This window comes from Globicephala melas, chromosome 11 (genome assembly GCF_963455315.2).
Source record: "Globicephala melas chromosome 11, mGloMel1.2, whole genome shotgun sequence".
Classification (NCBI taxonomy): domain Eukaryota; kingdom Metazoa; phylum Chordata; class Mammalia; order Artiodactyla; family Delphinidae; genus Globicephala; species Globicephala melas.
The window spans coordinates 65084025-65193274 of record NC_083324.2 but is presented as its reverse complement, the minus strand read 5'-3'; the positions used below and the strand labels follow the sequence as shown (position 1 = coordinate 65193274).

At 40.2% G+C, this 109250-nt stretch overlaps 3 protein-coding genes across 6 annotated transcripts; 2 read left to right on the top strand and 1 right to left on the bottom strand.

Annotated features, from left to right (window-relative positions):
• The first annotated feature begins 336 nt into the window (after window positions 1-336).
• On the top strand, window positions 337-81691 carry SRPK1 (SRSF protein kinase 1). Of its 3 annotated transcripts, none has more exons than XM_030870939.2 (16): window positions 337-448; window positions 977-1037; window positions 43131-43249; window positions 44288-44396; window positions 45315-45402; window positions 46469-46556; window positions 56279-56385; window positions 57363-57528; window positions 58874-58899; window positions 59327-59540; window positions 59930-60349; window positions 61102-61202; window positions 68375-68482; window positions 72999-73068; window positions 77618-77710; window positions 79212-81691. In XM_030870939.2, exons 1-16 carry the CDS (start codon window positions 436-438, stop codon window positions 79394-79396), a joined length of 1968 nt encoding a protein of 655 aa, XP_030726799.1. In that variant the 5' UTR covers window positions 337-435; the 3' UTR covers window positions 79397-81691. The 3 variants fall into 3 exon arrangements, with proteins under 3 accessions (XP_030726799.1, XP_060164517.1, XP_030726796.1); XM_060308534.1 differs by lacking the exon at window positions 77618-77710 and adding an exon at window positions 77217-77309; XM_030870936.1 differs by having other exon boundaries at window positions 436-1037.
• LHFPL5 (LHFPL tetraspan subfamily member 5) lies at window positions 80631-98053 on the bottom strand. The gene is made up of 5 exons (XM_030870953.2): window positions 96996-98053; window positions 92087-92323; window positions 88402-88428; window positions 86608-86953; window positions 80631-81137 (listed from the first exon to the last, which is right to left on the bottom strand). The coding sequence occupies exons 1-3, from the start codon at window positions 97405-97407 to the stop codon at window positions 88418-88420; spliced, it is 660 nt and encodes a 219-aa protein (XP_030726813.1). The 5' UTR covers window positions 97408-98053; the 3' UTR covers window positions 80631-81137; window positions 86608-86953; window positions 88402-88417.
• Window positions 98054-106191: 8138 nt separating this feature from the next.
• On the top strand, window positions 106192-108217 carry CLPS (colipase). 2 transcript variants are annotated; one of them, XM_030871120.2, is made up of 3 exons: window positions 106192-106275; window positions 107521-107643; window positions 108086-108217. In XM_030871120.2, the coding sequence occupies exons 1-3, from the start codon at window positions 106192-106194 to the stop codon at window positions 108215-108217; spliced, it is 339 nt and encodes a 112-aa protein (XP_030726980.2). The 2 variants fall into 2 exon arrangements, with proteins under 2 accessions (XP_030726980.2, XP_030726982.2); XM_030871122.2 differs by lacking the exon at window positions 107521-107643.
• The last annotated feature ends 1033 nt before the right edge of the window (window positions 108218-109250 follow it).

Below are 109250 nucleotides of genomic sequence, written 5' to 3'. Positions count from 1 at the left end.
CAGCGGAGGCACTGGGACACACCTGATTATTCCATTTTACAGACCAGGAAAACAAGGCAGATTACAGTTGGCTGCGCAGCTCTGACTCAGCACACAGGGAACCCTCAGTGCCACGCTCTTCGCCATTCCTCAGGGGCAACCGCCCGGCAAATAGAACAAAGCTGACCCTGCGAGGCTTCCGAGCTCGGTCCTCAAACACCCCTTGCGTGTATATCCTCGGCTTTATTTCCTTCACCCCTCTTCCCCCAATTCTTTACTGCCCCCCCCTTCTCGGGAACAGGTGGTAGGCTCCGCGCTCAACGCGCAGACGCGCGCCGTCGTGGGCGGGGCGGGAACTGGGGGGCGGGGTGTGCGCGGGCTTGGTTTTGGGCCGCGGCGGGAGCTGGAGTCACCGCCAGTGGAGTGCGCAAGCGCCAGGCAGTTACCGGTTTCGCCATGGAGCGGAAAGGTGAGCGGTGGAGCGGCCTCCGCCACGAGGGGCAACGGCCGCCGGGGCAAGGCCCGGGTCAACGCCAGGAGCTTAGCCTAAGCGCCGCCGTCCGGTCCCCGGGCGTGCGGCGCCCCTCCACTGAGGTGGCGCCGCCCCTCACCCCCCGCCTCTGGGCAGCCGGTCCGCGCCCCGGAGCTCCGGCGTCCTTCCGCGCCGGCAGTCATCGCCTCTCTTGCCCGGCCAGGCCGGCCCGCCCCTTGGGGCCACTCCAGGGCCCGGCCCTCGGCAGGCGAGGCCGACCCCGGCGCGCCAGCCCCCTGACCCGGCCTGAGCCCCTTCCGGCGTGCCCCGCCTGGGCGCTGCTCTGCGCTCCGTGGGCCGCCAGACCCCTGAGCGGCCGCCTGGCCGACGCCGCGGCGCTTGCCCCGGAGCCGCCCCTCAGGCAGGCCCCGCACCCGGGCCTCGCGCCCCTGCTGGGTCTCCACCCTCACCTTGGTCTCTCCCTTTCCTACCCATTCGCCCTTCATCCATCCCTCTCTCCTGCAGTGCTTGCGCTCCAGGCCCGAAAGAAAAGGACCAAGGCCAAGAAGGACAAAGCCCAGAAGAAGTGAGTCTCACCCCCCAACATCCCTTTCTTTGGATTTGCCCCCGCACCTCGTCTCTGGTTTCACGCCTTGAACGTGCACCGGGTTTGGACACCCGGCGGCCGCAGCCACATGGCCTCGGGGCGGCCAAGGAGGGTCGCGCCCCGTGAACCATGTGGGCGGGAGCTTCTGTTGCTGGAGGCCAGGTTTGCGTCTTAGCAGCCCCGCGCCTTCTGGAAAGGGCTGTTGGGAGAGGACCGTAGCCCGACCGGTACCTTACCTTCCCAACTCCAGAGAGGAGGCACAAGCTTCCCGAGTTTGAGCCTCCCCACGGAGCTGGTAGATCACTATCAGTTTGTGAACCCTGCTCTCTTTCCATACCTGCTTCCCAGCGTCTTAATTTGCCTCCTCCTTCTGCAGGGTAGGCGGCCTGGAATTCTTGAATGAATTTTCTGTATTTTGGTCTGCCAGCCACACGCTCCCTTTTATAGAGGAGGGCATGGAGCTTTCCCCTGGGTTAGGCAACTTCCTGAGCCTGCAGGCACCTGGCCTTCCTTGCAGTCTGCAGGCAGCCCTCTGGGGTATGCAGCCGGTTTCTGTTGCTGCTTCTCTTTTCGCGGAACCTCAAGTCCTCGCACTGAATGCAGATACCTTCTGGAGTGGGCATCACAGTGGTGACGGGGAAGTTCTTTAGCCAACGCTGTTGCTGCTTTTGGCTTGGTGTGTTAAGTGCCACTTGCCGGTTTTTATCAGCAGGATGCATAATCGTGGTTTAGCGCTATTGTGGGAAACACAAAAGTTGGTCAGAACGTCATAGAAACGCCCAGTAGAGGGCCTCTGCAAGTGAGGCTTAGTCTGAAGAACTTTTGTACTCACATTTAATTGCAGAGGGCCTTGGAAATTGTCTTTTAGACACTTGTACTCAGAAAAAAAATGCATTATTTTCATGACACTTCCATTTCCTTGGATCTACGTGGAGTTGTACACCATCTAAGTGTTTCTGAGTTGATAAAACTCATTTCAGAGGCTTTCCTAGGTTTTCTTTCTGAATGATGATACAAGATCCGGGCATGTGTGCATGTGTGTATGTTTGTGTATTGTTTTCGGCAGCTGCCTAATGTTTCAGGAGAGCAAATGATGACTTCTATCAATAGAGCTAAAGTGGTAGGTGACCTCACCTCTTGCTTCATTTCTATCAACTGTCCTATGAAATTTTTTATTTTCTGAAGTGCTTGGTAACCAGTGCATTTAAATGTGAGTTTATATATGTTTGTGTGTGTATTTAATTTGCCTCTTGATTATCCACGTGTGGATGATTCAAAAACCAGTTTTTACTCCCAGATTGGTTTAATGGAAACAGCCAGGAGCTAACCTGGTTCTCCCGTGCAGTGGGAATTTAAATGTTACTCTGTGTGTGTGCGTGCACGAGCGTGCATGCACAGCCTTAGTTTTGTTACTCTCTGTGGAGCTGATGTGAATGTGTTATAAAACCATATGTTTTCTGCTGATGTAAGGAGGTGGTGATTTTATTATTCACTGTATTATTTAGATTTCATCTGTCCTGGTTTCTCCACTTGGAAATTAACCTTGATATTAGCCTGAATCAGCCTATAATTTGGGAGATAAATATGTATGGGTGATCATATACTTTATTTTTAACACCAGATATTCAGTACTTTGGATTATCTATTTATTTATAATAAGTTTGTTCATTTATTTTTGGCTGCATTGGGTCTTTGTTGCTGTGCGTGGGGTTTCTCTAGTTGCAGCGCGTGGGGGCTACTCTTCGTTGTGGTGTACAGGCTTCTCATTGCGGTGGCTTCTCTTGTTGCAGCAGAGTACGGGCTCTAGGCACGTGGGCTTTAGTATTTGGCTCTCGGGCTCTAGAGCGCAGACTCAGTAGTTGTGACGCACGGGCTTAGTTGCTCCAAGGCATGTGGGATCTTCCTGGACCAGGGCTCTAACCTGTGTCCCCTGCATTGGCAGGCGGATTCTTAACCACTATGCCACAGGGAAGCCCCATGGATTATCTGTTTAGACCATATGCTTTATTTGTAAAGCTGAATATACGTACTTTGGATTATCTGTTACTCCTCCATTCACTACTGTGGGTAACCTAGAGTCACTTGCACAAAAGCAAGTGAGTAGTACAGATAATTAGTTATTTTACTGAATATTTCATCTTGTACAACTTAACTCCTTGAACCACCCCCATTTACTTATAGTTTCAGAGGTGCTTAATTTTTTATTTTGTCTTCAATTAATAGTTTTTCTTGATAATATTACTTTTTTTTTTTGGTTTCTCCAGCCGCCTTTTAAGTACTTGAAATGTCTAACTAATTAACTTGGTTAGAGTACTGTGTCAGAAGTTCAAGCCCCACTTGTCTCAGGTAACTTGACTTTATTCCTTGACTCTTGACTGCGCTTCTGACTTCTAGTCATTTTGCAAAGGCAAGCTGCTAGTTACCAGGAGATTAGTCTGGGAGAAAGTCTGAGGGAGAAGGGTGCGATAGTTTGGTCTTTGGAGTGAGTCAGATCTGGTTTGAATTCTGATTTTGCCGCGTTTTAGCAATCTGACCTTGGATTACTTAGTTAAGGAAACAGTCTTATATGTTATGACTGGTAGCTCAGTCATAATGAAAACTCATCAGGACTTGAAGTTTAAAAAAACCAAACATTTAAATGAAAAATTTTAGAAATTATGGATGTACAACAGTAAATAACATCCTAGTAATTTAGTCATGGTGTGGAACAGGTGGAAGGGATTTTCAGTCCCCTGATTTTGTAGATCTTAAAACTAGAATCTACATACTTTAAATAATATTCCCATGGAGCTGAACCAGTTTGTAGCAGTGTCAAAACTGGAATCCAGGGCTCCTGCCTTCCAGCTCAGTGCTCTTTAGGATTTGTTTCCTTTGGGTTCTTTTACTGTGCTGAAAGATCTGACTTTGGGGATTTTTAGTTGTCTTTAGTAGTTTTATTTGAAGAATTCCTTCTCCATTTCAGTTTTTCCGACACTGTACTCTTGTTTACTAACATTAACTAGTTGGTGATAATCTCTATTTTACCTTACAGATAAGGCAATTGAGATTTGCCAGATTACTCCCCTAGAAAATTTAAAGCTAGGTTTCTAACCCAGATCTGACATACCCCAAAGCCCTGGATACTAACCATTGCTGTCTCCAAGTGACAATTCCTTTTGGTGTATCTGAGGACAAATAAGAATAGAGGCTGAGTGAACAGAGGCTTGTGAATAAGGGACCTCAGGATGCATGGGTGTTCAGGTACACTTTCATGGCCCATTGGGTATGTCTCTTAAAGGGTACAACGTTATATCTCCCTTTGAGCATTCAGTTTTCAATGTGTATATCAAGAGCTGTGTGCCTTCATCTGTTTGTCATAGGTTTTTATAATTTAAGACAATTTATGTGTGCTTTTTTTTTTAAGATGATTTATTTATTTTATTTATTTTTGGCTGCATTGGGTCTTAGTTGCAGGACGTGGGATCTTCGTTGAGGTGTGCGGGCTTCTCTCTAATTGTGGCGCACAGGCTCCAAGGTGGGTGGGCTCTGTAGTCTGTGGCATGCAGGCTCTCTAGTTGAGGCACGTGAGCTCAGTAGTTGTGGCATGCGGGCTTAGTTGCCCCCTGGCATGTGGGATCTTAGTTCCCTGACTGGGGATCGAACCCACATCCCCTGCATTGTTAGGTGAATTCTCTACCACTGGACCACCAGGGAGGTCCCTATGTCTGCTTTCAAAATTGTTTCTATGGAATATAATCCCAGAATGGATTTCATATCTAATAATTTTACTGAGATAAAGGGATTGAGAAGTGGGAAATGGGGGTGCAGTTTTAAATAGGGTGATGGAGGACACATTGATAAGGTGACATTTGAAGGAGGTAAATGAAGGACTGCTCTAGCCAGAATATTAGGAGTGGGAATATTCTTCTAGCTCCTGCTTAGCCACCAGAACTGGACAGTATTACTTGAAAAAGCTTCCCAAAGACGGTAATCTATAAGGTATCTTGTTTTAATTTCTTTTATTACTAAAAGGTTGACCATTTGGAGGATATATTTATTGACCTGCTACTATCTTTTGTCCATTTTTATGTTGGATTGTTGATCATTTTCTTGATATTAAGAGCTATTTATTAAGAATATACCTTTTGGGGCTTCCCTGGTGGCGCAGTGGTTGAGAGTCCGCCTGCTGAGGCAGGGGACACGGGTTCGTGCCCTGGTCCGGGAAGATCCCACATGCTGCGGAGCGGCTGGGCCCGTGAGCCATGGCCGCTGAGCCTGCGTGTCCGGAGCCTGTGCTCCGCAACGGGAGAGGCCACAGCAGTGAGAGGCCCGCATACCGCAAAAAAAAAAAAAAAAAAAAAAAAAGAATATACCTTTTGTTATGTGACAGATTTGTGCTTCTCAGCTTGTTAGCCTTTCAAATTACATTTATAGTGTGTTTTTGACATAAATTAATTTTTTTATATGTAGCTAATCTGTTTCTTTGCTTTTTACCTTTGAAATTTTTGATGTCAACTTTCCTATCTTTAAAAAAAGTTGCATTTTTAACTTTGTGTGATTCCATTAAAGTATGTACTTTCAAAATTATGTACTGCTAGAATTGCATTTTAGAATTGCTCTTAGAAATATTTTCTTGTCTTCTTTTCTTTCTCAGTAAGTTTATGTACGTTAGTAAATTTTATTTGCATTAGTGTTTCTTCTACAGTGAGGCCCAGAGGCTTGCCAGTTTACCATGTTTCTTTAGATTACTACTTGAAACCAGCAACTTGTTGAAGTGCTAAAAGTGGTGGGTGTTTAGGAACTCCTATATTAAAAGTGAAAAGACAGTTCACAGAAGGATAGACAAGTTGAAAAGGCAGAGGGCTATGTACCAGATGAAGGAACAAGATAAAACCCCAGGAAAAACAACTAAATGAAGTGGAGATAGGCAACCTTCCAGAAAGAGAATTCAGAATAATGATAGTGAAGATGATCCAGGACCTCGGAAAAAGAACGGAGGCAAAGATCGAGAAGATGCAAGAAATGTTTAACAAAGACCTAGAAGAATTAAAGAACGAACAAACAGAGATGAACAGTACAATAACTGAAATGAAAAATACACTAGAAGGAATCAGTAGCAGAATAACTGAGGCAGAAGAACGGATAAGTGACCTGGAAGACAGAATGGTGGAATTCACTGCTGTGGAACAGAATAAAGAAAAAAGAATGAAAAGAAATGAAGATAGCCTAAGAGACCTCTGGGACAACGTTAAATGCAACAACATTCGCATTATAGAAGGAGAAGAGAGAGAGAAAGGACCCGATAAAATATTTGAAGAGATTATAGTTGAAAACTTCCCTAACATGGGAAAGGAGATAGCCACACAAGTCCAGGAAGTGCAGCAAGTCCCATACAGGATTAACCCAAGGAGAAACGTGCCGAGACACATAGTAATCAAATTGGCAAAAATTAAAGACAAAGAAAAATTATTGAAAGCAGCAAGGGAAAAATGACAAATAACATACAAGGGAACTCCCATGAGATTAACAGCTGATTTCTCAGCAGAAACTCTGCAAGCCAGAAGGGAGTGGCATGATATTCTTAAAGTGATGAAAGGGAAGAACCTACAACCAACATTACTCTACCCGGCAAGGATCTCATTCAGATTCGATGGAGAAATCAAAAGCTTTACAGAGAAGCAAAAGCTAACAGAATTCAGCACCACCAAACCAGCTCTACAACAAATGCTAAAGGAACTTCTCTAAGTGGGAAACACAAGAGAAGAAAAGGACCTACAAAAACAAACCCAAAACAATTAAGAAGATGGTCATGGGAACATACACATCAATAATTACCTTAAATGCGAATGGATTAAATGCTACAACCAAAGACATAGGCTTGCTGAATGGATACAAAAACAAGACCCATATATATGCTATCTACAAGAGACCCACTTCAGACCTAGGGACACATTCAGACTGAAAGTGAGGGGATGGAAAAAGATATTCCATGCAGATGGAAATGAAAAGAAAGCTGGAGTAGCAATACTCGTATCAGATAAAATAGACTTTCAGGTAAAGAATGTTACAAGAGACAAGGAAGGACACTACATAATGATCAAGGGATGAATCCAAGAAGAAGATACAACAATTATAAATATATATGCACCCATCACAGGAGCACCTGAATACGTAAGGCAACTGCTAACAGCTATAAAAAAGGAAATCAACAGTAACACAATAATAGTGGGGAACTTTAACACCTCACTTACCAGTGGACAGATCATCCAAACAGAAAATTAATGAGGAAGCACAAGCTTTAAATGATACAATAGACCAGATAGATTTAATTGATATTTATAGGACATTCCATCCAAAAACAGCAGATTACACTTTCTTCGCAAGTGCACATGGAACATTCTCCAGGACAGATCACATCTTGGGTCACAAATCAAGCCTCAGTAAATTTAAGAAAATTTAAATCAAGCATCTTTTCTGACCACAACGCTATGAGATTAGAAATCGATTACAGGGGAAAAAACGTAAAAAACACAAACACATGGAGGCTAAACAATACGTTACTAAATAACTAAGAGATCACTGTGAAGAAATCAAAGAGGAAATCAGAAAATACCTAGAGACAAATGACAATGAAAACACAACGATCCAAAACCTATGGGATGCAGCAAAAGCAGTTCTAAGAGGGATGTTTATAGTAATACAAGCCTACGTCAAGAAACAAGAAAAATCTCAAAGAATGTAACCTTACACCTAAAGGAACTAGGGAAAGAAGAAAAAACAAAAGCCAAAGTTAGCAGAAGGAAAGAAATCATAAAGATCAGAGTAGAAACAAAGAAAACAGTAGCAAAGATCTATAAAACTAAAAGCTGGTTCTTTGAGAAGATAAACAAAATTGATAAACCATTAGCCAGACTCATCAAGAAAAAAGAGGGAGAGGGCTCAAATCAATAAAATTAGAAATGAAAAAGGAGAAGTTACAACATACACTGCAGAAATACAAAGCATCCTGAGAGACTACTAGAAGCAACTCTGTGCCAATAAAATGGACAACATGGAAGAAATGGATAAATTCTCAGAAAGGTAAAATCTTCCAAGACTGAACCAGGAAGAAATAGAAGATATAAACATACCAATCACAAGTAACGAAATTGAAACTGTGATTAAAAATCTTCCAGCAAACAAAAGTCCAGGACCAGATGGCTTCACAGGTGAATTCTATCAAACATATAGGGAAGAGCTAACACCCATCCTTCTCAAACTCTTCCAAAAAATTGCAGAGGAAAGAACCCTACCAAACTCATTCTATGAGGCCCTGATACCAAAACCAGACAAAGATACAACAAAAAAAGAAAATTACAGACCAATATAGATGCAAAAATCCTCAACAAAATACTAGCAAACAGAATCCAACAACACGTTAAAAGGATCATACACCATGATCAAGTGGGATTTATCCCGGGGATGCAAGGATTCTTCAATATACGCAAATCAGTCAGTGTGGTACATCATATTAACAAATTGAAGAAAACCCATATGATCATCTCAATAGATGCAGAAAAAGCTTTTGACAAAATTCAACACCCATTTATGATAAAAACTCTCCAGAAAGTGGGCATAGAGGGAACCTACCTCAAGATAATAAAGGCCATATATGACAAAACCACAGCAAACATCATTCTCAATGGTGAAAAACTGAGAGCATTTCCTCTAAGATCAGGAACAAGACAAGGATGTCCACTCCTGCCACTACTATTCAACATAGTTTTGGAAGTCCTAGTCACGGCAATCAGAGAAGAAAAAGAAATAAAGGGAATCCAAATCGGAAAAGAGAAGATAAAACTGTCACTGTTGGAAGATGACATGATACTATACATAGAGAATCCTAAAGATGCCACCAGAAAACTACTAGAGCTAATCAATGAATTTGGTAAAGTTGCAGCATACAAAATTAATGCACAGAAGTCTCTTGCATTCCTGTACACTAATGATGAAAAATCTGAAAGAGAAATTAAGGAAACTCTCCCATTTACCATTGCAACAAAAAGAATAAAATGCCTAGGAATAAACCTACCTAGGGAGACAAAAGACCTGTACGCAGAAAACTATAAGACACTGATGAAAGAAATTAAGGATGATGCCAACAGGTGGAGAGATATACCATGTTCTTGGATTGGAAGAATCAATATTGTGAAAATGACTCTACTACCCAAAGCAATCTATAGATTCAATGCAATCCCTATCAAATTACCAATGGCATTTTTTATGGAACTAGAACAAAAAATCTTAAAATTCGTATGGAGACACAAAAGACCCCGAATAGCAAAAGCAATCTTGAGGGAAAAAAACGGAGCTGGATGAATCAGACTCCCTGACTTCAGACTATACTACAGAGCTACAGTAATCAAGACAATATGGTACTGGCACAAAAACAGAAATATAGATCAATGGAACAACATAGAAAGCCCAGATATAAACTGACGCACCTATGGTCAACTAATCTATGACAAAGGAGGCAAACATATACAATGGAGAAAAGACAGTGTCTTCAATAAGTGGTGCTGGAAAAACTGGACAGCTACATGTAAAAGAATGAAATTAGAACACTCCCTAACACCATACACAAAAATAAACTCAAAATGGATTCGAGACCTAAATGTAAGGCTGGACACTACAAAACTCTTAGAGGAAAACATAGGAAGAACACTCTCTGACATAAATCACAGCAAGATCTTTTTTGATCCACCTCCTAGAGTAATGAAAATAAAAACAAAAATAAACAAATGGGATCTAATGAAACTTAAAAGCTTTTGTAAAGCAAAGGAAACTACAAACGACGAAAAGACAACCCTCAGAATGGGCGAAAATATTTGCAAACAAATCAACGGACAAAGTATTAATCTCCAAAATATATAAACAGCTCGTGCAGCTCAATATTAAAAAAACAAACAACCCAATCCAAAAATGGGCAGAAGACCTAAATAGACATTTCTCCAAAGGAGACATACAGATGGCCAAGAAGCACATGAAAAGCTGCTCAACATCACTAATTATTAGAGGAATACAAATCAAAACTACAGTGAGGTATCACCTCAAAGCAGTTAGAATGGGCATCATCAAAAAATCTACAAACAACAGATGCAGGAGAGGGTGTGGAGAAAAGGGAACCCTCTTGCAGTGTTGGTAGAAATGTAAATTGATACAGTTACTATGGAGAACAGTATGGAGGTTCCTTAAAAAACTAAAAATAGAATTACCATATGACCCAGCAGTCCCACTACTGGGCATATACCCAGAGAAAACCATAATTCAGAAAGGCACATGCACCCCAATATTCATTGCAGCTAATAGGCAGGTCATTACAATAGGCAGGTCATGAAAGCAACCTCTATGCCCATTGACAGAGGAATGGATAAAGAAGATGTGGTACATATATACAATGGAATATTAGCCATAAAAAGGAATGAAATTGGGTCATGTATAGAGACGTGGATGAACCTAGAGACTGTCATACAGAGTGAAGTAAGTCAGAAAGAGAAAAAGAAATATCATATGTTAACGTATATATGTGGAACGTAGAAAAATGGTACAGATGAACTGGTTTGCAGGGCAGAAATTGAGACACAGATGCAGAGAACAAACGTATGGACACCATGGGGGGAAAGCAGCAGGGGGTGGGGGTGGGAGTGTGACGAATTGGGAGATTGGGATTGACATATAGACACTAATATGTATAAAATGGATAACTAGTAAGAACCTGCTGTATTAAAAAAAGGTTTTTTTTCTTAAAAATGAAAAGACAGGCTGGTCAACTAAAATCTATTTTTACTCAAGTTTTTAGACCTGGTAGGATAACTGCAGCAAGCTTTTTTGTTTTTTACCCACCTTAGATAGACTTTTGCCTAGTGTTCCCCAGGTCCTGTCTACCACTAATGCTGGTTTGGGGACTAAGTGCATTTTTATATTGGCTGAAGCATTTTAATGGTTCTCTCACTGTAACTGAATTAATCCCAAGCAAATAAGAAAATTCAGAAAGCTAGGAGTTTTTTTTTTTAAGTCTTCCTTTCCAGGTGCAATGCAAGTAATAATTTAGTTAAAGAGAAATAGATATCTAAATATATTTGTAATCTTACAGTTTTTTCATCGAATTTAAGATGCTGTTGGTTTTTTAATTCACCATCTCTGAATTCACCATTCAGAGATGTAAAATGGTGGGAGACATTTTCATGTTTGAGTTTGTGAAATGCAGTAATTCCAAGGTTGTGCAGAATTGACAGCATGATTGTCTTTTTTTTTTTTTTGCGGTACGGGGACCTCTCACTGTTGTGGCCTCTCCCGTTGCGGAGCACAGGCTCCGGACGTGCAGGCTTAGTGGCCATGGCTCACAGGCCCAGCTGCTCCGTGGCATGTGGGATCTTCCCGGACCAGGGCACGAACCTGTGTCCCCTGCATCAGCAGGCGGACTCTCAACCACTGCGCCACCAGGGAAGCCCGTGATTGTCTTTTTAAAAGCTTTGTTGTGGAAATTTTCAAATATGTATGAAATGAGAGAAAATGGCAAAATAAACTTGCATATATCCACCTTAACTTCCAACAGTTATCAGCTATGGCTGATGTTGTTTCATCTATTGATAACATCTTCTCCTACTCCCCTCCATCTTATTTTAAAGCAAACCCTAGACATTATCATTTTGTAAGATAGGGACTCTTAATTTTTAAAAACATAACTACAGTACTATTATGACACCTAAAATTTTTTAACACAAGTTGATATCAAATATCCAACTTTGCCATTGTTTTAAAAGTCTCTCTAGTCTTTTTATCTATAGGTTCTGCATAGTTTTTGTTCTTTCTTTGCAAACTTTTTAAAATTAATTTATTTCTTTTTGGCTGCGTTGGGTCTTCATTGCTGCGTGGGGGCTTTCTGTCGTTGCGGCGAAGGGGGGCTAATCTTCCTTGCGGTGCGCAGACTTCTCATTGCGGCGGCTTCTCTTGCTGTGGAGAACGGGCTTCAGTAGTTGTGGCACGTGGACTCAGTAGCTGTGACTCACGGGCTGTAGAGCTCAGGCTCAGAAGTTGTGGCGCATGGGCTTAGTTGCTCTGTGGCATATGGCGTCTTCCCAGACCAGGGATCAAACCCATGTCCCCTGCATTGGCAGGCGGATTCTTAACAACTGTGCCACCGGGGAAGTCCCTGCAGATTTTTTGCTAGACAGCTTCATTGGTGGTGTTGTATACTTCTATCAGATGGCACCTACTGTTTGGTTGACTCTTTATTTGTGATGTTAGTGGCCTTTGATTATTGCCTAGATCCCTGATTTGATTTGGGGTTGCAAAATGATAGTATTCTATTATTCTTTAATTTATTAATTGTAATACTTGTGTAAACAGAAACTTTATCTCTTCTGTTTGCTTATCTAGGGAGAGACTTCATGTGTATGACAGACTGGATAAATACTTTATACTTTCCAGTTTTAAAAATAATGAGCTGGGTTCCTAGCATCCTCCAAAATGACCAATAAGATTTATTTGATTATGAACACACAGATTTAAACATAATTGTGGTTCAGTCCATTGTAGTTTTGTTTTTGTTTTGTACAGCTTTATGGAGGTATAGTTTATATACCATAAAACTCACCTGTTTAAAGTGTATAATTGAGTGATTTTCAGTATGTTCACAGAGTCGTGCAACCTTCACCATGATCTAGTAGATTTGAAATATATCCATCACCTCAGCAAGAAACGCTGTACCCGTTTGCAGTCAGTCCTCATTACCCTCCATGCTACCTGACCTCCAACCATAGGCAACCACCAATCTACTTTCTGTCTCTATGGATTTGCTTAGGCTGGATATTTCATATAAATGGAATCGTACAATACGTGATCTGTTATGACTGGCTTCTTTTACTTAACATGTTTTTAATGCTCATGCATTTTGTAGCATGTATAGTTGTTATTTTTATTGATTGTCCTACGCTTGAGTCATTTGTCTCAGCCTGAGACATCTTTGATAGCTTTTTGCTATCTGGTGTGACAGTTTGTCCAGATTTGTACATTTTCTGCCCCAGTCAAAGAAATAGACCTTTCTCTAAGAAGCCTTTTAGTGGGAAATGACATTTGGAGATCACAATCTGGGCACTTAAGGTGCTTATTTCTACTGAGTTAGTCATTGTTTCTAGGCCTTTTTTGTGGTTAATTAGGAAATAAGTTGAAGTTGTGTTTTTTCTCTTTTTTTTTTTTTTTTTGCGGTACGCGGGCCTCTCACCACTGTGGCCTCTCCCGCTGCGGAGCACAGGCTCCGGACGTGCAGTCTCAGCGGCCATGGCTCACAGGCCCAGCCGCTCCACGGCACGCGGGATCTTCCCAGACCCAGGCACGAACCTGTGTCCCCTGCATCGGCAGGCGTATTCTCAACCACTGCGCCACCAGGGAAGCCCTGTTTTTTCTCTTAAAAAAAAAAAAAAATCATGAGTTCAAGTTATACTTAAAAATCAAATTAAATGACCCAGGGACTTTCCTTATCTTCTTTGATTTTACATCTCTATCTCCTTTCTCCCACGTTGAAAACCCCAGTTCTTAACAGCACCAACATGATTATTCATTTTCTTTTCCCACAGTATAAATACAGAATAGTCTGAGAATGACAATGTCAACACTACAACCAATAGTATGATTACTGAAGAAAGCTAATGATTTCTTCTTATTGTTCTTCTTAGGGCATAGTATTTCAATAGGGATGTAGAGTCAAATTACTGAATTTTAAAGTTATGTGAGCTAGTTCCTTGCTGTGTGATTATGTTACCACCTGGTACACAGATTCATTTGTTTAACTTTTGCTTTCATTTTACATCTTTGGCTTTTTTAAATCTTGTAGAATTTGGGTCATCTGTGTTCTTAGTTTAAAATGAATATTGAAAATATAGTAATTTGTGATTGTGTTGATTTATTTTTAGTATATGGCTTCTGAAGCATGCTATCAGTAAGCCAAAAGGGAATGGTGGTTATTAGAATGTATGGAGTGGGCTTTCTCATCTGTCCTGTGAGAAGATGAGTTGTGTTACCAGATCTTTCGATTTTTTGAGAGACCCTGGAAATCTTGGTTTTTATGTGCTTCTCAACAACTATTTTGATTTTTTTTTTTTTAACCATTATAAACAGAAGTTTAGGGGCAGGATTTTACAGCCTACAGTTTGTAATCTCTGCTGTAGAATCTTCAGGGTGAGAGTTAGTTACTAATTGGCCTAATTATTAGGTCTAATACTATCTCTAGCCCTTCCCCTTAAAGTTATAGTAAACACAGTTGTGGAAGAGATCTGTGGTTCTGTGTACCTCTTCCTGGAAGATTAACTTTGGGAATTTCAAAAAGATCCATGCGATTAGCTGTGAAGACCAGAGTATCTAGTTTTTCAACTACTTTAACAAGGAATGCTTTCAGAAAGTTGTCAGAAACCACAAAATAAGTTAACTATACTTTGTTCATTTTCAGAGAAGTATAGTAGCACTGGACACAAAAGTTAGTTGGCAGGAGCTAGATAAATAAAAATCATATTCATTTGTACCATGATGAAGCCTTTGGTTATATAGATGAAGGTTAAGGCCAGGTATAATTCATTGCTATTGAGTAATAAATTCCTTGGTGGCTTACATGCTTTGCATAATAGGTATTTAAAGATTGCTTATCAAAAAGTTTGAGAACATTTGATATATATTTTAGCCACTATATAAGAATTGTCACCAGTATAAGAGTTGTCATCAATGGCCTGAAGTTTGGTGTTGGTACCATGAGTCATGTTGATGACCTTTATATATTATTTAATTTACTCAAATTCTAACTTCTTTGTTCTGAGTGATTAGGCATTTTAAACAATGCTACCCATTCTTTTGGGGGTGGTCTTTGTGAACTTTTGTTTCCTGGAATACTAAGGTGGCCTTATGTTGTAATTAATATAAAGGTAATTTATGGGCAACTGTATCTTCTCATTCACTTTGTTCTTGATTGTGGTGCTGCCCTTCAGCCTGTGAAGGACCTTGAATGTCCTTTAAGCCAAGCAGTTTGACCACAGATGTCAGGTTCTGTCTATACGTGAGCTTGGTGGCAAGCTCCCTTGATACTCCTATGACTACCTATGCCTTTGAGAATAGATTTTGCAGGAATTGTATGTTGCATATTTCTTGCTAGTATTAGGACTATAAGGAGAGGGCTTCCCAGGTGGCACAGTGGTTAAGTATCCGCCTGCCAGTGCCGGGGACACGGGTTCGATCCCTGGTCTGGGAAGATCCCACATGCTGCAGAGCAGCTAAACCCATACACCACAACTACTGAGCCTGTGCTCTAGAAGCCTGCGAGCCACAACCACTGAGCCCATGTGCTACAACTACTGAAGCCCGTGTGCCTAGAGCCCATGCTCCGCAACAAGAGAAGCCACTGCAATGAGAAGCCTGCGCACCGCAACGAAGAAGAGTCCCCGCTCGCCATAACTAGAGAAAGTCCGTGCACAGAATGAAGACCCAATGCAGCCAAAAATAAATAAATAAAATAAATTAAAAAAAAATAGAATATAATGAGATAAATTAGCTAACTTAGCTCATGTTGTAGGTGGAAGGATAGAATAGGTATATGCTCAAATACTGTTTATTAAAAAAGAGCTTGTTTTCTTGAATCACACAGTCCCAGGTTCCAGCTTGTCTCCAACATGGTTGTTGGATGAACTTGGACAATATCATTTGACTTCCTTGAGTCTGAGTTGCCTGATCTGCAGATGGCGAGATTCTGATGCTGAAATTGTACGTGCATGCCTAGCTCAGTACTCAGCTAGGAGTATAGTGCTTTGGTGACTACTCCCATGCTCATGCTTCCTTCCTTAGCTAAAATGGGTTTACCCTTGACTTTTATGTAACACTTCTTATTACTATTCATGTGTTGAACTAATGGTTTTAACTCACCTGTTGGTATTTCCTATACATATGTATCAGGTCTAGTTTGGGTTAGAGTCCCTAAAGATCAGGGATAGTTTATATTTAATTATGTGTATATATCATCTGATAAATTTAGGCACTCAAATTTTTGTTTCAATGCTGCCAAACCCTAGCTCCTAGGATTACTGAGTTGAGATTGCTACTTGAGTATGCCTCAGAAATTAAATTCAGTTTGTCAGTTTGCAAAAGAAAGAAATTATCTGTCAGGAAAGATATATATGGAAAAGGTTGTGGGAGAAATTTAGCATTTATTGAGTTCCACTGTGTGTAGGTCCTGCAACTTAAAATAGTATCTAATTAAATTTTTGCATCAGGTTAGGTACTCCAGAAGGAATACAAAAATGACTTAGAGTGAAGGGGACTTCCCTGGTGGTGCAGTCATTAAGAATTTGCCTGCCAGTGCAGGGGACACAGGTTCGATCCCTGGTCCAGGAAGGTCCAACATGCTGCAGAGCAACTAAGCCCGTGCATCACAACTACTGAGCTTGCACTCTAGAGCCTGAGAGCCACAACTACTGAACCTGTGCGCCACAACTACTGAAGCCCGCGTGCCTGGAGCCTGTGCTCCGCAACAAGAGATGCCACTGCAATGAGAAACCCGCACAGCGCAACGAAGAGTAGCCTCCGTTTGCGCAACTAGAGAAAACCCGTGTGCAGCAACGAAGACCCAATGCAGCCAAAAAAAATAAATTAATTAATTAATTAAAAAAATAAACAGAGTTAAGCCTTCTCCTCAAGGGGATTTCTTAAGGGAGATAAGTACACAAATATGATTTTCTTCTAGTCTCTATTAGTTTGCTCTGGTTACTGAACAAAGTACCACAATCTGGGTGGCTTAGACAACAGAAATTTATTGTCTCACACTTCTGGAGCATAGAAGTCTGAAATGAAGTTGTCAGCAGGGTTGAAGATGGCCATCTTCTCCTTGTATCTGTGCATCATCTTCCCTCTATGTGTTTTAGTCTGTGTCCAAATTTCCTCTTTTTATAAGGACACTAGTCATATTGGATCAGGACTCATCCTAGACCTCATTTTACCTTGATCACTTCTATGAAGATCCTATCTCCAAATAGTCACATTCTGAGAAACTGGAAGTTAGGACTCCAATGTGTCTTTTTGGGGGGACACAGTTGAACCCATAACACAGTCCGTAGAAGATAGTTCTCTGCATAGGAGATCCTACAATTATTCATTCCCCAAGGCAGGAAGAAATAGAAGACTGAAATTTACATGTAAGTAAACTAGAGTTTCTAAGGTGCTTTTTCCAGTCAGCTTTTTTTTTGTTGTTAACTTATTTATTTATTTGGCTGTGCCGGGCCTTAGTCGCAGCACACGGGATCTTTGTGGCAGTGTGTGGGATCTTCAGTTGCGGCATGTGAACTCTTAGTTGTGGCATGCGGGATCTAGTTGCCTGACCAGGGATGGAACCCAGGCCCCCTGCATTGGGAGTGCAGAGTCTTAGCCACTGGACCATTAGGAAAGTTCCTCCAGTCAGCTTTTAGTTTGTCTTTTGAAGCCAAATCATTTCTAAGACCCAAACACATCATCTTCAAATCAGTTATTCCTCCTGAGTTTCAGTTTTATTTTATTTATTTATTTATTTGGCTGTGTTTGGTCTTCGTTACTGTATGAGGGCTTTCTCTAGTTGCGGCAAGCAGGGGCCACTCTTCATCGTGGTGCGCGGACCTCTTACTGTCGCAGCCTCTCTTGCTGTGGGGCACAGGCTCCAGATGCGCAGGCTCAGTAGTTGTGGCTCACGGGCCCAGTTGCTCCGTGGCACGTGGAATCTTCCCAGACCAGGGCTCGAACCTGTGTCCCCTACATTGGCAGGCAGATTCTCAACCACTGCGCCACCAGGGAAGCCCCTCAGTTTTATTTTTGAATCATTCCAGATAAAACTCTAGCATTTCTTACCTCTTTACTAAAACGTCACAACCCTATTTAAAATGTCAGCATACTCTGTCCCCTTACCTTTCTAAATTTTTCTTTATAGCCCCTCTCATAGCCTGACATTATAGAACATCTGTCTCCTTGAGAGACGTTGAGAGAGGACTTTGATGGGACTTGCTGTCCCAACTTTAGCTATTCACCAGCAGAAACTCAAAACCCAGATAGATTCAGATAAATTAGGGCTATTTTTTTGTCACCTTGTGCTAGTATGATGAAGACCAGGGACTCTTTTTTTTTTTTCCCCCCTCACAGCTGCATTTCCAGTGCCTGGAAAGGTATCTGACATACCTATAGGCACTCGGTAAAAATAAGTTAAATAAGTAAATAGATGTTTGCTTGTTTCTTTTCCGTTATTTCCTACATGCAATGCTAAAATTTATGTATCAGGTACTGATATAGAATAAAATAACCTCTGTGTTCCCCACGAGGTAGATGTTTTTCTGCCCTCGTTTTACATACTGGGCAACTGAAGCACAGAGAGCTTCTTGAATTAGCAGTTCATCCAAAGTCATGGCGCTCTGGTAGACTATGGAACCAGGATCAAACCTAACTCCTGACGCCAGAGACCGTGGCTATGTCTCCTGCATCTTTGCTTTCCAGTCCTCCTACATTTTTACCACCTTCTTGTCGGAAGAATTTGTCTAAAGCACTACTTCTGCTTAAATTTCTTGATGATTTCCTTCTACATAATGCACTTCAACACTTGACATTTCATATTCTTCACAGTCTTGTTCCATTAGGGGATTGGTTGGAGGTGGGGTGGAGTGTAATGGTCTTCAACTGAAGAATGATGAGTAACAGCTAAAAATAAAAAGAAGATACTTGTCTGATACATATACCTTTTCTGGGTATTTCTGTTTTACAGGCAGTTAGCAAAATAAAGTCTGTTCTCATGAAACTTACGTTCTGGGAGTGTGAGTAGGAAGAAATGGCAAGTGCTGAAGAAAAATGAAGCAAGGTCAGAGGGCAGGGGAGGGCATGCCTCTAACTGCTGTTCTATACAGGCGGGTCAAGGAAGTTTTCTGAAAAGGCAACACTTTAACATGGACCTAAAGAGATAAGGTCAGAGAGATGGGTTGGGGGGGCAAGGGCGAGCAATGAAAAGATCATGTAAGCTCTGTATAGGCCATTGTGATAACATCTATTTTGAGTGTAGTGGTTGCCTAATACATAATAATATGTTATTATATAATAGGGCTTTATTAAAGGTCACCAGTTGTTTTCTGTTTTTGTTTTTTTAAGTATAATTGAGTCTGAAATGCTCCCTGCAGAATCCTAGGCTGCTGGGGTTAGGAGATCACATCTAGTGATCTAGTGCCATCTAGTGGCTGTTTATCATAGTGGCTGTTCATCTAGTGGCTGTTTATCATAAATGTGGGTAAGCCTTCCAGAAAATACGCAGGCTCTACAGAAGTTTGTGTTGCTAGCTTAATCATATCAGTGCAAAGTCTGGATGTCTGAAAAAAAAAACCTTCATACATGAACTGTGAGAGTAAGTTGCATATATTGTGCCCTTTTATCCCTAAATACTTGACATATTCCCTTAGAACAAGGACATTCGCTTACATAATCACAATATAATTATCAAAATAGGAAATAAAATGTTAATACAGTATTTAATGTAGATCTTATTCAACTTTTGTCAGTTGTCCCAATGTCCTTTATAGAAAAAAGGTTTTTTTCTGGTCTAGTATCTAACCCATGATCATGCATTGCATTTAGTTTTTGTGTCTCCTAAATCTAGAACAGTTCTTTGCCTGCCTTTGTGTTTCCTGACATTGATATTTTTAAAGAATATAGGCCATTTATTTTCTAGAATGTCTCTCAGTTTGCGTTTTTATGTTTCCTTGTGATTCAGCTTATGCATGCTGGCACTACCTAAGTGAAATGTATCTTTCTTGGTGTATCACATCAGGAGACACATGATATCCTTGCCAGTACTGGTGATGTTACCTTTGACTGATGAGATAAGGTAGTGACTTCCAAGTTTCTCTGCCATAAAATTACGATTTTCCCCTTTGCAATTCATAAGTTATTTGTGGGAAGATACTTTGACCTATGTAAATAACTTTTTCCTCATCAAAATCTCACTGTTTTAGCATTCACTGTTGATTCTCACCTAAATCAGTTATTAATGTGATGGTTACAAAATGGTAATTATCTAATTCTACTATTTCCTTCTATAGTTATTGGTCAGCATTCTGTTAGTAGAAAACTTTCCCTTTTCCCCATTTATTTATCATCATAGTCATCAACATTAGCATGAATTTATGGAGTATTCTTTTATTCAGTGAGTTTTAATCCATTACACTCATTATTATGATGCTCAAATTCTTTCATATTTGGCCATTGGGAGCCCCTTCAAGCTGGCTTCTTGTTCTTTGACATGTCTCCTTTATTCTTTGAGCATTTCTCTATTCTCTGGCCCAAGATATTCCATGTTCATCTTGTACTTTTCCTGCCCCAACCCTGGAATCAATCATTTCTCTGAGGAGCCCTGGTTCCTTTTAGTAAGGATTGGTATTTAGAAACCAAGATTTGGGTGTGACTTTAAGTAAGTTCTTAAAAATTTTGTGTCAGAAAATATGTTAGCATGGTAGGTTTCTGTGATATCACAGTTCTTTATTTCTGGTGGAAAATTTAGGTGACAAATCTGTGATAATTATTTTTGGGCCCGTTCTTTGACATTGCCTTACGCTGAGTAGGCTACTGGAGCAATGATAATTAATGTTGTATTTGAAGCTCCATATTTCCATGTGTGGTTATTAAGTAATCTAAAATACTGAATACATGAAGAGATATATTGGTTTGGAAGACTCAGATTTAAATAATAATTAGTTCTTCCTAAATTAATATAAATTTCCTATTCCTGTAACAGCATTCTGTGACACCAGTTCCAAACTTTATGGAAAATACAAACATAAGAATAACCCAAAAAATTTCCAGAGAAGTGTAATCCATTTTGAGGGTTTTTTTTAATATGGTGTGAGAAAATGTTCTAATTCTTTTTACATGTAGCTGTCCAGTTTTTTCAGCACCACTTATTGAAGAGGCTGTTTTTTTCCCCATTGTGTATTCTTGCCTCCTTTGTCATAGGCTAATGTAAGTGCATGGGTTTATTTCTGGGCCCGCAGTTCTGTTCCATTTATCTATGTGTCTGTTACCATACTGTTTTGATTACTGTAGCTTTGTAGTATAGTTTAAAATCAGGGAGCGTGATACCTCCAGCTCTGTTATTCTTCCTCAAGATTGTTTTGGTTATTCAGGATCTTTTGTGTTTCCATACAAATTTTAGAATTGCTAATTCTGTGAAAAATGCCATTGGTCTTTTAATAGGAATTGCATTGAATCTGTAGATTGACTTGAGTAGTATGGTCATTTTAACAATATTAATTATTTGAATCCATAAACACAGTGTATCTTTCCATCTGTGTTGTCTTCAGTTTCTTTCATCAGTGTATTACAGTTTTCTGAGTATAGTTCTTCTTCCTTAGTTAGATTTATTCCTAGGTATTTTATTCTTTTAGATGCGATGGTAAATTGAATTGTTTTTAAATTTCTCTTTCTTTTTTTAATTTTTTTTTATTTTTTAACATCTTTATTGGGGTATAATTGCTTTACAATGGTGTGTGTTAGTTTCTGCTTTATAACAAAGTGAATCAATTATACATATACATATGTTCCCATATCTCTTCCCTCTTGCGTCTCCCTCCCTCTAAAATTTCTCTTTCTGATAGTTTGTTATTAGTGTATAGAAATGCAACAGGTTTTTGTATATTAATTGTATCCTGAAACTTTACTGAGTTCATTGATGAGCTCCAAGTAGTTTTTTTGGTGTTGTCTTTAGGATTTTCTATGTATAGTATCATGTTATTTGCAGACAAAAACAGTTTAATTCTTCCTTTCCAATTTGGACTCCTCTTATTTTTAAAGTAATGTCTGATTGCTGTAGCTAGGACTTCAAATACTGTGTTGAATAAAAATGGTGAGAGTGGGCATCCTTGTCTTGTTCCTGATCTTAGAGGAAATGCTTTCAGCTTTTCACAGTTGAGTATGACATTATTGGTGGGCTTATATATGGCCTTTATTATGTTGAGGTATGCTCCCTCTATAACCACTTTGTGGAGAATTTTTATCATAAATGGATGTTGAATTTTGTTAAAAGCTTTGTCTGCATCTGTTGGTGATCATAAGATTTTTATCATTCAGCTCGTTAACGTGGTATATCATTGACTGACTTGTGGATATTGAACTATTCTTGCATCCATGGGATAAATCCCACTTGATCATGGTGTATGATCCTTTCAATGTATCGTTGAATTCAGTTTGCTAATATTTTATTGAGAATTTTTCCACGTATGTTCATCAGTGAGATTGGCCTGTAATTTACTTTTTTTGTGATACCTTCTTGTTCTGGTATCAGCTTGATGCTGGCCTCCTAGAATGAGTTCAGAAGCATTCCTTCCTCTGTAGTTTTTTGGAATGGTTTGAGAAGGATAAGTATTAGCCCTTCTGTAAGTGTTCGGTAGAATTCACCCGTGAAGCCATCTGGTCCTGGACTTTTGTTTGTTGGGAGGTCTTTTTTAATTTATTTATTATTACTGATTTGGTTTCATTACCGGTGATTGGTCTATTTATATTTTCTATTTCTTCCTGACTCAGCCTTGGAAGATTGTACATTTCTAGGAGCTTGTCCATTTCTGCTAGGTTGTCCATTTTATTGGCATGTAGTTGTTTGCAGTAATCTCTCATGATTCTTTGTATTTCTGTGGTGTTGGTTGTAACTCCTCCTTTTTCATTTCTGATTTGACCCTCTTTTTCATTTCTGATTTGACCCTCTTTTTTTCTTGATAAGTCTGGCTACAAAACGCAGTTATTTGTATGTTGTCTTCACTGAAGTTATCAAATTTCTTGCGCATATTTTATTGAGTTGTTTGTCTTGTTATTGTGTTGTAAAAGTTTTTTTTATATTATGGAAACAAGTCCTTTATCAGTTTGTATTGTATTTACAGAGGTTTCTCATTTTGTTTAGTATTTATTTGTACTGTACTTAGATTTGTATTGTATTACAGAGGTTTTTGATTTAGACAAAGTCCAGTTTATCCAATTTTTTTTTCTTCTATCAGTGTGTTTTTTTCGTGTTTTAGGAAATCTTTGCCTACACTAGGGGTGTGAAAATACTCACATTTAGTTCTGAGGCAAGAGGGGAGTACTGTTTTGTTTTTTTCCCCATAAAATACAGAGAATTATATAAGATTTTTTAAAGTCTTCAACCCCATCCACACTCCCTTGAAACCACAGATTGGCTAACAGGCATTGTGTGCTTTCTAAGTACAGTTGACCCTTGAACACTGTGGGGGTTGGGGCACCTATCTCCCCACCAGTTGAAAATTTGCATGTAACTTTTTTTTCACATCTTTATTGGAGTATAATTGCTTTACAATGTTGTGTTAGTTTCTCTTGTATAACAAAGTGAATCATCTATATGTATACATATATCTGCATATCTCCTCCCTCCCACCCTCCCTATCCCACCTCTCTAGGTTGTCACAAAGCATCAAGTTGATCTCCCTGTGCTGTGCAGCAGCTTCCCACTAGCCATCCATTTTACATTTGGTAGTGTATATGTCAGTGCTACTCTCTCACTTCGTCCCAGCTTCCCTTTCCCCTGCTGTGTCCTCAAGTCCTCAAGTTCTCTACGTCTGCATCTTTATTCCTGCCCTGCCACTAGGTTCATCAGTACCGGTTTTTTACTTTCTTTCTTCTTTTTTCATTCTGAATTTTAGTTTATTTTCTTTTGTAATTTAAGATGAAGCAACACTACCTCTAAAACTGTACCTAAAAGTTGACTCACTTTTACAATGATCCTTAGTGATAAATATTTTTATTTTTTATTTTTTTAAGACTCTTTATCTTATTTTATTTTATTATACAGCACGTTCTTATTAGTTATCTATTTTATACATATTAGTGTATATATGTCAATCCCAATCTCCCAGTTCATCCTACCACCACCAACCTCCACCCACTTTCCCCCCTTGGTGCCCATATGTTTGTTCTCTAAATCTGTGTCTCTATTTCCACCTTGCAAACCAGTTCATCTGTACCGTTTTTCTAGATTCCACATGTATGCATTAATATACAATATTTGTTTTTCTCTTTCGGACTTACTGCACTCCATATGATAGTCTCTAGGTTCATCCACGTCTCTACAAATGACCCAATTTCTTTCCTTTTTATGGTTGAGTAATATTCCATTGTATATATGTGCCACATCTTCTTTATCCATTCATCTGTTGATGGACATTTAGGGTGCTTCCATGTCCTGGCTATTGTAAATTGTGCTGCAGTGAACATTGTGGTACATGTATCTGGTTTTTTTTTTTTTTTTTTTTGGTACGCGGGCCTCTCACCGTTGTGGCCTCTCCTGTTGCGGAGCACAGGCTCCGGACGCGCAGTCTCCGCAGCCATGGCCCACCGGCCCAGCCGCTCTGCGGCATGTGGGGTCTTCCCGGACCGGGGCACGAACCTGTGTCCCCTGCATCGGCAGGCGGACTCTCAACCACTGCGCCACCAGGGAAGCCCACATGTACCTTTTTGAATTATGGTTTTCTCAGGGTATATGCCCAGTAGTGGGATTGCTGGATCATATGGTAGTTCTATTTGTAGTTTTTTAAGGAACCTCCATACTGTTCTCCATAGTGGCTCTATCAATTTACATTCCCACCAACAGTGCAAGAGGGTTCCCTTTTCTCCACACCCTCTCCAGCATTTACTGTTTCTAGATTTTTTGATGATGGCCATTATGACCCGTGTGAGCTGATACCTCATTGTGATTTTGATTTACATTTCTCTAATGATTAGTGATGTTGAGCATCTTTTCATGTGTGTGTTGGCAGTCCGTATGTTTTCTTTGGAGAAATGTCTGTTTAGGTCTTCTGCCCATTTTTGGATTGGGTGTTTGTTTTTTTGATATTGAGCTGCTTGTATATTTTGGAGATTAATCCTTTGTCAGTTGCTTCGTTTGCATATATTTTCTCCCATTCTGAGGGTTGTCTTTTCGTCTTGTTTATGGTTTCCTTTGCTGTAGCTTTGTAGTATATCCTGAAGTCAGGGGGCCTGATTCCTCCAGCTCTGTTTTTCTTTCTCAAGATTGCTTTGGCTATTCGGGGTCTTTTGTGTTTCCATACAAATTGTAAAATTTCTTGTCTAGTTCTGTGAAAAATGCCATTGTTAATTTGATTGGGATTGCACTGAATCCGTAGGTTGCTTTGGGTAGTATAGTCATTTTCACAATGTTGATTCTTCCAATCCAGGAACATGGTGTATCTCTCCATCTGTTTGTATAATCTTTGATTTCTTCCATCAGTGTCTTATAGTTTTCTGCGTACAGGTCTTTTGCTCCTTAGGTAGGTTTATGCCTAGGTATTTTATTCTTTTTGTTGCAGTGGTAAATGGGAGTGTTTCCTTAATTTATTTTTCAGATTTTTCATTGTTAGTGTATAAGATGCATGTAACCTTTGACTCTCCCAAAACTTTTCTACTAATAGCCTGCTGTTGATTGGAAGCCTTATTGATAACATAAACGTCGATTAACGCGTATTTTGTATGTTATATGTATTACCTGATGTGTTCTTACAATAAAATAAGCAAAGAGAAACGAAAAATGTTACTGAGAGAGAAAATGATACTAAGAAAATCATAAGGAAGAGAAAATACATTTATAGTACTGTATTATATTTATCGATACTGTAAATTTACATCACCTATTCATAAGATAAATTGTCATACCTACATCAGTATTGTCTTACATAGTATAAAATACTGTAGATGTTACACATATCACTAACACTAGATATCAAAATGAAAAAATAATGTGAAAATAAAATTCATGTTTATTAACAGGTACAGTGATTCATGCATTGACAGTAAAACAGCAATATGATTGCTTTATGGTATCCTAGTGGATTGATACAGTTGCTTTTCCTAGTGGATTGATACAGTTGCTTTCCGGTAGCCTGGCCTATATGTTAGTGAATGAATTGTTGTAAAATTTTAATGGCATATAGTATTACATATTATAGTGATATTCATAACGCAGTATTGGAAACATTATTACTTTTTTAAAAAAACATTTACTTGTAATGATAGGCTGATATGCAGTTTCTCCAATTAAGAGGTGGGGACATACTGAATACAGTAATGTAATTCTTATGCCTATGTAAGGATAGGCTAGGCACTTCAATACAAGTCTTGCACACAGCGTTCTACACGATGCATTCTTAGGCGATGATGATGACGCAAAAAACATTTCATACAGTTCTTGCTCTACAATTATTAGATTTTCACAAAGACATACACATACACAACAGATAAGTTTGTTAACTGTACTGTGTGGTGATTATTTACTAAGCGGAAGTGGATTATAAAGATCTTCATCTTTGTCTTCACGTTGAGTAGGGTGAGGAGGAGGAGGAGGGGTTGGTCTTGTTTTCGCAGAGGTGGCAGAGGTGGAGGATGTGGCAAGAGGAGGCAGGAGAGGTATGCACACTTGGTGTAGCTTTATGGAAGTACATGGAAATTTCTGTCTGAAATTTTTTGCTTTTTCATTTCTCTAAATGTGTTTCTATATTGTACCAATCCTCTTTCCACCATTTGCTTTAGTTTCAGTTTCAGTGATACATAGAAGGGTCCATGTCATAAAAGAAGCCAAAAGCAGTCTTGAATAATCAGAATCCTTCTTCCAAACTGTATAATGTCAGTTTGTTTTCTGACACTGCTTCTTCTATGTCTTCTTCCTTACCTGTCACTGATTTGGAAGCACTCATCTCCATCAATACTTCTTTTGTTAATTCCTCTGTTGTGTCTCTTAGTTCTTGAATTTCTCCAAGATCCATATCTTGAAACACTTTAACCCCCCCCCCTTTTCTGTCATGTCCACAATCTCTTTCACAATTTCCTTGATTGGCTCTTTCATAAATCCTGTGAAGTCATGCACAACACCTTGACACAGTTTTCTCCAGCAGGAATTTATTGTTTCAGGCTTGATTTCTTTCACAGCTTTTTAAATAACAGTGATGGTATCTTCAGTTGTCTAATCCTTCCAGACTTTCATAATGTTTTCTTTATTGGGGTTCTCTTCCATAGCATTGACAGTTCTTTCCATAGAGTACCATGACCTAGAGGCTGAATTAGAGATGACGCGTTTTGGGGCAAGTACACCACTTGGATGCCATTCATTAGTTGATGGATATTTGGGTTGTTTTCACTTTGGGCTATTATGAATAATGCTGTTGTGAACATCTATGTGCAGTTTCTTGTGTGGGCACATGTTTTCATTTCTCTTGGAAATATACCTAGAAGTAGAATTGCTGGGCCATATAGTAATTTTTGTTTTTTTTTTGGTCATGGCATGTGGGATCTCAGTTCCCCAACCAGGGATTGAACCCATGCCCCTTGGCATTGGGAGCATGGAGTCTTAACCACTGGACCACCAGGGAAGTCCCCATATAGTAATTCTGATGTTTAAAATTTTGAAGAACTGACAACGGTTTTCCAAAGTAGTTGTACCATTTTGCATTTCCACCAGCAATACATGAGGGTTCCAATTTCTCCACATCCTCACTTGTTACTGTCTGCCTAGATCCACTTTTGATTACTTCATAACTTTAATGTGCCTCAACCTTTATTTTTGGTTTCATCCACTCTAGGCAAACTTTATTTTTTTTTAAATTTAATATCTTTATTAGAGTATAATTGCTTTACCATGTTGTGTTACTTTCTGCTGCACAACAAAGTGAATCAGCTATATGTATACATATATCCCCATATCCCTTTAGGCAGACTTTAATTTCCCACTTTGTAAAATGGAATTTTGGTGGATCTACACCTCTCCTATCCTTCCCACCTCTGCCCCTAAATTCTGTCTTTACCATCTTAGGGTGATTACCTTACATTCTTCTCTGTAACAATAATTATTTTATGTTTTGTTTTTTCACCATAAGTATTTATTTGTTTTCTTGGTAGCACAATGAAAAAAGCATTTGGCTGGAATGCAACACACTTAGGTTCTAGTCCGTCACTACCTATACCTGGTACAGTTCCCTAACTTCTGGGTTTGAGTATTCATCTGTAAAATAGGGCTCTGTTTAGAGTTCAGGACTTTGCGAGTTCTAAGATTCACTGATTCTATGAAGAAATAAGCATCCTCAATGTATGCATGTAATAATTCATTTTATAAACTTATTTCACACAATTTTTAGGACTCCATTCATTGCATAAAGTACATGCATATTTCACACAAAATACGTAGACTTTAAAACTAAAATAGGAACTTGATCAGCAGATTATAGTTGGTATTTCCCAGATCCCCAAACTTCTGCAAGATTATCTAAAAGAATTTTTATCAAATTCAGCTTATTGTTAGGCTTGTCTCTATTAGTGTCACTCCCCTAACTGCTCAATGAGCTGTGTAGATAATTAAAAAGCATGTTGCTTTTTAAAAAGAGCTGATCCTTCCTAAAATGGGTGGTTGTAGAGCATGAATCATTCTGTGCCATTCTGTAGTTTGCTGATTAAGACCGAATTTGCAAATTTACTTCTGAAAAGAAGTTTCTAAGATTGAAGGAGATTATTGGATTTAGAGTGCGAAGTCTACCATTCTTTAGCTCTATGATCTTTGGAAAGTTTTCTACCTCTCTGATTCTGTTTGCCCAATTTAAAGGGCATGAGTCTCAACATTGTTAAAAGTGAGAGAATCTACAGATTTCTATGCTGCAAGTAATCATACATGTATAGGTTATTACTTTTATGATTTTATGCAGATAATTCAGATTTTTTTTCAGATTCAAAAGGATTTTGTTGAGCTTGTTCCATGTTAAGCTTTTTTTTTTTACGCTTTTAAAATTTATACCCCCTTCACCCATTTCTCCCACCCTCCACCACCCACATCTGGCAACCACCAGTATCTGTGAGTTGTTCTGTTTCGTTTTTATTTTGGGGGTTTTTTCCTTTTTTTTTTTCTTTTTTTAAGTGTCCACATGTAAGAGAGATCTTACAGTATTTGTCTTTCTTTGACTTATTTCACTTAACGTAATACCCGTGAGGTCTGTCCGTGAGAAGATTTTGTTTTTTCTTATGGCTGAATAATATTCCATTGTGTGTGTATACCACAGTTTCTTTATCCATTCATCCATCCGTGGAAACTTAGGTTGTTTCCATGTCTTAGCTATTGTAAATAATGCAGTGAACATGGGGATCTGTATATTTTTTCAACTTAGTGTTTTTGTTTTCTTCAGATAAATACCCAAAAGTGGAATTGCTGTGTCATATGGTAGTTCTCTTTTTAATTTTTTGAGGAACCTTCATACTGTATTCAGTAGTGGCTGCACCAATACATTCTCACCAGTAATGCACAGGGTTCTCTTCTCTCTACAACCTTGTCAACAATCTGTTGTCTTTTTTGTAATAACCCATCCTAACAGATGTGAGGTGACATCTCATTGTGGTTTTGATTTGCATTTCCCTGATGATTAGTGAGGTGATATCTCATTGTGGTTTTGATTTGCATTTCCCCGATGATTAGTGATGTGGAGCACTTTCTCATGTACCTGTTGGCCATCTGTATGTCTTCTTTAAAAAAGAAAAATCTATTTATGTCTTCTGCCCATTTTTTTGTTGTTGTTTTGTTTTTGTTTTTGCAGTACGCGGGCCTCTCACTGCTGTGGCCTCTCCCGTCGCGGAGCAACAGGCTCCGGACGCGCAGGCTCAGCGGCCATGGCCCACGGGCACAGCTGCTCCGCGGCACGCGGGATCCTCCCGGACCGGGGCACGAACCCGTGTCCCCCGCATCGGCAGGCGGACTCCCAACCACTGCGCCACCAGGGAAGCCCTGCCCATTTTTTAATTGGATTGCTTGGTTTTTTGCCATTGAGTTGTATGAGTTCATTATATATTTTTTTTAATTAATTAATTAATTTATTTTTGGCTGCGTTGGGTCTTCGTTGATGCACGCAGGCCTTCTCTAGTTGCAGCGAGCAGGGTCACTCTTCGTTGCAGTGTGCGGGCTTCTTTTGTTGTGGAGCATGGGCTTCACTAGTTGCGGCTTGTGGGCTCAGTAGTTGTGGCTCATGGGCTTAGTTGCTCCGTGGCATGTAGGATCTTCCTGGACCAGGGATTGAACCCATGTCCCCTGTATTGGCAGGCAGATTCCTAACCACTGCACCACCAGGGAAGTCCCTGTGTAACACCTTATCAGATCTTTGGTTTGTAAATATTTTTTCCCATTCCATAGGTAGCCTTATCATTTTTTTGATGGTTTCCTTTGTTGTGCAGAAGCATTTTATTTTTAAACAGTGTTTTTTTTTAAATATTTATTTGGTTGCTCCGGCTCTTAGTTGCGGCAAGCAGGCTCCTCCGTTGTGGCACATGGGCTCCTTAGTTGCAGCAGGCAGGCTCCTTAGTCATGGCTCCAGGGCTCCTTAGTCGCAACACGAGGGCTTCTTAGTTGTGGTATGCAAACTCTTAGTTGTGGCATGCATGTGGGATCTAGTTCCCTGACCAGGGATTGAACCTGGGCTCCCTGCATTAGGAGTGCGCGGTCTTATCCACTGTGCCACCAGGGAAGTCCAGAAGCATTTAAATTTGATGTAATCCCACTTGTTTACTTTTGCTTTTGCTGCCTTTGCTTTTGATGTCAGATTCAAAAAATCACTGCCAAGATCTATGTCAAGGAGCTTACTGTCCATGTTTTCTTTTAGGAGTTTTATGGTTTCACGTCTTACGTTCAAGTCTTTAATCCATTTTGAGTTTATTTCTGTGTATGGTGTAAGGTGGGGTTCAGTTTCATTTTTTTGCATGTGGCTCTACAGTTTTCCTAGCACCATTTATTGAAGAGACTGTCTTTTCCCCATTGTATATCCTGGCATATTTCCTGTCTTAAATTAATTGACCATATATGTGTGGGTTTATATAAGGGCTCTCTCTTCTGTTCCATTGTGTTATGTGTCTTTATGCCAGTACCATACTGTTTTGGTTACTGTAGCTTTGTAATGTAGTTTGAAATCATGAAGCATGATGCCTCCAGCTTTGTTCTTCTTTCTCAGGATAGCTCTGGCTCTTCAGGGTTTTCTATGGTTTCATACAAATTTTAGGAGTATTCTATTTTTAGAAAAATACTGTTGGAATTTGATAGGGGTTACATTGAATCTGTAGCTTGCTTTGGATAATATGTACATGTTAACAATATTGAGTCTTCTAATCTGTGAACATGGAATATCCGTTTATTGGTGTGTTCTTCAATTTCTTTCATTACTGTTTTGTAGCTTTCACTATACAGGTCTTTCACCTCCTTGGTTAAGTTTATTCCTAGGTATTTTACTCTTTTTGATGAATAAATAGTATAGTTTTCTTAATTTCTCTGATAGTTCATTATTAGGGTATATATATACCCTATATATATCCAACAGATTTTTGTGTATTGATTTTGTATCCTACAACTTTACTAGATTTATTAGCCCAAACAGTTTTTTGATGGCGTTTTTAGGCTTTTCTATATAGAATGTCATGTCATCTGCAAATAGTAAAAGTTCTACTTCTTCCTTTCCAATTTGGATGCCTTTTATTTATTTTTCTTGCCTAATTGTGATGACTAGGACTTCAGTACTATGTTAAGTACAAGTGGTGAGAGCGGGCATCTTTGTCTTGTTCCTGATCTTAGAGGAAAAGCTTTTAGTTTTTTGCCCCTGAGTATGATGGTCATTGTGGGCTTGTCATAGATGGCCTTAATGATGTTGAGATATATTTCCTTTGTATCCACTTTGTTGAGAGTTTTTAATCATAAATGGATGCTGAGTTTTGTCAAATGCTTTTTCTGCATCTATTGAGATCATACGATTTCTATCCTTCATTTTGTTAATGTGGTGTATCACATTGACTGATTTGCAGCTCTTGAACCATTCTTGCACCCTTGGAGTAAATCTCACTTGATCATGGTTTATGATCCTTTTACTGTATTATTGAATTTGGTTTGCTAATGTTTTGTTGAGGATTTTTGCATCTATGTTCATCAGTGATACTGGCCTGTAATTTTCTTGTGGCATGCTTGTCTAGTTTTGGGATCAGGGTGATGCTAGCCTCATAAAATGAATTTGGAAGAGTTCCCTTCTCTACTGTTCTTGGAAGAATTTATGAAGGATTGGTATTAATTCTTATTTGAATATTTATTAGAATTCACCAGTGAAGCTGACTGATCCTGGCCTTTGTTTGTTAAGAGATTTTTGGTTATTGATTTAGTCTTCTTACTAGTAGTAATCAGTCTATGTTCAGATTGTCTCTTTCACCATGATTCAGTATTGGTAAGTTGTATGTTTCTAGAAATTTATCCATTTCTTATAGGTTGTCAATCTGTTGGCATGCAATTGTTCATAATATGATCAGTTATGATCCTTTGTATTTCTGTTGCATCAGCTGTAACATCTCTTTCATTTCTGATTTTATTTATTTGAGTCTTTCTCTCTTTTTTTCTTGGTGAGTCTAGCTAAAGGCTTGGCAGTTTTGTTTACCTTTTCAAAGAACTAGCACTTAGTTCCATTGATCTTCTCTATTGTCTTTTTGATCTCTATTTCATTTATTTCTGCTCTCATCATTATTTCCTTTCTTCTAGTAATTTTGGGCTTTGTTTTTTCTTCTTTTTCTAATTTCTTGAGGTGTAAAGGTAGGTTGTTTGAGACTTTTTTTATTTCTTCAGGTAGGCATTTATCACTATGAATTTCTCTCTAAAACTGCCTTTGCTGCATCCCACAAATTTTGGTATGTTACTTTTCCACTTTCATTTGTCTCAAGGTATTTTTTTATTTCTCTTTTGATTTCTTCTTTAACCCTTTGGTTGTTCAGTAGCATGTTGTTTTACCTCCACATATTTGTGAATTTTCCAGTTTTCTCCATGTAATTAATTTCTAATTTCATACCATTGTGGTCAGAAAAGATGCTTGATAAGATTTCAGTCCTTTTAAATTAAGACTTGTTTTGGGGCCTAACGTGTGATCTATCCTGGAAAATGTTCCATGTATACTGGAGAAGAATGTGTTTTCTTTTGGTTTTGGATGGAATGTTCTGTATGTATCTGTTAAGTCCATGTGATCTAGTGGACCATTTAATGTGTATTTTTCCTAATTGATTTTCTGTCTGGATGATATATCCCCTACTACTATTGTATTGCTGTCTGTTTCTCCCTTTAGGTCTGTTAATAATATATTTGCTGTATATATTTATCAATAGGTGTTCCTTTGTTGGGTGCATAAATATTTACAAATGTTATATTCCCATGTTGGATTGACCTCTTTCTCATTATGTAATACCCATATTTGTCTGTTTATTACAGTCTTTGTTTTAAAGTCTGTTTTATCTGATATAGGTATATGTACTCTAGCTTTCTTTTGCTTTCCATTTGGATGGAAACCCTTCACTTTCAGTCTGTATGTATCCTTTCATCTGAAGTGAGTTACTTGTAGGTAGCGTATAGGTGGATCTTGTTCTTTTTATCCACTCAGCCATTCTGTGTCTTTTGATTGGAGAATTTAATCTGTTTACATTTAAAGTAATTATTGGCAGGTATATGCTTATTGCCATTTTGTTAATTGTTTACTGGCTGGTTTTGTAGTGCCTCTCTCTTCCTTTCTTCTCTTGCTCTCTTCCTTTGTGGTTTGATGATTTCCCTTAATGGTTTATTTATATTTCTTTATCTTTTTTGAATTTTCTATAGGTTTTTGCTTTGTGGTTACAGTGAGGCTTACATATGGCAACTTAGATCTGTAACAGTCTATTTTAAGTTGATAACAACTAAGTTTGATCCTGTTCTAAAGCTCAGCATTTTTACTCTTTCCTTCCCCTCCCCTCATTTTATGTTTTTGATGTCACGTTTTACTTGTGTATCCCTTAATTAATTATTGTGGACTTCCCTGGTGGTGCAGTGATTAAGAATCCGCCTGCCACTGCAGATGCCTGTTTTTACATCTTACGTAGAATCTATCACAGCATTTACCCGATAACAAGGGTTAGCAAACTTTCAAATAATAGAGCTCTGGATCAAGAAAAATGTGACTAGAAATAGACTTGGAGCCAAAAAGACCTAAGATGTGTACAATTTTATATGTGATATTATACAATTCAGTTCATCTCTCTCAACTTCTGAAAAATTCTAACTACTAAAGACTCAACAAGGGGACTTTCCTGGTGGCGCAGTGGTTAAGAATCCTCCTGCCAATGCAGGGGACATGGGTTTGAGCCTTAGTCTGGGAAGATCCCATGTGCTGCAGAGCAACTAAGCCCATGTGCCACAACTACTGAGCCTGCGCTCTAGAGCCTGCAAGCCACAACTACGGAAGCCCGCGTGCCACAACTACTGAATCCCATGCACCTAGAGCTCAGGCTCTGCAACAAGAGAAGCCACGACAATGAGAAGCCTGCATACCACAACGAAGAGCAGCCCCTGCTCACCGCAACTAGAGATAGCCCATGCGTAGCAGTGAAGACCTAACACAACCAAAAATTAATTAATTAATTAACTAATTAAAAAATATTGTAACCATAATTATTTTTACTACTTTTGTCTTTTAATCCTCATACTAGCTATAATAGTGTTTAGTCCACTTTAGTATATTTTTACCTTCCCAGTGAAATTTGTTTTTTGATATATTTTCTTATCAATTAGCACTCTTTCTTTCCAGCTTAAAGAAATCCCTTTAACATTTCTTGTTAAGGCCAGTTTGGTAGTGATGAACAGCTTTAGATTCTGTTTGTATGGAAAACTATCTCTCCTTGAATTCTGAATGATAACTTTGCTGGGTGGAGTATTCTTGGTTAGTTCTTTTCTTTCAGCACTTTGAGTGTATCAGCTGCTTCCTTCTAGCCTGCAAAGTTTTTGCTGAAGAATCTGCTGATAATCTTATGGGAGTTCCCTTGCGTGTAACAAGTTGTTTTTCTCTTCCTGCTTTTAATATTCTCTCCTTGTCTTTAACTTTTTTTTTTACATCTTTATTGGAGTATAATTGCTTTACAATGGTGTGTTAGTTTCTGCTTTATAACAAAGTGAATCAGTTATACAAATACATATGTTCCCATATCTCTTCCCTCTTGCGTCTCCCTCTCTTTAACTTTTGAGATTTCAGTTATAATGTGTCTTGGTGTGCATCTCTTTGGGTTTCTTCTTTGGAACCTTCTGGGATTCTTGGATCTGGGTGTCTGTTTCCTCCCCAAATTAGGGAAGTTTTCAGCCATTATTTCTTCAAACAAGATTTCTGCCTCTTTCTCTCTTCTTCTGGTATTCCTTTAATGCGAATGTTAGTCTGTTTGATGTTGTCCCTTAAATCATCTACAGTTTTTTTCATTCTTTTTTCTTTTTGCTGCTCTGATTGGGTGAGTTACAGTATCTGTCTTTGAATTGACTGATTATTCTGCTTCATCTAGTCTGCTGTTGAACCCCTCTAGTGTATTTTTCAGTGAACTATTTTATTCTTTAGCTCTGTGACTTTTATTTGATATACTTCCTTATTTTTTCCATCTCTTTGTTGAAGGTTCCACTGTGTTCATCTTTTCCTTTTCCCAGGTCATTGAGTATCTTTATGACCATTACTTTGAACTTTTTATCAGGTAAATTACTTACGTTCATTTCATTAAGGCTTTTTTCTGAGGTTTTATTTTGTTCTTTCATTTGGAATACATTACTCTGTTTCTTCATTCTGCTTCATTCTCCACGTTGACTGGTTGGAAACAGCTACCTCTCCAAGTCTTGAAGGAGTGGACTCGTGTAGGAGCTGAACCTTGTCTTTCAACCCTTCCCCAACTCTTTGTCTTCTCTCAAACCTTTGTGCTTGTTCAAGCAGGCTGTTACTATTTTTTATTTTGGCTGCACTGTGCAGCGTGCAGGATCTTAGTTCTCTGACCAGGGATCGAACCCACGCCCCCAGCAGTGGAAATGTGGAGTCTTAACCATTGGACCGCCAGGAAAGTCCAGCAGGCTATTATATTTTTAATAGCTCCTAGTTGTTGAGGAGGTGCCGAGATCTGTCACTGTCCCTAAGGGGAGGATCTCAGCACCTAGATTCAGGCTGTTTGGAAGCTTGACTCTCAGGCAGCTTTTAAAAGTATGTAAATTGATACAGTTCTATGGAACTGCAGGTGTAAACCCTGCTGGCCAGGCAGTCTGGTGGTGTCCCCTGAGTAACAGTTGCAGAAATCAGGGCACTAGATGAGTATATAAGTTCTCTTCTGTAAGATACTGGTGAGCTGGAACAAGACAGAGAGCATCAAACTGCCAAATTACCTTTCACAAAGACTTCACCAATTTTATTCCCATCAACAGCATAAAAGAGTGCCTACCCACTCCCTCCAAGTCCTTGTCAATATATGAAATTATTGCTTTTTGATTTCTCCCAAGTCACTGGGCAAAAAAATGATCTTTGTTTTAATTTTTTTCTCTGTTACTATTGATTTGAGATCTTTTCATGCATTTATAGAACATTTGAATGTTTTCTTGAACTGGCATGTTATTAGATTGAGTAATGCTAGGCTGCTGTATTAGGTTCCTATGGCTGCTATAAATTTAGTAGCTTAAAGCAACACAAAGTTATTATCTTACAGTTCTGGGAATAAGAAGTCTAAAATGGGTCAGCGGCGCATTGTTTCTTCTGTAGGCTCTAGGGAAGAATCCATTTCCTTGTCTTTTCCAACTTCTAGAGGTTGAGTTGCCTGCATTCCTTGGCTCATGGCCCCTTCCTTGTATTGTCATCATATCTCACTCTGACCTTCCTGCTTCCCTCTTAGAAGGACTCCTTTCCCAAACAACTTCAGTTTTTCTCGTTGTTTTGAAATGCAATTTTATTTAATACTAAATTCTCATATTTACTTGAGTCTGTGGCTAGATTTCATTCTGATCCAGTACCAGGACTACAGTTTTAATTACTATAGTGTTATATTTTGCTATCTGGGGGCCAAATTCCCAATTATTTCTCTTGTTTGAAAAATTTTTGGCTGTTTTTGCTAATTTCCTTTTCCAAGATTTTACTGGTCAGGTTCTACAAAATACCATGTTGCTTTCAGTTGAGATTGTTTTGAATTTATGGGTTACTTCCTAGAAAATTGACACTTAAAGGTTTGATTCTTCCCATCTAGGAGTATTCTATAGCTTGCTTTTGTTAGTTTGTTAAAGCATCATATACCCTTCAGATGTGTGTGTTTCTAGATTTTAGAGCTGTTGCTGTTGCAAATTTATTGCTTTTTATCTATTACATTTTTTTATTGGTTATTGCCATTATGTAGAAATACTTTTGTTTTTGTAATTTGTATGGTAGTTGTTTCTTCCTTGCCTAAAACCCTTTATTGGTTGTACTAATTTTTCGGTTATTTTTCTCCAATTTTCTAGGTAAATAGCCACTTTGTAATGGTGACAGTTCTGGTTCTTTTTCTTGCCTTAAATTATTATCTGTAACTGCAAGTACAACTTTGAAAAGTAGCCATTAAACTGTGTAATTGTGATGAACATTTGTCTTTTGTAGGAATGCTCGTATAATGTTTCTGTGATTTTCTAATAGATAATTTTGAGTTGAGTAAGTTTCTCTCCACTTCATTCCTAGATTACGAAGTGTTTCAGTCTCAAATGCATCTTGAATTTTGTCAGATGTCTTCATAATTTTTCTAAGAGTTTTCTTCTGTACATACATTAAATAGTGAATAACAGTAAGTTTCCTGTTTGAATTATCCTTTTATGTCTGCTTGTGAATATTACAATATTTAGTAGTTGTATATGAAGTTCACTGGTGAAACTGACCAGTAGGTTTGTTTGTGTGTGTGTGTGCACACGCACGCACGCACACATGCATGCATGTGTGTTATTCTCTTCTGCTTTGGATGTCAGAGTTATGCTAGTGCTCTCAAATTAACTGGAAAGCTTTTCCAACTCTTAGAGATGCACTGGTATACTTTATTAACTGGTATTCTTCGTTGAAAATGTAGTAGCACTTGACCTTACTGTCTGACCAACTGACCTTGTTGCCTTTTAGGGGTGACTCTTCAATTTTTCAGTCCCCATGATTGTTATATCCCTGTGGGGTTTTTTTTTTTAATTAGTTTTGCCTGAGGCTTATCTATCTTATTAATCTTTTTCAAATAATTAACTTTCAATTTAGAGTTAAAATTTTACTCCTTTTATTTCTAGCTCTTTATTCAGTTAACAACAGCTTTTCTTGTTTTCTAATTGGTATACTCATGGTTATAAATTGTTCTCTTTGAGTAAAGCTGAGTATGTCATAGATTTTAACATGTAATGCACTTATACCTAAATACTTCGAAATTTTAAATTTCATTTCCTCTTTAAATCAAGATCTGCCAGGATATTTTCATTTTATTCTATAGTATGCCAATTTTTTTCAGTGTTTGGAAAGAATGGATATAAAGTTACATATACGAATATATCAATTTAGATCAAACTTGTTTGTTATTTAAATTCTCTCTGTATACTTTTCATTTATTTGAATTGTTTATTCATAAAACAAACAGGAGAATCTAAGTTTTTTCATGAATTAGGCATGTAGTTGAATCTCTCCCCTTTCCCCTTTGCCATCATTTGTATTTTGTGATAAAGCCGTGATTAACCTGAGAGAGGCAAAATAAAGTCACTTTTTGGGGTAACTTGATGGATAAGGTCAATAAGATTCCCAAGTGTATGATAATGTTTTAGCAAAATCTCAATAAGCCAACCATATGTTAGATTCATACTTGAACTTGAAAGCAATCAGAGCCAATATTTTTTAAACAAAATATTTGAGATATACAAAAAAAGAAAAAAGAAGAAAAGAAGAAATAATAAAATGGTAGCTCCTACCCAGCTTAAGAAAATCTCATTACTGTACAGGTGATGCCCACGTGTACTCCTCCTTGATCATATCTCTATATTATAGTTCACTTGTGGAATTAATAGCTATCCTGAATTTGTCCTGTATTTCTTTTTTTTTTTTCGTCCTGTATTTCTTTTGTGTTGTTTCTTTTTTCATTCTTTTTTCTCAGCTTTTTAAAAACTGAGATATAATTGACACATTGTGTAAGTTTAAAGTGTACAACCTATTGATTTGATGGATTTATATCACATTGATGGATTTATATCACATTATGATTGCCATTGTAGTATTAGCTAATACCTCTGTTACATTTCATAATTATTATTTCTTCCAGTGGTGGGAACAGTTAAGATCTAGTCTCTTAGAAAGTTTTATGTTTGTAATACAGTTTTATTGTCTATAATCACTGTACTGTGTATTAGATCTCTAGGAATTATTTACCTACTAGTTGCAGTTGTGTAATTCTTTATATTTTAACTATATATTGGCTGTTTTGTATGTTTTAAAAATTTGATTGAAGGTGATACATTGTATTTATTCTGCAGCTTGCTGTTTGCATTCCATCTTATGTTTGTGCAGTTTATTCAAGCTGACGCATGTAGCTTATTCATTTTCACTGTTGGGTGTAATATTTTATTATATCAAAATACTATAACTTACCCATTCTCCTCTTGATGGACATTTAGTTGTTTCCTGCTTTTTGTTATTACAAACAGTGCTGCTGTGAACACGATTGTATGTGCTTCTTCTAGGATGTTCATAGCAGCAAGATTCATAATAGCTAAAGAGTAGAAACAACCCAAATGTTCATCAACTGATTAATGGATAAATTAAAATGTGGTCTATCCATATAATGGAATATTATTCAGCCATAAAAAGTAGTGAAGTACTGATACATCCTACAACATGGATAAACCTTGAAAACATGTTGTGAAAGAAGTCAGTCACAAAAGACTGCATAATATGTGATTCCGTTTATATAAAATATGCAGAATAAGCAAATTCATAGAGACAGAAAGTAGACTTGTGTTTCCCAGAGTCTGGGGAAAGAGTGTAATGGTGAGTGATTGTTAATGGGTTTGGGGCTTTTGGGGTGGGGGTGGGGAATGAAAATGTTCTAAATTTAGTTTGTGGTGATATTGCACAACTCTGAATATACTAAAACCACTGAACTGTACACTTTAGATTGGTGAGCTTATGGCATGTGAATTATATCTTACTAAAGAAGTGAAAGATGGGCTTCCCTGGTGGCACAGTGGTTGAGAGTCCACCTGCCGATGCAGGGGACGCGGGTTCGTGCCCCGGTCCGGGAAGATCCCACATGCCGTGGAGCAGCTGGGCCCGTGAGCCATGGCCGCTGAGCCTGCGCGTCCGGAGCCTATGCTCTGCAACGGGAGAGGCCACAACAGTGAGAGGCCCGCGTACTGCAAAAAAAACAAAAAAACAAAACAAAAGAAGTGAAAGATAATTTCTAGGACAGTATTTTTCAAACCCAACCCACTAGTAGGTTATAAACCAATTTTAGTGAGTTGGAATAGAGTTTGCAGGGTGTTTTTGTTTTGAGCTATAAGAATTTCTTCATTTATTCTTTAGAAAACAGGGGAGTGTGGCGCTCACGTGGCTAGTTTGAGTATATAAATTCATGAAATGTTTAAGTGAAAACTCATAAATAGCATATTTATGATAGTTATGAATATATAATATTTGGCTGCAAAAAATTCAGTAAATTTTTGTTTGGTACTTTGGTTTTACTATTTACTTGGGTGATTAGTGATGATTATACCAGAAATGGAATCTTGAAAGGATATTTGGAAATAAGAGAAAACACTCTAATTTGGCTTTTATCATCTCTTTGTTCACACTCCAGAGTTTCTGTGTCAAATCTGTCAAGCTTTTCCGCTACTTTCTGCCTTTCTCCCAGATTTTTGCCTTGGCTCTATTCTGTACCACAGCCAGATATATTCCTATTTCTAACATTTTGGTGTTTTGATCAGGTTATAAATTGACTCCTTTGGAAGCATACTGCTATTAAAATTTGATCTGTTGTCCATTTCAGTTTATATTAGAGATTTTATAGATGTACTGGGTTAACTTTTATATGCTTTGAGAGCTTTAAAGTACTGATACAGTTTTTGTCTTCTGAATATGAATAGCAAATACTTGAGGCATGAAAATAGATATGAATAGTTTAAAATCACAGATTGAAACTATTTTAGAACTCTCCTTTTTTGTTCTAGGAAGAATTGTTTTCAGTTTCGAATGTTAATAAGCTGAAATTTCTTTCTGTAGTATTTCTTCAGATTTTTTATACTATTTTCTTATAACAACCATCAGTCAAAGTTATAGTGATTTTGAGCTCTTTACTCGTCATCGTCTTATACTCATTATCTAATAGTAACTATCTCTGTTTTCTCAAATTTTCTCTTTTTGTTTTTGGTTTTTGTCTTTTTCTGGCAGAGGCTTTTTTTTTTAATTTATTTTTTTTAATTTATTTCATTGAAGTAATTTATTTTATTGAAGTAAACATTTGGAAATGTTCATTCAGACTCATTATTTCCACTTAGGAAAGTAAGCCAGGTAGTTCCATACTGAATAAATTTCCCAAAGACATGTTTTCACTGAGAATGAACACATTGAATCATGCAGTTTTATAACTACTTTTGTATCCTCTGGGGGACAAAAAAGTACCAAGAATTGAGGCAGGTTGGAATGGCCACCAGAAATCTAAATCTAGTCATGCTTGCCAAGGTATTTCTTATGTCTCAACAGCCCATGTAACTGATTCTGCTGTTATAATTTTCTGTTAAATTGAATCTTTTGAAAAAACAATCTGATGAAACAGGTTTGAAAACACAAATGAAATACTGGAAAATGGGAATTAAAATTCCTTTTCCTACAACTACTGAAAAGAGTGCTTTGGACACTGTTTCTTTTGCTTAAAGCTTTACGAAGCAGGCAGCTTATAAGTGTCAGAGCCTGAATGCAGTTCCAAGTCTTTCTGCCTCCCGAACTACTACTCAGTGCTCAAAAATTTTGATACAGCTAATAGACAGCATGTAGAGAAAGGAATCAATTTGAAAGTGTTTAATACATTATAAAACGAGATCATGTTTTTACCTGTTAAATAAGCTAAGTTTTCTGAACTTAGTAATACTTAAATACTGGAAGCCCATATGTAGCTGGAGATGTATTTCACTACAACCCTTTCAGAAAAGTCATACTATGTAATAATCCTAAAAACTGTTCATGGCCACAGACTGGAAGGAAATAGTCCATATGTTCAGAGTAGAGATCTAACAAAATAATTATTTTCCAAATTTCCTACATTTAACATTTTTTCTTAAATTTATTTTTGGCTGCAGTGGGTCTTCACTGTTGTGCGCAGGCTTCTCCTTGCGGTGGCTTCTTTTGTTGCAGAGCATGGGCTCTAGGCACGTGGGCTTCAGTAGTTGTGGCACATGGCCTCAGTAGTTGTGGTACACGGGCACTAGAGCACATGGGCTTCAGTAGTTGCGGTGCATGGGCTCAGTAGTTGTGGCACGTGGGCCCTAGGGTGCAGGCTTCAGTAGTTGTGGCGAACAGGCTTAGTTGCTTTGCGGCATGTGGGATCTTCCCAGACCAGAGATCGAACTCGTGTCCCCTGCATTGGCAGGCGGATTCTTAACCACTGCACAACCAGGGAAGTCCTAACATGTTATTTTTATAAATAGGGTAAATGTTTCTATCTTTATTTGGTAGTTTAACTTTAGGGAAATAATTCTAAATACAGAATAAAGATTATCTAAAAATACTCAACAGTTTTATTTTTTAGTAGTGAAAAATTAGAAACAAATGTCCAGCTGAGCAGAATGTACCAGAGTAAATAGTGATACTTCTAAGGGAAATATGTAAGACTTAATAGATTGCATAGGTATGAGGGGGAAAGTTTACAGTATAATAGGCAAAGCCGGATACAAATTTGTTTATAAAGCATGTGATTACTGATATATATTTTTATAAAAATACAGCAAATAACTGGAAGAAGGTCTAGTAGTTTTATCAGCAATTTTGTTTGGATATTGAGATTCAAGTAATTTTTTTCCCTTTGTACTTTTATATATTTTCCAGATTTTATTTAATCATGTACTGACTTTTTAAAAACGAATATTTTCCTAACATGAGGTAAAGTGATAGGTAATGTTTTCTTAGGTTGCCACTACATAACATTCTGTTTGTAGTATCTATTAATTGGTCCTGTTTTCTTCTGTCCATATGGAATGAACATGTTTATATTATTTCTTAGATCTGAAACTCAGCACCGAGGCTCTGCTCCCCACTCTGAGAGTGATCTCCCAGAGCAGGAAGAGGAGATTCTGGGATCTGATGATGATGAGCAGGAAGATCCCAATGATTATTGTAAAGGTAAGATTTTCTGTGAGGAGATACTAAGTAAGATGTGATCCATGTATATGCAGTTTTTCATGTGAATATTTGGTCTATCAGCGTAAACAGTATTGATGCTTTCTGCTTATTGCATCCTTTTCTCTAAGTATAGGAATTAGTATTTCCTCTTACTTTGACTTAATTAAAGCTTAGTTTAAATTAAACTTGTTTCTATTCCTTAAAAAAGATAGTGCATATTTACCTTAGAAAATTTCAGAAATATGTTAAACAAAAAGAAAACAAAAGCCATCTGTAATGCTGTCACCCAGAAGTAGCCAGTGGTAAGATTTGGTATGTAGACTTTTGAAAAACACCTTTCACTACTCTTTTCTCAAAGTGATGATTGCTAAGATACATTAAACTGGAATTATATATACTTAAACTGTGTCATAAGGTTGCCTGTTATCTTTTCTGTTTCTTTTATGAAACTTTGCAGGATTCTTGGGTAGGATTTTATAACAGAATATCTCTTAACCATTGAGGAGAACCTGATTCTTCTCAGTAGGCAGAGATGCATGTTTAAATCCCTTGATTCCTGCCACTGTTGGCAGCCTTTTCAGGCCTTCCTGTTTTTATGTTTTAGAAAAGCAATTTCTTTTTTTAAAGTTAAATAAATGGAATTCATTCATCTCTCTCCTAAAAAACATCCTGAGACTACAACTAGTCTCAAAATAGATTTATATGTTTAGATAAATCTTGGATTATTGAGGGGCAAGAATGTTGTGAAACATAACCTTATTTTTGTTTGAGGATGACTTATTTTTTTAAGTAATTATTGGTTGTTCCACAAAGCATCACTTGCTCACTGTAAATCATTACTCTTATTCTTTAAGATATTTTTTGTAACATGAGCTCAATAATACTGTGTTGCTGACTTGACATTTTCTTTTGTTGAGTTGGTTGTGTTAGAAAAAACCATTCTTATTTGCTAAAAGGTGTATAGATGTTGAAAAACGTGGTGTGAGATACCTTTTCCTACTACTTAAGTGACTATTTGCTTCCTGTTGTTTCTTCCAGGAGGTTATCATCTTGTGAAAATCGGAGATCTATTCAATGGGAGATATCATGTGATCCGAAAGTTGGGCTGGGGACACTTTTCAACAGTGTGGTTATCATGGGATATTCAGTAAGTTTTTGCGATCCTGCAAGAGAATTAGGTGATTCCTAAATGTTTGTGTCTGATTTTCCACTTTTAGTCTAAGCTCTAGACTGATTTTTTGATAAGAATCTTATTACTGAGGATCTTTATGTTCTTGGGCAAATGACTTTTCTCGGAAGAAGAGTCAGTTTAGAGGAGACACAAGATTGATTAAATTAGTATCAGTAAGGCGCTTGAAACTCCCAAATTCAAAACATTACAAATACCCAAAGAAAGTGTAGTATGTAAGTTCATAGGTTTTCTCATTAGTAGAGCTAAATTTTTAGATGATGCCCTAGACCAATCTTTGTGAAATTACTTATTTTTTTGTATTTTGTTTTGATAACAGATTTGTTCAGCCATACAGTGTAAAACTTCTCTACATAAAAATCATAGGCAATTAACATTGGATGTTTACCTAAAAGTGTACCATCTATCTTTGGTGAGATAGCAGTTGCTATCTTTGTGCTTAATTTTTTATCAGTTTTTCACCCAAGTATTTCTTCTGGCTTCTTAGAGGAAAGTATTATAGCTTTTAAGCTTTTCGGTTTTGCTATACAGATATACAGAATACTTCTGATTTGGTGGAGCTTTCCCCCTTATTTATCCCCACTTCATGGTTTTACTTGGATTCACGGAGCATTCAGAAAGTAGATTTTAACTTAGAGGAAATGTTTGGTGACTGACATTACCCAGGAACAGATTTTCTTCTTCTCATAAGTTAAATTTGGCCAATTAGAGCTATTAAGAGGTACAGGTGATCCCATAGTAGTAGTTCGTGTTTGAGGACAGGGAAATATGAAATCAATATTTGTACTTCTGTTGCTGTCTCCCAGTTATAGTTAAATCTTAGCTTCCTAACATAGAGGTAGAGCATTTAGTCTTAATTGCCTGTTTGTTTCTTAGGGGGAAGAAGTTTGTGGCAATGAAAGTAGTTAAAAGTGCTGAACATTATACCGAAACAGCACTTGATGAAATCCGGTTGCTGAAATCAGTAAGTATTAGATTGTATGTGTGAGCTGCAAAGCATTATAAATAAATAAAGTTTTATTCAGTTAAGATATACCAAGTGTATACTCTTTGGCATGGCTCATTTTTACTGTAAAGTTCTAGTATCCTTAAAGAGGTAGAGGAAGACAGTATTTACACATCCTGTGTATGTGGTAGGGAACTGGTGGAATATGCTGTGATGGGAATTCTCCCTACATATACAATGGGAAAAAACCTTGCAAATAAACAAAAATGTTTATTGAGTATGTTTTCTGTGCCAGATAGCACAAAGAATGTTTTTCTTTCCTGCTATGGTTAAAAGAAAAGTTGTGTGAATAAATATATTTTTGTTTTAAAATCTTATACAAATATATAAAAATAAGCACTATATTTACTAATTCCCTTTATTACCTGGAAACTTAGGTAAATATTATCAAAATTTATTTTCAGTTTTGTTACAAATTAGTAAATGTCAGTGTAGTAGAAGGAGCTTAAACTCAGAGTTAGAAAACATGAGTTTTAGGGCCAGCTCTATCCAAATATATCCTTCAACTCATCTTTTTATTTCTTCTGAGCCTTAGGTTTTTCATTCGTAAAGTGAGGAAGCTAGACCAGGAGAGCTCCAAGGAAGTACTTTTCAAAGTGCCAGTCTGTGATGAGATAAGGAGCTCATGCCCCAAAGTAAATCAGTGTACTGCTTCCTTCCCTCAGAAAGTTTTTCTATGAAAAAAAATGAAGGCTGAATAAACAGTATGGTTAGTGCTATGGTTGATTGCATCCTGCAAAAGCTCCTGAATTCCTCCTGGCCTGGTAACTAGCAGTTAATTTGGGAGTAGCAAAGTGGTATAATTAAACAGTAGTCTTTGTTGATTGTGTTTTCTTTTGTGAACTGCTTATATTACGTTCTTTGTTTGAGCTATTAAAATTTTATGTGTGTCTCATAGATTTGTATGAGCTCTTTCTTGGAGTAATCCTTTGTTATATTTGCTGCAGGTATCCCCTCCCCCACCACCATTTGGTTTATTTCTGTGGTTTCCCTTTTGCTAAGCATTGTTTCTTCCCTATTATAGGTTCGCAATTCAGATCCTAATGATCCAAATAGAGAAATGGTTGTTCAACTACTAGATGACTTTAAAATATCAGGAGTTAATGGAACACGTATCCTTTTTAAAACCTATTTGAAAACAAATCATGAAATAACTTTATCCCAAAGAAAGGAACAAGATTTGTACAGGTAGCATTGGTCTCTTCTCTCAAAACAAACTATAATCAAATTACTTTATTGTCAACTTTTGAACACAGATATGAATCAGGTCTCTCTTCGTATGTTGTGATTTTTTAGGCTATTGGCTTTACACTTTTTTCCTTTTTTCAGGCAAATTAAAACCAAACCCCAAAGAAACTTTTTAAGAAAAGAACCTTGTACTAGTAAGTAGTTTCTATGATTTTTATCAATTAGCGCAGAAATTTTAATGAAGTTAATGAGAAATACTGGGTAAAGGACTTCCCTGGTGGTCCAGTGGTTAAGAATCTGCCTGCCAATGTAGGGGACATGGGTTCGATCCCTGGTCCAGGAAGATCCGCAGAGCAACTAAGCCTGTGCTCCACAACTACTGAGCCCATGCTCTAGAGCCCGCGAGCTGCAACTGCTGAAGCCCGTGCGCTCTAGGGCCCGTGCTCCACAACAAGAGAAGCCACCGCAGTGAGAAGCCCCTGCACCTCACCGCAACTAGAGAAAGCCCACGCACAGCAATGAAGATCCAGTGCAGCCAAAAATAAATAAATTAATTAATTAAAATTTAAAAGAAAGAAAGAAATACTGGGTAAACAAGAATTTAATGCATTTTATCTCAGTATTTAAGAGGCTGTACATGTATGCTTAAAATCTAAACAGGTATACTTGTTCACATTCTGTCATAATGGAAAAACTGACTTGTTTTATGTTTTGATCCGGAATTTTAGAATTTTAAAGTTGGAAGGAATGTTAGCTATTCTTTTCCCCACAGGTTAATATCAGAGTGACATGCACAGAAACAATTGAAAGGTTGTTGCAACAGCTATGCTTGTAAAGGCCTATCACATTTTTCAGAATGAAAGATGAAGAAGAATCTCACTTGGATTGGAGAGTCTGAAACCTGTTTATAAACTATTTTAAAATGTATAAGGAAAGACATTGCATATATCATTCTACTTTCCCTGCATGTTTAGCTTCTCTTAGCACACATTTTTAATTGCCAGTGATGATCCTTTTTTAAGGAGATGGGCTACATAGGGCCCATCTCTAATCATGTGGACTATATGGTTAGAGATTTGAACAGAGAAGCAAGGAGAGAGGATGAGAAAGGAGAGAGAACAGGTGATAACATAAAGATTTTATCTATCATTCTGAAGTTAGTTTTCAGTTACTTACTTCCTTGGAGAAATATAAATCAAATCCCCCCCTTCCCCAAATCTCTAAGGAAACTGGTACAAGAAGCATTCCATGTGAATCATCATTTTACGTCTGTTGTGGTCATTTCATAGATGGCTTACTCTGTGTGTGTGTGTGGTATGCATGTTTTCAAAGAATTAAGAGGAAGGCTAACCATGAAATAAAACCATACAGGATGTCATGATGGCCATTAGGTTCTGTTTCCCTATTTCTTGATCTTGTAATGTTTCTCACTGTGCCACATTTTCCTATTAATTTGGTAATATTATAGTAAAACTGTAGAAATATTCTAAATAGTCTCCTCAGTAATGCTGAGTACCTTTATTTGACCGTAAGCAAGAAGGCTTTTTTTTTTCTTTCTTTTTTGTTTTTTTTGCGGTACGCGGGCCTCTCACTGTTGTGGCCTCTCCCATTGCGGAGCACAGGCTCCGACGTGCAGGCTCAACGGCCATGGCTCACGGGCCCAGCCGCTCCGCGGCATGTGGGATCCTCCCGGACCGGGGCACGAACCCGTGTCCCCTGCATCGGCAGGCGGACTCTCAACCACTGCGCCACCAGGGAAGCCCTCTTCTTGTTTTTTAAGCTACTGAATGTCTGGTCATTTTTATATCACTGCTTACAAATTAAAATAACATTGTTGTCAAATTGTAATCTCAACAAATGAAAGTTAATATTAAAGCTAGGCACGTGAAAATAACTTAAACAATTCTGTGTTCTGATTTGTTTGTTTAATCAATCTGCATTCTAAAATACCTTATTTTGATATATTTCATATATACAGAAGTAGAATAGTTTGATGAATCCTCATAGATCCATTACCCATTTCAGAAGTTATCAACTCATAATCAGTCTTGTTTTGTCTGTATCTCCTGATAATTTTGTGACCAATCTTAAAGATATTTTTTCATCCGTAATTATTTTAGAATGTATCTCCAAAAGACAAAGACTTAAAATATAACCCCAACACAGTTATTATTCCTAAAAAGTTGAAAATGTAACCCCAACACAGTTATTATTCCTAAAAAATTGGGGATCAGTTTCTTAAGTCCTTTTTTCTAGTCAGTGTTTCAGTCTCTCCAAATGTCTCATACTTTTTTTTTCTTTTAGTTTTTTTATTCTTAATTTCAGTCAGGAGCCACAAGGTTTTTGACAGTTCCTTTATGATTTGGCACATCAGAATGTTCCAGGCTCATTTTGTGCATTTCCTGTCCCAAACCTGGGGTCAACCATTTCTTTAAAAAGCCCTAATTCCTATGAGTGGGAAATGGGGAACACAATCGAGGCACTAGGTATACACTTTGCTACTGGGTTAATTATCGCCATCACTTTTATGATTTCTTGATCCATTGCAAAGAGCAAATACCTTCATTCCTTTCCCCCGCTTCCTTTTTTTGGGTCACTTGAAGTTGCCCCTTACTTTTGTGGGTGGGTGGGTTTATTTGTTCATTTGTATTATTTTTTCTTTGTGTATTTGATTTTGGATAGTTTCTATTGCTATACCTTTGAGTTCACTAATCTCATTCTGCAGTGCTTAATCTGCCATTTATCCCATCCAGCGTATTTTTCTGCTTTTCATCTCAGAAGTTCAATTTGGGTTCTCTTTTTTTTTCTTCCAGTCTTATTGAGGTACAATTGACATACAGCAGTGTATAAGGAATACAGCATAATGAATTAACTTACATACATCATTAAATGATTATCACACAATAATTCATCTCATAAAATAACAAAATTAAATAGAAAAAAATATATTTTTCTTTGTGGTGAGAACTCTTAGACTTTACTCCCAATAACTTACATATGTAACGTATAGCATTGTTAATTATATTTATTGTATTGTACATTATATCCCTAGTACTTATAACTGGAAATTTATACCTTTTGACTGCCTTCATCCAGTTTCCCCTCCCCTAACCACCACCTCTGGTAACCACAGATTTGATCTTTTTCTTTTGAGTTTGTTTATTTATTTTTGAAGTATAATTGACCTATAACACTACGTTAGTTCTGGTGCACGATGTGGTGATTTGATATTTCTGTACATTTCAAAATGATCACTGTGATAAGTCTACTTAGTTTATATTACTATACAAAGATATTACATAGTTAATGACTATATTCCCCACACTGTACATTTCACACCCATGACTCACCTATTTTGCAACTGGAGTTTTGTACTACTTAATCTCTCTCACCTATTTCTTTCCTCCTCCCACCTTTCTCCCCTCTGGCAACCACCTGTTTGTTCTCTGTATCTTTCTGTTATGTTTGTTCATTTGTTTTGTCTTTTATATTCCACATTATTAAGTGAAATCGTACAGTTTTGTCTTTCTCTGTCTCACTCATCTCAACCATCCATGTCACAAATGGCGAGGTTTCATTCTTTTTTATGGCTGAGTCACATTCCATTAATATATATACACCACATCATCTTTGCATCTCTTTTTTTCTATATATATCTTCTGTATCTCTTTTCAACATATGGAATACTGCTATAACTGTTTAATTTCCTTGTCTGCTAATTCTGACGTCTGGGTCAGTTCTGGGTCAATTTCAAATGATTGATTTATTACTGTATCTAATTTTCAGATACATTTTCCTTCACCTTTGTTGCCTGGTAGTCTTTGATTGAGACACTGAGTTTTACCTTGTTGGCTGCTGGATATGTTGTATAGCTATAAATCTTGAGCTTTGTTCTGGGATGCAGTTGTTACTTGGAAGCAGTTTGACCCTTTTCAGATTTTACTTTTATCATTTGTTAGATGGCTCCAGAGCAGTGTTCAGTCTAGGGCTAATCATTCCTTCTACTGAGGCAAGGTCTTCTGAATAATCTACCCAATGCCCCAGGACTATGAATTTTTCTAGTTTTTTTTCTTAATTGAGATATAATTGACATATAACATTGTATTAGTTTTGGGTGTACAACATAATGATTTGATAGCTGTGTACATTGCAAAATGATTACCATAGTAAGTTTAGTTAACATCCATCACCACATACTTACAGTTTTTTTCTTGTGATGAGAACTTTAAGATTTACTGTCTTAGCAACTCTCAAATACACAATATAGTATTATTAACAATAGTCACCATGCTGTACATTACACACCCAGGACTTACTCATCTTTTTTTTTTTTTTTTAAATAAGTTCATTTATTTATTTTTTCTTGGCTGTGTTGGGTCTTTGTTGCTACGCGCGGGCTTTCTCTAGTTGTGGCGAGGTGGGGCTACTCTTCGTTGTGGTGCACGGGCTTCTCCTTGCGGTGGCTTCTCTTACTGGGGAGCACGGGCTTTAGGCGCACGGGCTTCAGTAGTTGTGGCGTGTGGGCTCAGTAGTTGTGGCTCACGGGCTCCAGAGCACAGGCTCAGTAGTTGTGGCGCATGGGCTTAGTTGCTCCGCAGCATGTGGGATCTTCCTGGATCAGGGCTCGAACCCGTGTCCCCTGCATTGGCAGGCGGATTCTTAACCACTGTGCCCCCAGAGAAGTCCCAGACTTATTCATCTTATGACTGGAAGTTTGTACCTTTTGACCACCGTCACTCATTTCCCCCACCCCCCACCTTTGGCAACCACTAGTCTGTTTTCTGTATCTATGAGTTTGTTGTTTTGTTTTGTTTTTAGATTCCACATATAAGTGAGATCATATAGTATTTGTCTTTCTGTTTTATTTCACTTAGCATAACATCCTCAAGGTCCATCCATGTTATCACAAATGGCAAGATTTCCTTCCTCATATGGCTAAATAATATTCCATTGTGTATGTAGACCATATTTTCTTTATCCATTCATCCATCAGTGGACACTAGGGTTGCTTCCATGTCTTGGCTATTGTAAATAATGCTGCAGTGAACATGGGGATGCACATCTTTTTAAGTTAGTGATTTTGTTTTCTTCGGATAAATACCCAAAAGTGGAATTGCTGGAATGTATGGTAATTCTCTTTTTAGTTTTTTTGAGGAACCTCCGTACTGTTTTCCATAGTGGCTGTACCAGTTTACATTCCCCCCAACAGTGCACAAGGGCTCCTTTTTCTCCACATCCTCACCAACACTTGTTATCGCTTGTCTTTTTTATAATAGCCATTCTAACAGCTGTGAGGTGGTATCTCATTGTGGTTTTGATTTGCATTTCCCTGGTGATTAGTGATGTTGAACACTTTTTCATGTACCTGTTGGCCATCTGTATGTCTTGTCTGGAAAAATATGTGTTCAGATTCTTGGTTCATTTTTTAATCAGATTTGTTTTTTTTCCCCTATTGAGTTATATGTGTTCTTTATATATTTTTGATATTAACCCCTCATCAGATCTTTGATTTGCAAATATTTTTTCCCATTCCATAGGTTGCCTTTTCATTTTCATTTTGTTTCCTTTGCTCTGCAGAAGATTTTTAGTTTGATGTAGTCCACTTCTTCATTTTTGCTTTTGTTGACTTTGTTTTTGGTGTCAGATCCAAAATATTGCCAAGACCAATGTCAAGGAGCTTACAACCTGTGTTTTCTTCTAGGAGTTTTATGGTGTCAGGTCTTATGTTCAAGTCTTTAATCCATTTTGAGTTGATTCTGGGGTCTAGTGTAAGATAATGGTCCAGTTTCATTCTTTTGCATGTAGCTGTTCAGGTTTCCCCCCATGATTTATTATTATTTTTATTTACATCTTTATTGGAGTATAATTGCTTTACAATGGTGTGTTAGTTTCTGCTTTATAACAAAGTGAATCAGTTATACATATACATATGTTCCCATATCTCTTCCCTCTTGCGTCTCCGTCCCTCCCACCCTCCCTATCCCACCCCTCTAGGTGGTCACAAAGCACCGAGCTGATCTCCCTGTGCTATGCGGCTGCTTCCCACTAGCTATCTATTTTACGTTTGGTAGTGTATATATGTCCATGCCACTCTCTCGCTTTGTCACAGCTTACCCTTCCACCTCCCTATGTACTCAAGTCCATTGTCTAGTAGGTCTGTGTCTTTATTCCTGTTTTACCCCTAGGTTCTTCATGACATTTTTTTTTCTTAAATTCCATATATATGTGTTAGCATACGGTATTTGTCTTTCTCTTTCTGACTTACTTCACTCTGTATGACAGACTCTAGGTCCATCCACCTCATTACAAATGACTCAATTTCGTTTCTTTTTATGGCTGAGTAATATTCCATTGTATATATGTGCCACATCTTCTTTATCCATTCATCCGATGATGGACACTTAGGTTGTTTCCATCTCCGGGCTATTGTAAATAGAGCTGCAATGAACATTTTGGTACATGACTCTTTTTGAATTATGGTTTTCACAGCCCAATCCAAAAATGGACAGAAGCCCTAAATAGATATTTCTCCAAAGAAGATACACAGACTGCCAACAAACACATGAAAGAATGCTCAACATCATTAATCATTAGAGAAATGCAAATCAAAACTACAGTGAGATATCATCTCACACCAGTCAGAATGGCCGTCATCAAAAAATCTAGAAACAATAAATGCTGGAGAGGGTGTGGAGAAAAGGGAACACTCTTGCACTGCTGGTGGGAATGTGAATTGGTACAGCCACTATGGAGAACAGTGTGGAGGTTCCTTAAAAAACTACAAATAGAACTACCATATGACCCAGCAATCCCACTACTGGGCATATACCCTGAGAAAACCATAATTCAAAAAGAGTCATGTACCCCCATGATTTATTGAAATTACTGTCCCCATTGTAAGTTCTTGGCTCCTTTGTTATAAATTAATTGACCATATATGTGTGGATTTATTTCTGGCCTATGACTATAACTGAATTTTTCTAGCCCTTTTGATGAGAGCAGATACTGTTGGAGCTCTGTGAGAATGCTGGGCACTATTCCCTCTAATCCTTTCAGTTGATTTTTTTCCCCTCTAGTAGTTTCCTCATATACCTATGCTGATTACTACTCTACTGAATACTTGAGGGGGATCCCTTTTTAGATCTCCAGGGTACTCTTTCTCTGCAGCTCTCTCCTCGCTAGTATTGTTCTGTGAACCATAGCTGCTGCCTTGATCTCCCAGGACTCTCAGCTCCGTCTGTTTAACTCAAGGGGTTTGCTTGGAGAGTGTCAAGACAGTAAGAAGACGGTGATCTCTCAGGGAGATCTTCTTTGTCCAGGGTCTTTAAATCTGTTGTTTTATGTATTTTGTCTGATTTTGTTGTTGTCGCTTAAAGCAAGAGGGTTAAGCCAGTCCCTGTTACTCCATCTTGACTGCAGCAGAAGTTCCTAGATGTATGTTTAACTCTAAGAAATTACCAACCAGTTTTCCAAAGTAGTTGTACCATTTTATACTTCTGTTAGCATAATATGGGAGTTCTAATTGCTCCATATGCTCATCTGCATTTGGTCATGTTAGTCTTTTTATTTTAGTTATTCTGTTGAGTTTGAAATAGTATCATCCTGTAATTTTGATTTGTATTTTCTGAGGTAGTCATGTCCCGTTTTTAATCTTCTTTAATTAAGAACGGTTCCTTTCATGGCATTCACTCACCCCCCACCCACCCCCACCCCGCACCGGCCAGAGAATCCAGGCCAGTTGTATTGTTCCTTAATTTGGATTTGTCTGATTATTTCCTCATGATTGAGTTCATTAATCATTTTTGTCAAGTATACTACATGGATGATGTTTTATTTTTCTCAGTGTATCACATCAGAGGGCACATAATGTGAATTTGTGCTTATCATTGGTGATGATATGTTTGATTACATGGTTAAGGCAGTGTCTGCTCGATTTCCCTGTTTAAAAGTATCTTTTTCCTTTTATAATTAATAAGCAACCTATGGGGTGATAGTGTGACACTGTGAGAATTCTTTTTCCCCTAGCAATCTTCACTTAGTAGTTTTAGTATTCATTGGTTCTTATCTGAATCAGTTCAGTTATTACTATAATGATGATAAAATGGTAATTTTTTATTTCTGTCATACTTTATATATTTATTAGTTGACTTTTTCTCTGAAGAAGACATTTTCCTCCCCCGAACACACACTTACTTTAGTATCCCATTTGGATTCATTCCGTTTTTAATTTGTAAGCTAATTCATAACTTCACTCTTTAAAATGTCAACTTTGGCCAGTGGCTTCTTTTTTTAAAAAATAGATTTATTTTATTTATTTATTGGTTGCGTTGGGTCTTCGTTGCTGTGCACAGGCTTTCTCTAGTTGTGGCAAGCGGGGGCTACTCTTCATTGAGGTGCGGTGGCTTCTCTTGTTGTGGAGCACGGGCTCTAGGAGCACAGGCTTAGTAGTTGTGGTGCACGGGCCCAGATGCTCTGTGGCATGTGGGATCTTTCCGGACCAGGGCTCGAACCCATGTCCCCTGCATTGGCAGGCGGATTCTTAACCAGCCAGTGGCTTCTTCAAGCTGGTTGCTGTTTCCTCCTGATGTGTTCCCTTACTGTTGGCACAGCAAGGTATTCCAGGTTTTCCCTGGATTTGGCCATTTCTTTAAGGAGTACAGGTTTTCCTTTAGCGGAGAATCTTATTGAAAACAAAAGTCTGGGGCTTCCCTGGTGGCGCAGTGGTTGAGAGTCCGCCTGCCGATGCAGGGGACAGGGGTTCATGCCCCGGTCCGTGAAGATCCCACATGCCGCAGAGCGGCTGGGCCCGTGAGCCATGGCCGCTGAGCCTGCGCGTCTGGAACCTGTGCTCCGCAACAGGAGAGGCCACAGCAGTGAGAGGCCTGCGTACCGCAAAACAAAAACAAAAACAAAAAAACAAAAGTCTGAGCACTAGATCATTATTACATATGTATGTCTTGACTTTCCAATTTATGTAGAAGCTTCTAGAGGTCGAAAATACCAACATCTTCAGACTAAAATCCCTGCAGTGCACTAGCCCTGGCACTACCATGCCCAAAGAGTATTCCTGTTATGAGGCGTGATTAGGGTGTTCATACATAAGAGAACACATGGTGGCAGTAGAATCAAGATTAGTGTTGTAAAGTAAAGAGCATAAAGCAAGTCAGTTTCCTATTTTTTTTAAATGTTGACATTTACATTTTTTATCTCGTTTTGGTACATTGTCTTCTTTCGCTAAAGCCAAATTTATTTTTCCTTGCTTTGATACTATGAGAGTAGGCGTTGTTACCCTGGACGTTAGTTTCGACATCAGGGAAGAGACTAATCAACACCGTAAGCCTAGTGCTTTCACTAACTTTATGTATATGTTTCACTTTTATTTTTATCACTGAGTGTTTTAATGTGCATAGTTTTATTAATAAACCAGCACCCCAGAGTTTTCCATATTTTGGGTATTTTCTGTGACTAAAGCATTAATTAACCTTTAGAATGTCAGAATATTGACAGCTACATTTTCTTTTTTAGTCAAGCTCTATAATTCTTTATACTGAAAGAATACAATAATAATTTCATTGAGGTGGAACACAGCTTGTCTTGCCCCCTTTCTTCTCTTCTGTCACCCTTTTCCTCCTTAACAAACTCCTAGATATCTGCATGGTGTTTGAAGTTTTGGGGCATCATCTGCTCAAGTGGATCATCAAGTCCAATTATCAAGGGCTTCCTTTGCCTTGTGTCAAAAAAATTATTCAGCAAGTATGTATCTTAATATTTTCTATGTGGTGGGTTTTTTTTAAGGTTATACTCCATTTATAGTTATTATAAAATATTGGCTTATATTCCTTGTGTTGTGCAGTATATCCTTGTAGCTTATTTATTTTATACATAATAGTTTGTATGTGGTAATTTTTTTAGATTCTTAAAGTGTCAGGAGTTTCCTATTTCCAATAGAATTTTTATTTTTAAAGCTAGGTTTTTTTAATTGCTGAAATTATTTATTCAGCCCCTATTTATTGTGTTTATTCTGTTTTTAAATGTTTTAGTGTAATCATTTTCCCCCAGGTTCATCTTCTGTAATAATTACTAGATGGGGAGCTGAGTGTAATGCCTGATTTTAGAAATTTGGAGCCCTTATCTAGAAGTTCTGGTTGCAAAAATTGATTATATATTAATAGAAAATTGTCAGATTATTACCGTCTCTTTATATAACATTATTCATGAGCATTTTCTCATATTCTAAACAGCTTTCAATATATAGTGAAGAAGTTTGTCATCAGGAAAGTGGTAATACTTCAGAGGGCAAACAGTTTGTTTAGATAATGTGTTTTGTTGGACAGAGCTCCAAACTGGAAAGCAAGAGACCTCAGTTCTTCATCAACAAGGAAATTTGAATTTAAAGATACCTAAATCTCTTTCATGACCTACATTTCAGTAGTTAAAGGACAATGTCAACTGTTTATTCTTCGTCTCTGTAATGTATCAATAAATATCTCCAAATAGAATTAGCTTTGTAAAACTTGGAAGAACTTTTTATTGTAAATAAACTCTTGCCTTTGTTCATAGTTTACAATTAATCTTTCTGGGGAAGTTTGTTGTGCTTTAAAAAAAATGCTTTCTTTGTAGAAAACTACCATATCATTTTTATTTTTTCAAAATGTTGCATTGTGATTTTTTCCTTCTCCAGAAAGACTTGTATTTTGTGTTTGCAAGTCTACTGCTCTATTCCCATTCAGGTGTTACAGGGTCTGGATTATTTACACACCAAGTGCCGTATCATCCACACTGACATTAAACCAGAAAACATCTTGTTGTCAGTGAATGAACAGTACATCCGGAGGCTGGCTGCAGAAGCAACAGAATGGCAGCGATCTGGAGCTCCTCCACCTTCTGGATCTGCAGGTATATTTTCTTTGGGGACTTCACTTTCATTAGAAGTTAAGAGAAGTTCTTGTTTTTATTCTATTACCTGACAGTTAAGTAAAAGTAAAGCACCACTAATTCATTTAACAGTAAGATACAATAAGTACTTACATAAGAAGTAGTTCCAGCCTTCAAAGGACTTTTTATACTCAGTATTATTCCCATAGGAGAAGAAGACTGTGCCTTTTAGGTCCAGATATGTTGTGTATTGTAAAAGCTGATTCATGTTGTTGTTAAAATGTTTTCTCTTGTGATTTGATGGTCTTTTTTGATGTTCATACATGCTCACCTATGTGAATCAGTGATCCCTGTGCAGGGGCAAGATAACATTGCTAGTAAGAGCTTGGGTTTAAGCACTGGAGTGGACATACCTATTTTGACTCCTTGCTTCATTCATTTAATGACCTTGGGCACATGACTTGACTTCTTTTTTCTCATGCAGGAGTTACTCGGATTAAATTTCATGTTAAAGCAGTTAGTAGTATGCCACACAGTATTATGCGTTAAATAAATGGTGGCTACTATGATTATGATGATTTTTTTCCATTTGTGGTACAGATTTTAATTTTAGTAGTTTAATTATATTTGAGGAACTCTCTTGATCCTCAAGTTGAAATATCAATTATCCAGAGACTTCCTTTGAAAAAGAAGACCTACAAAGGGGGCAAGGGGCAGTTGTTCAATGGGCATAGTTTCATTTTTGCACAATGAAAAAGTTCTAGAAATGTTACACTGTGTGAAATTAACACTACTGAACTGTATGCTTAAGGATGGTTAAGAGGGAAATTGTATATTACAAGTTTCTTACCACAATTTAAAAAAAAAATTTTTTTTTTTTTTTAAGGAAGACTGAAGATTCTACCTCCCACCTAAGCTAAACTAATATCCATAACATGCTATGTAATAAATTACTGTAGCTTTTGATGCCACTCTCCTTTTAAAACTGACAAGTGTCACAGGGAAGAATTAGTCCTGGGTGGGGATGAGAGGGTTGTTGCCTATCCTTTTCTGTTTTAAGCAGTACATGGGAATGAGTTTTTAGCAGCATTAATGATGTAAATCAGAAAGGAGGACTTGGTTCTTTGCATATATTGATGCTATCTGGAGAAGAATTTATTAAAATTTATTTTAAGTTTGTTGACTTTTGTATGCATTGTTTGTTCTTTTTAAAAAAATAATGTTGCTTCTACCAAAATTGCTTAAAAACAGTAGTTCTCTCTACAATATAAACTGTACAAGAAAGACTTTTCATTCTGGTAGGGTGTCTTAGTTTATATTGCCTGCTGAATGCAAGGATTCTTACTTGGTTTTCTTTTCTTTTCAGTCAGTACTGCACCCCAGCCTAAACCAGTAAGTATAAGGTGTTCCTATATTTAATTCTGATCTATGGGCAATGGGCAGGGATTCTTCTGTTATGGATCACAGTTTATTTAGAGTTTGGAAACCAGAAAAAAAATATATTCCTGCACTTCTATAATTTTCTCCAATAAATTCCTGTGCATCTTCAGCAAGTTTGTACTGGTGAGGTTTCCATAAATTTGAGCATGAGAGTGGACCAGCCCCACAGACTGTTCAGAGGACCAAGATTTGTTGTTAATTTTGTTTTAATTTGGTTTCTTGAGAGTATCTGCATTTTTTAAATTAATGAAAAGCTTAAGTGCTATGTTAGGACAAGAGTGGAATTTAACTAGGAAGTAATTAAAATTAACAGTTATCTCCAACTGGGGATAATGGATTAGCCACCTGAAGGCTTTATCTGTTTGTAATCTCTGCCCAGGCTGACAAAATGTCAAAGAATAAGAAGAAGAAATTGAAGAAGAAGCAGAAGCGCCAGGCAGAATTACTAGAGAAGCGAATGCAGGAAATTGAGGAAATGGAGAAAGAGTCGGGCCCTGGACAAAAAAGACCAAACAAGCAAGAAGAATCAGAGAGTCCTGTTGAAAGACCCTTGAAAGAGAACCCACCTAATAAAATGACCCAAGAAAAACTTGGTATAAATAGAGCATCACAAAAATTACTTTATAGCAAACTTTAACATTAATTTATCATTGTTTTATAATATAGTGGTTTCATGCATATACAACATCTCTGGGGATGTCGTTATACAGTAAGAATACAGAATTTGTCATAAATGTTAGGTAGGTAATATTCAAATGTAATTTCTAACTTTTCTCAGGATATGCAACGTAGACCTCATTTAGCAATTGGGTAAGAATAAGAAGATCTTTGTCCTTTCATAAATAGATTTTAGATGTGCAGTCATGTTTTTATGTCACCCTGTATAAGTTCTAGAAAACGTTTTAATCTTGTGGAGAGATTTTTTTTTTTGTTCTTTCACGCATATGCATACACGTACATCCTTTTTGTCTTTGTTCCTTAGAAGAGTCAAGTACCATTCACCAGGATCAAACACTTACGGAACATGGTGTAGAGGGTGGTGCAGCAGAAATAAATTGCAATGGAGTAATTGAAGTCGTTAATTATACTGAGAACAATAATAAAGAAACATTGAGGCTTAAAGAGGATCTACATAATGCTAATGGCTGTGATGTCCAAAATTTGAAGCAGGAACCTAGTTTTCTAAGTTCCCAAAATGGAGACAGCAGCACATCTCAAGAAACAGACTCCTGTACACCTGTAACCTCTGAGGTGTCAGATACCATGATGTGCCAGTCTTCATCAAATGTAGACCGGTCATTCAGTGCACAGGACATTAGCCAACTTCAAGAAAGCATTCGAGCAGAGATACCCTGTGAAGATGAGCAAGAGCAAGAACATAATGGACCACTAGACAACAAAGGTACTTCCCTAGGACTCCTTCCCTGCATAACATGTTCATGAATTTCTAATAAGTCAGACAGACAAAGACAAATAATGTATGTTATCACTTATCTGTGGAACCTAAAAAATAAAACAGATGAATTCAGCAAAACAGAAACAGACTCACAGATATAGAGAATGATAGGTGATTACCAGTGTGGAGAGGGAGGAAGGGAAAGGAGGAGGGGTGGGAGTAGGGGATTGAGAGGAACAAGCTACCATATATAATAAAATAGATAGGCTACAGGGATATATTGTACAGCACAGGGAAATATAGCATTACTTTTTGGTGACTTTAAATGGATTATAATCTATAAAAATTCTGAGTTGCTGTGTTTTATACCTGAAACTAATATGTTGTAAATCAGCTATACAATTTTTTTAAATTCACCACATAGAAAAAAATTTTTCATGAATTTCTAAACTAAAAGTACCATTGTTGTTATAAATACAGCTTTTCAGCAGGTGTCCAAGTCACCTTCAGTGTGTAATGTGTAGCTCAGTTTGATTTTTATTGGTTAAACAGTGAGTATACAGCATTTTACTTGTTGCTGTGAAGGCAGAGGTTTTAATTCTGGGAAGTCAGGGTGTTGCTTTACTTGGTTTATTTTAGAAAATTTATTGTAGGTTGCCAGTTGGGGACCTGGGTGAATTACTTCGTAGAGTTTCATTAACCTTTGGTTATTTCTGTGTTCATTGAACAGTCTTATTGATGATACCTGTTGTCTATAGGAAAATCCACTGCTGGAAATTTTCTTGTTAATCCCCTTGAGCCAAAAAATGCAGAAAAGCTCCAAGTGAAGATTGCTGATCTTGGAAATGCCTGTTGGGTGGTAAGTGAAACTTGTCTCAGTCTTTTGAAGTGACTGGGGATAGATGAGAAGTTGGACTTAGTTGTGCTAAAAGAAGAAAACATCTGCAGTTCTATACCCAAATTGCCAGTTAACATTTTAGTGAACTTTTTTTTACTTTTTCTTTTAACCATTTACACGAGTAGAGAGAATGGTATGATCCTGCCCCTATTCCAGGTACCTGTCACCCAGATTCAGTAATGTCAACTCCTGGCCGGTTTTGTTTTATCTATATCCTCATTGACTTTCATACTCTCAATACCCACGTTCATACTTTCCCCTATTTTTAAAATCAGCATCTAACTTATTAATTGTAACCTTTTAATTCATTTAATATATTTCGAACACTTTTGTCAACCAGAAATTTACATCAAATTCAGTTGGTTATGTGATATTTGCCAGTATACTATAACCTTTACATACTCTTGACAGTTCTTTGTGATGAACATCTTTGCTCATGAGTCTTTTGAAGTTGACCTTAGGATGTACTAGACATGAAATTACTAAGTCAGAAGTTGGGTACTTTTTTTAAAGGAGGTTTTTGACATATAGTGTCATATTAGTACTGTTGTTTACCTAGTTAAGAATGCTTTTTGTGGTTTTTTTGTTTGTTTGTTTGTTTTGCGGTACGCGGGCCTCTCACTGTTGTGGCCTCTCCCGTTGTGAAGCACAGGCTCCGGACGTGCAGGCTCAGCGGCCATGGCTCACGGGCCCAGCCGCTCCGCAGCATGTGGGATCCTCCCGGACCGGGGCACGAACCCGTGTCCCCTGCATCGGCAGGCAGACTCTCAACCACTGCACCACCAGGGAAGCCCTTTTGTGTTATTTTTAATGAATATCTTTAAAAAATCTACAATAGAATGATTTGCACATAAATGATACTATTCAAAGAGCTGTATGCTTTGTAAACAGGGATATTGGAGACAGTTTGAGGCAAAATCCACTTTAATAGGTCTTAGGTTTACTTTTGTACTTCAAATTCCCTATTCCACATGACATCCTATATCTAGTGGTTCATAACCTAGAAGGATCTCACTTTCAATATCGATTCTAGAATATTGTGATAACTTTGTGGAAAAACTGAAGTCAGTGCTTAGCACTGACGGATAGAAATGTAGAAAAGCTTTTCAAGGAATTAGAATTATTTCACCACGCCACCAGACAGTCCAGGCCACCATATATTTTCACCTGGGTGAGTTACATTAGCCTCCTCACTTCTCTCTTCTGTTGTCCTTCCCTCTTACTGACTGTTCTCAACATAGCTCTCAGAGTGATCCTTTTAAATGCAAGTCACGTCAGATATTCTTAAAACCTTGTGGTGGCTTCCTTCAGAATGAGTGCCAAAGTCCCTACCATGGCCCACACACCACCAAGCAAAAAACACTTATTATTTCTTCTGCCTGGAATTCTCTTCCCAAGATAATGTGTATAATTCACTCCTTCATTTTCTTCAAGTTCCTATTGAGATGTCATCTTACCCAGGGAGATCTTCCCCTGAACACCTAACATACAGTAATTAGCAAACCACCACTCTTTACACCCATTTTCTTTTTCTTCCTCTCCTCCCTCAATTCTTTTTTCTCCACAACACTTAACCCAATCTGATACTAGATATTTGTTTGTTTAATATCCCTCTCGCTATAATGTATGTCCCATCACAGCAGAGATTTTTTTCATTCACTGCTGTATCTATGGTACTTAGATCAGTGCCTGATATATAGGAGGTGCTCATTAAATATTCAAGTAAAACAATTACAGAGGAAAATATTGCCTCTGTAACAAATATCACATGGTATAAACTTCAAACGTTTGTCAGTTTTCTGCTCACATCATGTTTCAACCTCCTTTGCCTTTGTGTTTGGAACACCTTCCTTCATGCCTGCGTATGCATTTGGCATACTCTGCTTTATTTGGGTGCAGTCTTTCCTGTCATTTTTACTACAACAGAATTAATCTCTCTCTCTTCAACTATTATATACATTTTTTAATGGGTCTCTGTGCTAAAATGACTTTACATTCTTCTCATCCATTTATTCATTCAGCAAATATATTGGTACATATTCTGACCTGGGCACTAGGACAGTGGTGAACTGGACATGGGTGCCTTGTCCTGCTGGATCTTGGTCTAATCTCACATCTTGTTGGTCTCTTAAGCACAGCAGCATGTGGTATTTGGTAATGGAATTTTACATGATTTTCAAAGAGTTTGATTTTTTCAAATATTATACTTTTGCTCATCAGTTATGCACATGCATATATAGTTTAGGGACACTTACATAGATGTTGATTCAAAAGTCTGTCCCCCCTCCCTTTGCCAATTTGTCACTCCCCACGTGAGGGTATTTACCTTCGCATTGCTAATAAATAAATGGGGTATATTGCTTCCAATTCTTTTTTTCAGTTTTAGGTATTTCTGCCTTTTCGAAAGTAGGACTTATCTACCACTACGACCATCCCCTATCTTGTCAATTTAATATGACTTGGCTAAATGACTCCATGTTTACATTATTAGGACTCTAACGCTGTCTTCAGCTGAACTAAGCATATATTGTGGTATGATTCCTTTTCCCTTTCTGCCTAACACTGTGTTTCATTTGCTTAGTTGTCTTTGTATTACTTATCACTTAATTCCACCCCACACTTTGATCCAGTGCTATGATTACACTTTAATACACATGGATACCTTGGGTATTGTTTCAACTTTTTCTTCCTAAAGAGCTCTATCCTGGAACCTGTGCTCTGCTAATTTGTGTTCATCTCTTGGGTTGCCCGGTAGCTTGCTGCATCACTGACACTTGGGATTTCCTTTCATAAATGTCCTGGAGATTATTTTTATATCCCGTTTCCTGTCTCTCTGATCTTCTTTCTTGGTTTACTCCATCATGGTTTTTGTTTGTTTGTTGTTTGTTTGCTTGTTTTAATATCTTTATTGGAATATAATTGCTTTACAATGGTGTATTAGTTTCTGCTTTATATCAAAGTGAATCAGCTATACCTATACATATATCCCCATATCTCCTCCCTCTTGCATCTCCTACCCTCCCTATTTTGTTTGTTTGTTTGAAGTATATACAACTTCTAGTAGCTTCCTCAGAAAGGGTGTGTGTGATTGAGGGAGTGGGCATGCTTGTATGTCTAATAATGTCTTTATTCTGTTTTTACACTCAGTTGGCTGCATGTAAAATTCTAGGTTGAAAATCATTTTCCCTCAGAATGTTTGTCATTGCTCCATTGTTTTCTAGTTTCCTGTCTTATTGCTGCTAAAAGACCAAAGTCATTCTGATTCTTGGACCTTTGTATGAAGCCTTTTCCCCTGTGAAAGTCTGCAGGATCATTTCACAGCGATGTGCCTCATGAGGTCTGTTTTCATCGATTAGCTAAGGGACCCAGTGTGCACTTTCAGTATTGAAACTCTGGTTCTTTGGTTTTGATTCTTTCTTGATTTTTTTTCTCTTTTTTAATTCTCTAGCTCTGACATCTCATTATTCAAATGTTAGATTTATGCAGGTTCTCTCATTTTCTTTCTCTCCTATTTTCTAGATTTTTCTTTCTGCTTATTTTCTGGGAGATTTCTCAGCTTGTTCTTTTAAGCCTTATTTTTTCTTATTTCTCCTATTATATCCTTACTTTCCAAGAGTTCTTTGGTTCCCTGATTATCTCTGAGAGGATATTGATTATTTTTTCATTTTTGACATTTTCTTCTTTTTTTTTTTAAATATTCATTTTATCAACCTGTAATTCACAAGTGTCTGATTTTTTTTTTTTGTCTGAATTGGGTCTTCGTTGCTGCATGCAGACTTTGTCTAGTTGCGGTGAACAGGGGCTACTCTTTGTTGTGGTGCGGTGGCTTCTCTTGTTGCAGAGCACAGGCTCTAGGCGTGTGGGCTTCAGTAGTTGAGGCACGTAGGCTCAGTAGTTGTGGCTCACGGGCTCTAGAGCACAGGCTCGGTAGTTGTGGCGCACAGGCTTAGTTGCTCCACGGCATGTGGGATATTCCCAGACCAGGGATTGAACCCATGTCGCCTGCATCGGCAAGTGGATACTTAACCACTGCGCCACCAGGGAAGTCCTCTACTTCTTTACATAGTGTCTCTTGCCTTCTTTGTTCAGGATCATTAAACAAAAAACTGACCATATGAATGGAGTGCCAGAAAGCTGTTTGGAAGCTTTGTGCCTGGGTGGTTCTTGTTGACTGTCATTCACTATAAAATGATTTGTCTGAGCTATTTCATTTCATCCTCAGATGTCAGGGTCTTGGATTGGTCATACTTCCTGCAGAAAATTTACAGTCTTCCTCAGATCTCTTACCTGGGGAGTGAATGCCTGGCTGCTAGTGTTTTGGAAACTGAGTTAAGCAAGAAAACTGGGGTTCAACATGCAATTTACATGTAGTCACTTAATTTCCCTGTTTTCAGGATAGTACTCTCCCCTCAACCATGCCGAGCATCCTCCAGAAACTGTCTTACCCACTCCGGAGAAGCCCTCTAAGTGTCTGTCAGGCCAGGGAAAGGCTGTTATACTGCATCATGCCCTGTGTTCTGGAGCTCTCTTTCTTTAAAAGATATTCTAAAGCAGATTTCTGGAGTACCCTCCCCGCTACTTCCAGAGATACCTGATACCACCGAATCCTGAGCCTTGGGAGGACTACTGTGGAATACCTCACACTGCTTCTCCGCTTTCACCAGTGGCTTATTATTCAGCTTTCCTGGATCCATTAAGACACTTGCCAGTGATCTCTCTGCTTTCCAGCTTCTAAATAGTATTGCTTTGACTCCTTTGTCTTCTCTTTGTCAGTTTATGCTTTAAAAATTAACGCTGGGGGGCTTCCCTGGTGGCGCAGTGGTTGGGAGTCCGTCTGCCGATGCAGGGGACACGGGTTCGTGCCCCGGTCTGGGAGGATCCCGCGTGCCACGGAGCGGCTGGGACCGTGGGCCGTGGCCGCTGGGCCTGTGTGTCCGGAGCCTGTGCTCCGCGGTGGGAGAGGCCACAGCGGTGAGAGGCCCGCGTACTGCAAAAAAAAAAGAAAGAAAAAGAAAAAAATAACGCTGGGGCTTCCCTGGTGGCGCAGTGGTTGAGAGTTTGCCTGCCGATGCAGGGGACACGGGTTCGTGCCCTGGTCCGGGAAGATCCCACATGCCGTGGAGCGGCTGGGCCCGTGAGCCATGGCCGCTGAGCCTGCGCGTCCGGAGCCTGTGCTCTGCAACGGGAGAGGCCACAACAGTGAGAGGTCCGCATACCGCAAAAAAAAAAAAAAAAAAATTAACGCTGGATTCGCTACAAAAGTGGAGTTTCAGGAGTGAGTGGATGTGTATGTTTCCAATCCACCTTCTTTACTTTTGCTGATTCTTGACCTCATTTACAGTGTATTTGTAAGGCAGTAGTGAGGCATGATGAGTAAAGACAACTCCCTTGAACAGCATGTTCATTTTTCTAACTGTATCACCTGCAGTACATTTCCATTTCAAACTCAGTATCTGAACCCATTGTTTTCCTGTAAAACCACTTCCCTCTCTAAGTCTCTCCATCTGTGTTTTTGTCGACAGCCTCTACCAGAGTTCTTTTTGACTCTTCCTCCTTGTCTCCCACTTGAATTGAATTTTTAAATTGTGCTCATTCTTTCTGTGAATGTCCTTGGTTTTAACTCTTCCTTCCCTATTTCCACAGCCATTGTTCAGATGTTCATTACTAAGCCTAGATCTGGCCACAAACCAGAAGATTACTGGAATGGTGTTCTCAGAGGTCCTATCAGTCTTCTTACAGTACACTGTCCTGTTTACTAACGTGCAGTGGTGTTCTCTTGTCTGCCAAATGAAATTGAAACTCTTCAACCTAGCAGTTAGCTATGTTTGGCTTTAGCAAATGTCTTTCTGTGCCTTTATTTATGATGTTCCCGCCACCTGAAGTACTTTTTGCTCTTTTGCAAACTTAGTCCAGTACCCTGTGGAGCTCTGGTCAATGCTGGTTTTTCTACCTGAAGGTTTCTCTGCCTAATTTCTCCTGTTCACAAATGCTGTTCCTTGTTTTTTTGTTTGTTTGTTTTTTAAAATTTTAATAGGATTAGAAAATCATCTTTCACACTACATGTTTTAATATTTTCTGAATTTTGTTTCCTGTGTATGACTCATTTGAAGCTTCTTTTTTCTGTATTATTTTTTATTACGGAAAATTTCAAACCTATACAAAAGTAAAGAGTGGAATGATCTCCCCTGCTGTTATACTAGTGTCACCCAGCAATTATCAACTCACTGCCTGTTTTTCACCTATATCCCCACCCTGACACCCACTCGAGATCATTTTGAAGTATATCCCAGGCATCTTATTTTCATTTGTAAATATGGCTTTCTAAAAAATGATTCTTTTAGGTAACCATGACACCATTGTTAACACCTAAAAAGGTTGACAGTTAACTAATATCAAATATTCAGTCAGTTTTGCCAGTTATCTCATAAACATTCCTCTAATTTTGTTGGTTTAGAACAAGATCCAAATAAAATCCATGAATGCCAGACTGGGTACTGTGTCTCTTAAGTTGCTTTTATATAGAGGTTTTCCCTTTCTTTCCCATACATGTGTTAAAGAAACGTTTTGCTGATTGCATCCCCATGGTGCTTAACATGGTCTCTGTTTCCCCAAGATTCGTATTTGATATTTTTGGAGGAGTAAGGGAGGCAAAAGAGAATGAGAGCAAGAAGTCTTTATAGGTGGTGTTTATAAGGTTCTTAAAACTTGAAACTTACATCTTTTATTTTCCTATAATGAGCATACAGCAAGAAGAGTTTGAACTGAACCTAAATTTGTATCATTTATTTGTTGAAATACAAGTTATTAATTTTAGACAAATGAACAACTTAATTTTTGTTTGGGGTAATAGTTTTCCATTTCTTAAAAAGCGATTGTTATTCCCTAACCTGTGTATCTATATTAAGTTCAGACTCATGTTTAGAGAAATAATTTGGAGTAGACAGCATATAAAGAAAAGTGCTGTTTGGAGCTAATAACGTCTAAATGATACTTAAGAAATTAGCCACATGGGAACTTTGGTTTGGGGAAAGCTTCGGTGAACTTATTTTAATCTCCATCATTAAGCAGTCATGACTTGTTACTTTTTAGAATAAAGGAATTTTTAAATACTGTTTCTTTCTTCATTTACTCAGCACAAACATTTCACTGAAGATATTCAGACAAGGCAGTATCGCTCCTTGGAAGTTCTGATAGGATCTGGCTATAATACCCCTGCTGATATTTGGAGCACAGCGTGCATGGTAATGTTTTTCCCATTGACTTAACTTGTTACGTGGTAATTTGCTAATTTCAGTAGACCAGTGGATTAACAAACAGAAAAGGATTTTTTTTCTGACTCATCACTGGCACTCTGAATCCTGTGTCTGGAGAGGTCTGAATTTAAAAGCTTAGTTACAAACATCTGACATTCCGTTCGGTTCCTGCCAAATTCCTGTTAGGTGAAGGAACCAAATGTTTCCTACTACAGATTGGGGTTGCGGGGCGGCTAAAAACAACTGCTCAGACACGGTGCTGCTTTTGATGAGGAGAAGTTACTCTTACCCTTGCCCTCAGCTCTGATCTATTTTCAGATTAGGGAAAACCCTGGAAACTGCTTCATTCTGTACAGTTTAGCAGTCACTCAGCCGTCTTTGCACCTCACAGGATATGAAGCTCAGTCATCCATGGATTCATAAGTTGCTGCTTTGACCTTGTCAGGCAACTACTCAAGTAGTCAGACTTAGTTGATATTAAATGACTTCCCACAGATAGCCTCATGTTGGAACATATTATATTGTTTCCTGAAGTGGAGTGTACTCTTCAATTTGTAATTGTGGATTTACTTTTTTCTCTTCCACTCATTTTAAGTACTGGCAGGAACCATGTCTATAATGTATAGCTAAGTGTCTGGTGCAGGGCCTGGGACATTTTGAGGGGGTGCAATGCACTGCTAATGCTAACTTCCTGGAGTTATCACAGACTTCACAGATTAAAGGCATAGTTTTCCACAAGACTACCCTCACTTCAGACACCAGCTGCAAGCTCTGGGGTCCACAGGCCACCTGCACCTCCTGACCATCTGGCTACAAATTGGGAGTTTCCATTGTCCTTTCAGATTCAGTAGTTTGCTAGAATGACTCACACAACTCAGGGAAGTTCTAAAACATTTCAGTTTTGATATAAAGGTTACAAATCAGGACCAGCCAAATGAAGACATGCATACAGTGAGGTCTGAGAGTGGACCAAAGGTTAAGCTTCTGTGTTCTTAGGACACATCAGTTTCCTGGTACGTCAGTGTGTATCACCAACCAGGGAAGTTCACCCAAGCTTTAGGTGCCCAAAGTTTTTACTGAGATTTCGTTACTTGGGCATGATTTATTGAATCATTGGTCATGTGGTTGAACTCAGTCTCCAGCCCCCTTCCTTTCCTGAGAGGTTGGGAGGTCAGTTTTGACAACACTCAGCCCAAAACCTCAACCCTCTAATTGCACAGTTGGTCTTGTCCAACTTGGCGGCATATCCAACCCCCCTCTTGAAACTGTGTCTAGGGGCCCACTATGAGTCACCTCATCAGTATAAACTTAAGTGTGGTCCGAAGGGGCCCACCATGAATAACAAAAGGCGCGTTTATCACTTGGAAAGCCCAAGAGTTGAGAGGCTTCCTCCCGGGAAACAGGAACAAGATCAAACAAATTCTTTAGTATACAATAATACTTAATAAATGTTTGTGGACCATCAAATGAGTGAACTAAATCAGAAACATATTAAACTGTCATTTCAATTAACATTTAGTATTTATAATCAACTTTGGGGAAAACTTAAAAGAGAAAGGACAGACTAGAAGCCCCAACCTGTTTTGTGTCATAAATTTCTTTGACGCCCACATTCCTGAAAACCTTTGTCTTCCAAAGATAATAAAGTTTAAACCATGTTGTTAATATGGCATGACCTTCTAAATTATTTTGTTATGGCATGTCTGTGGTCTTTTAAGGGGGAGGGCTGTCTAAATTGAAGATGATTTGGTATTGTGTGCACAAGATGAAAGAACATTGGAAGAAAATCTTCTTTCTTGCCATACTTTAAAGCTTTGTGTTGAGGAATCTGATTTGGATTGAGTTGGTAGAGGAAATAATTGATAGAGATGCCGCCATACAAAATACAGCTAGTTTGTAGGTGGCATCTGATTTATTATGATGTGGTTCTTAGTAGTGGGTTAATTGAGGGCAGTAGGTCCTGCTTGCTATGTAACATAGTATGTACAGTGTCAGGCTTAAGAAGGCAAAAAGGCAAAAAAGATGAAAGGGGGGTGGATTAACCTTGGCCCCTCTTTGGACCAGCTCATGTGCAGGAATTTTTTTGACCAAAGGAGGGAAAGCACTTACCTGACTTGAGACAATATCATGAAAACTTGAGGCCCATTTGTTCCCCCAAATTTCTCTCATTTTGCTAATAGATGTAGAAAACGTGCTTTAAATTTCACCATACTCAGAGAATAAAAATAAATCTTGGAATATCAGAAGTGCCTGGAGAGATGGATCATCCTTCATCTAGTACAATTAATTGATGGAAAGATTGGGACCCTTTCTGAGGTAAAAAGGCAAGTTGAGAGATTGCCTGCCACTTCAGTGATTGAGACTACAAAGTTAGAAGGAAAGTTATAAGAAGGGAATGCTCTGTGAAGAGCATTAAGAATTAATAAAGAATAGATGTTTTAAAATTCTCCAAACGTTCTATGGATTTTGACAAGTTTGTAATGACATGTATCTACTACCATAGTATCATACAGCATAGTTTCACTGCCCTAAGAATCCTCTGTGCTCTGTCTCTTCATCCATCTGCACCCCCTGCCAACCCCTGGCCACCACTGATGTTTTTATTGTCTCTATAGTTTTGCCTTTTCCAGAATGTCATAGTTAGAATCATACAGTGTAATTCAGTTTAGCTTTTTTTCACTTTGTAATACCATTTATGGTTCCTCCATGTCTTTTTATGACTTGATAGCTCATTCCTTTTTGTCACTGAATAATATTCCATTATCTGGATGTACCAGCACACTGGATTTATCATACCTTCCCTGATTTTGCCTCTGTCTGTTAGCATGACCCTGACTGACGTAAAATAGGCCCTGTGGTCAGTGTGAGACAAGCACAGGAGTGGGCACCAGGAGCCGTGGATTCTAGGATGGACTTGGCCTTTCTGTTCTGGTCAGTTTTCTCATCTGTAAAGGAAAGATGTTTAACTAGGTGTTTTGTAATCTAGAGTTTCTACTAGTTTTCATTTCTGATGTTGTGATCTTTCGGTTTGGTTTGGTTTTTTTACTGTTATCTTATTTATAAAATTGTAACTACTAGCAACTACCTTATGTTCCAAAAATAAAGTTCTTTTAGAGAACTTTAGGTAACGAGTTGTAAGTATCTAGGTGGAAAATTTTAGAATATTTTAAACTTTTAGAAAACTATCTACTTTTTTTTTTTAGCTTTAATATCTTCACTGAATCCCCTACTATGAGATGGAAAAATTAAAGTACTGGTTTCAGAAGAGACTGACAGACTTTGATGAATAAGAATCACAAATTGTTTCTGTTCTGCTTTGAGACCGTAAACCTCAGGATAATTAGAGGGTGAAACAGGTATCTGTTCTATCAGTGTAGTTCAGTTTCATAACAAACTGCTAGCATGTAAAACAAGCTATGCCTAGCAAGAAGCCACAGCATCTCTGACATTTTAGAGACAATCCTGAAACTTCTGCTTTTGTGGCCTTGCTCTGGGTAGTGGTACAGCCCAAGTTATACATTTTTTGAGAAAGACTATTCTGTCGTAACACTGGCAAACCACCAAGACCTAGATAGACATGGGTCTGAATTGAGAATGTGCCCCAACTAAATCCACTCCACAGTTCTTGAGATTGTCTGGGCTGGTTAGTACCATTGAGTCAACCAAAACTGACCCATGGCTAGCAGTTTACTTATAACTATACTTTTTATATCAATAAGGTCCTTTTTAAAACTGCTGTTAAATTACTTGGTTTAATTTTAGTCAGTGAAAAATTAATACAACCCCATCACTCACACGCTGTCCTTCTGTACTGGTTGACACTTATTCCTGAGGAAATCACTTTTTCGGTCCCTCTCAAACACTGTTTACAAGACGTTTTCTTGTTATAGGGGACTTGTGCCTTTTCCTGGTTGGTGGATGCTAACCTGCTGGTCAATATGAGTAGCTCCTGACTCCATTTATACTTAATCTTTTTCTGTAGACCTAGGAATTGGGGACTCTATCTGGGACAGTGCTTTTCCAAAGCAAAACTTTAAAAATGTACTCTTTAGCAAACACTGAAGAGTCATAGGTAGAAAAATGTCTGAATTTTTTTGGTTTTGATTTTAGATACAGAATGTTAATTTCTAGCCATGTGAAGTTATAAGTTATTCATGTTTATCTCATTAATAATTTAATAACTTAGAATCACCTTAGATATGCCCCTCTCTGAGCAAAAAGAGAAACTTAAGAGAGCTGAATTACTGATTGAAGGATTGGGGTGTACAGGGCTTGGAATAATCCACATATTGATATTAACTGAGTTTTTGCAGTTTTCCTGCTCCATTTTATTAAGGTACAGGTGTGAAAGGAAAGCTTTTTAGGAATAATCTTAGAGAATTTTTAAATAATCATTTGCAGGTTTTCCAAGAAGAAAAAATTACTTAAAATTGAGCCAAATAGCAGTAAATTTCCCAAACGTCTTTCTTTTTTATGCTTTCATAAGCTTTCCTCTTTTTCTTAGGCCTTTGAACTGGCCACAGGCGACTATTTATTTGAACCTCATTCAGGGGAAGAGTACACTCGAGATGAAGGTAAGTCCCCTCAACCAAGGATGTCTGTGCACGGTGGCTAATGTAATTTGCTAGTACTGAAGAGCCTTAGTCTTCTTAGTGTGCTAAGTATATATAAGTCCCAGAAAAGATAGAAATATAAGATATTTTATGTTAAGTATTAGGTATCCTAGATATTTTATAATAGATATTAAAGAATTCTATATAAGAATTAGAGAAAAGGCCACAGTTGGTTAAACTAAAACTTGTATTGGGTTGGCCAAAAAGTGCCTTGAGTTTTTAAGTAAAAATAAAAGACTCATTTTCACCAAGAACTTTATTGAACAACGTACTCACCCTTTTGTTCCACTACCTTCTGCCATTTTTCAGGCAACTTCATAATTCCATTTTCCCAAAACTTTTATCTTTTTGAGTAAAGAACTGTTCCAGGTGTCTTCCAGGGGATTGAAATTTTTTCCATTAGGAGAATTTTGTAAAGATTGAAATAAATGGAAATCTGAAGGTGCAATGTCTGGTGAATACGGCAGTTGAATCAGAACTTCCCAGCCAAGCTGTAACATTTTTTGCCTGGTCATCAGAGAAACATGTGGTCTTGCGTTATCTTGATGGAAGATTATACATTTTCTGTTGACTAATTCTGGACATTTTTCATCAAGTGCTGCTTTCAGTTGGTCTAATTGGGAGCAGTACTTGTTGAAATTAATCGTTTCGTTTTCTGGAAGGAGCTCATAATAGAGGACACCCTTCCAATCCCACCATGTACACAACATTACCGTCTTTGGATGAAGACCAGCCTTTGGTGTGATTGGTGGTGGTTCATTTCACTTGCCCCACGATCTCTTCTGTTCCACATTATTGTACAGTATCCACTTTTCATCGCCCGTCACGATTTGTTTTAAAAATGGAACATTTTCATTACATTTAAGTAGAAAAATCGCATGCAGAAATACGGTCAAGAAGGTTTTTTTCACTTAACTTACGTGGAACCCAAACATCAAAGCGATTAACATAACCTAGCTGGTGCAAATGATTTTCAGCGCTTGGTTTGGATATTTTGAGTATGTCACCTGTCTCCTGCGTGGTATAACATTGATTGTTCTCAGTGTTTCGATTGATCGTTATCAACTTCAACTGGTCTACCCGACCGTGGAGCATTATCCAGCGAGAAATCTCCAACATGAAACTTTGCAAACCACTTTTGACACATTTGTCAGTCACAGTACCTTCTGCATACACTGCACAAATCTTTTTTTGCGTTTCAGTTGTGTTTTTAACCTTTCTTGAAATAATAAAGCATAATATGCCGAAAATGTTGCTTTTTTCACAAAAATTCACCAATTTTGATAAGTCTTTTTTTAAAACACACACTGATAAGACAAGCTGTCACATACAATCTAACAAAATTGTTTTGAATGAAGTTAAAGACACGTAAGTGCTACTAGAGCCATCTTACGTCATAACCCGAAGGAACCTTTTAGCCAAACCAATATTTGCCAGGTTTCTTATAAAACATCTAGTCATTTTCCTTCCTGTGTAAATCAGTGATTCATTCTTTACCCAGTTTGGATCTGCCTGTTCATCAACTTGTTGCCCAGTTATGCTTGCAACTTTATTTGGAAGTCGATTTTATCAGATACACACTACTTGAATGCAGAGAATATATCCTATTTGTCTATATAAATTGTACAACATTCAGCATTCTTTTTGCTCCTTTCTGAAAATTAAACTTGTATTTTTCTTTTTAAATGATACTAACATTTGGATTCCATTTTAAAACAAAATATTATTGGTTTATATTTTGCAATACCAGTGGGAAAAGCCCAAGGTGTCAGGTGTTCTGAGAGGCTGTGAAAGCAGACAACTAAATGTGTGATGATTTTTTTAAAAATCATAGTGGCATTCAAGTAACTAGATGAAATAATAATGTGAATAAGAAAACTTTATTAAAGGAATGTTTTACCTTCTTTATTATACAGTTTTGGCGCTTTTGTTTTCAGGATTAATGGGGATTACTTTGAGAGAGCACTACCAGTGTACCCTCCCGATGCAGAAAATATATCTTTTACTTTCTGTGCTTTCCTTGATTCTTGGGGAAATCAGGTTCTGCTTTATGGAACCAACAGTGCTATTTCTCAAACTGGTCCCCTGGGTTGTCAAAAGGCAATGTTAGTAAGGCCTGCTGATATTCCTAATAAGTACCGTTTGAAAAATGCTCTGCTAACTAATCACCATAGCCATATGCCTGTTTTAGTGGGTACAGCTTGGACATGTTTTCTGTATATAAGCCCCTTTTACTGTAATTACTACCTGTGTACACACTTGATTTTTCCCTGTTATCTGCTTGCTTTTTTCTGGGTTATAAGTTTGGGGCTGTAGACTTAACATCGTTTTAGAAATGCCCTATCAAATCTGTTTGCAAGGGTAATTAACTTTTTTCTCTTTATTTCCCTGGATTCCCTATAAATAGTGTGTGGTACAGACTCATATAGTGGCTAGAATTACATTGTACAGGATCTTATGCTACCAAACCTGAAAATTGAAATGTATATGAAAAGACTCAAGTAAGGGAAAAGGGAGAACCAGTTACCCTAGATATTTATATCCTAATTTATTCCCTCCTATTCCAGCCCTTAGATAAAACCTCAGATTACTACTGTTTGGCCCATAGGAGCAGGAAAAAGCAAACCCTATCCCCTGGCTAGTATATGCATAGTGTTACAAGTCCTGGTAAGACTGGGGCCTAAGTAGCATGTCCTCTGTTATTAGGGACATTCCACAACCCTAAATCTTGGAATAATAGTTGATAATTTTGCCTGTCAGATATATTAATCCTATGATTAATTGATAAGCCAGAGATAGGTTGCTGGAATTTAAAGTAATATAACAATTTTAAGGGAAAAATAATTCCTTGGTAGGAAAAATATTAAAAGAACCAATACTTTACTTGGAAGTTTACAGGAAGACAAATTATAGTCTCATTTATAATTAATTTATACAAAGATATTTACTTGCAGATCCTGCCTAAAATTGGCAGAAATTTTTTGGCAGCCAAATACTTGTTACCAAACCATAAATTCAGTAAAAACTGCCCAAAAGTTATAATGAATTCATAAAGTTCTTCTAAAATGACACCACTGAGTCCTTTACATGAGAAATAGATGTGACCTGAAACCTTCACAAATTCCCAGATAAGTGTATGTCTCTAGCATATGATTTTACCCTAAGATACATTATTGGAAGTTTTAAGTGATTGCTTTTGACCTGGATTCTGTAACTACAGGATTAAAGTCATTTTTAAAGCTGTTTTGTGGCTAGGAGCCATCACTTTTTAAAGCCTCTTCATATTTTTACTTTTTGTCACCTGCAGAAAAAGGTAATAGACCTGTCTGTAGGTGTGGATGCTGGCTGGTCCCAAGCTCGTCTGCTGGTGGCAGACTGCCCACCTCCCTGGCAGTGCTCACAGTCCATATGCCTGCTGTGACAGTTACAAGACACTACATGATGTAAACATTTTAGTGGCCAAAGATAGTCAAGTAGCTATACTTTAAATGTTTGTGCTCATTTTTTCTTTAATAATGTGATTTTTTAAATTAAAAAACAGACAAAACGAAAAAACATCTGGACTAGACATGATACGATAGGGGTTTTCATTTGAGTTCTAGCTCTTATTGGCCTTGTGGCTTCAAGTATGCCGTTCTCCCAGAGGTTCCACTTTTCACCTTTAAAACGGGGTATTAAATTTTGGCCTGTTTTACAGGGTAATTGTGAAAACTCGATCATATGTGAGTGCTTTGTCATGAACATTCTTAAAGTGATATTATTACTCTGTGAAGCCCAGAGCACTATTATAAATAAATGTCTGTCCTAGAATGTCTAAAGCATATTGCTACACTCTTGTAGCTTAGCTGAAAAACCCACCTGGACCTAGATATAGACAAAATAGAAATAAAATATTATAGATAAGCCTCCAAACTCCAGAATGGGACTTGCCAACTACTATCAAGTGACAAACCACCCGAAATAATTCTTGGCCTTCCCAGGCTTCCCTTGAGTATCCTCGGTTTTATTTGTACTTACTTTTAAACAGCTAGTTCTTGAAAAAGCTATTCATAGAAAAACCTCTTTTACAGCTTATCCTTGATCCTGTTCTTCTTACCCTTCTATTTTAGACCACATTGCGCACATTATAGAGCTGATAGGCAGAATTCCAAGACGGTTTGCCCTCAGTGGGAAATATTCACAGGACTTCTTCAATCGCAGAGGTAGTATTGTTAACATGAGTTTTCATCTAGGCCCCAGGGATGCAACTTCAGGAAGCAGAGCATTCACACCAAGATTGTTTTTACTTATCACTCAAGTCCCACTGGAGTGGGTACCTGATTTTTAATGGTTTTCTGGATTCTCCATTAGATGGATAGAGTCCTCTTCTTCCCATTTAGGACAGAAAGCAAGCTGAAATGCTTTATAAAGAGGTGTGCATGCTACTCTTTCTGCCAATATCTAGAACTGCATTTGTTACCCCTGTTATGTATATCTTTTTTCCCCCTCTTGAAATGTTTGAAACATACAGATCACATTGCATTGATCATAGAACTTCTGGGGAAGGTGCCTCGCAAGCTCATTGTGGCAGGAAAATATTCCAAGGAATTTTTCACCAAAAAAGGTAAAATAAATGTGTTTGTTCCCAGACATTAAGGGGACAAAAGTGTTTAACAATGAAGAGGTAAGTACAGCTTGGGTACGTGTTCCCAACACATACAGAAGGATGGTCCTACCTTGAATGCTGAGCTGTGACTTAGCAGACCCTGGAGCTAGACTGCCCAGCTGCTCCACTGCTTATGTGGCCTTTGACACAACCTCAGTTTGCTGCTTTATAAATGGAGATTACTTCATATTAAATTCGTTACTATGTGTATAGTAGCTGGCACATGGTTGATTACTCCTACTACAGGACTTCTGAAAAATGGGCAGATTTTGCTGAGGCAGTTCTATCAAAGGGCAAGTAGTTTCAGCTTTTTAAGGGCAGGACTACATCTCACCTTGTAGTCCGTGATACCTAACACAGTCACTTCAACACATCAGTCATATGAATTAACTTTATACTTTGAATTGCGTAAGTTATGTTATCACTTATTAGTGAAGAAAACACAAAATAAAACTCTCACCTCAAATTTTTGCCTAGATAATATATGTTGGCGTATTTAAATACGAATTTCTTATGCATTCTAAATATATTTAAAAGCTTAAGTATGAAACCCTGACCTAGAAGGGACTAGAAAACTATCTGGACTTTTTTCCATGGTTCCCTTTTTCCTCACAACCTCTACACTAGTGCTGAGAAAAACCATCTTTCTCAACACTTGACAGCAGGCATCCTCAGAAACATTTCTTAATGTTTTTCTTTGAGGCAGGAAAATGAAGTGCTTCATAGTTTCTTCCTTGTGTGCAAAGTCAACTTAATGGCATATACCAAGTAGGTAATTAGGCACTCACTGCCCACAGAAGAGACTTCAAATACGTGTCATGTAAGAAAAGAAATTTAAAGCAGCATTTACCTTAACAAGTCACTAATCATTGACTGTCTTTTTAAAAAACCATTGTTTCAAGGAGGCAAAAAGTAATGTTCCAGAATAGTACAGAGTGTGATGCAGCTGTATCTGAAAGTTTATTTGTTCTTTTAATTTTGTTACTTTTATACATTTGACATAGTTTTAGCTCTTTGTTTTTTAATTACTGCCTTATTTCGAAGCAACATTTGCTAAACTATTGAGCCAAAAAAAGAGTACAAGCAAATTATTCTTGGTATGTGGTGATAAATTGCCTCTGAACACTGTATGAGACCATGCTGAGTATATAGGCATTTAATATTCATTTTAGTGAATACCTAGTTCCTGATAGGCCTGCCCAGTTTGATTGGGACAAAAAATCCTGGAATGGTGGAGAAAAAAATTATTTAAAATTTTTAGGCCCTCGTGAAAAATGGAGACTCTTCTTTCCAAGGAATGCATTAGAGAAGAGATGTGCTTTGTGAATGGAGAAGGATTAGATTCTGATGGCAAAATTTGATTCTTCATAGACTATCTGGATTAGTTCCTGCATTTCCACAAAAGGATCTTGTCACTTGTCAGTGTTGGTCAGTTTCTTTTGTACTCTCTTTACCTTAGGTGACCTGAAACACATCACGAAGCTGAAACCCTGGGGGCTTTTTGAGGTTCTGGTGGAGAAGTATGAATGGTCTCAGGAAGAGGCAGCTGGTTTCACAGATTTCTTACTGCCCATGTTGGAGTTGATCCCCGAGAAGAGGGCCACTGCCGCTGATTGTCTCCGGCACCCTTGGCTCAACTCCTAAGCCCCAGCCCAGCACTGCAGCAGAGATCACACGCTGGCCCTCTGCCCCTCCCCTCCAACCATTTCCCTCTTCCCTTTTCAGGGTGAAGCTCTTCCTTCAAGGGTTTCTAGGGTGTTTTTTGGTTTTTGTTGAATCCAACATGTTCATTTGGGTTTGCTTATTTGACCCTGTGGAGATCCCCCCACAGCCATTGGGCATCCTAGGTGAATTTGGCCTTGATTGGGCTCAGCCAAAGACTAATGGACTAAAATGTGAAACAGCCTCTCACCCCTGTACCCTTGTCTTTCCATTAGGACATCCTTTAAATTATAAGCATCCTTTTAAAAAGAGCTATGAAGATGTATGAGCTCATCCTTTTATTCACTGACTCTAAGAGTCAAATTTTCTAGTGCATATCCTATTGCCAGCATAAGGATGAGAAGGGGAAAGGTATTACTTCTGTGTACAGCAGAGATATTAAACTTGCTGTATCCAGGCTGCATCATCTTCCTGGATTGTTTCTGTTGTTTTCTATGTTCACATTTTTTTCTGCGACTTTTAAACTGCTATCTTTTTAAATGAGCTGTATAAACACCGTATTTGGGTACCATTTTATCACTGTTCAAAGCACTGTCAAATTCCTTTCATCCTTTAATAACTCTAAGATCCTCGAATCTTCAGTCTGATTTTTGATGGAAACAAAAATGGAACCACTGACTAGTAGTTTCTTCAGAACCACATATATTCTGCAAACTGTCCTTTCCTATGTCTCTTCTGTACCCTACCAGCAGAGTTACTTTGATTGGCTGTTTGTTTTGTTTTTTAATCCCTGGCTGGCACTTTACTCATTGCACTTGAGTTTATTGCCCCATAACTAAAGAATTCAGGATGACTCTAGAAAGGAAAACTGGATTTCAGAGATTTCCCATCTGAGAAGCAACTGTCCTAGAGTTCTCGGTTCTTTTACAAACAGTCCCCAACTTTTATTTACAGCTTTTTCTTTACCTTGTCCAGAATTCAGCCTTAAAGCAGTTTCCCCCTACGACTTTGCCTTTCTCATTTTCTCAGAGGCTTCAGTCAGGTCTTAAATGAAATCCCAGGATACAAGAACCAAGGGGAGGGGGGTGGGATGGCACTTTTTTTTTATTGTTTATTTTGAGGGTTGTAGGGGTTTTTTTCTCTTTTTGTTTGGTTTAAGGTTAGCCATTCTCTGCTGCTATTCCTTTGTATAATGTAAGTTTTAAATTTTGAGATGATTGAAATGTACTTGAGGCTTTTTTTTTTTTTTTTTAATGAGAAAAGGCGTTGTGAATATTATTTTAGGATGGGCCTCTCCTAGACTTGCCCTAGACATTACATATATTCCTCGGATCATATTGAAAAGCAAAAGAGGGACAGGATTGGGGTCACAGCTGCTTGTTCTGCACGGACCAAGTGGGCCTTGGGGATTACAGCATTCTCCAGAAGCGGCTACAGGACTCTGATTTACAGAAAGCCGAGGAGGTGCAACTTGAGGCTCTACTAGCAAAGCACCGATGAGACTGTTAGGTAGCCAACTTCCTTTACAGGAGATTGGAATCTAGATTCTGTCATTTATCTACCAACAAAGGCAAAGGAAAAAGTGGTGCAATTATGCAATCCATTTAACTCGTAAACATGTTACCCTGAATAACTGGCCAGCCGTTCATCGATCCTTGATGGATAGTTCTGAAATCAGACATGTTCCTGTAGAAAGAATTTGAAGTGAGGCTGTTCTATGCACCTATCAAGAATAAAGAAAATAGATTGTATCAAACAACGGCAGGGAAAATCCTTCAGCAATTCTAATCCACTTTGGGTTTTCAGCGATATATACATCTAAAGCAATACCAGACTAGAACTGAATTCTTTTCTATGCTGTAAAATCACAATTGTGGAATTACAGGGATTCTGGTGATGACATTAAGGTGAACTAACCAAACACACACAAATAGAAGGCCCTGTTTTAACAACTGACATGAAGAGAAATTTTAATAAGAGAGAACCTGTAACTTTTTGGAAATGTTTTCCCACCAAACAAGGGCTTTTCCTCTATCACTTAAGGAGCCAGATGAATTAAAAGCCGTAGAAAGAGGCAGCTGTAGAATTTGATCTTCCAAGCACCCCATCTACCTTTCCTGAACTCAATCATAATGTCAAATTGCCAGGATCTCACTAAAGGATTTCTATTTGCTGTCAGTAAAAAATAAAACCCCAAACACATTTTTATTCTTTCTACTGGTTGCATTGTCTGTTTTCTTTGTAAATGCAGTACAATAAACAAATTATTTAATAACCTACATGTTTCCAGGAGATTTCTGTTTATTTGTTGCCCAAGTTGATCTGACCTAGCTTCAGAATGGAGGAAAGGATTGGTTGAGTTGCTTTTTGAATTTAAATATGCCATGAAACTGCGTAGCTTAAACACATGCCATTTTGGGGGGTTTGTAGCTTTGCTTCTATCTTTAAATTGGGCGTGGGGTGGGATTTAACAAAGTACATTTTGGTAAATTCTAAGAAAATTGTTATTCCCTACATTTGATACCATTTTTGCAGTATTTGTGGGGGGTTTTCCCCCACAGATCACAAAGTGCAAAATGTCGAAAGTTTTGTGAACTCAAAGGCACTGGACTGATGACCACTATTATACACAAGTTTTCATATACTTGTCTCATTCACCCCTCAGTATAAATTCTTAGAAATGGAATGGCTGGGGCAGAGAGTAAGCACGTTTTTAAGGCTTTTAATAAATGTTCCCTAACTTACGTGGAGAACAGTTGGACTGTTTTGCTATGACCAACAGTATTTGAATGGGCCTATTGTAATCTCACTCATTTTATTCCTAATAGCCAGTTTGATTGCCCCAAAAGGGGAATCTCTTGTTTTAATTTGCATATTAGATGACTAGTGAAGTCAAAAGCTTGTTTCATGGGTTTTATTGGCCATTTGTAGTTTTGGGTTATTAGCCTACAATTACCCAGCTTTCTTTTGGCATGCTTCCCTATTTGATGATTTGGTAACATCTTTGTCATTTTTCCATCACATTTTCCAGTTTTTAATTTGCCTTTCATTTTTATTTGTGGTATTTCTGGGCTGTGCTGGGTCTTTGTTGCTGCACACAGGCATTTCTCTAGTTGCTGTGTGCAGGCTTCTCGTTGCGGAGCACGAGCTCTAGGTGCGCGGGCTCAGTAGTTGTGGCACGTGGGCCCTAGAGCGTGTGGGCTTAAGTAGTTGTGTGTGGGCTCTAGGGCGCATGGGCTTCAGTAGTTGTGGTGCACGGGCTCAGTAGTTGTGGCTTGCAGGCTCTAGAGCACAGGCTCAGTTGCTCCGTGGCATGTGGGATCTTCCCGGACCAGGGATCGAACCCATGTCCCCTGCATTGGCAGGCAAACTCTCAACCACTGTGCCACCAGGGAAGTTCCTATTTATGGTATTTTTAATGTTATTCATAAAAAGTCCTCCAGCCCTGAACTACATAAACTGGTTTTTTTCTGTTTGTTTTAATTGAGCCATGCTTAAGACATATGTAGTGTGTTCATACTGTAGTGTTGACTAGAATGTAACCTGTTTAAAAAAACAACCAAAAAAAATTAAATTGGAATTCATCAAACCAGTATGTTCATCAGACTGATGAACTTAGGCAGTTTCTCTAAGCTTTGTGTTAAATGTATGGACCTTGAACTCTGAGGGTTTTGGAAAACTTAAGTTCTAAGGGAGCTTGTAGCTATCTCAAAATAACTGTCAAACTGAGGTGGAGTTACAGCCCTGAGTGTCCACAGGGAGACCATTTAGCTGCTCCAGAGCCTGCCCAGGTTACAAATCGACTTCATCACTGCTCATTGTTTTATTTTTGACGCCTGTAGAGTCTTCCAGTTTGGCCTTATAAGGAAAGTGATTTGCTCTTAGAGTATCACAAAAAATTGATGATTTATTGATAATAGAATCTGAACTTATATTTACTCTGTAAATAAGGTCTTAGGACACCAGAGAAGTTTCAACAGTCCTTTGTGTTTTGCCCACCAATTTGGTGCCGTTGGAGTTAGCAAAGCATTGATAATTTACAGCTCTTTCTCAGTCTTCAAAGCAATATGAAAAGATAATATCTAAACTTATATAAAGATAATATATATGAATCTTGAGACCTACTGAGGAGGAAGTTTGTTTTTATGTCACTTTAGTCTTGTTTTTAAAAGGTGGAATTTTAAAACAAGTGATAAGCATTTGTCTTTTAAGTCCTTGTGCAAATATTTATCCACACCAAGTCCTTATGATATCAGAAATATCTCAGTTAAAAAAAAAACAATATTTGAGATCATTTTGTGTTTAGAAGTTTTAACTAAGTAAGTTTACATTAGTACCTACTCTGTTACTGACTGTACCACTCCTTGTAAAGGGATGAGGGTTTTCACTACATAGATGATCAATCTGATTTTATATCCTCCCAGGTTCAATTTTTTATCATAATCTTCTCTTTTGTCCTTAATTCATATCTAGTTGTTGCCCATTATAATACAGTAACAAGCCTTGCCCTCCCATTTGGCAGAACTGGGTTGGTATCAGTGTATCAGCTGCCTGCAATTTGAGCTATGTTCATAGAAGTTGTGCCCTTACGACATTTCATTGGTTGCTTTGGATTTACTAAATATAGAGGAAAGTATGGTCAGTGTTGGAAATTAGTGGACCCTACTATAAATACTTGAAGTTAGATAGCAAAAGTGGGGTGAGTTTGAGGGTTAGGGCCCTTCATCTTCAGCAATTTGTTACAAAACAAACATGTATCCATCAGCATGTACGGTTACTAGAATCTAATCTTTGTTCCAGTAAAGCATTCTAGTAAATGCCCATTTCAGCAGAAAATTAATTACAAATAACTATGAGAAACAACTTTTTAAAATACTCCAATGATTCTCACCTCCTGGTATTCACACACTTGTGCAATTCCCTCACCTTTAACGTGGGCTGGACTTTGTGGTGGTTCTAACAATCAGATTAAGGCAAAAGTAGCAGGATGTCACTTAGATTTGGTTACAAAGGGTGCTTCCGTCTGTGCACCTGCTCTTGCTCTGTCTTGGAAGACTTGCTCTGGGGAAGCAAGTTGCCAGGTGAATAGCCCTTTGGAGAGGCCCTCAGCCAGCAAGGAACTCAGGCCTTCGGCCCAACAACCTGTGAGAAGTTGAGTCCTGCAGACAACCACTGAGCTTGGAAGCAGATCCAACACCTTAATTGCAGCGCTGTGAGAAGCCTTGAGGCAGAGACACCTAGCTGAGGCAGAGACACCTAGCTAAGCCTTGCTGATTCCTAACCCACAGAAACTGAAATGTTTTAAGCCACTGAGTCGAGGGGTAATTTGTTATGCAGCAACAGGTAACTAATACAGAAATGCAAGATAATGAAAGCATTTAGGAAAGACACCCTTCTGGTTCACCTTTCAGATGTAAATGATAAGGCCTTCTTACCTCTCTTGACCTGCTCAGTGCTAGTCACTGGTAAAGCTTGGGCATCACAACCATTCCTGTGCTCCAGCGCAAGGCAGAGGAAGGAGTAGAGTAACTCAACTTGGTTTAGAGGAGTGCTGGTTGTATTAATTTTTCTGTATACTTTCCAAGATGATATTTGAAGCATCTTTAAGAATTTAAAGGTAAAGCCACTTGAAAAGGGCTGATAAGCAGTTGTTAAGTGTCAGCCAAAATCATTACTTTATTGGAGAGGTTGAATTCTGAGTTTCCTTGAAGATAAAGCAAAAGGTGAAACGCTGAGTCCTGTGACTCAAACAGATTTAAGATTGTCCCCAGCACAGGTCATTAGTAAACATACACTCCTGCTTTGGTGAAACTCACTGTTCTTGAGAGCAAAGTGTAGGCTATTGGCAGATGCACCTTAAGCCCCCCAGAAACTTCTGTGGACCACCATGGTTGCCATTTCAGTGAGAAATATTTTGAAGTTAGGGAGGCTTTTAGAAATTTTTCTTTTGCCTTTTATAAAAAGTAAAATTACAAGAAATAACTGAACAAATCTATCTAGAAAAGTCACAAAGCTACAGAATTGGCCAAATTCTGTCACTCATCCGTTCATCAAGCTTGCATAGGGAATTCCCTGGCGGTCCAGTGGTTAAGACCTCTTTTACTGCCGTCGGCCCAGGTTTGATCCCTGGTCGTGGAACTAAGATCCCACAAGCCGCGCAACCAAAAATAAAAATAAAAAATAAATAAAAGCTTGCATAAAGTAGATGCCTGACAATGAAATAATTTTATCAGCACAAGAAAACATGAAAGTGATCATTCTTAAATCCCATTCTAATAGTCCCCCTCATCAACTGGGACAATGCTGGGATACTCATACCTAGCCTATCTGAACTGGAGAAGAAACACTGCACTGACTGGGCAGGTTGTCAAGAGTGCACTGGTTAAAAGGCATCTTTTAAACCAGTGCACTCTGAATAATCCCTGCAGCCCAGAATAAGAAACCTGTTTTCCGTGTCACTGCTGGTTGATCAAGCAACAAGATCCATTATGGTTTTGTTCGACATTTACCCACTTTCTACCTGTGAGAAAACAGCACCCACGTTTTCTCTTTACTGAGCAAACAGGCAAAAGACCAGAAAAAAGCACTGTTCTTCCTGGATCATTCACTGCAGATAATCAACAAAACCCTGTTTCTATTGCAATACATACCATCCTTAGGGCAGGGAACCGCCTAAAGAATCTAATCTTTGTCTTGGCATTTGCTACAGTGAGGTATTACCTAAACTGAGTTCCCCTCTAGAGACTGGTAAAAGATTCCCCATTTAATGTACCAAGTCCAAAGTTGTTTTTTTTACAGGAGAGTTCATCTATTACTCTAACAAATTACCTGGCCACAAGTAACAACTTTCCAAAACTGGTAACCCATTCTGATTGGGTCAGTGTGGACACTGAAAAAATGTGATTTTTGGTTCCAAAGGGAAAAAAGAATTTAGTCTCGAAAGTTTTTAGATCCTAAAGTCACCCATCCTGATGGACTCAGGTTCCGGTGACCTCTCTGTTCCTTACCCATCTCTGAGCATCAATAAGAAAACAACCTGAAAAGAAAAAAGCAAAGGACTCCCTAAACCTCAACCTGAAATGATCCAGCATGCTTACAGCCACCTCTTCTTCATCGCCCTCTCAGAGCTGGGTGTTAATTTCTGGGTGCTTTCAAACAAGTATCCTCAGTGAATTAGACTGTTAGGGACTCACCTGGGAGGCCCCTAGACATAGACTCATCCTGCTCTCATTTTACGGAGAGGCCTCAAGAGGGTAAAGCAATTTGCTGGTGTGAAAGGATAGGAAGCGAAAGTGGGTCCCCAGTCAGGAGAGTTAAACACGTGTCTCTGAACATCTTGTATGTGGTCACTGCAGTTCTTCCTTGCTGGAGTTTTCCCGATACAGTAAGAGGTCTTGTCTCAGGAGATTGGCATCCTATAATGAAAGGCTTCAGGATTTCAGGCCTAGAGCAGCAGATACAGGGAAGCATGGAAGGAACAAGTTTCTGTTTCTGAAGAATTTGATTCCCTCATTTTCCATTGTCAGGGAAATAGATGACCTGTGGTATTAAAAAAAAAAAAAAAAGATTGCAAGATTATAGAATTTGACATTTTTTAAGCCAATAAAAACACAAAACTTCCCCACGTATGCTCACATTTTGATTCAGTTCTACTCCAGACATGCAAACTTCCTCACTAGTATATAAGATAGTATTAGTGTCCCTCAAGTAAAAACTCATAAATGTCTTTTAAGATGTAAATAAATGTAGTGCAAGAAAAAAAAGCAGACAGCTGTAGTTAGCTTTGATTCAGTAATTCCACTCCAGAATTTATCAACAGGAGCAAAAAGTTATCTATGATAGCAGTGCTAGATGCCTAACTAAGGTCTCGTTTAGCAATGAAATGGTACACCAGTGCTGTGGAGTTTGTGGCTTTTAAAAACTTCAGTAAGGAACATGGCAAAAACATGAGAAAACGTTTATACTCTGTTTACTACTCGAAGTGTGACCCCTACCCAGCAGTGTATCACTGGGGAGCTGGTTAGAAATGCAGTGCTTGGCACCACTCCAACTGAATCAGTCTGAATTTTAACAAGATCCCCAGGTGAGCTATGCACATTAATGTTTAAGAATCATAAGTGGGGGGGGGGACGATGCTAATTTATCATTATTCAAAAAAGTATGTCTTTGTGGTCAAGGATGGGAAGGTGCTTAGCAAAAATGATCAATAAAATAGTTCAAATGGAGATAATCCCTGCGACCCACACACAGTACCTGGCCTGCTGTAAGTCCTCAATAAATGACAGCTATCAGGGAGGTGATACTGTTGTGGGCTATTCCTTCTCTTCCTTCCTCCATCCCTCCCTCCTCCTCCACCCTTTCTTTCTTTTTAAAGGTGTTCCTTCATGTCCTTGTTAAATCACATTTTAGAAACTGAAATGACAATAAGGAAATTAACATGTGTTTCGTTTTCAACCAGACATAAAAATTGGTTAAATTCGTGTTTTGCTTTTTGCTTCAGCTATCAGGGAGCAGGGAGCTAAATTTAATACTCAATACACTAATTCTGTTAGCCTAGCTTTCTGTAATATTTGTTTTCTTCTCCATGACTTTTATTTTCTATTTTATTAGGTTTTCCACTATGTCTCTTAAAATCACGTAAACTTCTTTCTGAAAATAAGGGTCCAAATGACAATAATGACTTCTAAAAACAGTCTGTTCTTGTTTGCCAGGCTCCACAAAAAGATGAGTTTATGAAACCACCTGCCTGTTTTAAATTATTTCTTCTCTCCCTGTGCTTTTACCACTTCTCAAGACACAAGTTAAAGGGTTCCTGTTTGCCCCTCAGTGAAGGTCTCAGATGCCAGCCAGCTCCTGCCCCCTCCCACCCCACAGCCACCCCCCTACCCCCTCTCCCCCTAGGCCCTACAGCCCAGCTTCCTGAGTCATTCTGCGAGGCCACAGCACTTCCAAAGGAACACAGACCACTCTCCAATCAAATTACGCACCAACACTCCTGTTGCTTCAGGCTTCCTCTGCGATAAAAAAAAAAAAGAGAACAGTATGTGTTTACAACCAAGCCTTGTTTTCAGGATAATTCCCTGCACACTATTCCCTCTCCAAACTAGTTCAAATTCCTCTTATTCACTCTCAAGAAAGCGTGCACTTTTTGTTCATAATGTTTATCAGCTTGTGATTCCATCTTGCATGATTGTCTCCCTTACTAGACTTAAGGTCCAAATGTAGACTTCCTCCCTCACTGTCCCCCCTGGACCTAAAGGTGTCAGTGGGCACCTGGAGCACAGGTCCTATTATTGGCTGGGCAGATGGATGATATAAAGAGTGGAGGTACTGGAAAGACAGAAGGTGGAGAGAACTAACATTTATTCATCACCTAAAATATGCAGGTATTGTTGGTGCTTTATATACACTAATCCTCAGCACAATCTTTTATTTTTTTATTGAGGTATAATTTACTAACATAAAATTTACTCCTTTAAAGTATACAACTCAGTGGTTTTTAGTGTATTCACTACATTGTGCAATGTACATCACTACTATCTGCTTCTAGAACATTTTCATCACCCCCAAAAAACCCTGTGAACTTTAGCAATCACTCCCAATTCCCCCCTCTTCCCAGCCCCGGGGAAATACTAAAATTTACTTCCTGTCTCTGTGGATTTGCCAGTTCTGAACATTTCATATAAATGGGGTCATACAGTATCTGGTCTTTTGTATCTGGCTTCAATGTTTTCTTCCACACTATAGCAATTACCAGTACTTCATTCCTTTTTATGGCTGAATAGTAACTCATTGTATGGATATACACATTATGTTCATTCAGTCATCAGATGCATGACTGTTATGCTACTATGAACATGTGTACAAGTTTTTGTGTGAACATATGTTTTCAATTTTCTTGTGTATATACCTAGGAGTGGAATTGCTGGGTCACGTGGTAACTCTGTTTAATCATTTGAAGAACTGCCATTCTGTTTTCTACAGCAACTGCACAATTTTACATTTTCTATAGCAACGTACGAGGATTCCAATTTCTCCACATGCTCATCAGTACTCGTTATTGTTCATCTTTTTTGTTACAGCCATCCTAGTGGGTGTGAAGTGATATCTCATTGTGGTTTTGATTTGCATTTTCATAATGACTAATGATGTTGAGTATCTTCTCATGTGCTTTTTGGCCATTTGTATATCTTCTTTGAAGAAAAGTCTATTCAAATCCTTTGCCCATTTGGGACTTCCCCAGTGGTGCAGTGGTTAATACTCCATGCTCCCAATGCAGGGGGCCCAGGTTGGATCCCTGGTCAGGGAACTAGATCCCACATGCTGCAACTAAGAGCCTGCATGCCACAACTAAAATCCTGCACACGGCAATGAAGATCCCGCGTGCTGCAACGAAGACCCGGCGCAGCCAAATAAATAAATTAATTAAAACTGTATACTTAAAAAAAAAATCCTTTGCCCATTTAAAAAATTGGGTTATTTTTTATTATTGTTGAGTTGTAGGAGTTCTTAATATACTCTGGATACTAGCATTATGATTATGATTTGCAAATATTTTCTCCCAATCTATGGGTTGTCATCACTTTCATGATGGTGTACTTCGAAGCACAAAGTTTTCAGTTTTGGGCTTCCCTGGTGGCGCAGTGGTTGAGAGTCCGCCTGCCGATGCAAGGGACACGGGTTCGTGCCCCGGTCTGGGAAGATCCCATGTGCCACGGAGCAGCTAGGCCCGTGAGCCATGGCCGCTGAGCCTGCGCGTCCAGAGCCTGTGCTCTGCAACGGGAGAGGCCACAACAGTGAGAGGCCCGCATACGGGGGAAAAAAAAAAAAAGTTTTCAATTTTGATGAAATCTAGTTTATTTTTTTCTTTGGTACTTGTGTATTAGGTGTCAAATCTAGGAAACCATTGCCTAATCCAAGATCTAAGAGTTTTATAATTTTATATCTTACATTTAGGTCTTTGATCCATTTTGAGTTAATTTTTGTATATGATGTGTGGTAGGTGGCCCAACTTCATTCTTTTGCATATAGATATCTGGTTGTCCCAGCACCATTTATTGAAAAGACTATTCTTTTCCCCATTGAATGGTCTTGGGCACCCTTGCTGAAATCAGTCGGTCGTAGATGTTTGGTTTTATTTCTGGACTCTCTATTTTATTCCATTGATCTGTATGTCTATCCGTATGTCAGTACCACACCGTCTTGATTATTGTATCTTTCTAGTAAGTTTTTTGTGTTTTTTTTGTTTTTGTTTTTGTTTTTGCGGTACGCGGGCCTCTCACTGTTGTGGCCTCTCCCGTTGCGGAGCACAGGCTCCAGACGCGCAGGCTCAGCGGCCATGGCTCACGGGCATAGCCACTCCGTGGCATGTGGGGTCCTCCCGGACCGGGGCACAAACCCGTGTCCCCTGCATCGACAGGCAGACTCTCAACCACTGCGCCACCAGGGAAGCCCCTCTAGTAAGTTTTGAAATCAGGACATGTGTGTCCTCCAACTTTGTTCTTCTTCAAGATTGTTTTGGCTATTCTGGGTCTCTTGCATTTCCAATTGACAAGCCGATCCTAAAATCAAAAAGCCAGCTGGGATTTTGATAGAAATTGCATTAAATCTGTAGATCAGTTTGAGGAGTATTGACATGTCAGCAATATTAAGTCTCCTGATCCATGAACAGGGATGTTTCCATTTACTTAGGCCTTTTCTTTAAACAATGTTTTTTAATTTTCATGTACCTTTCATTTACTTTTTTGTTAAATTTATTCCTAAGTATTTTATTCTTTTTGTTGCTATTGCAAAAGAAACTTTTTAATGTCATTTTCAGATTGTTCATTGTTAGTGTATACAAATACATTTTTGTATATTGTTCTTATATTCTGCAGCCTTGCTGAAGTTGTATGTTAGCTTTAATAGTTTTTTAGTGGCTTATTTAGGACTTTCCATATACAAAATCATGTCATCTGCTAATAGAGATAGTTTTTCTTCTTCTTCTCCAAAGTAGATGTCTTTTATTTCTTTTTCTTAACTAAGTTTCCTGGCTGTAACCTCCAATACAATCTTCAATAGAAGCGACGAGAGCAGACATCCTTATCTTGTTCCTGAGTACAATCTTGTGAAGTAGGTATTTTTTAAAAATGAGGAAAAACCTGCCTCCTACCCTCTAATGAGGGGAAATGAGGCTCAGATCAGAAAATGGATATGCGGAGAACCCCCAGGCTACTCTAACCCAAGGGGGCTAGGCTCCCACCATCTGCAGTCCAGGAGCTGTCACATCTCTGCCCTAACCTGCCTTTCCTCCTTCCCCAAAAACTCATCATCCCCTTTGCTCCCCTGTTGTTCCTCTCTCCATCTAGCAAACTCCCCTGTTACTTCAAGACCCAGCCTCAGTGCCACCTATGGGAGGCCACACCTAGCTCCCCAAGCTGGACCAGGGCTCTCTGCCCTGTAGGCCCTGCGAGTACAGGGGGACAGGGGGACACGCTTTTATCACAGACAGCCTCTGCCACATAGGTCTGTCAATGCCTTATCGCATGCCAGCCTGCAACCCTCCACTGGCGCTTGGCGTCTGCGACAAGGGCTGTGTTTGATCGGTCTTGGTGTCCTCACCCTTGGCCAGTGGCCAAACCTCAGGCACCTGGCAGAGAGGAAGCCTCACCTCCCTGGGGTAGAGAGAATTACCTTGTCCATCGGCCTTATAGTCGTCAGGGAGCAGCTTGTCCTGGCGGTAGCCCAGCACAAAGGCCAGGAAGGAGAGGATGAGGGCGTCTCCAATGCTGAGGATGGCCAGCATGAAGGCCCAGCGGATGGTGCAGTGGCCCAGTGTGTATTTGCCGGTCTGCTCCCCGCACATGCGCCGTACCTCACTTGAGTCCCAACCATCTGGGTAGACCAGGCAGCCAATCATCAGGCCTGTGGCTGAGGGGGCAGGAGGGGTACAGATGGTGTCAAGCTGGGTGTGCTCGCCTGCTGCCTCCCACCTTGCACTGCTGTCATCGTGTCACCTCCCTTCTTCTCTTATTAACAGCCTTGAGAGGCACAAGGGGCAGCTCCTGCCATCCTTCTTGTAGAACACGGGGGAGAAAACTGAGGCTCCAAGAGCTAAAGCTACTTGCCCCTGGGGGCCAGTGGTCAGGGGTAGAGGCTGAGAGCAGAGCTCCGCAGCCCTGGGAGGTTCTGCCACAGCACCAGGTGGTTCTACCAGGCCCTCAGCTGTACCCCTCACTTTGGACTTGACGAGGCACCTGGCTTCAAAGTCCTCCCAAAATCTGGTCCCAGCCCAGAGAACTCATCACTCCTCAGATGTACATTTGTTCATACTCCACCATCTCTGAAATAAGTGTAATAAAGCTTTAGGCTACAATTTGATTAGAAGTATTTTTCCTTTTTACAGCACATAGAATAATGGTGTGTCCTACAACTCAGGTATCTTAGATTGAATGAATACAGGAAGTTTTCCAGCCCCATCTCTGGCTGCTTCCTTCATGAACCTTCCATTCAATCAAACAGGTCTCCACACTATTACCCACTACGGAACAGTGCAGTTGTCCACACTTCCCTGAATGTGTTTAAAATGCTGATTCCCAGGTCAGGGTTGGGTTCAGGAATCCCTGTCTTTAAAAGCACTCTTCTGGGTGATTCTCTCAACAGGAAAAGCTGGGAAACACTAGGGAAGGCTGCCTGGATCTCAAGCCCAGCTCTTTACTAACTAGCTGTGTGACTCAGAGCAAGCTACTTAAGTTTTCTTGCCTCAGTTTCCTCATCTGTAAAATGGGAATAGTAATAGTATCTAGCTGTTTGGATTGCAGCGAGGTTACAATGAGTTAATATTGGAAAAGTGCTCAGAAGCTTGCCTGACACATAGTTGGCATTTCCTGAGTGTTAGCTAGTATGCCACACTGTGCTTTCATTGATTTAGCATTGACAGCCAAAAATTTCATCTTCCCCGCCTTCCCTCCACTACTCCCACACCCGCCCACCAAATTTCCACCCCAACTTAGCTGCCAAGACAGGTATATATTCCTGGGATGTGACTGGGGCAACCCAAGGACAACCGCCAGGCAGGCAGGGGGTGCCTTCCTTCCCTTGTCTGTGCCACTTTCCCACCCCTGGCCCTCCTTTCACAGGCCTGGAGGCTCTTTAGTGCCAAAGCTGTGCCCTACCTGGGAGCCCCATGGAGAAGCACCTCGCGGGACCCAAAGTCACCAACCTGGGGCTCCGCTTGCTCTTGCAAGGAAAGTTAGCAGATCAAACAAAAGTACAACAAAGTGTAAAGATCAAAGATCCCACCTCCCCACCTAAATGTATCAACCGTCCTTGTTTTTTTCTAGGAGGAGCTCATTTACATACTTCTCTTATAGATTACAAAATACTTCATGTACCATTTTTCTCTCGACCCTTACCACAGTTCTGTGAAGTAGGCCATGTATTAATATCCCATCTTCAGATTAAAAGACTGAGGTCTCAGAAACTAAGTGAGTTGCCCAGTCATTTAGCGAGGGCAGAGCCAAGACCTGCTATCGTGGCTCCTGACTTTCTTTACTTCAAAGTTAATTCCCCCAAGCCTCCCAGACTGACATCTCTCCAAAGAGCCGAATGTATTTAGTGGTGACATTTTAGACTTAGTGACAAACAGGAAGATCCTTAGGATGGAGGAGGGGGACCCTCCCAGAGCTCTTTGGTAAAACCTGTGCTCTTCCCCACGTGGTGTGTGACAAGTCCTCTGGTACCTGGCATGGCCCCCTTCTCCTTCTACAGCACCTCCCTACAGGGGTTCAGAAAAGATCCCAGGGCCTCCGACTTGGAAAAAGGTTGTTACTATGGGTGCCACAGCCCTCTAGGAGCACCCCACCCATCTACCTGGGCACAGCGGGGGTCCATCCCATTGTGGTGTCTCAGGGCTCTAAATAGAGGCCAGCAGGGTATTCTCAGGCAAGTTTACTTACCCTCTCTGACTTCCAGTCTCTCATCTGTAAAATAAGGATAATAATACCCGACTCGGAACAGGGTTATGAGGGTTACGCGTGACCATGTATAGAAAGTGCTTACTGCAGTGTCTGGTACATGGTAAGTGGCCAGTTAATGTTAGTTGTTGCTATTATTATTGGCATTGAAGTCAGATGGAAGCAACCTCGATGGATGTGGCTGTCATTAGAGCTGTTTACAAGTATTTCAGGTACATAGTAGGATTATACTTCCTCGCCTCTCTCCCTTGAAGTTAGGCAAGTTCATAAAAATTCCTTCAGCCAATAAAACGTGAGCAGAAATGCCGTGTGCTTTTCCAGGCCAGAGCATTTAACAGCTGATGGAGACTCTCCAGAGCTCCCTTTCCCTTCGCAATGATGACAGCCAGATGACAGCTGATGCGCCATCAGCCTGGGCTCTGGAAGAGCCCAGTGAGAGCAGAGCCCTCCACTGATCCTCAGTGAGCGTGTACCATTATCAAGAAATAAACCTTTGTCATAAGCCACTAAGATTTGGGAGTTGTCTGTTACTGTGGCATCACCCCATCCATCCTGACTGATAAAGTTGTTTTGTGTTTTTTGTGTTTACTGAGCACCTACCATGTGTTAGGCACCGTGCAAGGTGTTTTCCATGCATTACAACATCCCATCCTTGCAAGAACCCTGTGATGGGGGTACTGTTGCTACCTTCTACAGATGAGTTTAATAGAACTCAAGACAAGCAAATTGCCCTACCTGTGTTTTCAGGATCTGGGACCACATTCTGCCTACACCTGGCATCCAGAAGCTCAGTTAGCTTTGTTAAGCTACAGCCCCACCCTGCCCCATTCATCAGTCCTCCTTCCCTTTGTCAAGTTACAGCCCCACCCTGCCCCGTTTATCAGTCCTCCTTCCCTTCTGCTGCTCCCTTCCCTGGCCCCAGGCTTACTTGGCAAGGTTAAGCCAACTGGTTTAGGTCTCTTCAAATGGAGGAATCTCCCAGCTGCTGGCTGTGGGGCACACCTCCTCCTCACCCCTCCCTTTGGCTCATCTTCCCTTCCCCAGCACGGAAGAATGGAACAGGACACCACCTTTGCTCTCCCCCAGCGTAAATGTTTCATGGGATGGCACCTGGCCACCTCTGCTATCGGTGTCTTCGGCTGCATGACCCAGTCAGGGTCTGACTCAAATGGCCTGGTGACCCCTCCCCTACCCAGGCCCTCCCAGCACTGCCTGTTCAGCAAATGGCACCTGTTGCAGGAGGTTGGGGGAGTGGGACAGTGGAGAGAATGGGAGAGGGAGTGTTGTGTTTCCAGCATCCCATAGCTCTGATATGGAGGACCAGCTGGCAAGCGTGCCAGGGTCCATTCTACTCCTCTTTGTCACAGAACTGCTAAATCTTCATTCTCCCTTCTTCCTCCCCACTGTCCACTGATACTTGCCTCATCCCTGCCCCAGCCTCTCCCTCATCATATAGACGGAGTACAGAGAGAGAGAGAGATGGCAGGGGGATTGGGGAGGCAGCTCTGGAACCAGGTAGGTAGCCTGAGTACAAGATTCAGAGTCGAAGGTTCTGTCCCTCACTACCTGTGTGCTAAAAGACAAGTTACCGGCTAAGAGCCTCTTCTGTAAAACAGGAGGAAAACCCACCTCACTGTGTCATGATGAGGCTCCTCCAGATGATACATGTGGAAGTACTTTACAAATCATTACACTTATGTAAATGTGTGCCTCAGTAAAAGATGTCTTTGGAATACAGCTAGTTCTTGGGACTCACTGCCTTTATTCTATTGCCTTTGTTGCCAGATGATCTGCTGTAGCCTTGGCTAAGTCTTCTCTCTCAGTCCCAGATTCCTCATCTATAGCTGGGGGGAGGATGCTATAGCTCTCTAGGGTCCCCTCCAACTCTGACAGTCTTGAGTCTACATGTTTGGTTGTATGGGATTCTGATCCCTATTCCATTCTCCCTGTTAACACTGCTTCTCATTCTAACCAATGATGTCAAGATGATTTCACTCTAGCCTTCAGTCCCTAACAAGGCTCCTGGACGTTTCCCTAGTATGGACAGTCTGTGTGTGGTCCTTGGAGGGACCAAGGGCTGCAGGACAAGGTCTTAGGCATCCCTTTCTAGGCTCTAGAGGAGAGCAGGACCAGCTGGCCCAAGGACCCAGTGGCCTGCCTGGGGCCAGGAGCAGGAAAAGGGGGACAGGGAAGGCCTTGCCTCTGAACACCACCAGTAGCCACCTACCCCACATAGTTCTAAAAGACCCTATTCCCCTCCCCCATCACAAAATATCACTTCCACTTGCTGCCCCAAATGCTCACAATTGCTGCATCAAGTATGGAATCCTATAATTAGGGAACAAAGACCTTCACTCTACCATAAGTGACTTGCTCCTGGGAAAATCATTTCCCCTCTCTTGACCTCAGTTCCTCATCTACAGGAAGAGGAGGTTGAACAATTTGATCTCTAAGGCCTTTCTGGTCTCAGCCATCCTAAGACTCTCTAATTACTCTTCCAAGGCATCTGCAGGGCATTGAGTATGGCTGCGCTATAAAGGAGGACAGCTGAGTAGGAGGCTCAGAGACTCCACAGAAGGTGGGCCCCTGCCTGCCCTCCCGCTATCCCTCCTGCTATTCCTGCTCACCCGCAGCCAGCTGCATCCATGCGCAGATCTTGTAGACAGTGGCCGTGTTGCAGACAAAGAACAGGCTGAAGCAGATGATGGAGCCGATGATGAGGAACATGGCCAAGGCCACGAAGAACATGGCAGTCTTGAAGGCTCTAGAGGGGATGGAGGAGAAGTCCAGCGGGCCACCCTTGCAGATAAGCTCAGACGACAGCACGTTGCCCACGCAGTAGGAGAAAAGGCCAAAGTAGCCTGCCTGGGGTGTGCTGACGCTGTCACCTATCCAGTAGGGCTGGATGAAGAGCGCCATGACCAGCACGGAGAAGCAGATGGTGAGTGTGCCCCACATCACACCTACGGCCCTCGAGTTCCGCACATAGTTGGTATGGTAGATCCTGGCTGCCTCCTGGGCAGGCAGCAACTTCACCATGGTGACGGCACTGGGTCCTGGGCTGGGGACTTGTGGGCTGGAAGTGGCTTTGCAGATGGATGGAGGCCCGGAAGTGGGTCACCCCTCAGCCAAGTTTGGAGAGAAGGCGGAGGTCAGGGCACAAGGTAAGGCTCCCTCCAAGGTAGAAAAAAGAGGACTAATAGGACGGGGAAGATGACCTTGGCCTCTTCAGGGGAAGCTTGTCCAGGTGACTGTGTCCCCTCTTGCTCTAGCCGGGCTGTCTCCTGTCTCCTACCTCCTCTCAAACCCGCCGTGGTCCCGGGCCTGCTGGCGCCGCCCTGCCCCGCCCCCAATGCCAGCTGAGAGCACCAGAGAGCTCCGCCCCCCTCGCGCGGCCCGGCTCCTCCTCCCTCCCTCCTCCGAGAGCATTGCTTTCAGCACCGTGGCCAGCGCCTCGGGACTCCGGGCAGAGATAGGTGCAGAGCGGCCGACCTACTCACTGCACACCCCCGCCACTGGGAATCAAGGTCCCCCTTCACCCTCCTGAGCAGGGAAGGCAAGAATTGAAGGCGTGAGGCTGCGGTTGTCACATTCCTCTCGCTTGGTTTCCAGCCGCAAAAGCGATTCTTGAGCGCAGTCCTTATCCCATCTCACCGCTTCCTGGCTCCCTAGTCATCCTCCCGGAACCTCCAATACCCCGGAGGCCAGCAACGCCTTCCGGGTCACTGGTTTCTCGTCCCTATCACTCAATCGACAATTACTAAGAGCCTATTGTGTACTACGCCCTATGGTGGAGGATATCTTCCCTCAGAAAGAACCATAGAATACAAAGGACAGAGCCCCTGCTCTCAAGGACCGTGAGGTATTTACATATATGTAAATATATGTGTATTTGCAATGCAGACTGATAGGGTGATAATAGAAGCTACAAAGTAAAGAACAGTTCTTATGAGCCTTCTCAGACCTTAACATATGCTTTTTGTTCAATACAATGTCTTTCTCCTCTTGTTTATATTTTTGTTACCTATTTCTTTTTTTAAATTTATTTTTTATTGAAGTATAGTTGATTTACAATGTTGTGTTAATTTCTGCTGTACAGCAAAAGTGACCCGGTTATACACATATACACATTCTTTTTTAATTCTTTTCCATGATGGTTTATCCCAGGACATTGAATATAGTTCCCTGTGCTATACAATAGGACCTTGTTGCTGATCCATTCTATATGTAATAGTTTGCATCTACTAACCCCAAACTCCCACATCCCTCCCTCACCCCCCTGCATATTTCCTTTTTTCCCCTCTTTTTAAAAATATCTATATTTTTCCTGAATTTATAGGTAAATACATGATTAGTATATAGAAAAATTCAAGAAAGTTACATAAAAGAATAAAAATCACTCATAACCCCAAACTGGGAGCTTTAGGCAGGTCTGGATTTGAGTCAGCCACTTGTTAGCTAAGGATGTAACTTTCCCAAGCCTCAGTTTATTCATCTATAAGATGGGGATGATAATAGTATCTGTCACATAACGGTTAGGTAAAATAACATATGTAAAATGTTTAGCCCAGGGCCTCACATATAAAAGTGCTCAGAAATGTTTATTAGTATTATTACTATTACTATTACTATTGTTATTATTATTACCTCTGTTAACCTATTGGTGTATTTCCCTCCTCCTGGACATACTGCTTTACACAGTTGGATAATAATGTACACGTATTTAGCATCCAATTTTTTTCTCACATTACTAGTTTTTCAAAAACATGATTTTAGTCTTTATGTAATAATTGTTTAATTATTCTCCCCTTTGGGGGTATTTTGACAGTTTCCAATTTTTCACTATTAAAAAGAACCTTGCATTAAACATATTTGTGCTGTTACCTATGTTTCCTCTTCCTCTTAAATCTCTGGTTTTGTGACCAGTCTTTGCCATCAGACTGGAAGTTCATCAAGGCATGGCCTGTGTCTCCACCATCAGACTGGGAGCTTCCCCAGAGCAGGGGCTGTATGTTCCCCCATTCAGAAAAGGCCCTAACCTGGGGCCAAGCTCTTAGGAGAGGATGGACATTCTTTGTTTGGCCTGACCAGCAGAACTTCCCCTGCCTCTGAGAGAAGGCTCTCTTGCTTTCTGAGGTTCTGGTGGGATAGCCAATCACAGGGCACACAGACCCTAGAGACAGGTCTGGGTGTGTGACCCAAGCTAGGCCATCAGTCTCTCTCTAGGGAATCTGAATTGGTGGTGGACTGACATGAGGAAAAAAAGGTATTGTTTAGTCAGGGCTTGGCAACATCCTCAAGAGATAATCCATAAACTCCTGCTACTGGGAGCTTTAGAGCCACCTTGATTCCTGCCCCGCCCAAGACAGGTGGCTCTGTTCCATCTTCAGCTCTGTGACTCACCCACTATCTTTCCATTTCCTTCTTTTTTGCTTTCATTAGCTAGAGTGGGTTTTCGCTATTGGCATCAAAGAGTCCTAATCTGGGAAATTCCCTGGCAGTCCAGTGGTTAGGACTCAGCACTTTCACTGCAAGGGCACGGGTTCAGTCTCTGGTCAGGGAACTAAGATCCTGCAAGCTGTGAGGCCGAATAAAAAAAGAACCCTAACCTGATCCAAATATTAGCACCAGAAAGGGAGTTTCAGGCCCAGGCTTCAGACAAAAGACTCTGATATTCCTGTTTATGTCTGGAGTTGGGAAAACCGCAGCCCATGATACGGAGAGGAGAAGCAGCTAATCAAATTATCAGCTGCAAAAAATAGGGATCATGTGCCCTCTGGGGGTCAAGTTCTGGGGAACTGAGTAGCTTTGGCCACAGACAGATTTAAAGGTAATGAAGAAATCGGGAACACAGAGTAGGGTGACTGCTTATAAAGGCAATGAATAATGTCAAGCAAGACAAGCCCAGTTGTCTAGATTATTGATTCAAGGAATAAAATGAATTGCAAGACCTTTATGTGCAATGGCTCAAAGAATTCATTAAGTCTTGTTGCTAGAGGGCATAGGACCCTTAAAATAAGATTCAGGTGTATGAAAGGACTGAACTGCAAGGCCTTTAACCCACCCCATGCTCCTGAATGGTTAGACCAGATCACCTCAGGAACTGGTAGAATCCTCACCTTGGCCCCCTGACCCTTGAGCTAAAGGGTAATATACTAGGAAGAGCTAAGCCAATGCCCCTGGTGCTCCCTCTCACTCTCCAAATAATAAATCAAAAACAGTATTATGTGCCCGTGGGAGCTGTAGAAATCAGTCACTATCAATGCCTGGAAAGGTGCAGGGGTGGTGGCTCCTGTCTCTAGTGGACTTTTGTCATATTGTTTTTGGTTTTGGCTGACCAGCCTCCTAACCTCCTTCCTATGTGCGGGTGATACCCTGCTGTGTGTGTCCTGCGGGGGGATGTTGAGCCTCTTCTCTCACTGTGGAATTGAAGCCCCTTTCCCGGCCTGCTCTAGAGAGAGCATGCTGGCACCAGGTAACGATGGATTGCTGTGGCATGACATCCCACCCTCCATGGGAAGGTCCTGAGGACAGCAGGGAAGGGAAATATTCATGGAGTGCTGTAACTATCTATCCCCAAAAGATCTATCAATAAATCCTAATCCCCAGAACCTATGAATGTTACATTATTTGGAAGAGGGTTCTTTGTAGATATATTTAAATGGAGGATTTTGAGATAAGGAGATCCTATCAGATTATCTCGAGGGGGGGTCCTAAATCCAATGACAAGTGTCCTTCTAAGAGACACAGACAAGAAGACAAAGAAGAAAAGGCGACATGCCTATGGAGGCAGGGACTGGAATGATGCAGCCACAGCCAAGGAAGCTGGCAACCACCAGAAGCTAGAAGGGGTGGGGAGTGGATCCTTCCCTAGAGCCTCTGCAGGGAGTGCAGCCCTGCTGACACCTTGATTTCCACTTCTGGCCTCCAGAATTATAAGTGAACACATTTGTTGTTTTAAGCCACCTAGTTTGTAGTAATTTGTTACGGCACCTCAGGAAATGTACCAACTCTCCTGTAAGGGGAGAGGGCCTAAGGTACAGATGAACACCACTTTGTGGGCAGCAGATAATGGACCGGTCACATGGTCATTATCTTAGAGTAAGTTTGGAGAGTTAAGTAAAAGTTTGGGGAAAGGGAGCCTTCAGAATAGGGGCACAACCTAGAGAGTATTTGGGTTCAATGGGAATGTACTCCAGAGGCCTGCTACTACAGAGTCTTTTAACATCGGTTGCACAGGATGATTCACTCTGTGAATGCTAGCCAGCCTCCTTCCTCAGCACCCCCATTCCAATTCCACCGTGCACTGGCTCAAAGACCCCTAGCAATGTGTCCACGGTGGGACAGATGGAGACTGTGGATGAATCTTCCATCAAAGCCAATACAGCCAGTCACTACTGGCCCCCAACAATATCAACAAACTTTGAGCTCCTGGTATGACATCTATAACTCTCAAAACTCAGTAATAAGAAAACAAGCAACCCATTTAAAGATTGGATGGCAAAAGATTCACACAAATACTTCTTTCAAAGAAGATATATGGATGGCAATTAAGCACATGAAAAAGCACTCAACATCATTAGTCAGTAGGCGAACGCAAATTAAACGACACATACCATTATACACCAGTGAGAAAGGCTCAATTAAAAACAAAACCCCCCAAAACTGACAATGTCAAGTACTGGCAAGGATGTGGAGCAACTGGAACTTTTGTATGTTGCTGGTGGGAATGCACGTTTGTTCAGCCACTTTGGAAAACAGTTTGACATCTCTTAGAAATGGAAACAAACATTTGCCGTGAGACTCAGCCGTCTCAGTCCTGGGTGTTTTTCTCAGAGAAATGAAACCTTGTGTTCACACACACAAAAAAACATGAACATGTGTAGCAGCTTTATCCACAATTGCCCAAAACTTTTCAGAAATAAACCAAATGTCTTTCAGGTGGGAAATGACAATGGACTACTTCCAGACAATGGACTTCCACCCAGACAATGGACTACTACTCAGCAATAAAAAATAAGTAGCTACTGCAACCTGCAACAGCATGCCTGAATCTCAAAGGTGTTAAGTAAAAGAAGCGAGACACCACCCCCCAAGAGAAATATATACGAACTGTGTGATTTCATCTATATTACATATAGAAAAGGCAAAACTATAGGGAAATAAAACAGATTTGTGGTTGCCAGGATCTGGTGGTGGGGTTGATTATAAAGGAATCATACAAGGGAATTTTTTTTTAGGTGATGGAAGTGTTCTGTCTCTTGGTTGGGGTGTTGGTTCCATGATGTATGCGTTTGTCAAAACTCATGGAACTGTATATTATAAAGGGTGGATTCTCTGTGTCAATTATACTTTAATGTTTTAAAAGGGGGGTTACTCATGTTGGTAGGGTACCAAATCCTGACTGTCCAGGGGAGAGAGTGTGCTGTTACACAAAGGGAACAGAGAGGTATGTGTAGAACATATGCATGGGCCGCCTCCTATTATTACCGTGTCCAGTATAAAAAAATTAATGGAAGGAAGAAGCAAATTAATGAAGGCTTCAGTAACCCAACACAGGGTCAGGCCCATCAAGGGCCCAGATATCTCAGGGCTAGAAGGTCTGGGTCACTGTACAGCATAAAGAACCCTGATCAGCAGAGATGCTGGCTGAGAGCAAAAGGAACAGGATGGGAGATGGAGGATGAAAGTCACAAGCACTGTCTACAGCCACATGGTGCCTGAAGAAAGGAGGACTCTAGAGACTTCCCTGGTGGTCCAGTGGTTAAGACTCCATGCTTCCACCGCAGGGGGCATGGGTTCCATCCCTGGTTGGGGAACTAAGATACCGCATGCCGTGCGGCGCAGCCAACAATTAAAAAAAAAAGAGGACTCTACTGTCTACCCAGATTTTCGTTCTTGATGTGTCATGTGTATATTTATATATCCTACTAACTCTCTCTTCTTTGATGATGGCTAACTTTAATATTTAGTCCCTGAGCTGTAGAATACTGAGATGTGATTGTGACCAAACTAAAAGAGGGGTGACATAACACAGACGTCCTGGACCTAGCGCTGGAGTAATGACTGATGACACTTTGGGCCGTCTCCCTAGCTTTCTTCAGAGGATGGTTGTGATGTGTTTGAAGGGAACACTAGCAAGGAGTGAGCATTATAAATTATGGGAAAAAAAGAGTTCATGTGTTTGTTGACCAGCGAAGGGAGGGGCCGTGCTAAGAGAACAGAGCACAGATTTCAGCAGGACCAGAAGGCTGAGGTGGGACAAGGGACATCTTCACAGCAGCCATTGAGGGCCCAGAGGATCAAAAGGACCCCTTCCCCTAATTCCTGAAGCCACATAAGCTTCACTCCACACTCAATCCGATCTTGGTCAGGAGAATGGGGTGGTGAGGGGAACCCTAAAGGCTGAGTATTGAATTAAAGACTGGTAAACTGAAAGTCACTGAATGTCTCATTTCCTACCCTCACCTAAACAAAATAGAGACTGGATGGTCAATGTAAATTTAAAAGCTAAAATTATTGCACATCCCAGAAATCCTTCCCCTTTCTTTTTTTTTTTTTTTTTTTTTTTTTGCGGTACATGGGGCTCTCACTGTTGCAGCCTCTCCTGTTGCGGAGCACAGGACCCGGACGCGCAGGCCCAGCGGCCATGGCTCACGGGCCCAGCCGCTCCGCGGCATGTGGGATCTTCCCGGACCAGGGCACGAACCTGTGTCCCCTGCATCGGCAGGCGGACTCTCAATCACTGCGCCACCAGGGAAGCCCCCTTCCCCTTTCTTTGGTAACAAAAACTCACTCTCTATTTGGAGAACTGCCCCTCCCCTTTCCATCCCCCTCAGGGCTCTGCCCAGTGCAGATCATGAGTAGGGGTCTGGAGGACCCAAACTAAGTCAACCTGAGTTTCTTGATTGGGAATTTGAATCTTGAGTGGATTCCCTGTCTGCTCCACAAGCTGACTCCAGGGCTGTCGCACATCTGACCTTGATCCAGAGCTGTGAGCCCCTTCCCAGAACTACGATGCCTCTGTTTGTGGCTTATGTAAAGGGAATGTGTTATAGGGAAGGTGGCCATGAGCTGCTGGCAATACTAGGACTGATGCAGTTTTATAGCTTCAATCACAGATAGAAACAGCTCCTCGGTTCCAGTTTCTTCCCAGGCCCCCTAGTCTTGACTTGTGAGAAGGGAACAGAAGGGTGGGGAGAGAAGGAGGGGTCAGGATGAGCTCATGGGGAAAAGTGGTTTTAAACACTGAGTTCCCTAAAAATAAGAGAAGATAGCGCTCCTTTAATCAATGGCATTTCCATGTCTCTGGAATTGGGTGGGTTTCTCTCATTTTGAGGGTCTCCTGGCTGGTTCCTCCAGCTGCTCTTCTCTACGCCACCCTCAGTGCTATAAGGGGGAGTGACAGGGGGTGGCTACACAGGCTGAGCACCTACTGTGTGCCAGGCACTTCTATGGGGTTTCACATACACTGTCTTATTCAATCCTCATTTTACTAAGAGCTATCAACCTCTTTGCCTCGATTAAAAAACTGAGGCTCACAGAGATTACAAATGTAAATAACTTGTCCAAGGTCACGTAGCTAGTTATGGTGAGTTTTGAAGCCAGGATAAAGGCAACCCAGTCTGGGGCCTCCCCAGCGGGGCCGTCTTCCACCTCTGGGTTGGGGAAGGGGTGCTTTGCTACAATGAACAGTCCTTCAGGGAAAGCTGCTCTGGTCCCACAGCTGAGCACACTCAGGCAGCTGTGCCCTTCCCAGCCTTCAGCCCAGGCCATCAGAGGCTCACGAGACCCTCATCCTCAGCCAGGACTAACGACAGCTCGTGGCCACACGTGGCCTGGGGTGGGGGACGGGGTGAGTGGAGCATTAACTAAAGTGGTGAGTCCTTAATGCTGGAATTGCACATGTTAAATGAAGTGGAAAGGAACGGGAGAGAGTTGCTGGAGAAGGACTTCCTAAGCGCCCCTAAATCACTCCTGCAGGCACCCCCGGTGAGAGGGTGGGAGGGCGGTACACCTGGAGTGAGAACACACACCCCTCGGCCAGGGGTGGCAGGGCTGGTCGCAGGCCCAGGGCCCCGGCCCCACCTGAAAATCCCCGAGGGGACCTGGGAAGGTTGAGGGTGGGGAAAGTGGGCCCCCTCCTCACGCGAGCCTGATACTGCCACATACCTGGGTTTGGGTGAGGTCAAAAGCAGGGCCCAGACTGGGGTGAGGCAAGAGAGGTGTCTAGGATGCAAAATTTAAGGACGTGCTCACACTCTAGGTGTCTCAGTTGCCTCACCCTAGTCCCAGCCCTGCCACAGAGCTCAGGGCGCCAGAGGTGAATACAGCAGCGATGGCAGCTAACGTGTACAGCTCATGTGCCGAGCCCTGTCCCAGGCTATGTGTCTTATGTATACAACATATGTTAATTCACTCAACTCTCGCACCTCTTATCAGTTGACAGATAAGGGGACAGATTCAGAACAGATAACTTGCCCAGCTAATAACTCGTACAGGTAAAAGTGTCCCAGAGTTCCCACTCTTAACAATGCTGCCGTATGAGCACCCCCCGCCCAACACACACACACACACACACACACACACACACACACACACACACACAGGGCACCAGGTGCTAGGTGGTGCCCAGCTACCTTATCAGGACCCACTCCAGCAGATTGGCCACAGCTGGGTCTCTGCCCACGGCAGGCCCTGCGGGACTGGGAAGGTGGGTCACGTGTGGGTGAGGCCCCTTTTATAGCCCCACCATCCCCTCTGGCTCTGTCTTTTGCCACCTGACCTGCCGGCCACTACCTACGCCAGCTGTGCCCACTCATCATGGAGAAGGTCCTCGTCCTCCTACTCCTTGCCCTCGCGGTAGCCTATGCGGTCCCCGACCCCCGGGGAATCATTATCAACCTGGTAAGAGGGTCTTCAGGGCAGGAGTCATCTGAACCCCGAGGTGGGAATTCTTTTTAAGCTTGGACCTTGACCTCTGGGTGGGTCAAGTTGTCCCCACGTGGGGCTACCCAAGGGCTGGGAGGTAAGGCGTCTCTTCCTTTACCGCCCATTCCTGTCCCACGCCCCTTCCCCAGGGGCCCCAGAGAAGGTTGATCGGCACGGAGCATGCTCAGAGCAGCGGTTCAACCTGGCTGAGAGCACTTTATAAAATTCCAGAGCGGAATTCCCTTGCAGTCCAGTGGTTAGGACTCAGCGCTTTCACTGCCACGGTTCCATCCCGGGTTAGGGAACTAAGATCCTGCAAGCCGTGGCGCAGCCAAAAAAAAAAAAAAAAAATCCAGAGCCCTGGGCTCCTGCCCCAGAAACTCTGGCTCAGAAGGTTCAGTAGTTTAAAAAGCTTCCCCAGTGATTCTGGCTTCTGACCTAGGCTGACCAGACCAGCTCCAAATGCCTCAGGAATACTTCCGTATTTAGTCCTCATAAGAGCCACGTGAGATAGGTACTATTCTGATCAACCCCATTTCCAGATGGAAAGCTGACACAGGGGAAGATTCAGTCACCTGCCTGAGGTCTCACAGCTGGAAAGTCTTGAGCAGGGGTTGGCGCCCGGGCTGGCAGGCTCCAGAGCCAGGCTCTCACCACTGCCCACGCTGCCTCTCCACCAAGGGCACAACTGCAAAAGCCCTTTGGGTTAAGAACTCAGTTCACAGGTTCTTAACTCAGGGCCATGCATGGACTCGGAGGGTCCGGGATGCCCCTGAGATTTATTTGTAAGAGTCTGTGGGGGGAGGGAGGGAGGAGTTTTCCAGGGAGAGAGGGTCCTCAACCTTCACAGGCTCCTCGAGGGATTGGGAGACACAGAGGTTTGGAGACCCTGTTTGCGGGCCACAAGTGGCCATTCCAGATGGGAACTCTGAGGCATAGGGTGGGCCAGTGACTTGCCCAGGGTCACCCAGGGAGTTGGTAGCACAGCCAGTCCTAGAAGCCAGGTGTCCTGTCCCCGGCCCGGGGCTGCTTCTCTGGCCACACTGCCCACTTCTCACGTGGGTGGATGGGCGGTCGGAGTGGGAGGAGAGGCCGCCAGCCCCAGGGGTTGGATTCCTTCACACATGCCTCCCCAACCGGGTAGTGTGTGGCGAGGTGGGGCTCTGGGTGGAGAAGGGATCAAATGGAGGTGGGTTTGGGCTGATGGGTTTCCCCTGGCAGGAAGAGGGCGAACTCTGCCTGAACAGTGCCCAGTGCCGGAGCAAGTGCTGCCACCGTGCTACCGGCCTGAGCCTGGCCCGCTGCGCACCCAAGGCCAGAGAGAGCAGCGAGTGCTCCGCCTTTGTGAGTGCCGAGTGCCGGGGCGGGGTGGCGGCGGGGAGGACAGCTCCGAGGCGGAGGGCCCTCGAGGCTTGGGGGGCGGGGGGGGGTAATCAGGGAGGGGGCTCCGTCTGGACACGGAACGTTGAGATGAGAGGGAGGTCAGCAGGCTTCAAAGCCCTTTCCCATCCCATCCCCTCTCTTGACCCTCACCACGGACCAGTGAGATGGGTGGGGCAGCCATCTGTTATCCCTGTTTCATGCATGGGTAGCTAGAGGCTTCCCAGAGAGAGCAAGTTAGTAAGAGCAAGCGAGCCACACAGCAGAGACCAGAACCCAAGTCCTCCAGGCCCACAGCGGCCCCTGGGGAGGCAGTCAGGAGAAGCACCATCTGAAAGGGGCAGGGCAGGCGATGCCCAAAGTGGCTCCCACAGCGTGTGACTCCACTGGCTCCGTATCTCTGCAGACCCTCTATGGGGTTTACTACAAGTGTCCCTGTGAGCGTGGTCTGACCTGTGAGGTGGACAAGACCATCGTGGGCTCCATCACCAACACCAACTTTGGCGTCTGCCTCGATGCTGGCCGCTCCAGAAAGTGAGGACACTCACCCAGGCTGGCACGCCACAGGGCGCTCGTCCTCCACCACCTTTCCCTGGCTGGCCGCCCCTAGACCGGCACCTCCGTCTTCTAATTGGATTCTTGGTAATTAAAGCCCCTCTTGCAAACCTTCCCCAGGCTCCTGGATGTTCTTGCTGAATCGGCGTCTTCCTTGATGTTACGTCAAGCTTTTCGCTCCATCAGGGCAGGTGTCCTCCGAGAAGGAGGAATGGGTCTGGGGCCAGGCAGGATGGGGCTGACAGACTGGAGACAAGGTTGTGCAACAGGCCCAGCCAGGCTGGGAATGTTTCCATTTCTTCATCTTCTTCTTTTTTTTTTTTTAATTTATTTAATTTATTTTAGTTTCGGCTGCATTGGGTCTGTTGCTGCATGAGGGCTTTCTCTAGTTGCGGTGAGTGGGGGGCTACTCTCCGTTGCAGTGCGCAGGCTTCTCATTGCGGTGGCTTCTCTTGTTGCGGAGCACGGGCTCTAGGTGCGTGGGCTTCAGTAGTTGTGGCACGCAGGCTCAGTAGTTGTGGCTCGTGGGCTCCAGAGTACAGGCTCAGTAGTTGTGGTGCACGGGCTCAGTTGCTCCGTGGCATGTGGGATCTTCCCGCACCAGGGCTCGAACCCGTGTCCCCTGCATTGGCAGGCGGATTCTTAACCACTGCACCACCAGGGAAGACCTATGTTTCCATTTCTGAGGAACAGTCACACCTCCCTGGGAGGCCCTCATTGCCCCTCAAGTTCTCAAGCAGACAGGCACACACACACACACATCTCTGGTGGGGAGTTATAATGGCCCATCTTCTTTGCCCTGCATCAAAACTTACCAGTCCCCTCTCCTGGGCTCTCACCTCTTTTCTGGGCCAGACTTTCAGATGTGACAGCTAGCTGACACAATCTGTGTGTTAAGGGGTCAGACCACAAACAATTGCTATAGGCTTACTCTGTGCTAGCAAATTCTCACAATGACCTTGGGAAGGAGAATTCATTGTCTCCACTTTATAGATAAAAGAAACTAAGGATCAGAG

What these genes read in the sequence shown, in the direction of transcription:
- CLPS (XM_030871120.2), top strand. Translation starts at nt 106,192, where the DNA reads ATGGAGAAGGTCCTCGTCCTCCTACTCCTTGCCCTCGCGGTAGCCTAT. An exon ending in GGGGAATCATTATCAACCTG is followed by an intron (nt 106,276 to 107,520) that starts GTAAGAGGGTCT and finishes TTCCCCTGGCAG; the next exon opens with GAAGAGGGCGAACTCTGCCT. An exon ending in GCAGCGAGTGCTCCGCCTTT is followed by an intron (nt 107,644 to 108,085) that starts GTGAGTGCCGAG and finishes GTATCTCTGCAG; the next exon opens with ACCCTCTATGGGGTTTACTA.
- SRPK1 (XM_030870936.1), top strand. Translation starts at nt 436, where the DNA reads ATGGAGCGGAAAGGTGAGCGGTGGAGCGGCCTCCGCCACGAGGGGCAA. An exon ending in AAATCCGGTTGCTGAAATCA is followed by an intron (nt 45,403 to 46,468) that starts GTAAGTATTAGA and finishes TCCCTATTATAG; the next exon opens with GTTCGCAATTCAGATCCTAA. An exon ending in AGAGTACACTCGAGATGAAG is followed by an intron (nt 73,069 to 77,617) that starts GTAAGTCCCCTC and finishes TGAAACATACAG; the next exon opens with ATCACATTGCATTGATCATA.
- LHFPL5 (XM_030870953.2), bottom strand. Translation starts at nt 97,407, where the DNA reads ATGGTGAAGTTGCTGCCTGCCCAGGAGGCAGCCAGGATCTACCATACC. An exon ending in ATGGATGCAGCTGGCTGCGG is followed by an intron (nt 92,324 to 96,995) that starts GTGAGCAGGAAT and finishes CTGCCCCCTCAG; the next exon opens with CCACAGGCCTGATGATTGGC.